Source organism: Acipenser ruthenus, chromosome 7, assembly GCF_902713425.1.
Source record: "Acipenser ruthenus chromosome 7, fAciRut3.2 maternal haplotype, whole genome shotgun sequence".
NCBI lineage: Eukaryota > Metazoa > Chordata > Actinopteri > Acipenseriformes > Acipenseridae > Acipenser > Acipenser ruthenus.
This window is the reverse complement of record NC_081195.1, coordinates 1,593,201-1,715,096: the sequence shown is the minus strand read 5'-3', so window position 1 is coordinate 1,715,096 and position 121,896 is coordinate 1,593,201. Positions and strand designations below refer to the sequence as shown.

The following is a 121,896-nucleotide window of genomic DNA, read 5'->3' as shown; positions in this document are numbered from 1 at the left end:
TAATAATAATAAAACACAGAGTATATTAAATCTATTTTATTTATGTTATTATTAGATGTGTTTATTTATTCCTGCGCTGGTTGTTAATACACACCTAAACATAAAATAAATTTCACAATGCATTAATTGTGTCACACTTTTATTGTGGTGTGTGAGTTTTAATTCAAGTTTAGGACTGTGTCCAGTTATGTAGCCTCCGTACCTGTAACTGGTATTTAATATATAGAATAACTTTTAAAAGCACGGATGGGAGTCAGTGCTTTTAAAAGTTATTCTATATATTTGTATAATTAAATATTTGTAACGTGGTACATTTGCATATTAAATACAGTAATGATTTTTTATTATTATTATTATTTTTTTTTTTAAGAATGCAATGCTTTTGTTTTTTAATGCATGCCGAAACCCCAAGTTATTGTGAGTCAAATAATTACAGAACTAAAACTATTCTACACTGTAGAAACATAAATAGTAATTTTAGGAACTCGGTTAGTGACAACTGTGGCTAACCATACTACCAAAATTACTGTTACCACTATTATCTTCCGCTTATTCTGCAGTCATTACTGCACGAGCTGGTTGGTGAGCGATCCTGTGCCTTTCCCAAACTGTCTTTTTCTGGCTTGCTTTGCAAAGCTAAAGACTAGTCCGCCGGCTTTCTCAACCCGTGTTTTTTTTTTTTTTTTTTCTTACTTTCCTGCCCTTCTCTATTTATGAAAACGTCACTTCAGGTCCCTCCCTGTTTGAATCTCATTAGTTTCTTGTGTGTTTCTCCCCTGTCAATAATCCTGAATCCAGACTCTCTCTATTTCCATCCCCTCTATCTGTCAATCAGCGCCGCCATTGAACTGAAAACCACTCCGACCAACTTCAACTCACTCAATCCGAGCGGTTCAGCTCTATCTCAGGCTTCTTTTTCTGCCAAGAATCACCCTTTTTATTAGTTTGTACAAACCACCAGCCATTGGAAAACGCTTATACAGAAGCTAAAGTTTAGCTCGGGTCCAGGAACAGAGATCAAGGGTTTAAAAACTTTCTGTTTTTTGCCCCAAAATTGCTCGGGAAAATGCCGCAGCTCAACGGCGGTGGAGGGGACGATCTGGGGGCGAACGATGAAATGATCTCCTTCAAAGACGAAGGGGAGCAGGAGGAAAAAATTTCGGAGAACTCTTCAGCAGAAAGGGATTTAGCAGACGTCAAATCTTCTCTAGTAAACGAATCAGAAACTAATCAAAACAGCTCGTCAGATTCAGAGGTAAGTGGCAATGGGACCGATCGCCCCGTGTCTGTTTTATTGTAGATGTGCATTCAGTGATGTTTTGTAATATTTAATTTTGCAAACACACAATGTCGCACCGATTGTAACTTTCTTTCCCTCTCTCTCTCTTATTTTAATGCAAATCCGTGTGTTTCGTTGCATTTCAAGGCGGAAAGACGGCCTCCGCCTAGATCAGAAACTTTCAGAGACAAATCAAGAGAAAGTTTAGAGGAGGGTGAGTTTAATCACACACTTGTTGTTTTGGTCTCTCGCACGGCTTGTTAAAACTAAAGCACAGTCTTGCGTGTGTATGTGTTTTGCATTGAGGACTGTTTCTGAGATGCCAAAAAAAAACAACAACAACAAGTTTTCAAGGCACTTACAAAAGTTTTCTTCTTTTACTCCCGCCATGTTAGCAGCAAAAAGGCAAGATGGAGGTTTGTTTAAGAGCCCACCATACCCGGGCTACCCGTTTATAATGATCCCCGATCTCACAAGCCCTTACCTCCAGAATGGATCACTCTCTCCAACTGCGCGAACAGTAAGTTAGTGTTTAATTCCCTTACTATAAAAAACACACGTGATGATGGCAGTCAGATTATTTATGCATGCATCTATACCTGTGTGATTAATTGTTTAAAAAAAAAAAAAAAAAGTTTCGCAACTTTTTAAAGTTCTGTGCAATGTCATTTGTTTAGCCGCATACGCATTCTGTCGTTACGATTAATGCATTTCATAATTCATTTGGCTGCTGGAGTTTATTTTAACTTTTTATTTATTTATTTATTTATTTATTTATTTATTTATTTTTATTTCACGTACCAATACATGTTTTGCTTACTGTAGCCAGAGAATAGCTGCAGTGTATTTTGCGTTTGTACAATAGCGTGTGATTTTTTTTTTTTTTTTGTATTCCATTGCCAGTAGTATGCTGTTTATAAAATAGTTTTACTTTAAGATACATGGTTGCACTTTCTCATTTGTTTTTACACGCGATAGTGTTATATTTATTGTACGTCAAAACTGATGTAATTTAATATTTTACTTTTTTTAAATGATCTGTAAGTCCACATTCTATAGCGCAATATACCATGGTATTGTTTTTATTATAATCGTTTATAATAAAAGCAATGTAAATTTAGCTTTCTACCTGCATTTCATCATAGGTATGGATATATGATAGGTGTCGCTTCCATGCAAAATGAATGCCGAATGTGAATTGTTATTCAGTAATATTTTGTTCACAGCACACTGTATGTTTGATTTTTATACAGATTCCTGAATGCCCATAGATTATCCTTAAATTATATATATATATAAAAGTGCATTGCTGACAGTTTAAAAATGTAACTTGTTTGCGCGAATATTAGGTCATTGATTTCACTTGTTTCCAGTCCACCTAGCCCACATCATAACTATGCCCCGTGATGAAAGATATCACGTTATTTTTTGTTTTTTGAATGATTGCTTTGTTTTATAATGAATAGTAAAAAAAATAAATAAACAGTAATCCAACATCTGAATTGATACATTGGCAAAATAAAAATACAACTGAAGTGATCATAAAACGACGTCGTTTATCTAAACATGTCTGAAATTTATTTTAACCGGAAAGAGATATTTATAATATTAGAATATTTCAACCCTCCATATTATTGCTTCTACGGTTGAGTGCTCCTCATTGTCGTTATAATAATGGCGCACCTTTGAATCTTAAGCTTTTTAAAATAAGGTTTAATTAAGGCATTTATACTGAATTTAGTTAATAGCAACTATCAACTTTGCTTATATATTTTGAGCAGTGAATAATTATACATATTTAAGAGTTATCCTACAGCACACGAGTCCCAGTGGGACAATATAAATGCAATTGGGGCAATTTTCTAAAGCAAGTGCTGTTTATATATCTTTCTAATTATAAGTCCCTGCTTTAGAACTGCCATGTCTTATTATAGTGCAGTTACAGAAAGGCGTATTGTACAATTATAGGCCTACGTTTTCTTATTTTATCTAGTGTTTTTATTTTATTTATTTTTTTTTTAAGTAAAATTCAGTTATTTAATTGCATGGTGAGTTTTTAATTTATTTTTTTAAACGTGTTTTTATTTGCATTTATGGTTACAGTATATAAAGATATGATGGCTTAAAATTGCCTTTTCCCCCCCAAAGTATTACTTTTCTACTTTATCAATTTAATCAAGTGTCCTATTTATCTTGAGTGTGCAATGTATTTGCAGTCAAATTAGTGTATTTTGCACGCTTATTTTATATAATATAAATGCTGTTTTTGAATTTTTGTTTCACCGAATGCTTTGTATTTTTTGTGATAATTATGGTTATAAAATCTTATTGCAGTACAAGTTAGTAAATGATAGAAATATTGCACACTGGAAATTTAAGATAAGAATAAAAAAGAAGTATAAAATACTTAAAAAAAAAAAAAAAAAAAAAAAAGTGGTATTGCTGCCCAGTATGGGGATTATGCAGACTATTAGGAATATAAAAATAGTAATTTTCTTCTAATTAAGCTAGTCAACAAAAATATATGATTTAGTATGGCATAAGCAATTATTCAATTTGGTGAAAAATACCACATTTAAAAATAACCCTGGCTGCAGATCATCCCAGTCATATGTGCGGGCCTACATATTGATTGCAAAAAAGCTTTATAAAAACTTGTAAACAAAGCTGTCTTAATCTGTGACAATCTTATTTAACATTAAAAAAACTAAACAAACACGCTTTCAGGTTTAAATAGCACTTGTGTTTATGCCTTATTACTGTTGTCATGGTGTAATGTTTAACCCTTTGCACCTTAAACAAAAAAAAACAGATGTTACTTCTGAGTTTAATGGAGAAAAGTGTTCAAATGACCCATCCACATGAGGTGTTGTGACAGCTCTGTGTGTCACTCATTCCAGGCATATTCATGTCATGTAGTTTTGCTTAGCATTACAAAGGTCATTACATTTTAAATGGCAGGGAAAAAACAAACACAAAAATAAAATAAATACTTGGCATCCTAAAAAACTAATAAAAATGTGTCTCTTGCATTTCCTTAATGATTGTACATGGTGAGTACCTGAATCTGAGTCCGCTACACTACTATACCTTTTTGTGTTTGGCTAAACTAAATGGGCTATGTCATGGCATGCCGGTTCACTGCCACACTCGGTGCCTTTTAAAGAGGCTTTGTTTGTTAAAACCAGGAAGACTGTGAGCAGCCAAGCTGTATTACATCATTTAAACATGTATAGCGTAAATACTGCATTGAGAGAGTGATCACATGTTCACATAATAACCCAACCCTGCACTATACCAATAGCCCTTGGTATTATTTTATATTACACCTTTAAATGTTTACATTTCAACTTTAAAATAAATAAACAAATTATTTCGATGCATTTGGTGTAAATAAATAAATAAATAAATAAAAATGTAAGTCTTGATTCTTGGACAGGTTTTCGTTGTACCATCACAATGGAGAAGGCATATTTTGTTTGTTATAGTTGTATTAGCAATTGCCAGAGTGACAGCTGTAATCATTTTTTGTTTAATGCTTTGGCTTGAATTTAATAGTTCTGCAGCTCTTTATTGATATGCTTGTCCAGTAAAGGACATAGATTAGTATGTGGAAAGATGTACCGGTACGTGGAAGCTCTAAACATCAGCACTGTGCCTCCTCACTAACCGCAGCAGTAATATAAACGACAGTGTATTTGGCAGTGATAGCTGCAGATTTTTGTGATAATGTGCATTTCTGTTCCGTTACTAAAACTCTGAGGAGATTTTTCCAGCTGTCTATGGGCTGTGTTTAAGCTGGATGTTTTTGGTCTGCCCTGTGTGAGGGAGCCTGGATTTAACATGTTTCCTGCAGCACAGTGATGAGATTCCTTGAGGGGGGGGTGGGGGGGGGTTCTAATTCCTTTTAAATTTAATTTCTGCCACAGCTTATAAAGTGTTGTTCCAGTTTTGAAATGCTAGAATGTATTTTCATTTAGCAGTTTGACCATCATGCCTTGCTACAGCAGTATATTTTCAGAATCGATAGTTTAGTGCTAACTGGAGCCCCTCATTAGCTCACGGTGCGCTGGACATTTTTGCTTTCACTGCTCTTAGCAAGTCCAACGCTTGGGTCTAAACCCGTGTTTAAAGTCAATGGGTTAGTTCTGCTGCTGCAGGCAGAAACACACCTCACCAGAAATGTGCCACACTCTGGCTGGCAGGCAGCACAGGCTTGTAAATCCACAGGCTTTATTTACAGCCTGTAAGACTTCTGAAAGTTAAGATATTTGACGCCATGCTGGCCTTAAAATATCTAAGGTCTGCAGACACTGGCAATGGGTCAGGGTTTCCCTATATAATTATAAGCAGTTTGAAAAATTAAACAAACAGCACAAACCACATTCTCAAACACACTCCCGTATTAAAAAAAGGAAAATAATCATATTTTTTTATATAGTAAGTTCTCCGTAGTCACTGGCTGTTCTGTTGTTAAACAGGGTTATTCTGCTTCATTTTTAGCAGGTATTTTGGAGGTTTTTTCTTTCTCCAAACTTTGGCATTCTGTTTTTTTTTATTTTTTATATGGTTTAGTAGGTAACTGCTTTCATAAAGTCCAGTATGATTAATGAATTAAGTGTCTTTCTTCCTTCTTTATGAAGGTAATTTATTTTTCCGGGGGAAAATAAATTCTATTTAGCTGAGTAGGTTATTACATTTGCTCCAGATTTGGATTGAAAGCAGCCCTGAATTTCTGAACAGCACTGTTGCTTGTTTGTAGATAGCAGCTTGTTTAATTTACTGGGATAAGCGTAACAATAGAATTGGAATTGTCATCTGGATTGTGTGTGTGTGTGTGTGTGTGTGTGTGTGTGTGTCTGTGAGGTTGCAGCTTTGAACAGCATTGCCCGAGAGGTGAATAAAATGGGGTAAGAGGGATTTGGAGAAGGCCTGCACCTTATCAGATTGGCTCTACATGCTAATGGATCCTAATTGCTATCCACAGGGGCTTAATGGTAGCACGTCACTTTGTTTTGTGTCGGTTGTTACAGTTTGTTTAGGATATAGGCATCCTTTTGTTTTGCAAATTACTTTTTTGTTTAAAAATAATAATAATAATGATTTCCAAACATCACTTTGTGTATTTTTTTTAATTAATGAATCTCACATTGCAAGTAGTAGTACATGAATGTATTTGATGCAAAGGGGTTAAGTTTCTAACTAAAGTTTGGCACCATTAAAATACATTTGAGGCCTGGTAGGCATTAGCGGGGCACAGCACATTTTCAGAGCTTAATTAGTCCGAACTGTAATTGTTCATGGTCTGCCAATAGGAGTAATGTTCAGGAAAAGTGGAGTTGCATTAAATCGGCCTCCAGTTTTTAAAACAATAAATCACTTGCATACTTGTGCAGTGATTCTAATGGAGCCGAGACCTCTCCCATCTCGACATGTGGTAAATTGTAAAGTCAATGAATTGCAGATGTAGAGTACAGTAGGGTTTTGTAAGCAGTGTTGAATGAATGGAAAAGATTCACGCTGTAAATATTTACTGAGCAGATTGCTGGGGTTTAGCTTGCTGGGCTTCATTATCATACTTCATATGATACTGTTCACAGACTGCGCTATTTAGAAGCATCAATTCTGAAATGCACTCCGAAACCACGCTGTTTGTTTTGTGCTTTTATATTTTCTCATTGTTAATGCATTGAACAACTTATTTAATGCTCTGTCGTATTCAGGTAGACCTGTTTAATTTATGGTGTTCAAAAACAAAGAATAGCAAACTTCTTCCCATTGGTTTATGTTGATTTAAAAAATAAAACAAAATGATGTACAGTGGAACGTCGCATATCCGACCGTCACATAACCGCCCTGATCAATTAACCGCCTCGCTAAATAAATAAATATTAAAAGCAGGCTACGAGAGTAATGGCATTGGCAGCAAATGCAGCTTCCACAATGGAAACAGAAAGAAAGCGTTATAGCAATCAGCCTTTTGGTGCATTCCCCTTTAAGAGAGGCGGGTTGTGTGCGTGTGTCAGTCATTGTGTGTAGCAGTGACGTTTCAATACACCAGTCGAGAAAGCTTTTTTTTTTGTGCAATGTGTTTATATGATGGAGTGCACGCTTGCAGATATTGGCAGTGTGGTGTTGTAGCTTTTAAATGCATCTGAATTAAACAAAGCAAGCTTCATAAATGCAATGCTTACCGGCCGTTTGTTTAAAATAGCCAAAGCAATATTCAAACCGAGCTGCTTATCGGCTGTTGGCAATATCAAGAAAGAGCGCAAAGTATAAGAAAGCAGAACCAGGGAGGCAGGGACTTCTAGAGTTAAGAAAGAAGCCATCAGTTGCAGGTTACTGTACATTTTTTGTTACTGTTTTGTATTTTTTTTTTTTTAAAGCTTTACGTGGAGATGGCTAACCGCATAGCAACACTGTGTATTTGTAGCCTAATTAATCTCGTTTACGTTTGCTTACTTCTAAAGCAAAAAATTCCCCCATGTTTGAAGCAGTTTGCGTGTTGTTTTTGTTCACTAACCTATTCGCAAATCCGACTTTTTCACCTATCCGCCTATACCCCAGTCCACAGGGGGTCGGATATGCGACGTTGTACTGTATATATAAAGTTGTCTGGATTGTTTAAAGAGAATACACAGGCAGTAACCCCATTGAGTTATTGCATGTAAAAAGGGATGGTACCTCTTTTAAAAAGGGTTGGTATCTCTTTTTGTCAGTCGGTAGTTTTTCAAACTGATTGACAGTCTGCTAATAGACTTTTGGTGGCCCACATTCCTATGAGTTAGTAGGCCAAGGTGCATTGTGTTATTATACCTTCCTGAATAGGAGAACATAATTAGTGTCTGTCAAAAATGGTTATTTACCTACACTAGATCTGAGCTGTTTTTTTTTTTTTTTTAAATAGCTATTGAAATGTACTTTTTATATTAAACAGTATGTACAGTTATTTAAGCCACACTTCAAGGACAATTCAGCATAACTGAATGTTTGTTTGGGTTAGTGCGCTTATCTGTTGGGAAGAAATGTTGTGATCTGCAGGTCATTTCTACCCAGTTTCATTTCTGCAAATTGACTTTGGCTTAGCAGCCAAACACTGGGCCCCTAAGTTATGCATTTCCATAACGCTTGAATACAAAGATTGCTCTGTACATCTGGAAGACAACGTTTGTCAGCTCTGTTAAATATAGTCTACAGGCACAGACTGTTACTCAAAACATGGAAAATAAATTATTCATTCTACGTGTGGGGAGCAAAGGGTATTAATGAGTATAATAGTACGCCCTGGGTAAGAGTGTCTGCTAAGAAATAAATAATAACAGTGAAAAAATATATGTTGTAAAAATAAAAAAGAAAAAAAAAAAAATTAGCTGTAAATGTGAGAAGTAAAATAATTAAAATGTGCAATACACGTTTGCATACACATGTCTTCAATAGCATGATTTTGTATAGCTTGTACTGTTTAAAACTTCTAGGCAAGCCTTTTCTAGAAGCACTGAATCTAAGTGTCTTGCAATTGTATATAAAAGTATCCTAGAGCCACAAGATGTGATGTACATATCCCAAATATGACAAACCTGCACCCTTCATTGTATTGTATTGCCTGGTAAGCTTGTGAAGGTCAGCTGTTACGTCTCCACTTTGGGGACTGACAGAGGGCTGTACTGTTACAAGGTGAAAGGGTAACTGATGCGTCTGCGTTCGTTCAGAAATGAAAAATGAAGAGTGATATTAAGGTAGATCCTAAAAAGGAATAAACTGGGACATGAGAATCTAAAACTATAAATGGAAAGTATGCACCATAAAAAATGAATGCCCACAGTTCAAACCTCATCAAATACATTGTTAGGTGGCACTGATACTGATACTGAACAAGAAAAGAGCACTAAATAAACCCGGCTTGTGAATTTACACACGGGCACACACACAGTATAGAAGTGCCTTGACAAAGACGACTGCTTTTCTCTCTCTCTCTCTCCTTTTTTAAAATGAAACCCTTGAATAAACAGTTGAGTGGACACCTGGATTGATGCTGCAGGCTGTGGGGGCTAGTGGTTGGCAGAGGTGCCGCAGGTTCAAATGTGCTGGTGTTTTAGTTGTTTTGTTTTTTTTTTTGTTGGAAGATGTGCAACCTTGTATAAAACTGTGTTTCCACCCACCTTACAGTAACAATGTGAGATCCGTTGAGGGATCCTCTTTTAGGCCTTCACTGTGTCGCTGTATGAATTCTGTATGTAGCTGACGCTGTAAGAACTCTGTGGCTGCAGTGCCAGTGAAAAGGCTTGACATGCTCCTTTTTTTCCGGCTTTGAAGCAGTTGGTAGCGAAGTGAATGAAAATTGCTCGGATGAAAGAAAAAGGAGGAACTTGTGAATGTTGCATTCGGTGTCGGGAGCTCGAAAGTGCTTTCAAGGGAGAGCAGTTCTCAGGCCAAACATTGCAGGCTCGCAGAGAACTTCGTCCAGGACACAAAAGGTGTTTGAATGGGGCGCATAATTGCTGTTAATGTCACGGTAATGAGAGCGCGCTCAGTTCCTGCTTAGATGTCCAAAGAATAGATCCTTTAGGGATCAGATTTATCTTTTTTCACAAGGAAAGGGGGGACGGGGGGACAAGGCTATTGCCAGGTTTGACAGACGAGCCATGTGAGTGGGTTAGTTTCATTTAACTGATTTAAGTCTCGCTCGTTCCATGCCCTTACTGACTACAGATGGATTCATAAAGTCCCACTTCCCTTCCCTAACTTCTGTTCTTAAGAAAAACAAAAAAGGATTCTATTGCAGTCCTGGAATTGCAGTGGACTTTTATTTGAAACTGAACAGTCGTGAGTAATTTTAGTGTTGTGCGCCTCTCTTTTAAAAAGAAGCGCCCTGGGAATTGTATTCAGCTTTATTCAGTTTTGCATTTTGCATGAAGCATGGTGAGGGGTTTTATAGACTAGGAACAGGAGTGTTATTGGTTTTGCCAAGGGTGCTGTTTGTTACCCTATTGGGATGTATTTGGCAGTAAGAAGTCCTGAATTTACAATGTAAAAAGCACACATGTGCCTAACAGCTTTAGAGACCTGAAGACTCCCAGATGGATCATTCAGGACCAGCATGTTGAATGTTACATGTTTTCATACGCGATCATTTCTGTAACTTATTTTGTGGCTATTTTAGGAATAATTAAACTTTCCTTCTTCTAATATTAGTCTAGCACCCTATTCGGGTGAAATAATTATATTTTTTCTTGTACAAAATTGTATTTCTGAAGAGAGATATGATTCAGTGTCTTATGTAATCCTGCTATAATTGGCCTTTTAGCAACAACAACACCAAAAAAAAAATAGTGCAGCGTTTCTTTCACAAAAAGGGCCTCCTCCTACAAGAGACTCTCTGGGCGCCCTCTAGACATTTCACATTTCAAAATAAAGATCATCGATAACCTGCAGTACAGTTACAGTAACAGGTCCTGTACCACCAGCTTAAGAATAATTGGGAAAAAGGCATTTCAGTTATCTCTTGTACCATTTGTGTGTCCAGTTTAGTTTTGGTTTTGTTTACTGGGAAAATACATGAAGATAACCTTGGTTTTTTCAGATCCAGAATGCTGAGGTGCCTTACAAGATGTACTGTAGCATTTGTTCTTCTCACAAATATGCGCTACGACTGTAGATTAAATTCAGAGTGAAATTCCATTTGACATTGAATTACGGTAAATTAGCTGGCAACAATATTAAATCAGCTGGGAATAAACAGGACTGAAAGATACATTGTAAAAACGAAGGCTACAAGATGCATTGGTGGCCGATGTTTTATATTTGTAATGCTCCTAATTAAAGTTGTAGTTGCTGTTTGATTAAATCCAAGGACAGATGGGGGATTATAAGATGATTGTCAGTATGTTTGCTTGTCAAAATGCTACATTCTTATTTACACAAAAGGTGAATGCGCTTGTTTTTCCAAATGCAGAAATACATTAATTTACTAAGCGTAGGATTAGGGTTGGATTTAGCATGAAATATTGCAAACGTTGACGTGCATTAAATTGACGAAGGCTAATGAAATCCAATCCAGTTTGATAGACTACACGTGAATGGAAGTACTCTGGGCTGGGTACTCTGGGCTGCGAAACAAAGAAAAGGACTGAATGGTTTAGGGTGAAGGAAAGCTTTCCCCTTTCTCTTCATTTTTTGTGTAAATTAAATGTAGTGCATTGAAGACCTGAATGAAGAAGTTGGTGCTGCACTCTGTACAGATGTGCTACCTTAACAGTTCATATTGTATAGTTCGTATAAGAATCTAGACTATAACGTGTGTAAAGATTTAAAATTTGCTGTTCTAGTTCTGAATTAAGATTTAATTAACACAGGCACTGATTAACAAGTACATTGATAACAAATAGACTGTTACCTGTAATGTTCCCTGTCTCACGGTCTTTAGAACATATTTAATTTTTTTAATTTTTTTTATACTGTTTTAATATGTGAAATTCTTTCCAGGTGACTGTCTGATACCTGAAATATATTCAGTGTTAGAAAGCATAAGGACATGTTCATTTATAAGCAGGAATGGTATCAACTTCAACTTCTTCGGACGAAGATTACAAATAATGTATACATTGTCTGAAAAGCTGTGAAGAAAGTAGAGAACAACCAGTGTTCTGGGAGCATACTAGTCCTGAAATATAATGGCCATTGTTGTACTTGCAGAGCCTTTTTACAAATATGTATTATAAGCAACCCAGGGAAGGCTGTGCTGTTTAAGTTGGGTACATTTCCTGAGCCACTAGAAAAAGGAGAGTTACTTTTATTTATATAGCTGAATTGTTTCTTGTGGCTTGTGTGACTAATGTATTACTGTTTAAATACACACACAAAACAAAACAAAAAAAACTATACCTTCACGATTCTGTACAGGACTTATACAGTTTAATAGCCTCAATCTTGTAATTAGTTTTCAGTACCAGAAGCTTGACTTAAGTTTAGGGGGCTTGTGTTTTCTGAAACAGTAAGAAGCATTGGCAGCAGCAATGCCTTCTCTGCAAGCATTTGCAGGTGCAAAGAGTTTGTGATCATAATGGGCCTGCCCGCTTTGGACTGTCGGCTGTTCCAGTCAGTATTGTTGATGATTGAAGCTAAAGAATTGTGAGCACAATTCATCTTCATGAGCAGGGAGCGCGGGGTCTGAACTGCGCTGACTGGGAGCAGACGTTGACATACGGGCCGTCGTCGTACTAATTGTTGTTTGAATTACCTGTTATGATCCGATGACAAATCTCCTACACTCCTGCCACTGGAGCAGAAAATGTAGCTGGAATTGGCATGATGTTAGCAAGTGTAAACTGGACTTCAACAAGATGGATAAATGCAATTATTGGGCAGACCTGGAGAGAGAAAATCCATTTAAATCTCGTAATGTTAAGCAGAGCCGTGGTTAATTCATTTGGCCAATTTGCGGGTGATGTACGAGTGTCAGAGAGCATTAGTCAGAGAGAGAACGGGCTGGAAGAGATGCACTGTGGCAGTTTTGGGCTTATTTCTTGCCGTTTCAGCGGGTAATGCAAATGGATCGGGCGGGCTGAAATGACAAAAAGATGCACTTGCTGCAGATGGGCTGTGCAAATGAGCCAATGAAAAGTCCATGAGGCAGAAAGAGTGGCTCTGTTGTCTTGAACTACTATTGATAGCTTGAATCAATAGAGAAGTGACTGGGCCTCCACTGTATTAGAATTTGCATTTGTGCAAAGCTTTTACTCGTGCTGGGGTTTCTCTGTGCAGGGAATGTCTGTTTGCCAAGTATAACTGACTCAGTTTGACATTCGTACTCGGAGTGAACTTTAGAACCAGGGTTCATTGCTGCTTGCAATTAGGTTACAATACAATGTCTTCTAGGCATGCCATTCTGCTCTTCAGCTTGAGAACATAGCTGCACTAATGCAATTTACTTGTTGATGAATTTCATTTTTCTATTTTTTTTTTTTTTTTTTTTTAACCATGGATACAGTCTGTGACTGAGCCTAAAGCTTGTTTTTTACGTGGTCAAAACCAGAATTAAGCCATCGACAGAGCAGTGACTTTGTTGGTTTGTTTGCCAAGTAGTAAGTTGGTTGGCTTTTGATCTGTTGGAGTGGCTGTATATTTTAGGGATCATGATTGATACAATTTAAATCAGAATGCGTTACACATTTTGTAAATGTCTTTATTGAACTTTGTGCTAGTCCCTGGGCTTACAGTATCAGATTGGCCTTTTTGTTTTCTAAAGGGTCGTTTTTAAAGTGTAGTTCCTGATTTCTGTGTTTGATGCAGCAGATGATAGAATGTAGCAGCAACATGCCTGTGCTTTGTGAAAGCATCCGATGCTGCCTCCTGTAACAGCTTGCAGTGTGATGTAAGCAGCTGTGTTTAAACTGTTGCAGTGCTATGAAAAAGCGGTATGCAAAACAGTGGTTACTGTAAAAGACGAAAAAGAAAGGCAGTCGGTTTACAGTTGGAAACCACAGATTCGAAGTGTGTTGGGTTTTGATTTCTAAAAGATCATGGGTTTGTTATCAACAGTTAGAGGGTTTTACTGTATGCATGCGCTATAGTTCATATTAACTGTACTCTGGTTAAAGACTTGGTTTGTGGTTTTGTCTACAAAGTGCACTGTATGTCACTTGACAGACAGTTGAGCGGTTACTAATGCAAGCTGCTGAAAAGCTTTACCGCCCTTTAAGCAGAGGCAATATGCCTAATACCATTAGACACTGTAATTTCTGTAATTGTCACAGCTTTAAGACTGAGCGCTTCATGTGGCGATATTGACGCTTTGTCACACGATAGTTAACCCTTTCCCTTGGCAGCTGGTAGCCACAAAAATGACCCGTCAACTTCTGAAATCAGACAGCAATAATGATTTCTGACAGCTCTCACGAAGCAGCCCACAGAAACGGCTGATGACAGGATTTGCCTGTGATGTAATTGCAAAGGGATGGATTTATCCATCTCTTTGTTTAGTTGCTGTGGAAGGGGGGCGGGGGAGGGGATCTCCTATAATCCCTGTGATTTCTTGAAGTGATTCTCACTATTTCTTCACTGCTCCTCCTCTTGAGCTGGTCAGACCAGTTTACTGTTTCAAGATTGAATGAATCAGCACAGTTTTAATTTGCCATTGGGAATGGGCAGTTGAATAGAGGTGGCATTTGAATTTGTGGCACTTGTCGTTTGGGTACTCTTTCACTTTCAAATGTAAAAAAACAGCTCATTAAAAGTGAGTTTCCAAAAAGAAAATAGCCTAGATTTCTATATTGTGCATTTTCCCAGTTATGGTCTGTAGAGTCTAAGAGTTTTTCAATATAAGTTTTAATGGACTTGTATGGCTGGCGTCGCCTATCTTGTCTCCGCCACGAGCTGTGGGACTATCTGTGTAACTGCAGTTATTTAGATTTCCCCAAACCAATACGTTACTCTTAGAACCACCACCCTGGAGTACAATCCCCCCTGTCAAGAATGAATCCAACCTTAACCTCTCTCAATCTAAAGGTGTGTACTGTATGCTAGATTGGAACTGGACCATTCAGCTGGTTCAGTGACTGGAAGACTGGCTTTAATAGTAGTGGGTGCTCTGGCTCATTTTGAGTGTGCATGCTCTTATTTTCTGTTCCGGTCCTCTGATCCAGTTAGTATGCCGTTCCTGTTCATTGTAGGGGATTCTTGCATTGTATCTCATTGCTGTACAGTGTTATGTATTGGCACTCCCTTGCTGTACCTAGATTGATTGTGATGTATGATTTGTTGCACTGGACCTGTGGCCTCAAATTCTGAAACCACCCCCCCCTACCCCACCCCCCCGAATTGTTTTCTACGACCATTGGCAGTGCAACCATATACTTGAGTAACTTGTTTGCTCAGTGTTTGAGCAAGATTAAACCCCAGAAACTCCCAAAAGACAATGCGGTATTGTTTAAGCCTAACATATACAGTTTCGTCTTTTGAAATGGTGCTGATGATTTTGCTAAAATTAGGCATTGATTTTCTTGTGGCTCTGTTCCGTGGAAGTGAGTGTTTCACTAAAAGTAGACCAGTTACCTTGTTTAACTATGTTTGCCAGAAGGACGTATGCTGTGTTAAGCTGCTTTCTTCTACTTTCTTTCAGTAGGTGGCACAAAATAAACCACAATGGAATACTAGGCCTACAAGCTAGACATTAGTAAACATGTTAATTGGGCATTATATCGTGAAGAGACTCGGTGTGTTTACCTCCTGACATTAAAGATATACGTAATTAAGTAATGGTCAGTCTGAGAAGTCCAGTCTGTCTTCTATGGTATAGTAGATAGCTAGCTAGATATTGGAATAATGAATGCAGTCTTTGAAATGCATGTAGAACCAGACTCGAGGCACAGTTTCTGTCCCTGGTAATCCTGTTTTAACTCATATTCCACATGCAGTTTTGTTTTGACTCTAAGGATCAGTTTCCCTTGGCTTTTATCCAGAAACAAGTCTGGCTTTTTTCAGCCTTCTGTAAAACCAATACGAAGGCTGTGTATTACCTGAAATTGGATTTAATTTGTGATCTCCTTGCATATAGTAAACAGACCACCAAACGCGGCGTCAGTGAGTTCAGCAAGATCATGCATTTTATTTTATTAAAGCTGTTTTATGTACTTGAAATTGGTACAGTATGAATCCAGCGCTCAAATGGAGAGGGAGGGTTAATGTTAAGACTGTGAAACATTCCTAGATTGATTTGAGTCACTATTTTTCATTTAAAATGAGGTCATCATAACCATAGCTGTTTGAGTCATGAACCATTTCTGAATCTACATGTCAATTTCACACCCTCAATGAAGGTCCAAAATGTGACTTTCTTTCCAAGGCTTTAAAAGTAGTAATAGAGTCCAATATGTACGTGATATTACGTACATATTGGACAGAGGCGGTGAACTCTGGCTGATTTATAAGAGCCCACAGCAGCTGTGACACTGCAATTCTTTAGCTCGTCACAAACTCACTTCACTCCTGTGTTAATCTTTACAGTATTATTGCTCAATAGCTGCTGTAAGATTCTTGAGACATAAAAAATGAGAAGTGAAATACTTCCTACAGTGGCACTTCTTTTTAAGAGAAGTACTTTTGATAACTTGCTATGATACGATACCAGAGCAGAAACATATGATTTAGCGGCTTTACATTTTCTCCCTCAACCCCCTCCATATGTGTCCCTGATCTTCCAGATTTTCACTCCCTACTTTCCAGAACCTAGAAATGACACCGGCCACAAGTCACTGAGAGCTCTGATTAGCTCCCGAAACTGGCAATAAGTCGATTGCTTTACAGAGATGATGTAAGCCTTTACCCTGAGGTACATCAGGTTGGATTTCTCATGCTTTATCTTGTAAAGCCTTAATTAACAGCTGGTTTGGTTTGAGTTCTCCCGGATCTGACTAAAGGATTATGCCCCATTCTCCTGTGAGTCAATCTAGTTTGATTTATTGCAGGTCTATCGAAAAAGATCAATGAAAGCTCTTTGAAAGTAAAGCCTTAATCGGTCTTTGCCCGTGTGTGTGTGTGTGTGTGTGTGTGTGTGTGTGTGTGTGTGTGTGTGTGTGTGTTTTGTTTTAACTTGTCAGTGACCAAGGATGTTCACATAAGAGCCTACAGTACAGTCCTTTTTCTCCTGTTGGCAAACTTCCAAAGCTAACCAAACTGAGACTTGCTGTGCGAACACTCACGTACACACCTACACTCCTACACTTTACATTTGACTTACAATATGCATTTTAGTGCATCAGCTTTTCTACTTGCCAAAAACACTTTCTAATACAGTATATAAATTCCAGTCAGCATTTACTACGGAGATTCTGTACATCAGTTGCATTCTCAGCTGTAATAAGCACAAATGCCAGGAACAATTCAGAAGTGTTCCAATACATAAAGTGCCGTGATTACTGTACATAACATACTTTTCATGGTGACAATTCAGAACACTGTTTTCGTATCAAGTGCATTGTCTTTCTGTAGATCAGCATCAATCGCAATTCAATATGCTGTTTCTGTACAGCACGTCATACTGTATGTGCGAGCTGAGACCATGCAAAGAGACTGTATGGTAATATAATACCAGTAATTGCACAACAGAGGGTTCGGCAGTACTTCTGCGGTCACCCTTGTGTGGGATTCTTCTTTATCTTGGTGTGAGCGTGCCGTACGGGGGCTGCATTTAACATCATGCTTTTTGGAGCCTCTTTGATGCAGGTGGACAATAACCGGTTGCCATGGAGAAGATGCAAGTCTCTTTGCTGTGGGTAACCTTTCACCTGCCCATGGCTGCTGTACTTTAGCAAGAAAGATCTGTTACAGTGCCCTTATCTAATATACCACATGTAGAAGAGGGAACATACAGTAAGCCTTGCATTGAATAATAGTGGACTAATTCTAATTCAATTAGATTCCTTCATATTAATAACATTAGAAAAGGGATTATAGGAAAGTATTCATTCATTGAATAAACAATTTATTTAATTTAAAAAACACCTCATTTACCCACTCCTCATTTAAAAGGCTAATGTGTTGTGATTAGATAACGTGCAGTATTATTATTATTATTTATTTCTTAGCAGTACAATATCGTATGATAAATTGGTTAAAAATTAGAAAAAATTTATATATATATATATATATATATATATATATATATATATATATATATATATTAATGTTTTAAAGTGGATCTCAGCTGTAATTTAATTTTTAAATACAGTAGGAAAGAGAATTTAACAAGATGCTGGCTGTTGCGTTGAAACGAGATACCAAGACAGGGTGTGTGTGTGTGTGTGTGTGTGTATATGTATATATAGAGATATATAGATATATATATATATAGATATATATATATATATATATAGATATATAGATATATAGATATAGATATATATATCTATATCTATGTAGATATATATCTCTATCTATCTATCTATCTATCTATCTATCTATCTGGGTGTGAGTTTTCCGTCTATAGGGACGTTTCTTGTATTACTTTACATATCCGTATAAACTATTTGTTTGTAGTTTTATAATTAGCCCCTAGGTGGCGAACGTCATTTCTGTTCATTCTCATTTATTGCACTCTTTTTTCTAACCACATTATCATTGACTGCGTGGCTGTATGATGGAGGTTAAGCTTGGCGGATTCCACTAGCACAAGCAACAAAGTCGTCATGCCAGTCTTCTTAAAACACGGAGCTGACACAGCTCTCATTCATAAATCTGTGAAAAACAAATGCCATTGGCAGTGGTGTGAAGAAAGAGATTCTTTAAATAGGCCGTATGGACAGTGGGTACGTAAAAATGACGTTCCTGGGCTGCGTTTTTGTATTGTTGGTAACCGCTGTCTGAATTATGGAAGCAGTGGCAAAAAGGCCCTTTTTCAAATTATTCTCAGCACAGCTAAGTAACCAAACCCTTACATGCACCGAGCCAACTACAGGGAGGATAGGCACAACAGATCGAGTAGATACTAACGTTACTAACGTGTGCGTATGTTAGTGAACACTGTTTGGCATTTTCTATTCCAGATCTAATTGATTTCTGCAAGCCAGTTGCAGAGGACAAAAAAGCACTTGGTAAACTACACGTGTCAAGGAAGTGTGGGCCATACGCAAACACACATGGGCTGGCAAAGGCGTTAAAAACACATGTTTATCATTAAATGTAGAAGAAGCCACTAACAAGATCATCAATACGTAAATAAATAAATAAAGATCATAGTATACGTGCAACTGTTATAATATAAGCTGCTAAAAAAATTCCATCTCTCCATGCTCGGCTGGTTACATGTTCAGTCTTGATTACTTTGCTTATATATAAGCAAAATGACATTTTCCCCTGTTCCTCCCTCCTAAACAGAGCTTTCATTGTCCCAGACTCTGATTTCTTCCTAAAGGCCTTGGCTTGCACACTGTTTGTGTAACATGACTACTGTTCTAAGGCACTACTGGGCAGGCCCAGTGTAGCTCCAGATTGTAACAGGAGTCGCTCGCTGATGGTTAACGTTATTATTTCCTCCTGGGGACTGTCAGTCAGTGCATATAATTTAATCAGCCTTTAGTAATTAAAGTATTGGTACATGAAAATGTAGTGCTTACAAGTCCATTGAGAGGCACAATAGCAGGAGAGGTATACAAGACTGCTAAGGTGTGGTGAGAAAGGCCCAGGACATTAACTCTTTAAGACATGCAGACACTTTTACAATGTAAAACCCCATTAGTAACGCAATCCTCGAAATTGGTGCTCGGGGTTGCAATTAAATGCCTGCCTGAACAATGCGCAGCTTGATAATATACTACTGTTTAAATCACACACTTGCTTGATTTGAGGAGTCTGATTTTAAAGCCTCTAGGATTTCAGTGGTTAGCCTTATTCATCCTTTGTCATGGAGCCACAGTGATGTTGGTGTTCAATTGATTCTAATGACACGTTTTCCAGAAGGATATTTCAGTGTCTATCTAATGGCTTATGTTGTAGTACAAGTTGTTATTCTTCTTATTACCTGCATGAAAACCTCAGGGTGAGAATTTCAATTTTCGTTCAGTAATCAGTGATATAGAAACAATAGGCACTCCTGTGTGAAAATGTTAGACCACTTTGTGCTTTAATTAGGCATCTTAAACAAGTTAAAAAAAAAAGTCTTAATTTTACCATTTGTGACTGTGTTCTTTTTCTTTTACTATTTTAACTTAATTGCATGTGTAGCCTATTAAAGTCATCAATTAAATTAGGCAATTTGTCTATTTTGACAAATTTCCAAGATTTTCATGTGCAGTGGTTTGATTTCATATGCACAACAAATCAAAACAGAAGCAATGGAGTGTTCTAATGAAGGTGTACACTGCTGTATATGGATTGTGTGTTCTACTGTAGTTAGCTCTTGATTTTAGTGAGGTTTATTTTATTTGTTTGCTTATTTATTTATTTATTACATTATTTTAGTGCACCCAATTATTTTACCCCTGATTTTTTTTTTTTTCTCCCCAATTTGGAATGTCCAATTATTTTTTCCCCTCACCGCAGCAATTCCCCACACAGTGGACGTCCTTCTATCGCACGACCAAGCGTGCTTCATCTTTTACATCCAGGAACTCGAGAGCAGATGTCGGCGAGCTACCTGCCTCTGGAGGACAAAGCAGGGTTCTCTGTAGCGCGATGAGAAACAGTCCCTGCTGGTTTTGCCTCCCTAACCCACGGGAGGCGATTTTGCACAGCCAGGACTCTCCCCTGCGCTGTATGACTCGCCCTGCACGCCACGTGGCCGTGGTTTTACCAGGTGAGCCACTCTGAGACCTGTCAGGTTTATTGTAAACCTAGCTTCTGAGTGGCGCCCTCGAATCCCTTTACTGTAGCCATCCCTACAGGGTAGCATCTGTTCATGAGCTGCAGTGTGCACCCTTCACAACTCCTGCCTGTCAGTACCTGCTTCTTTTTTGTCTACCCCAGTAGCCTGGGCATGCTTAACCAGTTCTTGGATATCACATAGTACCCCTACCCCCCTCACCCCCTCCTCCACAACCAATCTAGTGTGATTAAGATGTGCAAGTGAATGTTGTCATGACAAGAATAAACTCCCGTACTGTGACTCTAGCTCAAGGCACTGGAGTTCGCTGGGTAAACTTACTGTCAAGGTATTGCATCACCACTCTAGCAGCACAGACAGAGTTGTATCTTGTAGCTCGCATTGTAGCGCCCACCAGCTGAACCTCAGCAGTGACAGGAGTGGAGAGAAATCAAACCAGCCTTCGGGGTGCACAGCTGAGCCAGCCTCCCCTGTTTGAGCAGGGAAACCATTCAGAACTCTGAACACAAAATCAGACGACAGTCAGACCAGTAAAAAAAAAAAAAAAAAAACAAAAAAAAACCATTGCAGTTTAAGCAGTTGGGAGGTTAAAACCTGCAGATATTTGGAAATAAAGTTTATATATATATAAACTTTATATATAATATATATATATATATATATATATAACCTCCAACCTCCACACCTCACCCTCTCTTAACAGGAGTCCCCCAAGGGTCAGTCTTGGGTCCTCTCCTGTTCTCTCTCTACACCCGCTCCCTGGGTCCCCTCATCGCATCCTATGGTTTCTCATACAATTTCTATGCTGATGATGCTCAGATTTTCCTTTCCTTCCCCACCTCTGACTCCACCATCCCCTCCCGTATCTCTACCTGTCTGTCTGCTATTTCCTCCTGGATGCACTCGCATCACCTCAAACTCAACCTCTCTAAATCTGACCTCCTTTTCTTTCCCTCCTCCTCCTCCGCCTCCTCTGATCTCTCTATCTCTGTTCCTCTGGAATCTACCACACTCTCTCCATCTTCCTCTGCTAAGAACCTCGGAGTCACCCTGGACCCCTGCCTGTCTTATTCCCAGCACATTCTAGCACGCACTTGCCGATTCTTCCTGAGCAACATCCGAGAATCCGACCCTTCCTCACCAACTACGCCACCCAGCTCCTGGTCCAGGCCTTGGTACTCTGCCGCCTAGACTACTGCAACTCCCTCCTGGCTGGCCTCCCTGCGTCTGCCACCCGTCCGCTCCAGCTCATCCAGAACTCCGCTGCCCGCCTGGTGTTCTCTCTGCCTCGCTTCTCCCACGCAACTCCACTACTCCGCTCACTCCACTGGCTCCCGATCATTGCTAGCATCCAGTTCAAGACTCTTGTACTAGCCTACAGATGCCTTGACCAGACTGCACCCAGCTACCTCCAGACCCTCATCTCTCCTGACACCCCCACCCGACCTCTCCACTCCACCTGCAGTAGAAGACTGGCTGTACCTCATCTACGCTCCCCTGCCTCCAGAGCCCGCTCCTTCTCCACCCTTGCTCTGCAGTGGTGGAATGACCTTCCTACAGATTTCAGGACTGCCCAGTCCCTGACCACATTCCGGCGCCTCCTTAAGAGTCACCTCTTCAGACAGCACCTGTAGAACTCCTCTTTTTTTCCCCTGGGACACTTATCACCCTTCCTTAAATGCGCTTTACTTGCTCTTATCTGCCCCCTATTTTACTGCATTTAATCCTGTACTTCAGAGTACTGTAATCTGCCAAGTGTTTAATCTGTAGAATTTTGTATTTAATCATATCCTGATGTAACTATCACTGACACTGTTATCTGCTGTATTATTGAATTGTATTTTGTCACACTTGTACTTGCTTGAACCAAAGTCATTGTATTTATCTTGCTCTTAATTGTATTATTACTTGTACTGTGATACTTGAAATGTATTTGCTTACGATTGTAAGTCGCCCTGGATAAGTAATAATAAAATTATATATATATATATATATATATATATATATATATATAGAGAGAGAGTTAATGTGCAGGAAATGTACTGTATACTTAAGTAAGATTGTGTACAGTAAGTGTTCGCATTAGTTATAATCTCGTGGTGACAGGCTTGTGCAGTGGAGATACAGTAGTTATTCGTGATACAGTTATAAAGCATAGAGTTAACATTCATATTTGAGAATGTCCTCTTTGTACTAATGAATTTCTACATGTAATTGGTGTATTTCTGCTTTCCATTAGCCTGTAGTAAACTGCACTGTTCACACACATTCCTTGCAAGCATGCTGTCTCTCTCTCTCTCTTCTTGCTCTCGGTCTCTCTCTCTCTCCTCTTTTTTTTTTTTTTTTTTTTTGGCTTCCACTTTTGCATATATCACAGGCTGGCAGGCTAAGAGCCTGGGACTTCCCAACACCACACTCCAAGCCTTTGATCTTTTGCTTTGGAGGTAACATCAAAAGGAAGACTGAGAAAGGCAGCCACTACTGTGAAGTTCAATGTTCAAGTTGATGGCTTGGCTGAGGTTTTTTGCTATACTGCCTTCCCTCAGCTGACAAAAACAGAGAGTTTGGAGCCACATTTTATTCTGAAACATTAACCTTCCTGGTGCTCTAGATTTCATTCATATGTAAATAAGAATTATATATATATTTGTGTGTGTGTGTATTTATATGTATAACAGTTATTAAATAGTGTCTCCTAATAATAAACTGTCAAATTGTCATCTTGCTAAATACAAATCTGCATTGTGAGTTGTACAGTAATTCATGCACTTCAAATCTATTGCACTCAGATTTTCTATTGCACTCAGATGTTCAGTAATGCTCAACTGTAAGACTAGTTGTATACAGCTTCACTACACAACTTGTTGTAAAGTAAATATACTTCTAGTAGATGAGAAAGGTTGGCTTTCCTGTAAATCTACTTTAGAGCACAGTTAAAGAGGTATACAGTGTTTTAAGAGGTGAGCAGATTGAGGGAGCGTCAAAGAAGAGTGATGAATTTGTAAGCGGCTCCAAACACACATCCCTTGCTATCTTTATCTATTAATTTAATAAATTAATGAATTAAAAACTAACAATTCAAGTACTGGCTGATTATTATGTAGCACACACAGCAACTGGCATTCAAGAAGTTAATCCAGTCTGGTTTGGCTCAGTCCCCCATAACCCATTGCTTTGTGACGTCAATCATTAGAGAGTATAAAAAGACAGCTGTGCTTCTGTGTATATCTCGCTGCACTTGTGAAAGCAGAGTTTGGATTGTGACCTCTGTGCCCCTGCCTGCCTCCCACCCAGAGAGTATCACTTCCTCATGCCCACAAGCAGTGTGTGGTGCCTTCAGAAGCTAAAGTTCATGAAGGACTTTTCTTGATTAAATAAAAAAAAAAAAAAATGTATTTCATTCTTGCATGCTTGCAAACCAGATTCTTCATAGTAATTGGTAGTATTACATGTACAGTAGTTACTCCCTGCATATGCTGTCCATAAGGTCCACCTCTCCTACTGTCATTTAGTGAGGACGGCCTGGTAACTATGCTGGTCTTCTATCCCTCTGAAGCATTTGTATATACAGGAAAGCAGATGACTTTGATTTTGGTATAAATGCTGTTCAGGTGTATAGCACAGTTTAAATGAACTGTCACTTCTGAAAGCTATTGGTGTGTAAAGCCTGTTGTACTGGCATTAGGCTGCTTGCTCTCTGGCCTGTCTAACAATATATGCAAAGTCAAGTAATATTTGAACAAATACAATACATGGTTAACACCTACTACATGTTGTATTAACACAGATACAGATTGATATCCTTGATCTGAATGTGTATCACACAGTACTAATGCTGCTGTATCAAACCACTCTTCTTCATCTCACTGGTAACAGTCCTGCGTGGTTATATTTGAAAAGGTTTTCAGGTAACGAAGGCAGTAGCGTGTGATGCGGTTCTAATCTGTGAAGTTTGAACCTGTAGAGTTTTTCTCAGTAAGGCACAGTTAAGTCTTGGGGGGAGTGTTGTGGCCTGTGCCCCTTGCTATCGGTAGACAGAACCCCAAGCATTTCTGGCTGTTGAGTAAATACAGGCTCATTGGAGCCTCTTAGATATGCCCTGAGGCACAGAAACCTGAGGCCTTCCCACGTTCCACTTTTATTTTTCAGCTTGCAGACCGCCTCTGGCTATTTTGAGCTTTTGGTTATTTTATTTTATTTTATTTTATTTTATTTTATTTACTCATAACTTGTATTAAAAAGCTAAGCAGCTATGAAGAGCAATATGTAGCTTCATTTATAGTTTCATCCAGATTTTTATTTTCATTATATTTATTCAAAAAGAAAACAAGCTTTCTGACTGCTAAGTAGTGTGTTTGGGAGGGGGAGGGGGCGAATTGTGATGCCACTCGCAAAACACTGGAGTTACACAGTATTTCCCTTTTTAGAAATGAATCTCAAAGATGGCCTTTGATTGCTGTTTGTTCTTTTACAACCACAATCAATAGTTTGCTTATTAAGGGGAGGTCTGCTTCAGTTACAGGGTTTATTTGGAGGTGCGGTTGGTCGGTTAGTTCACGTTTATAAAGTAATTTAATATGTACTGTAATAATAATAATTGGGTTACAGTCATCATAAATGCAAGATAGACATTGCCTAGTGCCAAGTGCAGAACCAAGTGTATCAACTCATATTCATCAGTCCGTTTCATGGTTTCCGTCTTTAAAAGAATAATCAATTGGCTTTTTTTTAACTATCAATATCTGAAGGTTTGTCAAATGAAATGCTTTACATTAAAACGTGCACTGCTTCCTGGTAACTCATCACTTCCTGTGTTATAGGTCAATTTCACTACAGTTTTCAAACTTTAATAAACCTACATGATTTTGAAATTGTGCTCTTGAAATTTGAACTAGATTAACAACTCTATTGCATGTACGCGATGTTGAGTTTTGGCAAGACGGGGTCATGTTTTCTAATTGATTTTTGCTGTGTGAATTGCATTTTACAGAGATTATCAACTGTCAAGTGAGATTATAAAGTAAAGTACCCTGAGCATTTTAGCAAGTTACTGTAGTCTAGGCATGACATTGATGCCCCAACACACACACAACTCTTTTCACTTGTCAATTGATAAAGCCTTGTATCCCAGTAGGCAAATACATATATCCTGCCTATGACCACAAGTATTTTGAACCCAAATAAACCTTAATTTACAATCCGCAATCCTTGATCCAGTGGCTGACTTGGAGTCCCTAGAGACTGTTGCTATGGTGGAACACAGCCTGTATCCAGGCACTGTGTACGCGTCTGTACTGTAATTCATCTGAATATTGACTTGTTGCCACAGATGGGTTAGAAATCTGTCACTTCTTTCTCCAAAGCTCTGTTTCCATATGTTGGCTGTAAAAGCAGCTCTATTTGAGAATCGCACCCCCTGCACATGGTTTACATTGCTGGAGTGCTTTCTGATTGAGAGGCTAGCAACTCGGCATTGCATTAGACAGGTGGACATTAAGGTCCACTTCTTTATTTAACCTGCTATTTCAATTCCAAAGCAGGTTGTTGGATTTAGGCATTTAAAGAAAACTTTGATTCTGAGCCACCACTTTGGTTCTAGCCCAGGTTTTATGTTGCCTAATGATATCGTATTCAGAACTCAATTAGCAGTTTTTATTTTATGAGGTGACGTGTTTTAAAACTCAGTAAGAACCGGCAGAGATAGTTTGGACAGTGACCTCCTGTGGTTTCTTTCCTCGATTTTTATAGATTCAGGGATGCATCAAAAGAGAAGCACTTTCATCACAGGTCAGTCCCCTTTTATTTGGTAAGTCTGTCGTTTAGTGGCTATATTTCCATTAGTTTTGTTTCGAGAGCTCCTGTATCTCACAAACCTGTCCTGTGACACAGGAAAGGTCAAAGATCCAGGAAGGAGGGGGTTCAAGTTTAACTACTGATGAATTGTGCATCCGGGCTTTTGCAGGCAAAGCGAGCTGCATTCACTGTGTGTGTCCATAGAAACATTACAGATATATTTAACCAATTCACATGCTATTTTATTTCAACTGCAGGAGCAGGAAATACTTGTTTTGTTTTATAACATAGTGAGTATAAGTCTTCTACTGGGTTACATGTGTCTCATCTTGTGATAGTGTTAGGAAAACAATATTGTTGACACATTTTTTTATTTTATTTCTTTAATCTCTTTTTGGGCTTTTGAATCAAAATGAAAGTTAGTGAATGCGTTCTTGTGGTCTCAAGCTCGTTATTTGTTGGTTGTGTCTCAGGGGGGTCTAATGTTTTAGACAGGTATGTTTTAAGTCACCTCAAAAGCTCTTCATTGAAACAAACAAAAAATAAAGTTGCCATAGATACAAATGTTATTTTGGGCAACAAGGCACTGACTTTACAAGCCAGATTTTGATGATTTTTTTTTTTTTTCTTTTTATATTTAAGCATCAATTCAAGTTTGATGTTAATGATTCTTCACATCGTTTGATGCTAATCTGGGTTTTCAGAATACATAACACTTAGTTTTTTTTTGGCTTGTTTACATTTGGCGACAGCCAGTGTCCGGGTCAAATGCTGAAGCTGATTACATGTGGCCAAAAGATAACGTGGAGCAGAGCCTTGATAAAGGTAAAATCAGCTGAGTAAGGGTATTGAAAGGAACCACATTTTTTTCCCAGTGTGTGTGTTTTTTTTTTCCCCATGTATGTACTATATTTGTAAAAGAAATTTGATAAGTGTCAAACAACAATAAACGGACATTGTTGCTTCATCACTTTACCGCTTATTAAAAACTTCTGATGTTTCAACACTACAAGAAATAATAAAGGCTTTTGCATCAGTCTACTCGCTGTCCTTAGAAATCAGCCCACAAAAACACTGCAGTTTACAGTATGTCTTGTTGGGAGGAAAAGACTACTTGACTTACTGTTTTGGAAACAGAATAATGTTCAATAAATGGCACCATTAAACAATAGTTTTAAGGTTTTCCTTTAGCGCTTAGTATTGTGTGTCAAAATGTGGGAATAGTGTATCAATTTAAAAAAAATCTGAGTTCTAAAACATCATCAGTTGTATTTTTTACAAGAGGAATAAAGAACAGTTAGAAGTTTTGTTTTTTTTTTCCTGAAAGTGGCTACAATTTCTCTGTAACCCAGGTTGACCCCTATAAAAGTTTAAACTGTTCAAACCGACAGACACCTGGTGTAACCGCAATCTGTGGCATCGCTGGCCGCCCTTCCTCTTGTGCTCCGCACAATGCAGATTCATTGAAGGCGGTGTACTGTTATCTGAGGAAGGTACCCTCCTCGTCTCCCCCAGCGAGATCCACAAGTGGGTTAAGATCGTTCAACACTGTGTAAGGATTTAGAGGAGCCCCTTGTCTTTCACTTCATAATTTAAGACAGTCAGCTTGTGTTGGGGAGGGCTGGGGGATGGGCTGGCTGAGCAGGCCTGACAGACCTAGCCCTGTGTGGAAGCCAGGATAGAGAGTAGGATTATGGGAGGGAACAACTGGTCCTAAATTCTGGGAGGCAGTGTTTATTTCGCTGCTCTCTAGGAGGGATTTGGAAGGTACTTGGAGTAATTTGTTACAACAAAGTGATACTTGAGTGACAAGGAGGTTCTTTGCTTGAGGTAGCTGGCTGCATTCAAGGGAGGAGTCTGAGGCACAGAAGGTCAGGCTGACTTGAACCTCAATTTAACCCATCACTTGCCAAATGTAATTGCATCAGCACCCAGCCAGCCTTTCTGCTACTTGGCAAACTCGCAAGCAGCAAGGATTAGTGTTTTCGAACATTTGCTGTGCCAAGTTGAAGTAGATGAAGTACTTGTCACTGCATCTGCACTTTTCAGTGCCCCACTCTGTAGATCATTTCAATATTGATTGACAGACACTGGGTGGCATCTGGCCTTTATCTTTTAGCTGGGCTCACGTGACGACTTGTGGTGTTTGGAAATTGAATGCAAGGTTTCATAGATATTAGGAATATTATTACATGTACAAATACTAGAGGAATGCAAGCCAGTCACCACTGCTCCTCAGTATCTTGAGGATCGTAGGGAGAGATTGCATGGGGGGGAATATAATTGCCTTTTTTGGGGCAGCTGAAAAATAGCATTTACTATTTCAACCAGCAGATTCAAAAATATTTTTTTATTTTTTTTATTTTGCAGAGTATTTCGGAGATCTGTACATTGTGTGCCTGAAAGTGCTTGAATTTGTTTTGTCAGTCTTATAAAAGGAAACGTACTTCCCTTGTTGTCTTGTCAGTTCCGTAGATGAGGGTAAAACAGTTGCTTCCTCATTTATGCAGAACGTTTCTCAGTTATTGTGCAAAGGAAGGTTATATAAGCCAACTTTAGTAGTGCGATGCCCCCCTTTTCAGTTTCTGGGGGTGTCATTTTAAGATTTGCTTAATTTCATTTTCCAAGCACACATTTCATGCTTTATAAGCTTGTTGTCTTTTGTCAACTTCCAAGGACAGCATACCAGGGTTATGATAATAATCTAACATTAGTGGGAGTGGAGGAAAAATGTACAGAAGCTGCCTCCGCCACTGGTGTTTCAAGGCATCTATTGCCAGCGGGTCCCCGGCTGCCGTTATTGAGAACCAAAGGGAACAATGGGTCGATTCTTGGGAAGCAAACAGGTCGACCTGTGCTCTCCTGAACTGTTACCAAATGAGACTCACCACTTCTGGGTGAAGCCTCCATTCTGAGGCACTGGGGACTGTGGGACCGCTGACGGGGGACCTGAGGCCGCCTTGGTGGTTTAGGTATGCCACCACAGTAGTGTTGTCCGTCTGGACAAGCACATGTCTGCCCTGAACCTCCTGTAAAACATTTTTCAAGGCTGGAAACACTGCCTGCAGTTCCAGAATATTTATATGGAGACCCTACCATGGGGGTCTCCGTACTCCTTGCTCTCCCCTACCGTTCCACACGGCGCCCCAGCCAAGGCTGGATGCATCTGTGGTAACAACCTGTCTCCTGGTAACACTGTACTACTCCCTACGACTGTAATTGTGCAGAGGGAGCAGGTGTAGTGGTGCGGTCGTGCAACAGCTCCGCTAACATGTTTCCCTGCTGGGAGACCGCCTCCCAGAGCTTATCCAGCTGCTCTGAGCTCTCCGATGTATGAGACCGGTGGCTCTTTCTCCTCCTCTTCTAAGGAGGAGAAGAAACCAAAGAAGGGGAGGGGGAAGGAGAAGATGAGGAGGACCACATCCTATGTGATGTTCTCCTACTTTCACTAGACACAGAGCTCTCATAAGAGGATACAGCTCTCTCTTTCTGAGCGGAAGAAGGAGGGGAGCCTTGTCCAGGTGGAAAGGACGGAGAACACTCTACAGAGCTGCGTGATACATGGCACAAGTGCAGTGCACACGGTATGGTACGGTGCAGACCCCGGTCCACTACCATTACCTTGTTCACTAAGAACAGTGAACAAGGTAATGGTAACTACAGTTACTGAAGAAGCAATATCCTGGGATGCCCATCTGTATAACACAACACAGACCTAAGGCCGTGACAGCCTTCGCAATGGTACTGCAAGCAGAGACCAGAGACCCTGCAGGAAGGACTGCAAGCAGTCAGACCCGAAGCAGAGGTGAGCCCAACAACTGCTAGTGCATCGGAAGGGTAACCTCGTTCGTTGTACAAAGTACCAGCGAGAACGGGATTGGGTCTGGGACCTACAGTTACCACGGGAGCGAGATAGGGATGCCCACCTATAATGCTTTTTGACTAACCAACAAATTGAAACCCAAGGAAAGCCTACTGCTAGAGCCCTAACATTCTTCACACTAACTCTGCAAGCAGATCTCAATGTGGTACAGAGACTGTGGGAAAAACTGCAAGCAGACTGACCCAGCGCACATTTTTTTATTTTCCACATTAACCGAAGCTAGCAGCTTACGAGAGAGCACCAGTAGTTGGCTTAAGGCGTTGGATCCCGGGGAAGGAGCAGCGGAGCTGCTGGCTTCACACGGAGCACAAGGCCGCTGAGGGACTAACGAACAATCACAGCTGAGTGCACAGTACGTGAAGTAATTTTTACTAAAACACATAAAAACAATCACAATAAGTGATAAACACAAGCGAACAATCAGATATAACACTGTGTCCCTTATCTGCTCGTAGATCTCTCTCTCTCTCTCAGGCGGTTAAAGGATGACGTTTTGAGTGTCATCAGTCTCTTTTATGCCCTCGGGGGCGGGCGAGGCTGCATCACTGGCACTACGTGCAGCTTTGGAATATCTATTCAGGTTAGGCGGTATCAAAGGATTAAAACCCACGAGGTAATGGTTACATTTCGTACTTGAAAGGGAAACACGTATATATATATGGTCTGGAACTGCATTTAGGCAGAGAGCTCGTCATTCTAGCCATTGGAAACCAAAACAAATGCATTTTTATGTGGTGTTACTGTGTAATTTGACATCCATTTTTGATGCTGAAAGAAAGCAGGCACCAGTGGGAGATTTTTTTCTCAGGTCCCAAGGTTAAGAAACGAAACAAGCAGGTGTGAAACCCGATTTAAAGGGCTGGCTGTGTTTGTGGATCCCATCCCACACATTGCAAAAAGGAAATATTTACATTTTCAATTGTTATATGATTGAGAATGAATATATAAAGTAGGAGACTTTGACATAGTTTAGAAAGCTCTCTAAAACAGACAGAACTTACATTATCATATAATCTGAAAACGGTTTTCTAGTGACATTTCTACAGTTTTATCACGTGTGAGACTTATTACAGTGATGTCTGTTCTTGTTCGTGTAATGATTCCAATGGTTGTTGTCCTTCCTAGTCTAGTATATAACCGCTTCAACATTTGAATGTGTTTTTTTTTTTTAACTTGCAAATACTGCACCTAACAGTTGGCCCTAATGGTTTCGGAATGTAAATGTATCCGTTTCCTTTGTTGGATTTTGACTGTTTGTCTTTTTGGAATTGGTCTCTCGCTGGGTGGTCAGGCTGTATAGTCTTCCAGGTCCTTTCATAAAGGGTTTCTGTTTTTCTTTTTTCAATGAAACAATGTCTATGTGTTACAATATAAAAAAACACACATGTACAAGCCATGTTAGTAGTAGGAAAAAAACAAAAAAAACAGTACTTTTGGTGTATATGAGAAATTCCTAAATATTTTCCCTACAGTAATGGTGTCTATGTACAGTAGACAGATACAGTAATGTAGTAGATATCTTTGGCGCTATTTGTATTGTGAAAGCACGCAAGTGGCTTTCAAGGAGCAAAGGTTATACAGTAGCTGGGTTTAAGTGGGAGAAGGAATGGGAGCCATGGGTGAAAAGAGACCCGTTACTTGTACACATTTTACTCACAGTTGCAACATCCCCATGACTCAATTGATCGCCTTTCTTTATAAGCACACACAATTGCAGTAAACCTTGTATCCATGTTTTTGGAATTCTATTTTAAATTCCTGCAGCCCACTGTTTGCTTTGTTTCCTAAGAGGCTTTTAGGGCTTGATCTAGCTTGACCTTCAGGCTGATTGCACTCCATTGTGTTCAGACAGCCCAGTCTTCAGCTTTCAGAAAATCTAATAAACTTGTATAAAATCTAATAATGTTCTCCATAAACATACTGTGGTTCCTTTACTGACCATGCGAGTTCTTTCAGTTTAAGAACTCTTAAGACCTCATTAGTAGCAATTCAATTATGAAGAACACCATTTGGTTCATTTAATACCCAGGCTTTTATACAAAGAAGTCCTTTGAGCAGCAAGCATGCTCCAGTGAGACCCTGTCCCCATGTTATGGTTGGGAACTAGCACATGGTCTTCATTATCTACAGAAGACAGGGCCAGGGTTTTATATTGGAGGTGAAGTATGGTCCATTAGATGGATGCTGCCTAGTATATTTCCAGGTTAACCTCCGACAGCATGTCAAGCTTGTAACCTCTCAAGCCACTGGGCTTCTCAGCAACAAAACCACACTTATGTATTTGTTTGTTTTATGTGTTTTGTTTCTTCAAATCATTAAAAAAAAGATATAAAACAAACCCTTTCAGACAGAGCTTCAGTAGTGCTGCTTATATTATTATTTTTACTTCTGAATGTGTTTCTCTCTTGTGACTAGGGCCTCTCAACACTACTGCTCCCATTATCTAGTTCAATGACTTTGTCCTTCGTCACTGTTTACCCCTTATTTCAGGAACTCATTGTCGGAAAAGATGGGTTCACCAAGCTGTTGTATCGGCCTTAAACCCTTTTTGTATGACTCCCCACTGATAGTAAATTGATAACCTGAAATGTGCACCAAGAACCCCCCTCTGCAGTAATAGCCATGACCGTAATCTCCCCAGTGCGTGCTTTGTTGATTCGGACTTGCTGTAAGACTGCTGAATCACCCACACCCCTGGGGTGTGCTTGAGCTCATAGGAAGAGCTGTGCTCATTACACTCATTTTCTTAGACCGAAGGGGTTCCTGTGGACTGAATTATTAAAGTCCATGTAATTTGCAATTAAAAATAATTTAGCTATTAAAGTCTGAAGTGTCTTGTGTTTGCTCCACTATCAACATCTCCCCCTAGGAGACATTTTTCAGTGGTGAATCAGTGGGTCCCAATTCGAAGTTGCAATTTTAGTTCTTCTCTGAATTTCTTCATTGCAGTCCATGAGCGCTTTTTTTTCCCCATAATAAAAAATGAATGGGTGCCATTTCAATTTTACTGCCTTGTAAATGTCTGCAGTTTGCAACAGGTAAACTGACATACCATGTCCGACGTTACTGAGTCATCTGGGGTGATCTGTTTTGTATATTTTTCGCTTGCTTATTAATTTCTTGTGCTATAGGCTCAGAATTCTTCATGTAATGCATTTATTGTGTTTTATAGCATGGCCACAGAATTATTCTGGCAAAATAGCATGGCTTGCAAAAGGGTTTTATTTTTTTATTTTTTTTGTCAGTACTAAATGTTTTCACCGAAACCACATGGCCTTATTAGGCGATGATTAACTCTGTGCAGGTATTTTAATAGTTCCCTTATACATTATCACGAATTGTTTATTCGAGCTTGTAAATGCTCTTAGCCAAACATATTCCACAGAATTAAGTCATAAATCATGCAATTTCCCTAGCAAACACTCCCAGCCTTTTAAGATTTAAGGTGGTCTGTCTGTAGCTAAACATTAGATCAGCATTAGATTAGATCTTGGACAATAAACACATTTTTAAAAATAAAGTTTAGATAGATGTCTGTAGTACTGTAGTTTAGTTGTTGGACATCCAATTGTATTAATTCTAAAGCAGTTTTAATGAGCTCATACACTTTTTAAGTGTACTTGTTTTTATAACCTTTGACATATAAAATGCAGGCTTACAACATGGACCCTAACTTGATGTATGTGTTCCTATAAAAATAGAACCTTGTCCCTGGTAGGTCCCTCTATCTTCTCTTTCCCCAAAACGCTTTACAATAACTTTACAGGCTTCATTTTTCTGTATTACCCTGCGTCCACAGACATTCTTCCTATTTAATCCTGCTTTTATAGACTTTCCACCTTAACAGCAGCGCTGCTGTGCCTCTAAGCATGGCTCTATAGCAGTTATCTGGCGTCTCCATTGTGCGGGAGTTGTTTAGAGGTGGCTACCACGACGTAGCTCTTTATGCTTTCCCGAGGACATCTGGGTTGAGTTAGCTCTCTCAGCAGTAGGGCTGAGGCTCATTTCCTCCAACCAACAGCCTGCTACAAGAGCTGATTCTGTCCTGACCCAAGTGAATAGAAAAAGATACAGTAGGTGTTACAGAATTCTGTCTGTTGACTTGCAGACACCCAGAGATATGCAGGCCAGGTAGCCTGCAGAGAGGGCCAGTCGCACTTAAACTAAAGCTTGAAAGGTTGTAACTGAACTCAGTTATGAAGTATGACTCATGTGTCTATATTGCTGCACATGAATCCAGTCCTTTAGGGCTGAAGTCCTCCGGGTTTTATAGTTATCGTTAACTAATTCGCTGATAAGACTTGTAAGGAAGTTGAATTGGTTCAGTTGAGTAATTCGTGGTGCAGGTGTAACAGGATCCAGGAGGCACCAGCCTTGATGACTGGAACTGTGCAGCCCTGCTCCATATTGTTGCCTGTACCCATACTATCTAAAGATGAAATAGTTTTCTTTTGTGCAGCTGAATCGCCATCGCCTCTCTGTAGATATGAAGCACAAATAGAAAGCTGTTGAGACTCCTGGTAAAAATGATGCTAATGTCATCCGAGTTGCTTAACGGAATTCTGTGGGTTTTTGCCCTCAAGGATATTGTGCTGCTGATAAATTGTGGAGCCTGTATTATGACCATAGCATATTATAAGTACACTTTAACTATGTACAAGTACCATTATATTTAAATACAGGTGTGCAAGCACCAGATAACGTACAGTAGTCACTCATTCACTCAAGTGTTTGTAAAAACTGTATTTTTTTTTTTTTTAATCTAGCTTTTTGAGCTGTTGAATTTATTTATGCATGTTAGCCAGAGGGCCCACAGGAGTGTTGAACGTGGTGCCCAAAGTGTATTTATCTACAGTGTGGTTTGAAACAGAAGCCTCCTTGTCACTGGATTTGAGCAGCATTTTTTAACTTTTCAGACCATGTTTATGTTTTCTCAGTTCACCCCAAGACTTCATACATAGTATCATTGATTTCTATATTTGGTTAAAGTGCTACTTTTGTCATGTGATCATTTTTTTTTGTTTGTTTGTTTTCTGCATTGTTAACATTGCATAACATTGTTTTTTTTCCCATTTTTGTCCCTTTCACCATTCAGTACCTCCAGATGAAATGGCCCTTACTTGATGTTCAAGCAGGAAGCCTACAAAGTAGGCAAGCTCTTAAGGATGCCAGGTCCCCATCTCCAGCACACATCGTTGTAAGTGACTCATGCCAGCCCCTCACTTTCAGCTTTTCTTTCTGTTTGATAGTAATGCTAGGTGTTATTCAATACAGAACATTTTGAATCCTTTTCAGTCTTCTTCATTTATCCTGTGCATGGCACATACACTGTGGCTGCCCAAATAAGGCAAACTTTCTTCCAAGTGAGCCAGGTAATTAGATGTCAAACCTGGTAGCCCACACTCATTATGGTGATGAAATATGGGACTTTCTGGAATGTTTATTTCCTGTTTAACATAGTGGGTTCGGCTCAGCTTTAGCTGCCAGTGTTTAAAACGAATGCCTAGCAAGGTGCCTCGTGGCGCTGAAAGGAGACGCTCAGTGTAATCCTGTTCTGGCGAGATGTCAAGTCCTAATGCCAGTCTTACATGCTTTCTTAGCCTTTTCCCTCTCGTCGTTGGATGCCAAGTTCGTGTGAATCTGAAAAGTTGGGTGCAAGACATAGTTTGTGGTTCATGTTTCCCTGCATGTGGACAGACGCTGCCTGTAATCATATTGTTAACACCCTAATAAGCAGGGTCAGAAAGCAGGGGTGAATTTAGCACAGAGGTTGTATAGAGCAGCAGTGGAGCCCAATTAGAATGTTTTACTACCTGCACATAAATCAGATCCCTGAAATGTCACTGATTCGTACTACATGCTTAAAGCACAGATTATCTCAGTGACACCTGGGAGTAGCTGTCCTGCTTGTCTGTGATTATGCAGAAACATTTCTAAAATGTCTGTGCTTTGTACCAAAAATATAAAGGCAGTGTTTTATAGTTTTTAAAGCAGTTTTAGTTTTGTTGTCCCTGATTTTAAATTAGTCTTCGTGAATAGCACAGTAAATAGTTTCAATTCATCAAGCCCATTAACTCAAAGCATTATTGTTTAAAAAAAAAAAAAAAAAAAAAGAAAAAGCTACTTAATCTGTGGGAGTCTATTAAATGTGTAACAGTTACAAAGTAAAATAATGATCTGTTTCCTGCTTATTTTTCCTGCTGAACGCAATGTGGTTGAAAATAATCTCAATAGAAAATACAAATATGGTTCAAAAATTATAATACAGTATTATTTATATCCTGAATGTGGTAACAATAGTGAGGGTCATACAGTGTTTAGGTCTCTTTTTATATTATAAAAATTGCTCATTTCCTGTTTACAGTAGCAATTTGTTCTTTTAATGACAGGTTAATAGACTCTGTAACCCTCATTTATTTATTCTGAGTCTCAGCATAATAGAAGTACCACATTCTGCCGAATCAACGCCCCTGTTTGAACGACCCCCCCAAAACTTTAGCTCAAAGTTAAATTTTCACCATTATTTTCTGTTTTTTAATAGCCATGCGCAAATAATGCCTGAGGGGAAATATCGCGGGTCATGTGAAAAAACCTGCCTAGAAGTAGTTGCTCTGTGCATTAATGATTCAGATAATTGCATTCACACGCAGTGATGAAGGTTCAGATGATGAAGACGTGGAGTTTGGTGGTTTCGGATCAGATGATACAGACTCTGCAGTCTGATTGATTATTCTTTCCTGTTACACTACAATCCATATTTGTTTTTAGACACTGCAAGAGCATTTTTTTTAATTGAACATTTTAATGCTGTAGTGCTACTTCTTGATGCTCGAGTGCTACTTTGGATGCACGTTAATGTATTATTTCGTGTTGTGTTTTCACACTGGACACTGCAATTTCTTACTTGCAGAGATTATGTAAAGCCATTTATTTTAGTGGACTGAAAATTCCACTGTGGCTTTACATTTTAATGTTTGTTTTGTGAAAATACTTCACATGACAAAACAGTGGACATACTGCAGCAACTTTTGAATTGTATTTCACCACTCAATAAATATGTTACCTGCACTTCTTGATTTACTCTACCTTTTGGATTTTAAGCATGCCGAATTGTAAACGCAGTCTATCTACCTAATGTTAATAATGGCTGTAATTCCCCCCCCACACACTTTTGCCTTAATGATAACTGTACGACCCCTGTGTGGTGCCTTTACACAATCCGGTAGTTCTGGAGCTTCTGTAGGTTGTCTGTAGCATCTGTTCAGATATTGTGTTGTGTCAGGTATACCATTACTATGCCTCCTACTGTCTGTTTTGTGTTTATAGTACTGTTTCCATTTTCTGCTTTGCCTGCCTAGATTTTGTGATGCAGTATATTTTTGTTATGGAAATCAAATACTGTATGTTTCCTTGTCTTGTTATACAGTAAGTGTACACAATTTGAATTGTAATTGGTGTGGTAGTACAGCATTACTCTCGCTATAGGAAAGGTGGTATTTTTAAACATCTTTTTATTGCATACGAAGACTGTGTGTGTGTGTGTGTGTGTGTGTGTGTGTGTGTGTGTGTGTGTGTGTCCCATCCCCCTCCCTTTCATGGGATGAGACCCCCTTTAACCCCTAGAGTTAGGAAAGTGAATCTGAAGTGGAGTGATAAGGGACAGCTGCATTCCCAAGTTCAAGTGAGTTAAATGAATAAGAGACTTCTAACTGGGTTAGTGAGAGGCATGGACAGGGACGAAGGCAAGCCTTTTACTGACTGTTTTTAAGTTTACTGTTGTCGCAGCTAAATTACTTTCACGAAAGGTGGTTTTTGCAGTATTTACAAGTAGTAAAGGGCCCAACATATTGTGAAACTGCAATTATTGGAAACACATGTAAAGCCAGAACAAAAAAAAAAAGAATTGTGTTTTGCAAAGTCCATAATTTAAAAGCACACGATCTCGATTTCCCCACAATAAAAACTCAAGATAAACTATCGTTATTTTGCTCATAAGTCTGGTTATAGAAACTTTTGAATTGGTTTGTAGCAACCCCTATTGAATATTTACTATACATTTACCTAGTGAAGTGTGAATGCATTCTGTTAATCTCGAACCTTCTGTAACAGTGTGCCACACCAAGATCACATTGCAATGGTCGACTGGAACTGGTGACAGATACGCAGAAAGAGTTCTAGTTCTGATATGGAACATCCGTGGAACACTGTGCTGGAATTTAGATGCACTCTTTACTGGTGCCTCAGATAGCAGAAGACCTCCGTGAAGAGAATGATATGATCCAGCATGACAGCATGATTCCCGCTATTCAACAGTAAATCCTCTCTCAATATGGTGGGGTGCGTTCCAGAGCATTAAGATAGAGTGTGACCTATCCACAGCACTTACTGCTAATGGAGAATAGCACTTCCTGCAGGAGGTTAGCTGTTTATATTTTAGACCGTAGAGGTGTAAACAGGTTTGACATCTTCTAACAAATGGCAAGTTTTGGAAATGTGAATGCTTGTGCCTGTACGTGTTAAAAACATTACAGTCCCAAGTTTTTAAAATCCTAGTGTTTTGCCTCATTAGAACTAGCAATGTTATCACTTTTTAATTATTTTTTTTTTTTAATTGTTGAAGATATTTTGTGTTGTAAGTACACTGCAGGCTGGATTGAGTGTTGCTGCTGCCTCCTTCCTGCCTGATAACTTCATGTGTTGTCGATCAGTCTCGCTTCACTGCTCCAGTGTAGCTGCAGTCAGACCTGCAGCACAGATACCGGGGTTTTTAATATCCTCAATTAACGTTCAAATAAATACATTAATAAATAACCAACAAATAATGAATAACCAAGAACTGTTCACAATAATAAAGGGGGACTGTTGTTAATGTCAATAAAGCAAATAAGAGGTAAGATTATAATAGTTTTGGTTAAACACACTTTAAGAAGAAATAAAGTGGATGAAAATGAAATGAGAGAAGGGTGGGGATGTTACCGCACATCTGTAATACATTGTTGCAGGACTCTTTCCCTGCGCTGGCTGCTGCTGCTGCTGTGTTGGATTTTAAATCTGGAAACAGATACCAGGACCTTAAAATTGTATAGCTTTTCCAGAGCACCTCAGCCTGCGTTGGAGTGGCTCAGGTTTTAACGATAGTCGTTAACATTGACAGGCTGGGAACTGGGGCATAAACAAGAAGTGTCATTCCCTGGGAGTCGTGTTCGCTGGACAATGTCTCCATTGTTTTCAGGGGCAGCAGGGGAGATTGGAATGTTAACTGTTTCCTGCCCAGTTCAACCAAACCCCAACTGAGCTTCCAAATTGATAGTGAAATGCAGCGTTGTGCTTTGCAGGAAAATTATAATTCGGCCTGCATAAGTAACGGAATGTGACCAGCAGTATGCAGGGAGACCTTTGAGACCTTAAAGGTAATCAAGTGGTTTAAAGGTCATTGTTTTAATGTGGCTATTACCAAGCAAGCTTGTCTTGTGTCTTGTGGCAGAAAGAAAAAAAAAAAAAAACATTTATCTTGTGTGTGCTGCAAAGATGGAATCTTCGAGTGGCCAACATAGAGTGTAATAGTGTCAGAACAGAACAAACAGTCGCACACATGAACTAAGCTCTTCATGTGCACGTCAATCTGGTTTGCCATCACTTGACACTGTACTTTTATTAAGAAAGAAGTGTAGGGTATTAAGTGTAGGGTAAACTACCTTGTAATGTATTCCTTCTATTTAAAAGCATGTATGATGCTAAGAATAGAACACCAGCACATTTAGACAATAGCACTGAGGTAGTGAACTCTCTTGTGTGATTTTGAACATTAACGGGTGCCTCAGTCTAGGCTCCCCACGCAGCACTAAACCAACTGTTAGTAGTGCAGTACATGACCTCTTGAACTTAAAGAAAAACAAAAACTGTTGCACTTTACTGATAGCCAACCAGAAATTTAGTCCAGCATGCGCCTTCTACCACCTTCTGTGTGACTCGCTGCTGATATCCTGGTGTTCACTGTGTTTCAGTTACAGCGTTTACCAGTGTGATGATTTGCTGCAGTTTAATTAGACAGGCTGGACTTTGGTTCTTTTTTTTTTTTTTTTTTTTTTTTTGTCATGTTAATATTTTAAGAAAATGAAGGCATGTGTGGGATTGCTGTACTGTGTATTAAAATAAATATAATAATAAAACTGTATGTATGACAGACTTCGTTAGTTATGTTTTATGTTTATCTTAGTTTGTGTAAGTGGCAGTTGTGTGCATGCTGTATGTGTGCAAGGTCAGGACATACTGATAATTCTACCGATAACTGTTACCAGTAAATGCAATATGCATTGTTTACTGAACCTGCTTTCCTCATCACATTGGAATCTGCTCCCATGACAGTAGACTCATTTTCACTACTGTACTTCTACTTGCAGAGCTAAATTGACAGTTCTAAATGTGTTAACATTTATTTGTTTATGGAAAATGTAGCTACTGTGTATATATATATATATATATATATATATATAGATATATATATATATATATATATATATATATATATATATATATATATATATATATATAAAATGCATTTCAAAAGTAACATGACTCTGCCAGTTCATGGATATGCTGCAGGGAAAATACTGTATGCACTGGAAATATTAACAGTAGACCATGGGTAAGAATATGTTTTAGATAGTGCATCATAGGGGGCTCTGTCACAGCATGTCAATGTGTGTTCAGTGTTACCACAACAGCGCTCAACTGCGCCCTCTATGATTTGTCACCCTGTTCTTCCATTGCTACCTGCTTTATCCATGCACTGGTAAAGCCAAGTGAATTCTGAATCACCCTGTATACAAGATGTATGTGTTTATTTCATGGTACATATTCTCATAGGAGTCCTAGAATACCAAAAATAAAATAAGGCTGTTAAATTTTGCTGTACATATTTTGCTTACATATCCTTGGTGGATAATGTATGTTTACAATCAAGTGACTCGGGACATACTTTGCATTTCAGGGCCCCTTCTGCTTGGAATTCCCAGGACAGGGAGATCTGAGTCTTCACCAATTTCAGTTGGTGAGAATTTAATTCAAAGTATCTTGTAGCTGGTTTTAAAATGAAATGTGTGTGTTTTTTTGTTTTGTTTTGTTTTGTTTTTTTAAATCTGCATTGTAACTGCTGTATAAATGTATTATATTTATTAAGTACAGATTAAAAAAAATAATAATAATTTAAGTAGTTTAACCTCCCAGTTAATATTCCTAACATTTAAATATAAAATATGAACTGAACATTAAATATTTGATATTGAAACCTTAATGGACATGTTTCTAAGATGTGAATGTAGTTTTATTCTTAAGCTTTTGCCTCTTCCTTTTGAAGGACATGTACACATGTGTGTTTCACGCAAAGACAGCAAATGTGAGATGCCTTTTACATTAAAGTTACCTGCACTTGGCAAGCTTTTGCTGCTAAGACTTGTCTTTGCTAGGCTCAGATGGAAATTGTGGGTGTGGCAGTGTCTGTTTATATGGCTCTGCCATATAGTCATGGACTGTGAGCTTCCTCAAAGTCTGACTACTTTAGCTTTGGAAGAAATATACTGTCGTAGTGTAAACAGCTGTAAAAAAAGATCCTGAGGATACAAAGCCAATACCACCAGCTATAGGTAGAGTGCATTATTGTGAAGTTAGTTGCATATAATTAATGGACAGAGTCAGTTTAATAATGTAGTTTCTGAGTTTAGCCTCTTGGCAGCTTAACAATTAGATTTGGAAGTCAGTTGGTGGGGTTGATCTCATCGCTCATGTGGGGCGAAGTATTGTCTGAAACATATACATGAATATATGTACATTTTATTATCTGGCTGGATTGTATATATTTTGAATCTGTTAAAGTCAAGCTCAGTTTAGCCAATTGCAGTGGTTTGTCTTGTCAAGATACAGTGTCTATCTCCGAGATGAACTTGCTTTGACCTTAAACAATAACTCCGATGTTTCAGCCTTCGTGTTTGATATCTTGGCTCAAAGGTTGTATTTTACAGGGACACAGCCGAGGGCTGAATTCACCAAAGTTGGCACCGTTCTTGTATAAGGGCTGCAGCATTTTGTTCAGTCCATAACTTTAAACACACAATCAACATGGTTAGGGCTCTGGACTCTTGACTGGAGGGTCGTGGGTTCAATCCCAGGTGGGGGACACTGCTGCTGTACCCTTGAGCAAGGTACTTTACCTAGATTGCTCCAGTAAACACCCAACTGTATAAATGGGTAATTGTATGTAAAAATAATGTGATATGTGTATAATGTGATATCTTGTAACAATTGTAAGTCGCCCTGGATAAGGACGTCTGCTAAGAAATAAAATAATAATAATAATAATAGTTGTGACATTACACAAACGTTTTATATTTTGTGTTGTCTAAATAATTTTACGAAATGAGCACTACTCCGGGTGAAATATAAAGTGAGTGTATGTGATTTCCTGACTTGTGACTTCTCAATTGAATGGGTTCATATTCAGTTTTGCTTCTGGAACTATTCCAAGCCCTGCTTAGTGAGCATATCTCTACACTGTAAATAAATATAGTTTTGTTGGAAAATGTTTAAGGTTTACATACAGTAGTGGTGATGGTTGACCAATGAATCATGCAAGCAGAACAATAACATAATATACAGCCACTAACTCATTGTGTGACCCTGAGCAAGTCACTTAACCTCCTTGTGCTCCGTCTTTCGGGTGAGATGTTGTTCTAAGTGACTCTGCAGCTGATGCATAGTTCACACACCCTAGTCTCTGTAAGTCACCTTGGATAAAGGCGTCTGCTAAATAAACAAATAATAATAATAATAGGGCTTCTGATATAGGTTTTAAAGGGGAAGGTAAACTGTGGGTTTTTGTGCATTAAAATGATTTACAAAGTAATAAAAAATAACATTTGCCATACAAAACACGTCATATTTATCATATAATACGATAACTTTTAAATACGGAATGCGGTACTTTCTGTTAGCGTGTTCCGCCATATTGAGAGTGATGTCACTGGTTGGATAACTCGACCGGCTGGAGGATTTAACATATAATCACAAAGTGATTCCCTTCCCCTTTAACCGATAAAACGCCCCCAATTAAAAAATAAAATAAATAAATAAATAAAATAGGTGTATAGACAATAAACACCGAAAAACACTGGAAACGATTACTGAATTCACGATGACCTCCCCTTTCCCATTAGAAAAATAAATAATTCCCAGTGCAGCTGGCCAATGCCCCTCCTTCCTGTATCTATCATTGATTCATTTGGAATACTTAAAACCCGCCCCAGCTACTAAGTGGCAGCATTTCTCTTTGAGACTCCGCTTGTGAGATTTAAAACGAGATTACAATTAGGAATGGAGACTTTGTTTAAAGCTGTACTACAGTTAAGATACAGATCATTTAAAACAGAATTGCAAGTTGTTGTAGTAGCGTGCAGTCAAAATCCTAATTAAAGTTTTGTTTTAACAACAAAAAAACATGAAAATGAAAACCGTTGTTTTTTTGTTTTTTTCTTTCAGCGTGACATTGCCAACCACTGTGCACATTAAAAAATGCAATTCTTGTGTGCTTTTTTTGCGTACCTCCCTCAACAGGAATATACTGGAGGTGCCTGTACATTTTACATATACCTAGACAACCACTTAATCATCATTCTGAAACCTGGGAAGGTCACAGTTATTGAGTATCAGAATATATGGAGCTGCTGGTCCCAAATGTAATTTATACTGTACAGGACATGTGCTGTGGGCCATGGTCTTCACTAATAATATAGTAGCTTGTGTGTTTTACTCGTTTAAATCTACAGCAAAACTTTGAAACTTTATTGCCATGGTGAAGTATTTCCTATATCTGTTTATTGAGGTCCTGTTTTGTCACAAGAATGTGCTGCATTGCATGAGGTGTCTAATAGACTTGTTTCTGTTTTGCAGATTTAAATACTAACAAAAACAAAAAAGGTATCCACAATATATTTGACGAGTAACATTGCAGCACATTCATTTGTGAAGTGTAACGTCAGGGTTCTGAAGGTCAGAAGATAAAGAACATGTGACATTTAGTTCCTTCGGAAGTTTAAACAAAAAGTTGCTCAGGCCCACTCATTTTATGGCCGTGTCTTCGGGGGTGTGGGGGGGGGGTTTGCTGTTTCAGTAGTTCGAGTGATTGACACACGCTGTCAGACAAGCCAGGATTCCCTTTTAAAAATGTTCGCATTTCCAGTTTATTTGTGTGGCGGAACTGAGTGCAGTTGTACTGAATTATTATTAGAACTTGTTTTGACAGAGTTCCAGGTGTCTCTTTGTTGGGCAGGCTGTGGTTCAGCGGATTTACCAATTAGTGTCAGGTCCAAAGGGGGCATCGGTTGGAAGGTCATGTGGCGAAAGGAGCGCTCAGTAAGATGATATCCGGCATCCAGTTGGAACTGTGTAACGGAGTGGCTTGGGAAAGTTTAGTGGTGAGTGACAAGCAGCCTGTGAGCCTCACAGTGGCACAGATAGCAGGGTTTCGCCCAGATCCTTTTACCTGCATTGCTGGTTATAGAGCATTATCCCTGATAAGATAACGTCTTGGCATACCGGTGATATGAGGCATCGTTTCAAACTTTGCATAAATACCTGTGATATGATGCATCATTTTTTATGTGATACTGTCTTTTAATGGACCTGCAAGTTCAGCTTTACTTTTGTTATTGCATTTAAAGCATATTGGTGGCCTACTGTAGGTTTTCAGTTGTGGTAGAGGTGTTTAGTAAGTTGTAAAGCGGTTTTGTGGGCCACTCAAGCATTCTGCGGATCAACTTCAGCCCTAATCCATCGTTTTGGATTTGGGGAAATCCCTAAAATATGGAGGGCCATTATAGAGAGTTGATTCATGGTCAGTGTGACTCGTTTCTCCAGGAGGTGAGGTTGGTAAAGTTGATATTTGACAGAATTAATTGTTATGGCTGAATCCCGTATGACAGTAAGGTTTAACACCTTCTAGAGTATTGGCTGGGTATGCTGGCTGGGCCAGCTGCACTGAATTTTGCTTTTCCACTGTAACAGAAAGTGCTGGAGGATTATTCGGGAACACTTGGTGTCTGATTTCTGAATAGTTTCACTTTTTTTCTTGCATTGCTTTCAGATGTGAAAGTGTCAACTCAACCTAGAAGGTTAAACCTACCATTTTTGCTGTTATTTTATATTGGCAGACTGCAGCTGACATTCATATGCTGAATGTTGAGTGCATCGATTTAAATATGGCAGCTTCTTTAACAATTTAAAATAAAAACAATCTACTACATTATTGTTACAGAGCTCCCCAAGCTTTAGCACCTATTACAGACAGCAGTAATCTGACAGGGTGTGCGTTAAGACCGAAAAATAATTATAAAGAGAGACTAAGATACAGGTATCCAAAAAAAGAAAAGAAAAAGAGAGCCAAAAAAAAAGAAGGATGATGGAGAAATGTTTTCAATGTGGGTCATGCCTTTGGTTTAAAGGAAATGTGATCTTAATAAAAACAGGAAATAGATTGTGTGAGCAGCCTGTTGCTCACAGAGCCAGCGTGATCCCCGATCTCCTGTCTCTTCAGAGTGATATGCTTTTCACTCAAGCGTGTGGCCAGGCCTGTGCCTCACTCTTACCCTCTCTTAGGATAACAAAGTTGGCAGGGAGATAATGTTTGGGGCTTAACATGATACAGGGTTGGGGTCAAGGGTGAGTTAGGGGGCCTTCAGTCAGCAGACATTCATTTTTACGTGTCATCGGTACCAGCCCTTGTCAGATCAGGCTACATTTACAGCAAGCTGAAGTGACAGGTGAGGGGGCTGCTTGTTTATAGCACAGCGGAGGACAGAACCTGTCAGCTGGGAACTTGGAAGGGAAGCGTGAACCATGTACAAGGCAATGCCAAGAAGACCAGGTATAGTTTTGCTGGGTTTCAAAGAGGCACGATCTTTAGAATGCTAAACTTGTTTTCATTATACAGTATATCAGTGTGGTTGTTTTGTCACACACCCAGTTTACAAAAAAAACCATCTCGCTATGCGCTGTAGGGTTATTTCTGTCCTAAGATGAAACATTCGTCTGTTTAGTGTACATTTCAAATGGGAAATGCTGTGCAGTGTATTACATGCTCCATGCCCCATGGGTAGTGTGCTTTGGGATCCGTCTATATAGTACTATGTCCTGTATACTAAATTCATTGACATTACCTTGGAAGTAATTCAGACAGGTTGAGTTAAAGGTTTTCTTGTATGTACTTACAATTACAATGCAAAAATATATGTAACTATAAATCGATTTACTACAGTAAATGCAAATTCAATTCAAATGTAAAGCTATATAGTTACATACAAATAAATCTTGGCCTGTGCCCGCCACAGAGAGATGCTAACAATATGTATTTCTTTGTTTTTACATTTATTTTTCAATCTGGACATTTGTACTGGAACGTTGGACTGTATCTGTCTCCATCTTGTGTTCAAACCGCAGACAGTGGTTGCTGTAGCTGCAGGGTTATTGGCATGGAGCCATGCAGGAATCAACTGCTTAGTTTATTTAGATAGAGTTCCATTCAGCTTTGATTTGGAGTGTTGAACTTGTAAAGGCATTCCAGTATATTCTGGTTATTGTGTATGGGATGTTGGAATATTATGTATTATGTATTAGATTGTATTTTTCCCACCAAAAACAAGAACTACCCTATTGTCCAGTTGTTGGATACAACCTGTTCCCAATTAGACAGAAAAGTGTTTTGTTAGAATGTGTATAATTTGATGATCCTGTACTTAGAATGTTTTGTGTTTATTGCATTGTCAGTCTTTCCACAGTCATGACAAGGGCTCTGTGTACATTTCTTCTCCTCTTCAACAGACCTTGCAAGCATACTGAGTGATTGAAAGGAGGCAGGGGTATGGTGGGGAAGATAAATTCATTTAACAGGCCTTGTAATAGTTGTGCCCAGGGGTCAGAGAGGGTGGTCACACTTGAGTAACTCTTATCTCCTGTTTTAACTGTGCTTGGAGTTGTGCTAACCAATACAAAACAAGCAATCTTTAGTCTAATGTAGTTCCTCAGTATGTAATGACTTGGAAGGTTGCCATTGTAACCCTGTGGGGAGTATGGGGCATTGGAGCATTGAGTATAATGCCTCTTAAAGTTATGCAGCTGAGCAAGGTTCAATTATAGCACAGCTGCTTCGCATCAGGGCTCAGTTGCAAAGGAGAAAACCTTTGCAGCAGGTCTGAAATCTTCATTGAGGCTGCAAAAAAGCTTTGCTGCTCCATCATTTTGAACTGCACAGAGGTATTTCCCATCATGCATTTTGACGGCTGCATTACAATAAAATGTTGTACAGTAGCTTTGAAAATGCTGTGCTTCAAGCTGGGTAATTAGTTTGCTCGATTTTGTTTTTCTATTTAAAAACCCTTGACTCACTTCAGCGCAGGATGAGTATAATGACATGACAGGTTGACAGGTTTCGTTGGCTTTTTTTCTTTCTTTATTTTAAAGACAGTTACAAAAAAGGTTAGCCCCGGATCAGGGTAATATGGGAATTGGTGTATTGCGGCAGAAGCAACTTTTTTTTTTTTAACTTTTATGAGAAAATGCTGATCAAACAAAGTCCTTACAGCTTTGAACTATTTCTGTACTCTTCCTGGTGCACTACAGTGAAATCAATAAGTGCAACTCTTAAACGTTCCTTTCTGTTTGTTTGTTTGTTTTTTTCAACACTTATATATATATATATATATATATATATATATATATATATATATATATATATATAATGTCATCTGTATGTCAACGCCACTGAGACAAAAGTTCAAAGGAAGAATTCCCATGAAGTTACAGTTAGGCAGTTATCCATGTAAAGTGCCTATATCGTTGAGAAAATCAATTGAGAAACATCTCTGCAAAATGTACTGTTTTTTTTTTTTTTTGTTAGTTTTTTTTTTGTTTTTAATAATACAGTATGTTCCCAATCTAAATCTACTGTAGTACTTCTTCATGACGTCTCCCGTTTATCCAGGGTCTGTTCAATACAAAGAGGTGAGTCTGATGGGCTGGGAGGACCGCACGGTTGCAGCTATATCCAGGACTGCTGCTTTTTATTATTTGGTATTAGCTTGCATGGGCAGCAGCATGGCAGCAATTCAGTTTGTTTATTAGAATATTTACCCGAGCAGCACTCCTACAGCACTGTCCAAATCAGTATTGCACACTCGCATGGGTGAAAGTGCTCCGTCTGTAGAGGGAATTCCGTCAAAACGTCCTCTCCCAGGTCCATTCCTATGATTCGTGTAGAAATGCCAAAAAAACCTGGTGGTGGAAAACGAATTGTTTCGCACGTATTTCATGACTTGTGACCTTTTTAGTATTTTTTCTCCTGTTGAACTGTAACTTGATTGAGTCCATAGGCACCTAACCCCTAGAGCACAGGGGAGGCACACGATATATTTTGCCACTCGACTATTTTTGCTCCGTGTAAACACAGTATTAGTCTGTGTTTTACAGCAGAAGCCTCTGGGCAGTGTGGCTGCTACAAAACAACATGATTAATTAAATATCGGCTAGGTAATTGTTAGTTTAGTCTGTTTTATACTCCATTAATTAAATTATATTCAGGTTATTTATGTATTTTTTTTAAAAACAAGGACGTTCGTAGGTTCGTGTTGCTGCGGGGCCATGAACGGGTTTAAGTTCAACAGCAAATCTAAAAAAAAATGTTACTGCTGTAAGCACCGGTAATAATCTGCAAAATAACACAATCCCGTTTTTACTTTTAGAAATGTTTTGTTTTATTAAAAATTAATTTTCAGCTTTCATATTGAATCTTGTGGTGTACTACTCACTCATTCAAGCAAACTAAGTTGGAATTTACTTAAGACGTTTTTCAAGTAAAGTAAGCTCATTTGTGTATAAATAATGACAATAGTTTAATCTTATTTTAAAGGCACGCACCTGAATTGTAAGGTAATTAAACTGTTTGCTTATACTCTCCCCATCGTTCTGCGCTCTGTCAGCCCTGGTTAAAGATATAAATAATGTACTCGATCCGAAGGAAGTGCAAAACTTGCCTGAATATTAAAGTAAAAAATATATATGAAACGACTTGTTGCACGAGCAGCAGTTAAATTATTGTTTTACATTATTGTTTTACATTATTGTTTTGCCCTCTAACTCAACGGACCATATTTAGAAGCAGCACAAAGCCAAAGACACAATTTCTTAGAGCAATAAGACCATTTTAATGGTATAAAACAAGAAACAACTCTTGACTGGTCCTTCCTGCAACTAAGTTTTATACTGTTGAAATTGTTATATTCAGCAAAAAAAAAAAAAAAAAAATGTCTTTGCATCTGCTTCAGAGCGAAGTCTTTTTCCTGTTGATTAACAAAGAATCACAATTTAAATACACAAGCTGAATTTCTTTTGCAAATTCCTGTTTTAGACCTCTTTTTTTTCTTAGTGAAAAGGGTGCTGCAACATTGGGTTAGTCTTGGATTTCTTTATTTTTTGGTAAAGCTTCCTATTTTGAAACCTATTAAGGATGTGAATTTCCTCACTGAAAGAAGCCTTGTCTTTTGAAAGCTATCTAAGTACAACATGAACAAAGCTGAGAGATATGTATCTGTAAACTGCCTATACTGTAGCTGGAAACCTGCATACATTTTACAAGATTGCGATTTAACCTCTTGCTATCATAAAATGTGTTCTTGTTCATTAGGGGCTTGACAGTTTTCAAGTTTGCAGTGCTGCTGTGTGTAAACAGGCACCCAAGCAATGTGTGCTGAGGGTGATTTACGCGTTTTGATGTTTCAGTTTAACAGCATGGTGGTTAAGTACTTTGGTCTGTTTTTTCCTCTTTTTTTTTAATTGACAACAAGTTTCTGTTAATTGGGCAGACATGCCCAGCTGTTTGCATTGACAGTAACCAGTTCTCTGGGAGAGGAGGAGAAGGAGGGTGTAGTCTGGACAAGTATAGGAGCTGACTGATGGATTTCTGCCCCAGCCCCTCCCACAACGTGGCCAGCTAGTTGGGAGTAATTTGAACTTAATTGTACCCTTTGGGCATGATCGAGTGGAGTGCTGCTAAACAAAGTGCAGCAGGGCAGGTCGTGTGGTTTTCTTGCATGCTTGTGTAATGCTGTGGGTGAGTGAGACTGGCTGGGCTGAATGGTTGATTTAACTCCCAAACAGACAGAGCTAGTAATGATTTGTCTTTGTCAGTCTCTTTAGTACAGGCTGCTGTGAGTTGAGGGAACGTTATGGGTCTGAGCATGCCATACCCTCCCAGGATTTTGGAGATTAAACCTGCAAAGCCGACGCCTTTTACCTCTTGTGCAGTAGCAAGGCCTAACAAGTGTCAGCATGTTGCTTTTAAGTTATAATTCTCTGTTAGACATTTTGTATGATCGCTGGTTGTTTGTTTTTTTTGTTTTTTTTTATAGGTGCATAGTAACAGATATGTATGCTTTATTTTTGTATATATTTTCTTTGGTTTTACATCAACATATTGACTTAAATGTGCACAGAGTCTTTAGTAAATTAATTTTTTTACGTACATTGTAAGTGGTCCACAGAGGCCTTGAAATCTACTGCAGACACAAGACCTCAAAATGCATTTTTAGATCTGTTTAAAGGTTTTAAATATTTTATTTAAATGTATTACTGTATTTGGAAAATCAAGTGTCATTGACATTTTATTTTTTAACATCTGTAGCACATTGTGAATAGTTTGTGTAGATAAAGACATCTTCCTGAGTCAAGGCTGTCATCCAAGGTGAGACTTAATGGTGGTCGTCAGAGGAGGGCTTTTCACATACAGATCTGTATAGAAACCAGCCAGCCAGCCATCCCAAGATTACCTGATCCAATGACAATAAAAAATGAATGGTATTTCCGTCAAATCGCTCCTCTGTGACTGAATGCTTTCACCAAACAAAAGGGTTTTCAAGGCATCAAATAAGAAAACTTAAAGATACTTTTTTGTTGAAACGTCTGTCGGTTTCTTTAGTTCTGTAAGTCTCCTTGCACTCTCAGCTTTAGCAATCGTCAGATTTGGAGAACAGAATGCTTTTATTTTCTGTTCTGAATAGCAACATACACAATGTTATACTGCTAACACGCAGTAAAATTTTTGCGATGTTCTTGTGCTGTATATTTCTACTTCTGTACTCTTGACTCTTGACTCTGCAGATAAATAGAAGTTTTCTGTAATTCAATAGGTTTGCCATGTTTACTATCATTCCTGTGCCATTTCTATATTGAAGGAGGAGGGCAGGAATTCAAGCCTACATTTGTCGCTGTGGAGCAGAATTTGTGCATTCTCCTTCCAAGTCCTTTTCTACTCTGTGGGCATAACATGGTCCTTTTATTTGATGGCCCAGCAGAATGAGCTTGTACAATAGCTTATGGGAATTATGTCTTTTATCCCAGTCAAGAGGAAATATTTCAAACGGTTCTGAGATACAAGAAGATCTTCCTTATTCCTTAAATTCATTATGCATCTCTTGGGATTGCAGTGCTTAGTTTACAACGATATATGGGGGCCACAATGCAATTCTAATACTTTATTAAGTACTAGCAGGTAAAATGTCAATTTTAAATATTGCCGTGATGGGATCCCACTTTCGAAAAGGCTGTACAGTTTTTAGTGCATTACACCTATTCATTTGCTCTATTGAAACTGTGAGGCTCCGTAGCACGGCAGAGGCGAGGGAGTCACTGTGAGCTGAAGTGCTCACATAATGCTGCAGTCAGCTTATTTTGCTTACAGACAGCTCTGGCATTGACCTAGCTGATCTTTAACAATCAAACTTTTTAGTTATGTATGGCCTCCGCTTAGCAAAGGCAATGGTGTGCACATGCTGTAGAAAGCCGCGTTCAGCAGCTTAGCATTAGCAGTTTTCTAAACAGCCCTATTTATAATACTGCATTGTCCTGCACTCTTCTTCCGTGCAGTACTTTGTCACTCCTAATGGTAACTATCCATCAGTCTCCAGTGGCTGGGAATGAAGATAAATTGAATTAGTATAACACAGTGTTCAATGGCAAATGATATAATTAGACTGTCAGGATCCCTTAAGTGTAACTTAATGCATTTAGTAGTGTTAATTTTAAGGTCCCGCTGAGTGGCCAAATTCCCTTGATTAACTTCTTTATTATATGAGAGTGTTGAAACTGTTTGTTGTTGGACAACTTGTTCTTTTAAGTAGAACATATTTAAGGAGTGTTTTTTAAAGCCATTTGTCAGTTTAGATGAATGCAGATAGCCCTTCCCAACTCACAACAGCCTTTCTTTCCTAATTCAGAGCTGTGAGTGTGTGTTAGAGGCGTGCTACTGTATGTAACTGTATAGGCCTAGGGTACTAATACAAATCTAGACATTCTTCAAACCAACTTTTTTTTTCTTCTTCTTTTAAATTATATATAAAATCCCTTTGCATTTTTATAAATATGTTCTGTTCTGCATTAGAATATGTTAGGTACATAGTTACCTACTGACATGTATTTTTAAATGTTAAAGGCCTTTTGGAAGCCGCTAATTATTATTATTTATTATTTATTCCTTAGCAGACGCCCTTACCCAGGGCGACTTGCAGTTAAAAAATACGTATCAAGAATTACAGTACAATTTAAGAGCAAGATACAAAATACAGTGACTTCAGTCCTAATAAGAGCAAATACAAAACACAGTATGATTTGATATTGGGGCAGTTCAAGAGCAGATAACAGTTAATAGTTACATCAGGGTTAGATACGAATGCAGGTGAAATACAAAATACTACAGATTGGGTTAAGTGCAGGATTAAATACAGTAAAATAAGGAGCAGGTAAGTGCAGGTTAAAGTGCATTAAAGGCAGAGTGCTATATTGTCCAGAAGGGAAGAGTTGAGTTTTAAAGGCGTTGTCTTAAGAGGTGTGTCTTGAGGAGGCGCCGGAAGGTGGTCAGGGACTGGGCAGTCCTGACATCCGTAGGAAGGTCATTCCATCACTGCGGGACGAGGGTGGTGAAGGAGCAGGGCTCTGGAGGCAGGGGAGCATAGCGGAGGTACAGCCAGTTTTCTAGTGCAGGCGGAGTGGAGAGGTCGGGTGGGGGTGTAGGGAGAGATGAGGGTCTGGAGGTAGCTGGGTGCAGTCTGGTCAAGGCATCTGTAGGCAAGTACAAGAGTCTTGAACTGGATGCAAGCGGTGATCAGGAGCCAGTGGAGTAGCGTGGGAGAAGCGAGGCAGAGAGAACACCAAGCGAGCAACAGAGTTCTGGATGAGCTGGAGCGGGTAGGTGGTGGGCGCAGGGAGGACGGCCAAGAGGGAGTTGCAGTAGTCTAGGCAGGAGAGTACCAGGGCCTGGACAAGCAGTTGCATGGTGGAGTAGTTGGTGAGGTAGGGTCAGATTCTTTGCTCCGGAAAAATCGGCAGGTGCGTGCTTGAGTGGAGATGTGCTGGGATTAGGAGAGGCAGGTGTCCGGGGTTACTCTGAGGTTCTTAGCTGAGGAGGAGGGAGAGAGCGTGGTAGATTCCAGAGGAATGGAAATAGAGATCAGAGGAGGGGAAAGATTAGAAGGGGAAGAAAAGGAGGTCAGATTTAGAGAGGCTGAGTTTGAGGTGATGCAGGTGTATCCAGGAGGAGATAGACATACAGATAGGTATAGATACGGCAGGGGATGGTGGGGTCAGAGGGAGGCAAGGAGAGGAAGATTGAGCATCATCAGCATAGAAATGGTATGAGAAACCATAAGCTGTGATGAGGGGGCCCAAGGAGCAGGTGTAGAGAGAGAACAGGAGAGTACAGACTGATCATTGGGGGACTCCTGTTGAGCAAGGGCGAGATGTGGAGGTTGAGCTGCACCAGGTTACCTGGTAGGTGCGGTCGGAGAGGTAGGAGGAGAACCAGGCCAGAGCCGTGCCAGAGATTCCCAGGTCAGCGAGAGAGGATAGGAAAATAAAGTGATCGACAGTGTCAAAGGCAGCAGAGAGATCGAGGAGAATTAGGACAGAGCAGAGAGAGGCAGCACAGGCAGAGTTTAGCGAGTTAGTGACAGGCAGGAGAACAGTTTCAGTGGAGCGAGCAGAGCAGAAACCAGATTGGAGAAGGTTGATTAAAGAGTTTGTGGATATCAGAGATTGTGATAACTAATATCAAATGTGGTCTAAAAATAACCCTTAGTAAACACTGTGAGGCATGTAGCTTGATGATTGGTGTATATATCCCTGTGTGCCTGTCTATCTGTTTGTCTTCCTGTACAAAGTATGTTATAGTGCAGAGCACGGTTGGAAATAACATTGGCTGAAGTGTTCTAATTTAATAAGTCTCTGAAACTCCAGGAAATGGCTTAATTTCACATTAAAACACATGACTACATCGTGGCTAACCAATTAACCCCAGCACAGCTCATTAAAAACTCTTTCATGGTGCAGAGTGACTTATCTACTAACACAGGACATGAGACAGACTTTGTAAATCCCATACTCTGACTGTAATTGGAAAGGTAGATACGAACAGTTAGCAGTAAAGTGACACTGTGAACTTAACTTGTTCCAAAAACATGATTACATATTTGTTTGGGAACAGTGATTTTATAGGGTATCTTTAAATATATTTTGTATTATTTTTATTAAGCGGTGTGTGGTTAGTTAAAGCTGCAGTACAAAGTTTAGCACACACTCCAGTAATTAGAACCTTCACACATCTGAAGCAAGACTGTCACATTTTTGTACTGTATCTATGTGGGTGCAAAATGAATGAAATCATTAGTAAATACTAAAACTGACCAGCATTGTACACCTTTTGTATAAGCTAGCAATGTATTTCGTCAAGTAAAGAAAATGTATAATTTAAAACTGTACACTAAATCTGCTCAGTGCAAGTTATTAACTTCAAAGCATTTTGAAGTGTTTTTAAAGCGGAAACTAATTGAAATTGATGAAATAGATAAGCCTTGACCCTAATACTCGTTTAAACACGCACGCAACTTTCTCTGCTGAAAGTAAGTATTGGTGGCTTTTTAGTGGTTGTGTGTGTTTGTTTTTTTTTTTTTAATATATAAATTGTGAGTGTAATTGAAGGCAGGACTAGAGGAGGAGACACTTAAGTTTTCTTTGTAAATAATCGATCAGGCGCTTCTGAGCTGTGCCTAATGGACCTGTGTGCGGCATCGTTTTCAAGGACAGTGTGTGGCAGTGAAATCACGACCACAAGCTTGCCTCCTGTCAGCAGCCTGCGGTCACTGCTTGCTATCTTGTGAGCAAAAAAATCTGTGCTTTTATTGACCAATTGAAATCTATACACCTTAAATATGGGGCTTTTAGAGCTTTTTTTATTTTTATTTTTTTTTTTTTTTTAACTTTTTAACAAGAAAAAAGTTGTCTTGCCGTAACTGGTCTTAATGTAAGGACTTTCCGATAACAAATAGAAATAAATGTACGGTACATGGTTTTGCGTACAGACCCAAGCACATTTTTCTATGTTGTAGTATCCAGTTATATAAAGTGTATTTTATCAGTCTATATTAATTCAATCTTCTCAAACTATATACATCATAGCTATTTATTTCTTTAATTTTCATGCATGTTCAATCTGATCAAAATTGTTCTGAAAAGTAAAATAGCTTGTGAAGCAAAGTTAAAATGCATTTGAAAGTTTTATCGGTCTATATTTAATGATGTGGTACTGTATGTGTAACTTGTTTCATGTGAAAATGCACAAATGACATCTTTCTAATTTTGAGATGTGTATTTAAAAGAATGAAATGCTTTGTATGTTCTTTCATTTAAAAGCGTGGAGAAGCACAGGTTTGGCAATTAGCTATAATTATTATTTTACAAGGGAGAAGATTTCAGCCAAATATTGTCTGCTATCAAATGACAGTATAATGACACTGAAAAATAACATTGAGCTTGGGTGCCTGTCATTATGCATTTACACAGATATGCTTTTATAATGGGAATTTATTGCGGCACATTGTTTTGCTGTTGGCTTATTTGAGTACAAAATGATACCAAGTCTTAAGTCAGAGTGTTCAAATCTAGCATTGAGCTACGACAGAGGTGCTTTTAAATGTACTGTATGATTACATACCATTTAGAAGCAAAAGCAATTGATTATGGGTTACTGTGGCTTTAGGTTATTCAGGTTTTATTCAGCGTCTTGCATTATAATTTTTTGTTTGCTCTCTAGAAATAGCTTGTGGAAAATTGTTAAACAAGCATTGGAAGTAATCTAATATAGGCAGCTTGGCACTAACAGCAAAAACCTTGAGCCATTTATTTATTTATTCACTTATTCGTTTTACTGAAAGCAGCATTGCTTTTAAAACCACTTTTAATAATACAAAAAAAAATAATACTTGCAGCTAAATTATTTTAAAGCACTAATTCAATCAAATCTACAACTTGCAACATGTTTCTGAAACGTTATATTGGGATATATATATATAATATATTACAATCGTTAATTGTAATGCGGGGAAATTATTATTATTATTATTATTATTATTATTATTTATTTGCCTTTCTTGTTAGCCGAGACTAGAACAGGTTTGTTAATATTGCAAGATTAAATACAGGAAGCCACCAACAGATTAGTGAAAAGAGCATACGTTAAAACAGTGATGGTTCAAATACAATTAAAACAGCACTCAGATAAAATGCAGATTAACATAAATCATTCCTATTATAAATATCAATTTAGATCACAAGTGTAATTGTGCTATCTTGAAGTGACATTAAATTGCCACCAACAGTATCTGATGATTATGCTGCAGTTACTACATACGACAGTTTTCTTTAATAACAAAAAATATATAAATGGTTCAGAAATATAATTAGCCCATTAAAGACTGAGATATTTCCATTTTACCAATTCTCGGCATTCTTGCAAGTACTATATTGTTCAATGCCAGGAAAACAGTGCCTTGACAGCTAATAGATATCCCCACCATCAGTTGTTTAGACATTTCTGTCTTTTGTGACATTGAAAAAAAAGACAGGGAAGGAAATAGAAAGCAACTAAATAATATCAAAAGATCAAGAAATCAATGGTCCAAAGGAACGTGATCCTTGTATGGGAGTGTAAGCTTCTGTTTCTGCTCGTACTGGGTCCGAGAGACTGTGTTGAGCAGCCACTGAAGTTGCTTTTATTCACTCCCTAGATGTAACTCAAGCATGAGAAGCATCCTTACAGTGCAAGGATATCAGCATCAGCATTGCTTTTTACTTAAGGGTTATTAAGCCAGCTTTATTGGGTTACATATTTAGCTATGTGAAAACCGTCTCCGGTTTATAAGCATGTGTGCTCACCATGGCAGATCGTTTGTTCCAGATCCTGTTTCCCAGTAAAGAAGTAGATGCTGTCGAGCTGTAAATGAGGAATAAGTCAATACCGGTATTTAAAATCCTATGCTGGTAAGATGATTGCTTTCATTAAATATCAGAGTAGTGCTTTGCTACTACATGAGATCTTGGGGCTTGCATGATGCCAACACTGATGTACCATACGGAATGTGTTATTTTGTAACCAATTCCGTTTCTTTCTTTTTCATTTGGTATCTTCTATATATAGATAGATAGATAGATAGATATACAGATAGATAGATAGACAGATAGACACACACACACACACTTGTTTATACACAGTGAGTTTAAAAGAGAACTGTAGGCTACCTTGTTTAAAAAAATAAATTAAAAAAAATCTGATTAAAGGCTGTCAAAGTTACTGTAGCTGTATTGCAATGTTCTAATTCTTCACCGGTTTTAACATCCTAACGATATACTCTATTGTATGTATGTGTGTGTGTGTGTGTGTGTGTGTGTGTATCTATGTAAATTAGTTTTCGGAGAATAGTAAAATTAAATATAGAATGTAAATAGAAAATATTGTCTATTGTATGTTATAAGCTTGGTTGTGCTAGTGTGTAACTGACGTTCACAAAACAAGATTAATGGTAAATCACTCTTAAGAGGCTTTTATCATTTCTGTCGAGACGCAACGTACACACTTGGAAATGTATTGTTCTTCTCCATTTATGGAAGGCATTCCTACTTGAATGGAATCTGACTTGAACAGCAGCTCCTGGTTCTTTTTCCCCCAAACCCTAGTCAACACAATTATCTTTTAGGCAAATTTACTTCAGGCTTGTAGGTTTATATGTGATAGGGAAGATTGGGTTTGTCTCCCTGGTTTTAAATTCTGTGAAAGTTGTGCTCTGATTAATAATACAAAATAAAAAAAACAACCCGCTCTACAGTACTGTGTGTTACACTCTGAGACCAAGAGATAGACATAGGATTTAAATAAAAAAAAACAATTTCTGGACATTTCTAGATGATAAATTAAATGTCTTTGCTATTTGGAGGTCTTCTTTGAAAACACAATTGTAATGAACACATTCAGAAACCGGAGAATAGATTTACCCTCGGCTTCAAATAGCTGACGTTATCGGGCTCTGTCATTCGCTCCTTCCTATTTTCGAGCTGCTAATTGATGTTTTTGATGTCGGCAAGAAAATTGAAGAAAATGTCATGTGTGAACCAGCGCGGAAGTTAATAAGATTGACTTCGTTGACAGAATTTACAATGAGCGCAGAGACCGCATAATGGGACCGCTGTGAATTCATGGGCTCTCTTTGGAGGCTGAAATTGACACCTCGTGCTAGGCCGCCGGTCGATATAGAAAGATGGAACATTTGGGAAGGTTCCCTAATCTCGATCCTTTTGTTGTTGTTGTTGTTGTTGTTTCCCCCACTTTGGTCTGTGAGCTGGTGTGTCTGCATAAGCAGCTGTGTATCCAGAGGGCTTCTGCCCTGGACCAGGCCAGTCTCCCACGGCCACCCAACAATGCTCATTCTTTATGCTGTTTTGAGTTTGAAAGCCACAGAGCTTTAAAAAGGTTAGATTAAGATATGTCTAAAGATACACTAATATCAGGCAGGGTCATTGCATATGCTTCAGCAATGCAAAATAAAGCTCTGACTTAAATCCCTTAGAATAAAGAAAAAAGAAACCAGCATGGCAGCATCTTGAGCCATTTATTGAGCGCTGGCACAAAGCCGCAGATTTTCTGTTTCTATTCCAAATACTTTATATCCTGTTTTTTTGTTTTCTTTCTTTCTTTTTTAAATATTTATTTTTTGCATTTGTTCATAAAGTTCCAGCTTAGAGTTGACCATAAATTGGGGGGGGGTTTAAGCAATATGGTAGGGTGTAATGGATTTCTTGTGTTTTAATTAGGAAATGGATTAGTTGAGTTTGGTTCAGTGCTTCTGATTATTTTTCTGGCCTTTAGGGGAATACGCTAAAACCCTAACACGGTCAGTACCCCCAAGCGGTCTCTTTTTGAAGACGCCAAACAAAATGTGGCCTCTGCCCGCGCTCGGCCTCCAAGGATCTTGGGTAAAGGACATTATTCTCAGAATAGCCAATTAATTCTGCTGGCAATGATCAGTTAGCGCATCTTCTCCCCTCCACACATTTCTCGCCATTTGAAATGCTAACACAATGAGCATTTTTTCATTGGTCTGTGTCCCTCGGCTATGCCATTGCCGCGGGCTCAGAATTCCATCGACTGATGAGACCAGAGGCAGCGGCGATAAAAGGTTACGGTACGTGACATGCACACCAAACCCAAGCGCTATCTTAAAATCGAAGTTCTGTAACTTTTTATTTGACTTTTTTGTTTGCGAGGTAAGGCTTGTGTGCTGGGTGCACCGGCTAATAAAAACAAGGCTTGCATACGGTATTGAAGCCTTCCTGTATGCGTGTTTCCTTTAAGAGGCTAGGAGATAAACGGCATTCATTCTTGTTGCGTGTGTATGAATAGAATACATTCATATGATATCGTTTTATTTAAGTTCAGTAGGTGGTAATGTGGTTAATTGCATGCACATATAATATGGTGTTTGCTGTATAGATTGCTTTTCTCGATTTTTCTGCTTTTTGATATGTAGACTTTGCTTAGTAGGACAAGGCAAGTAAAGACAGTAAATGCAGTACATCTGTCATATTTCAGCCCTTCTCGAAAATGGTTGGTAAAAGACTAGAGAATAGGTATGGAGGGTTTCCTGTTTTTTTGTTTTTTTTCAGCTGTCTGTGAGGAGTTAGGCAGGTGGCTCCCTGTGGCTGACTTTTCATGACAACATGCCATTAGAAATAGCGGTCCTGTTGATCAATCCAGTCGACATGACAGCTTTGCCGCAAGGCCTGGTTCTTTGAGCACCAGTGCTGTGGCTTTCCCCTCCTTTTTCTCCTCACTAATTGGAGAAAGTTCTCTTCTGTGTTTGTGGCAGAGGGTTTTTTTTTTTTTTTTTTTTTTTTTGTCACGATGAAGTGTTGGATTCTTCTTTTAGAATTATAAGTAGGTTAAAACAAAAAACATGTTCTGTACCTGAATTACTAGTCTTAAATTTAAGGCTATGATGATTTACAGCTTTAGGCTTTCCATTTTGAAACTAGATTCTATTCATTCTAAAAAATATATATGAAGCCCCATTTTTTGCCATTGTTTTTAAATAATGTTCTTAATTATATATATATATATATATATATATATATATATATATATATATATATATATATATATATATATATATATATATATATATAAATATAAATTGGACTTTAAATAGGCATTTTTATCATTTTGGAAATTGACTACAGATTTAAATGTGCACATTTCTACGTTCTTGCATTTTGTAGCTGATCAAGGAAAAAACTAAATATAAAAAGCAATAATGTTCCATTTCCTCAATATTAAAAGAATGTTAGATTTTTGCATACATCTGATGTGCCTTATTAATGCTCTTTTTTTTTTTTTTACTTTCTGTGACAAAAAACCCTTTTAAAATATGAATCATGTGTCGTATCACTCTCTTCAGCATACATTTTTTCTCTTTTCTTCCATCAAAGTGTTGAACATTTCCTGGTATGATCTTCTCAACCTAAATAAATTAGTAACAAAACATTAAATATGTACCCCCATACATTTAAATATCTTATGTTTGTCATCTATTAGTTATCCTAATTTTACCAGCTTAGCATTGACATGCGTGGGAACATATTAGATACAGTATTAGATACAGTATGCAAACCTCCCAAGCAGTAATCATTTTATTGTTAATAGATTATTTTTTTCAGGCAGACAGCTTGTTAAGCAGGTACAGTATATACTGCAGCTTTGTTTTCTAAACGTCCGAATGTTCAGTGTAAAATCAAATGAAGTGTGGTACAAATGTATCTTTATCTATTCTTCCTCAATCTTGACTGTGTCCCTCATAAACCAACTGACAGCATGTACCCCCACCCAGCGGCTAACTGAAGAGTTGAGAGGCCATTCTGCTGGTTGAACTGATCATGTAGGCCAGTCCATCGTTCGTCAACTAGGCTGCACTAAATTCTGCTCCAAGACTTGTAGGATGAGCCACATTTTGTTTTTACAGTAATGAAATGTTATAGCATTACTAAAATACAATGTGTTCTTTCAAACTCTGTTTTGTAATAATGTTTTAGCTCTTGCACACTGGGTCTCTTCAAGGGATTCAGTTAATGCCCTGTTGAGTTGTAGTTGTTATTGAATACATAAAGAAAATTACATATTAAAAAAAATTCAAAATCATATACTGTAGAACTTGGTCATCATACTATGAAAGTACTTTGCTGCTAAGCATTCATCTGTCAGCAAAGATGCAAAATGGACTGATGTGTTGGGCAGTCTGCAATATTGTTTGCTCTGTTTGTTAAATCTGCACAATTAACATGATCAAGTTGTCGGGTGGTAAGAAATGAGACATGACTAGGTGGAGGGACGGCTTGGGGAGAATTGGGCTTTAAACCCTCTCTAGATGGGAGTTGGGATCAAAGGAGCTTGTTTTATGTGGCTGTGTGTGACTTTGAAGTCTTGAATGCACCTACAGCACTCATTTCATCAAGTTCACCAGTGTCTTAATAGCAGATCCATAAGTTTCAAAGTCGGAGAGTTGATTTGATACCAGTGCTGATGTGATCACGCTGGGCAGGTAGAGCAAGAGTTTTATAAATTAATAGATTTTTTTTATTTTTTACATGCTATTATTATTATTATTATTATTATTATTATTATTATTATTATTATATAGCATCTATTATTTCTTGCTATCCCCAATACCCTTGTCTTCATAGAAATGTGTATGTGAGTACGTGTTTGTTTTTGATGTTTTACTTGCATTATATGTTGGAAAAAATATATACATACTCTTATTTCAGAATGTAATATTGATCCAATTTCAGCTTCGCAGTCTGCTCTTTTGAATCTGTTCTTTTAAATATTATGAATCCGCACACTAGACATTTTGAGTGATATTTGTATTGTTGATTTAAATTAAACTCAAGTAAATCACAACTGATAATGATATAGTAAATATTTATAGACTTTAAATAAAAGTTAAATTGATTTAACCAGCCTATTATTTAGTACTTCTAATTAAAAAGACAATGTAAAAGCAGCCACTGGATCTGAAAGCTCAGTCCAGCTGGTACACCCTTATAGTCTAGAAAATGTGTTCATTGACACAGTTCATTTTTAGTAATTTGAAAAATAAAGGCTCTCTTGAGATTTTAATGATGCCAAAAAAAAAATTAGCCAATACAGTTGTCGCTTTTTGTTGATCGACATGTTTTTTTCCCACACACAATTTTTATTAGAAATCACAAAAAAAAAGATATATCATCTTTTTAAAAAGCCTAAACCGTCTGACAGAAAACAAAAATAAACCAGATTTTGTAAAAAGCAGTCAAAATAAAAATGCAATGAAATAAAACATAGCTCCAAATATTAAATATCAGAAAATGTAAAATACAAGCACCTGCCAATAAATAAACAATGTGTATTTATGATAATAATAATAATAATAATAATAATAATACGTTTTAAAAAAGCAGAATGTGCATAGAGAATCGCTAATCTTTTAATTACGGCGCACACACATTGTATCGCATGGTACGCTTCGTGAACAAGAAAAAAAGGTCGCCGACAACGGGATTGAAAAAATATGCAAAAATGTAGAGATTTAAAAAGAGCTTTTCATTTTCTTAAAGACTTTGCCATCTGTATTTGCAACCCCAGGCTTGTGGTATTGGGGGTCACATGGGCACCCCGAGAACAAAACCCCGATTTAGAATGTTCATCTAAGGGTTGCTAATGGTGTTAGGGAGCCGATAGCGTGGTCAGCAGGGGCTGTAGATTAGCTCCGTGGCCACATCAGCTTGACCTAGCCCCCCACGATTCACTGCTCTCGTAGCATTAGCGTTCGCATCTGTCATGTTTTCCTTTTACCTCCTCCCCGCACACATATTATTGCCATCTTTTTAAAGTATTACAAATAGATTTACAGTCGCACAAAATAAAAAAGAAAACAGAATCGACAGTGTTAAAGAAATGGTATTCGTGGGCTGAACTTCAGTTTGCGGGACTTGCTTTTACAGCAGGGTTTTGTTCCAGGTTGTCTTGCTTTTCTAAACAAAGGTATCCTTACAATTGTATTATTTTTATTGAATGTAAAAAATAATCTATAATGAATTAAAAACACGTTAGTGTGGCCTTTTTGGCATAATGCAGACTGTGGAAAGTGAATAGCACGCACTACTTGTAAGGTAAGGGAGATTATATGGGGGGAATGGGCTGTTGCGATGTTTTGATCTTTTAATGTTTCTTTTATTTTCTTAACAGAAGTTTTAATTTTCAGCGCAGGCTTGTGTTCATCTCTTTTTCCGAATGTGTAAATGCCTATAACTCTGGCTTTTGATTCCTTTCTCTTTCGTTTGCATCGTTCTAAAGTTGGTGTGCTTGCTGTTTTCTTCTCACTCAAATGAAGAAGCCATATCCATCTGGTATGCGGATGTTTATTCTTTTTACCGGGCAAAATAACTGAGGCAGTGTTTCTCTCAATTAATTTCCTAGAGGAAGATGTGGCGCTGAAAGAGAATTCAAAATGTTGCTATATATGTAAGCAGCTCATCTGGTCTAGAGTGAGCTAGACAGTGTGCAGGGGCTGGGGAATAGCTGCAGAAGCTGCATTTTGATAAAGGTGTTTCTTGTCAAATATCAAATTTGTGTTGGAATTATTTACAACGCTGTCTCTTTGACTCAATTCCGTTAAAGGGAAAGTATGGGGAAAATGATCCCAAGTGGGACAAAATATCTCATCCTCTGCTTCCTAAAATGCAGATTTCAGGAAAAATTAAAGTTCTGTCTTCTCTTAGAACGCTGTGAATAAAAATGTGGACATCTGTCGGAAAAGATATGCCGTTTTGTGGTTTAATTTCTATTTCTTTCAGCAAAATACTAAACGTGTGAGTTGGAATATTGGATCCCCCCCCCCTCCCCTCCCCATGCACAATGAATCCCTACTTCATTAAAAGTGTATTAATCTGGCCTTTTGTCTCCAGGGAGACACCTTAAGATGGTATTACTGTGTCTTTTTCTTTAAATTGTAAAAAAAAACTAAAAAAAAAAAAAAAAAACTAGTAGATTTGGTCCCTGTCAGTCAGAAATAATTGTGTTCTTAATCTTGTCCCTGATGGATGACTTGGAGTTCAGCAACGGGCCAGCTCCAATGACAAATACAATATTAATATTCATTAACTGCTTTGACAATGCTAATTTTGATGCAGTAGTAAAGGGCCTTCCAAAGTTAGCGGCCAAAGCATCAGAGCTGCGCAAGGTGGCAAGATAATTTTGTGCTGGTTTACTGAGCTGAAAGCTTTTAAAGTCTTTAGCAAAAAAAGCTAGGTACCACAAACAAAATAAAAGAGAAACTGAAAAAGTTCTGAAGCATTGGAAGGCAGGACTGTGGAAGTAATACGATCAGAGTCTGCCGCAAACATTTGACACCTTCGATGCAGCTTCTTTGAGCGAAATATTTTACAAAGTTGCAACAAAAAAAGCAGAACATGGTAAGTCAGCACATTCTCGATTTTTGTTTAATCTTTTTGATCTTTTCAATTATCGCTATTTGAAGATCAATAGTAATTTTTTTCTACTATGCTTAAAAGACGCACAGCGGTGGTATACTACGCGTTCGGATCATGACTTTAAGAGTCGGCATCCTCTCTTTCTGATGCCATTACTTGGCCACGCTAAATGTTTAGAATGCCGGTGCTTCAGGAATAATGTAGTTTGTTTCTGTTTTTTTTTGTTTTGTTTTTTTTTGTTATAAACCACGGAATGTGTAAAGCGAGGACACTGCAGTTTTAGTTTTGTAGTGGTGTTTTTATTTTATTTTTATTTTTTTTGATTTTTTGTTTTCTAAACCACATCAAAATATTCTTGGGTGGGCAAAAACTACAACCATAAGCATTATTACCAACCCTGGCGCAAAGAAAACTGAATGGATTTTTTGTATATATATTTTTTATTCACAACAGAATTGCATTCAAAGTTAATATCTAGCCAAGGCTGCACAATACTTAAGTTTTGACAAGTTAGGTTAACTTCTATAGAAGTGTCTCGAGTACCTTTATGTTTGCCAAGTCGGCAAAGAAAACACTGGCTTTTGTTCATTCAGCTTATCCCAGAAAGAAAGGTACACAAAAAAAGGCTTACTAGGGGATGTGCTGATGAGCACGGGGAGATTTACGTTATTCTGTGCTTCCCCTCCAAGCGAGATAATTCTGTGAATAGGACTGAGCTGGAGCATCTTTTCTGCTGAAGACCTGGTGTTGCTGGCGAGTGTGTCTTGTCTCTCAGCTTTTGTTATCGGCTGAGTCGTGGTGGTACAGGCTGCTGTAGGTAGGGTGCTGCCCTCCAGTGGATTAGGTGATGACAATGTAATGTGCATCTTTATAGGCTGTCTGCTACAGCAAGCAGCAGCATGCGTGTAACCAAGAACTGAGAAGCATCCCAAATAGAGCTGTTGTAAATGGTAAGCTAAGCTTGTTTTTTTGTTTTTTTGTTTTTTTTTTACCCCCCCCAAGCCTAAGAATAGGACAGCTTTTTATTCTACTGCGGTATTTCTTGCAATATTGTAATCCAAATGCATTTTAATTATCAACTGCAAAAAAATATTTTGATTGAACTTTACTTAAGTAAATTAAGAACTGGTTAAAAAAAATTTCTGTAGGTATTTTCTTAACTAAACTTGTTAAAAAGAAATGTATTGACGCTGGTCTTTTTTGTGTTCTGATAGATACATTTTAATAAAACTGCATTTGTTGTGGAAGAAAATAATTCATAGTAACAAAGTGCTATTAACGTTTGTTAATATGCTCATTGGAGTTGAACAACTTAGCTGCTGGAAAGCGGCTCCTGTAAAAACAAAGTAATTTGATTTCATCATGCGGGAGTTTTCATATTTGTGTAATCGGGGAATTCTACTTGCATTTGAAAATGATCAGAACACAGTTATCGCACGAGATTTTAATAGCACATATTCCTTTTTTAAATTTCAGCATTTTTTAAAAAGCGATTTATCACCAAAAGCTTTGTGTTTTTAAATGTTATTGTTCTTCCTGTACTAGCAGGATCATTTCAAATATGTTTTCTACTAATACTACTTAAATGAATGTTTCTGTTGTGTCGGTACTGTGTTTAAAAGAATGTGGAACAGGGTTGCTCTTGGGACAGAACAAACTCATTTGGCAGGTGTGTCCTTTTTTTCAGTTTTTGTTTTTTTGACTCTCTTCTCAGATTGGGTCAGTTGTGTAAATGTGTTGCATGAGAAAGGTCTCTGTGCTGAAGAGTTTTCCCTTCCTTGTTTGAAAGTGTAAGGCTCTTTCTGTTCACTTCCTCATCTTTAGCAAAGACCAGGAGAAGAATCCCATGCTGAATTTGTCCATCCTGTTTGCCGCACTATTGGCACTTATTGTTCCTAAATGATTGGGAACTGTCCATCATCGGCAAGCGAACTAGCAGTTTACTTAAGAAATTGCACGTGTGACAAAGGCAGCCGCTGGAGTGTGGTGGCCGCACTGAATAGAGGGAGGGAAGGCAATTAGCTGCTACGATGTTGGGGCTTTGTACTTGTCAAACTGGAGTCTCGTTGCTTTTGTTACTGACATGTAAAGGAAATTCTCGGGGTTTTGTTTTGGTATTAAGGGCCTAAAGATTGCTGGCTGACACTTTGCACGCGAAGGCCAGATAAGTGCAGAGAACAGAAAGGAAGAAAAATGTAGCTTTTGTTTTGTTTGCGCCCCCCCACACACACACACCCCCGCCACCTACACTTTGCCATTAAGTGTGTTTTTTAGGTGGCTGGACGGCTGCTTCTTTTTTTTTTTTTATATATAAATGTTGTATAATAATTTGAGGAAATGGAAGAAATGTAAATAATTGTAATAAACAGTTTATTTACAAGAGATAATAAAAAAGTGAATTTGATCCCAGAAAAGTTACTTACAATTCCTTGCTTTTAGATAATTAGTACTTTAAGTTTTTAGAATAGATTTATTTATTTTTTTCCAGCATATATATATATTTTTTTATTATTTTTTTATTATTATTATTATTGTTTGTTGACATATTAATTCCAAAACCATGATCGGCATAATGAGAATAAGTATGTGCATGCCAGGCTTTTTGGGAAATAGAATAGAATATGTCATTGCTGCACCCGGGTATTAGGCTGTGACTAACCCACAGCTGCTCTTAATTTGGCACTTAGAGTAATAAGGAAAGAAAGTTGGAGCATTTTCTGTATTTCATTAATAGATTACATTTGGTTTCAAAACCAGTAAATAAAATACTATCACTATGTAAAGGCATATAGCAAATAATGCATTATATCTAATACAGAAATATGTACACACAGGTGGGTGGGTTGATGTTGCTACTTTATTCTGTGTCGGTTGCAAAGAAGCCTTCAGTCAGCAGAACGGCGGTATTATTTCAACAATAATGTGCAAAAGAAAAGAAACGAAACAGCAACAGGGAAATAATATCCGTACATCAAACGCAGGAAAAACTGCTTTTGCCTGGTTAGTGCTTACCGGTCAGCTTGAGTCAAGTGCAGTTGTTTTTTTGTTTTTTTTTTGGAAGAAAAACATAAAAACCCAAGAGCTGCTGTAGTGGCAAGACCCCACGTAGGTGTCAAATCCATGGCAAAGTGACAAGAGACAAATACCTTTCTCCCGGCACTCCATCTCGGGGAAATTTGTTTTGCGGGAATTGACAGTGTCTCAGATAAGTGACTGCTCGCTACACTTTGCTGATTTTGCTCCCTTACGGATGTTGTCTTTTATTTTATTTTTTTCCCCCCTGCCTTTACTTTCCCCTCGTCTCACTTGGAAGTGTACCTTGTATTAGCCCAAGCTACCATGCTGTCATTGCATAGCAGGACAGCACGAAGACTTCAAGAAGCCCACACAGGGTGGTGCATCTGTGTTAGCAAAAGACTCCTACTTCTTTCTTTCTTTCTTTGGTGGTTTATTTCCTTTGTGTGGCACACGACTAGCAAATAGCCGTTTTATTTTAGTTTTTTTAGTTTTGAGGTTTTTGTTTGTTTTTTTTTCCTTTCCCGTGTAAACTTCAGTACCTCCTGTACTGCAGACATTAGACTGCACTAAAATGGAGATGCCTCTCTCACCCAGCATGTTTGAGGATTTTGCTGTTTCACGAAGGGCCAGGCCACAAAACAGGAGAACGCTTGATCTGGTGGGACAATTTTTTTTAGTACTTTGAATAACAGACAAACAAAAGAGAGAGGGGGGGGGGGAGACAAAAGCTGTGAGGAGAAGAAAAAAAAAAAAAAAACGCCCGGTCGGCATCTAGTCAGCTAGGAAAGTTGTTAAGGTTAAGAGACAAGAGGAGACAAAGCGGTTATGTACCTGAGGGATGCTGCTTTAGCGGGGATGGAAGAATTGAGTGGTAAAGGAGGAGCGCTTGCCTCTGGCTTCTCTTTACTTCAGCAGCTCAACTGCTGGCATCTCAATCTCAATTGCTGGGTGAGTAGCGAGTTTCTGTGCCTGTGTCTTCTCTGACCATTGAACTTCATATCAGACAGTTTATTCCAACGAATACCAATGATAAGAAGGGACAGCGCAGGAGGTCACCTGCCGTCACGGAAGCATTGGAGATTCTTTCTTTCTTTCTTTCTTTCTTTCTTTCTTTCTTTCTTTCTTTCTTTTTGGTTGATCTTCCTCCGTATGTGTCTGTATGTGTGGTATTCATAATACATTGAAGGATTTATTCTTTTTTTTTTTTGTCATGTAGAGTAACAGATAAAACGTAAGCCGTTCTAGATTCACTAAACCTTTTGAGTTAAATATTTATTATTGTGATGCAGTGAAATAATAATGTTAGTAGGCTATTTTAGTGTATTTTAAAATAGATACATGTAAAATAATGTGTTATTAAATGTAAAACCATAAACAGCAACATTTTAAAGATTTAATATTTTTATTTGTAAAACTGTCTCAACAAATTCACATTTAGTATTGTTTTAAATAAACAATTCCATCATAATAAATGTAATGCTCGTTTAACTTAACATGTTTTAATGTATCATGTCCTGATTTAAAAGGGAATATATATATATATATATATATAATTTTTTTTTAAATTATTTTGCAGGCTATTTTAGATGAGTTGTGAGTGTTGAACAAACATACTTCTGAAACATAATTAATAATAATAATAATAGTAATCATTGTTTTATTTTTATTTTTTTACTCAAGGGTAAACACACTTTATAAACCACTTTTATTTTTAAACACATTTATAAAATCCCAAATTCCTTTTTTGTCCCTCAAAGAAAGATCTTGTGGCAGGAAACTAGAGCGTAGCCCACCTTGCAGTACAGCTTCTCAAATGAGTGCACTGTTTCGATCAGACTGCCCCTCAAGTTATTGGAACCAAGCCTGGGCCGATTTCTCCAGTGAGCCTCGTCCTTCCAGGAGAAGCCTCAGTTCTGAGGGCAGTGCTGCTGTACCATAACCTTTCAGTCCCGGGTATTTCAAAGCCTTTTTTAAGGCAGTCCATTCCATGGTGCACCACGGGCTTGTATATTTGTCCTCTCCTGGATACAGTTACTGCCAGATGGCTTATAATATCATACGCAATGATAAATAGCACTTTTGTAATGCTATTATATCACCTTTTGACATATGATCTACAAAATGTTTTATTTCTGTGTTACCTGAGAATAATGCAAACTGGAATAGAATGAGTAATATTTTCTGTGTTTATTTCTTGCTAGTATTTTTGAGCAACTGCAGTATTGTATAAAAGGAAGGTCATCTCAACAAGCAATTCCTATATATATATATATGTGTGTGTGTGTGTATTTAAGTTTTTGTAAAGAAATACATGCAAATGAAATGAAGACTAGCACAGACATTTTTAAAACAGCCCTCTGATCACAAACACAAGCTTGTCATTACAATAAAGTGAATAGATTAACTTTTAAATGTGCTCTTCTCCCCAGTGCAGAGAACTCACTGATTTTACAGAGTTTTTAAATATAAATACTGATTAAAACTGCAAGGATTTGTTGCAAAAAGGAGCATAAGCACTCGTTCTTGTGCTCAGTCTTTCGGGTGAGACGTAATTGTAAGTGACTCTGCAGCTGATGCATAGTTCACACATCCTAGTCTCTGTAAGTTGCCTTGGATAAAGGCGTCTGCTAAATAAACATAATAATAATAATAATAATAATAATAATAATAATAATAATAATAATAATACATTATATATATATATATATATATATATAATATATATATATATATATATATATATATATATATATATATATATTGAATTCCAGGACGGGGGGTGCTTTTGAGTGGGTATTGAGGGCTTTATAAACTTCATTCTTAAAAATATTTAAACAGTTGCCATGAAGCAGAAAAGAACATGGCCATGAAATAGACAAAATCCTCCCCCTCCCCCCCCCCCCCCCACACACACACATATGTTTTCTGCATCTTGTCAGAATGAGTACTTGGATTTGAGCCCTTGGCTCTGCTCTTTATCGGTTCACATGTTTGGCAGCTCTCTGCTTGCACTGGAATTTGTCAACCTGAAAACCCCTATCCATCACTGGCCTGTGAGGTCACTTCCTCCCTGAACCATCTCCTGTACCCAATACAGCTCATTAGAGATGGGGAGCCGTAGTGACATGCCATCATATCCATGACATAAGGCAGAGTGATAGGCAGTGACACAGAGGGCACTGGAGGACACCACCTTATGTTGAATGTTTCAATTGCTCTACACGATGAGATGTGTTTTTGTTTATTTTAATATCGCATTTGTATTGGTATCATTTATAACAAAAGGACGGGCCCCGTGCTAGCTTAATACCTTTTAAAAGTTGATTATAAATCATGTCTTCTGAGGTGAGAAAATGTGATTGTTTTGGGGGATTTTAATTCCAAAATGAATTAATCTTTTCATTGTTTGAGCAAACGTACACTTACTTGGTGTATTAAGAAAGCCTTGGTTTATTGAGAAAGCAGTAGTGAGAGGCCAAGCCCTTCTGACGTAGCGTAGAAGCTGTCAATTAGGATTAATGGAATGGTATTCTGTTTAATGGCATTACTGAAATTACAGGGAGGCAAGGGCTTTTCACTGGATTGTGCAATGGTGTGTTACCAGTGTTTTAGGCATCACTGACACGCCTTGTTTATAGAGGTGAATTGCAGAGCACCTGCTATGCAAGCCATTAAGGCATTAAGTACAACGTCAACCCTTTTACTTTTTTTAGGAACAGTTTAACTGAAGAACTGAAAATAATAATAATGTCACTATTATACCTGCAATAAAGCTGACTCGTGCTAGTTATAGATTATTGCTATTGTGAATATCTTACTGGAGTCTTGTTCCTCAAGCCTATCGACAGGGTCACTGTAAAGCAGCATTTTGAATATTTTTACTGTACATTGACGAGCAAGTGAATCCAGCCCAAAAACAACTTCTAAACCTCCTAACTTTACGAAAAGGGAAGGCATTCTGTTGAGTTTTGTCTTTCAGCTTAAGTACGCAAGCTAAAATCCCTTTGCAGCAGTCATTATTTGGAATAGGCTTATACCGGGACTACGTTCCACAAAACAAAAAAATCCCTGTGTGTGGCAGCCTTCAGGAGAGCCACTGGGCCAATAGGTTGGTCTTTTCTTGTGGGGAGGGCTGGGGTGCTATTATAAATACAGTAGCCAGGAAGTAGGCTTTTCTTTCTTTCTTTCTTTCTTTCTTTCTTTCTTTCTTTCTTTCAACAAGAATGGAAATACGTGGGAGTTTCAGTGGAGTGGGTTTTGTCCCACAAAATACAGAGGTATTGTCAAGAAACAACATTGTGTTAATGGTCCTGTCATCATTTGTGTTAAATAAAAAGAATTATAATAAAGCTCCTTTTTCAAAGTGGGAAGAGTTCCAGCGATGAATTGGGGCCTTGTCCACAGCAACAATGGGTACTTAGCATAGCGCAGGACCTTCAACACAAGAGAGTCACATTATACTGAGAGAGGGCACAGGGCACTGTATTAAACACAATAAGAAAAGCAGATTTCAGGAGCGAATGCTTAGTCAAGTGTAAGACTTTCTGGGGAGTTCAGGGCGAATGAATGAAGGAATTCATTTTGAGATAGTCCTAACATTAAAGATTGCATTATTTGAGAAGGGTGCCCCTTGTGTGTGTGTGTGCGCAGACCCTGGTGGACCGTATTGGTGGTGCTGTTATTAAGAGAGACTCAGAGAGAATTGATTTCTCAAGCCTTCTAACTTGGCTGTTTTACAGATTTGTACCTGCTTTTTGCTTTCTTAGAAAAAAAAAGTATTATTCTTTTCATATATATATATATATATATATATATATATATATATATATATATATATATATATATATATATATATATATATAAATTAGTCATGTTTTGTTTCTTTCAGTGCTTATATGTTTTTCTTTTCAGTTTCTCTATTTAATCCACAGTAGAATGAAGTGCCCTTATTTTACTAAACGCAGACGTGCTACCAGAATTGTGCCTGTACAGTATCTGATTTAAAGACACATTAGGGCCCAGAACGGGCATGTTGTACTGTTTACTAAACATATGCCTCATTATTAAAGTTGGGTGTACAGTTCAAAACTAACCTTGGTTTGTTTCATGCATTCTTACAGTACCTCCTGGATTGTATAAGACTTCAAACTACAGCACAAACTGTTATTCCATTTAACCTTGGATTTCTACAATGTGTACAGTAGCCTACTGGTGAAAACTGCTGAATAGTTTTGTAGTTTCCAAACAAATCCAACATGGTAAGAAGAGCATCATTGCACCAGTTTCATAAAAGCAGTAATCAGGAAGCAAGCCAAGAAACCTGCACGGTTGTGACGTGCTTCTGTTGGTGGGTCCTGATGCTTGGATTAGAAACCTGCACGGTTGTGACGTGCTTCTGTTGGTGGGTCCTGATGCTTGGATTAGAAACCTGCACGGTTGTGATGTGCTTCTGTTGGTGGGTCCTGATGCTTGGATTAGAAACCTGCACGGTTGTGACGTGCTTCTGTTGGTGGGTCCTGATGCTTGGATTAGAAACCTGCACGGTTGTGATGTGCTTCTGTTGGTGGGTCCTGATGCTTGGATTAGAAACCTGCACGGTTGTGACGTGCTTCTGTTGGTGGGTCCTGATGCTTGGATTAGAAACCTGCACGGTTGTGACGTGCTTCTGTTGGTGGGTCCTGATGCTTGGATTAGAAACCTGCACGGTTGTGACGTGCTTCTGTTGGTGGGTCCTGATGCTTGGATTGTTCTGTAAATCAATGCATTAAAAGTAAATAGAAGAAAAGAAGTTTTTGCACTATTTTTATTGAACTGTACAATACATATCTGATATAACCTGGTTAAGTTAAGTGAAAGACATTACAGATGGCTGTAACCGGAGGACTGGCCATGCAATGCAGTATTTCAAGACCCACTGTAAGCTTGCTGAATGTTGACGGGGGTGGCTTGGTAAGAGTAAAGTAAAAGCAAGCGAGCCAACAAGCCTCATATGTGTTCAGCTTTTGTTTTGTTGTGCTTGTGCGCTCTCAATGCCCTTTTTCAGACTCTGTCTCCTACCTAGCTGTCCAGGATGTGTGTGGTGTCGAGGGGGGTGGTACTTCTTGAAGGGAGGCTGGGAGACCCTGTAGCCCTCGTTTGTTTTTCACTGTCTTGAGAATAGCCTCTGAGGTGAATAGCAGGCTTTCATTCCTCTTGGTTACCCTTCTTATAATAGAGAGGGAGAGGAAGACACGGGCGTTGCAGGGGTACAAGTGCTCAATCAGTCTTTGATGTGTCACAGTCCACATTGTGAATAGTGCAGAGTGCCTGTGATGGTGGTGGAATGTTTTGTACTGCTGGCTGGTAGAATTTGATTAAGTACACTTCAAGAGGTCAAAGTTTAGCAGCAGGGGCTCCCTGGGAATGTGGTGGGGCTGAAGTGTGCAGCCTTGGGGCATGTGTTTGCAAACCACCCCCGTCTTTTAAATACACAATACAGTCGGGTACAGTGGGCTTTCATGTATGCCAGGTTCCTTCCCACTGTGATGAAACTCAGTGCACCTTGCCAAAAACAATAATCTGCAATGTTGCATATCAAGTATGTATTCCCTGTAAATTGTAAAGTATAAACTGTTACTATTACTTTTTCCCTTTGGGGAGGGGGACGGGGGACGTGGGACGGGGAGACCAACAACAACAAAAACCGTGTCTGATATAACCTGGTTAAGTTACGTCCATATACAATAATAATAATAGTAATAGTAATAATAGTAATAATAATAATAAAATAAAAATAAATATAATAATAATAATAATAATAATAATAATCTTCATAAGCAGGCGTAATACCATCCTTTCTGCCTGGAGATGGCAATCTAAAACACTGTAACTAACAAAAGCTACACTGTACAATGACAGCCTTTACTGTGTTCTATGGTAAGATACATATTTTGTTTATTTTTTATTAAACATATTCCATTTGTTTAGTATTTAAAAAAATAATAATACATGCACATACAGTATAGCGTATAGATTGGCCATTTGGAGGATTTCTGAATAGAAGGCCTCCTGACAAAAGAACTGTTTTAAATGGGTTACGTTTTAACAGGCTTGACAGAATTCCTTCACAGTTAGCCATGGGGAGCAGCCGTGGCAGAGCAGCGAGGTTCTGCTAGGCAATGGCCTGCACCTGGCATGTTCGATAGCTGTCAACGGTTCCTTCATTCTTGACTGGATTTCAAGGTAATATAGGGACAACATGCTGAGATTTTCAAACTTTTACAATTTATAAATTGAAATGACAGGATGATTTATCCAAAAAACTTCCAGTTTTCTCCCAGGGTGGATTACAGAAGACATTTATCTTTGGATACTTTTTTAATAGTAGTTTAGCAGGTGTTGTGTTGACATTATATCTGAATCACTGACACACCCTCACACTGACACACCCTCACACACACACACACAGAGCTACTGCATCACTATAATTCTGTGTACACTCTCACTGTAATTCTGATTACAGGGTGCCAGTCTTACTACAGCGATGAAAGGAAATAAAGACACTTACTGAAATTAAATCCGACTCTGATCCATCCATCACCTACTGCTTGCCTTTTTAATCTACGCCATGGCCCAATCTGGTTACATGCCCTTGTTGTGGGGTTTTAGTGAAAGTCGCCTGTTGGGAATAGGGGTTTTATTGCAATTGGATAATGCCATAGTTATGGTTCAAAACTAAATAGGAAAAACGACACCTTGTCTTCAGTACTATTAACATCTCAATTTTACTGGTGTCATATTTACAGTTCTCAGTTCCACTTTGTAGCACAGGGCCTCTGCAGCACTGCCCACACTCCAGCTATATAGGAGGATCCATGGACAGGGTTACCATATGACTCCATGTGCACTAGGACAGTTAGGGATAGTTCACACTCCAGTGCATTCTGGTAAGTGTAGTCCTGCTGTGAAAGGAACCAGAATGTATTGTGATGTCTACAGTCTGGCCTAGTGTACATGGAGTCATATGGTAACCCTGTCTATGGGGCTTAGAAGCTTCATCCTGGCCCCAGGTTGGGATGTTAGTCTCTTGGCCTTTACCAAGCCTTTGGAAAGGTGGTCGACAAGAGCTCATACAGCATAAGACCTATTCATCCTCACCGAACCCTGTCTGGGTGCTCAGACCCACAGGTGCAGCTGTGTGCTGGCGTCTCTTCCCAATTTGTTTTGACCTTTTAACTGAAGTGGTTGCTGGTGGCTTTTGACTAAGTGCTGCTTTTCTTCTCTTTTCAATGTTTTTCAGTCGAACAAAGTGCCCGTTGTGCAGCACCCTCATCATGTGCACCCGCTCACGCCTCTGATAACGTACAGCAATGAGCACTTCACACCAGGAAACCCCCCTCCGCACTTACAGGCCGATGTGGACCCGAAAACAGGTGAGCAGCTTGGACAACACATGGAGACTTTGACTGGATGCAGCTGGACGCTTCGAGACCTGAACTTCTTAAAGAGTTGCACTGGCGAGTAGGCCCACATATATTTTCAATTTCCACAAAGCTTGTAAATGATGCATATTAAACTTGAAGGTGCTCTTCAGTTTCAGTGTCGGGGGACGGCCAGGAGAGGATGTACTCCAACATTACTCCAGATTGCTTACACTTGGTTCTGTGGTCTATATCACACAATTTAACCATATAGTAGTCCTACGGTATTATGCCTTTTAATCCATTACATGCCCTTGGCTCGGAGTGGCCAGACATCTTTCTCTAAGGAATATTTTCTAATTCTAATACCAGTTCTCAGTGGAGTGTCACTTTTAAGAGCAGTCAGCACTGATCTTCTCCTGCATGCAGGTCCAGTTGAGTGCTGGTTTATTCCACTGGTCTGGATTATACTCCTCAGATGCCCATTGAATCATATGGCAGTTCTTCCAGTGTGTAACTATAGTACCACAGCCCAATATTTTGTACAGTAGCCATGGTATCGTTCCTAAAGGTGAACTGACCACTTGTCCTTAGTAAGCAATCGGGTAATGATTCTCATTGGGTGTTCTCCATATGAATCTGAATAAAGTTTGTATGAGTGTTTGTTATACAAAGTAATTCAACATGCTGTCAATGCAAGTCAGGGCACTGACATTACAGATGGCTTGTAATCCACGTGTCTGATTTCGATAACGCACATTTTTTTTATGAGGGGCTTCACTAGCTGCTATGGGTGTAGTACGTTGTGCTATATTTTAAGAACCACCTGTCTGATTCTGATAACCCTTGGGTATTGGGAAGTGTTTCATACTTGCTTCAACCAATGTTGAACCAAGTTTTGCTAGATTTTATTTTGGGTATAAATGTAAAATACAGTTCAAATTAGCATAAAGGCCCCGCTAAATTATGATCAGTGCTTAGAATTACATTTTATTCTCAACAGCAATACATAATGGAGTATGGACTTTGAAAGAACCATTTCCTGTTAAATATACTGTTTATTGTCCATGGCATTTAAGGGCTATTACGCTTTTACAAAAATAAATGCACACACTGCACTAGCTGCTGTGTCTGCTGTGCCATGTAACAGCAATGCAAGGAAAGGCTGTTACAGGTGTATAATTCATTTAAAATCACTCATTTTCATAGTGTAATGTAGTCATTGACACATGTATGTCTTAAAAAACTTTGTGTCTAGATGTATTTTTCTTGTGAATCATTACTGAAGTTGTTTTGTATCTCAATGGAGCAATAATCATTTCTATATAATGGAGAGGTCTATGGTGTTGCTTAATAGAGTGTAACATATAAATAATTATTTTTAAACATCTGCAGTGTACAATAAGATGGGTCTGTTTTAAATGTTGTATATGTTTTTATATGTAATTGTTACCACAGGTGGGAAAGTAATATTCAGAAAAAAACACATTTACGTCCTTCTGTCTGTTTACTTCCAGGCGCTGTTTAATTTGAATTGTCATGCCAGTCCTCTGGCTATTGTGGCGTTAACTCAGAGTGGCTCTATAGAAGAGACATGCTGCTGTCAAACATGCTGCTTCAGACTCCACCATTGATGCAATGCCTTCTAATGCAAGTCATAGTGAAGTGGCATTATGGGGCACATGAGAGTCCTGACCACACAGTGACGCAGTAAAGAGGGCTGCTCCACCACAGGAGAGTACTGGATTGGGCACTGGTGTTAATTCTAAATGCTACTTCTGTTTCTGTTGCAGGTATTCCCAGGCCCCCGCATCCAGATATCTCTCCATATTATCCTTTGTCGCCGGGTACAGTAGGCCAGATTCCCCATCCGCTGGGATGGTTAGTACCACAGTAAGCAATCCCAGTTTCCTATCTTATTTTTTATTGTATCTTTTTTTATTATTACACCCAGCCCTCGTTATATCACCCCTCGCTATACAGCAGATTAGGATATATCGCGGTCCTGGAGTTGGCTCCCAATTTTTACGGTCTAACTGCGTATGCCTTAGCTGCAATATACATAGGCACTTTACTGTTAGTTTTATTTCATACTGCACATCACAAACAATATACAAAACAATTAAAAACAAAGCATTAATATCGGCTGTTATCATATACACACGTATTGCACAATAACACAAAGCAAATTAAATATCTACTTGCTGAAGCAGTTTTTATTTTAGCCAACGAGGTGTTCACGTGTGGCAGCAATGCACTAGCAAAAGTCACAAGGCAGTGACGTCAGCTCCCTAGCAACAAGCCTCCTATGTTGGGAATGGATTCTTTCAATGCAGCGGGTTTGTGCATTTGAGAAAGGAGAGGAAGACTCATGAAATTGATTGGAGACTGAAGTTGATGAGAAGCAATTGCCCTCTGCTGTACAAATATACGAAAAATGAGAAAAAGCAGGTTGCGTAGAGGATTTATACTGGACCCTGACACCCCTGATAAAACGAGGGAGTGGTTGTACAGTATTTATTTGTTAGCCTATTTGTTTTTCTATGGGTCTCTCGCTATATCGCAGCCCTCGATATATAGCAGATTTATATTGGACCCAGACACCCTGGAATTATTTTTTTATTTATTGCTAGCATTAATAGTTTTTGATTTTAAAGTCACAAAATGAAGCTGATTGCAAACATACTATTTGTTTAGAAAGCACTAGAGTTTAGCTGGCCAGCACTGTTTAAGTTTCAGAATAATGTTCTTTTAAAGTTGCAACCGTGTTCGTAACACATAAGGGTCACTCCACTGCTCCCATGGGCACCTCTGCTTTGTTTCACACATTGCACCTGGATATTTGACAACACCACTCCAGGCAAAGTAAAATAAGTCAGTCTGGTTTCTACATGCAGTTAATGTACTGATTTTCAAGGCAGCACAGTGCACTCGTTTTTATTAAACCCAAGTTGCTTCTTTGTGGTGAGAGTGCCATTTTGCATGTTGCTGTATTGTCCAATTAAAGTAATGCACCATGATTGCCAGTCTGTTACCCACAATTCCACACGGGGACTCTCCCCTGGTAACTCTTGTCAACACTTGTTAGTGTGACAAAAGGCTACAAATTAAGCTCTGTTAATTTAATGTTTTCTCACCGCAATCTAAATACCGAAAGAGGCCCTGAGCACAGACGCAGCCCTTTGATTCACTGTACTTTATTTTGGTATAAATTTACATTCATTATTGTTTTCCTTTGGATGTGTAGCCCCCAATTAGCATGACGGCTCCATTAAAGCAGTCGAAGCGTCGCCTTTAATTATCGCAACAAAACACCTTGTGTCAGCTGGGGGAGAGGGGCTCTGTTGACACAAGCAGAGGTTATGAAATGTAATTAGCCATTCCTATCACATTTATGGTATTCAAATTGTTCTGAGTTTGCTCCCTTTGATCTTCTCTCTGCAATCCCCTAGATTTTTGTTCTGATCAAATGAGAATAAAGCACAGGGAGAGGCTTTTACCTTTTTTTTATTTTCTTTTTCTTCTTTTTAGGCAAGGTCAGCCAGTTTATCCAATCACAACAGGAGGGTTCAGGCATCCATACCCGACTGCTCTCACAGTCAATGCATCTATGTCTAGGTGAGTTGCATACTATGAAGCGCATGCTTATGAATGCACAGGTGATATTTTCACATTCATTATCAATGGTTTAATATAACCCCCCCATCCCCTATTGCTTAATGAGTCAGAATCCTTATTTATCGCTGAAAGACTAGAATAGAAATGTTTCTATCTGGTCATCTTCACAGTATATCAATCAATCAATCTTTATTTTATATAGTGCCTTTCATAGTGGACCACCATTACAAAGCACTTTACAAGATACAGTAGAAAACAATGCATAATACATTACAGTGAAAAACAATGCAGAATACATTAAATACAGTACATCCACATGCTTGACCAGGGAGAGAACCCTCAATGATATGCAAAAGATTTTTAAAAATGACAGCATCTGGTTTATTTAACACTAGTCAGTAGAGCTGTGTTTAAATAGTCACTAATTGTCCCTAATGAAGGGTTTCTTTTTTGTCCGATTTCCAGTGCAGTTAATTTAATTGGTGGAGTCTTAGAGTTTCATGATGGTCTGAAACAGCTAATGCATTTTGATAATATGGAATTAAATTAGCCTGCATTTAATAGGCCAGGCTTCTCATCTCGGGGTACTGCAGGTTAGCATTTGTATCCTAAAATAGAGTAACGTGGACAGTCTTTTTATTCCAACATTTTACAGTACTATACCAAATTTAAAAGGCAAAGATAATTCCTAGAAAACAGTTCAAAAGACAGGCTAAAACGAGTGTCGACTTGCTTACCAGACTGGGGTATACAGTTTATTGAAGCGTCAAATAGAATATGGGAAAGATAATCTTTAATGGAATTTTTATTAAGATTCTAATAAACAAGGAAATCTTAGACTTACAAGCAGGGTTTGAGAAAGTCTAAGGTACACATTCTCTTTAAACAGTCTTTTAAAATCTTTATAAGGAAAGCCAACTCATGTTGTATCTTGTATTCCCTTGATATACCATCTAACCAGATACTAGGGTAAAAAAAAGAAAAAAATCTACACAGAAAATTAAAGACATTCTTTTGATAATGGGGTGAGAGAAGTACACGTCTCTTATCTGTGTGACAGTTCTAGGAAATGTAGGCTCCTTGTCCTGTCCATGATAACCCTTTGATATGCATTCCATCCAGCAGCCTGACTGCTATTTTCTCAGAATTAAGTGACGGGTCATTATACTTTAAACACCGTGGAGAAGCCTGGAACGGCAATTAAATGGCATGCGCTGGCACTCATTCGTGCCACCCGATGACCCCCTTTAGATTGAGATGTTAGAGCTTCGGGGCCCTCAGCCTGCTAAATTGGTAGAAGCTGCTTCTCCTGACGAGGGCCGACTCTGAAATCAGCTTGCTTCAAAGAGACAGAATCATGTATAAACCATAATGTGGGTGCGCAGTGGCATTGGAGCCGGGAATAGAAGAAATGTAACAAGTGCATCAGGAGAATGAGGGAATAATGACAGACCTGCTGCAACGCAAAAGGGTTGTAGTGCAGGAGAAGCCCCCCCCCCCCCCCCCCAATGCTCGTGCATAAAATAGACAGGCAGCGACACACACTTAACAGAAACATGTCAGTGGTGAAGCAGGGTAGGAGAAACAAACCCCAGAGAAAGCGCCGGGAACTAAAAAATAGTTGTTTTTCCTAGCAAGTTTCGGAGCATCATTATATTCTGGCTCCAAGTCATATAGCCAGAGAGTGATGTATAATGAGCTGTTTAGAATTTCACATTTCTCTGAATTTGTGTATGGCCACCGACAGAGCTTTCACTGAAAAGGTGTTTTATAGCCAGTGATCGCTATATACACGTATTAAAAATAGAGCTGTCACTCGATTTAAAATATTTGATCGGTTAATTTCTGGGCATCGGTAGATTTAATCGGTGCACATTTTAAAATAAAGGTAACGGGTAGTGGGTCCTGCACAGTAAGACTTTAAAAAATAAATAAAAATACTAGACATTAATAGAATATAAGTAGAACACAGACATTGTATTGTGCACTTACATTGATGTGTTGGAGCGTTTCGCTGTTTAGATCCGAAGAAACTGTCGGCATCCAATGCAAACTTTGTTTATATACAGTATATAAATGTATACAGTATGGTACTCGCTGTATACTATATCTCTGATGCAGACTTTTTTTTGTTTTATCTGTCACAGCGGCACATTGCAATTCCGAAATCTTGTGCTATTTTATTGCTAGTAACTCCCGTTTCAGCATTGAAAAGATCTCTGTTTAAATATAAACTCATTGTTCAGAATGATACTCGGTGGGCCTATTAGAGCACTACAGAATTGCATTAAAATTGTAAACACACTTTTGCATTGGCGCTGTCCACATTGATGAAACTTCGATCAGGGCGGATATGTGGCATTTTATAACGTGAAAACATTTTTTAAAAATCGGCTCGATTTTTAAATTGTGAAAAAATGAATCTCGGTTCAGTTCATTAGTTTATTAATCTGTTAATCAGAGCAGCCCTAATTAAAAACACTACTCGCCTGTTTCAAGTACAGAAATGGTTATTATAGCTTATTATATTGGTTATCTGGTTGCATTCAAGTGTGTGTGTGTGTATATAGGTCTACATTTATATTTAATGATAACACTGTCATCACGCTTGATCCTAATTCAAAGTGTTTAACATGTTAAGCAGTGTCATTCATTGTTCTGTTGGTAAACACTTGAGATTAAGGGTTCTACATAAATGGTTCCAATACCATTTGGTTGCATTAACAGTAAGCAATTAATTAATTGACAGATTGCATCAGAAATGGGGGGGGCACAGTTCTTTACTTTGTAATAAGAAATTACAGGATTATTAAAAATTAAAATAATCAATTGGTAACTCGAAATTGAATATTTAATGGTAATGCATAATGAATTCTGACTACTGTAATATTTACAGTAGATTTTAGTGCGTAATATATATATATATACAGCACACATTGTTTGTATAGCTTGCATGGCTGAGCTGACTTTCCTTGTATGATGCGCACCACTTGTATAATACATAATATATAACGCACATCCCGTGGGTAACGCACATAAATCCCCAGATTTGCAAAAGCATGTGCGTTACAGTGGTAGAATTACATTAATAAGCATTTATTTGAAACTAAATCTTAAGATTTTTTTTTCCCCTTTTCCAATTGAAATGTATTATTGTGGTAGATGTTATTGCAAATGCATGTGTATTCTTAATATGTTTAGTGTGTACAGGTATGTAATATTGTCATACACTGTCCTGCTGCATAGGGTGCTTCCCTCTTGCTGGCTCCGAGATGGTAGACCTGTCAGATTACAGGGATGCTGTTTGATAGGGAACACTGTAATGTCATTCCCGCCTCTACTTAACAATTCCCCCAGTAGACCGGCTCACTTGAGAGCTTGTTAACCTTTTATATAAGGACTGACCCCCTTTTTAACCCCCACCCCCTCCTGCTAGTCCAAGCCCCATATAAGCTTTTTATCAGTGACTTGAGCTCAGAGCATGTCACCAAAGCAGGATTTGTATTTTCATATGGCTCATATTTCATATTTCATTCCAATTCTTCTCATAAGAATTGTGATAAGAGTCCCCCACAGCATAAGCACATAGATGCGGTGGACCCTTTTTTAAGCAGTACATTGCTTGAATTCCATGCGATACCCCTCTGCTTATGTGTCACGAAAGCACTATGTTGTCTTTAGAAACCACATACCACCCTAAGGCTGTTGTCTGGAGTAAACTTCAAAATGGCAGGACGGTGTATCTTTCAGCTTATACAACTATTATCAAGGGCTGTTGCAAGAGAAAAGCCACAAGGCTTTGTCTGGCTTGGGTTATTGTATCATATAATAATGCTATAATATATGATAAAACAGAATACAATTGTGTTGTCCCGTTATGCAAGCAGAATTTGTCATTTTGATAATGCTGGGATGTCACTGCTATACAGTGTCACTAGTAATTAAAGGAGACATTGAGAATGTAGTGACAACATTACCCGATTCATTAAGTTAATTAATCCCGTTAATTAGCTGTGACAGCTTGCATATGCCCGCACTGCATTCAGTAATGTGTAACTCTATGCTCATCTCTTCTGCCTCATTCATTTTTATTCTGACGATTTACACAGTTTTCTCAACTCTAGGTTTCCACCACACATGGTCCCGCCACACCATAGTTTACACACAACAGGGATTCCTCATCCAGCTATAGTCACGCACTCTGTCAAACAAGAGTCTTCCCAGAGCGACATTGGTTCTCTCAACAGCTCGTAAGTCCTTACTTTTCTTAAATGTCTTGTATTAATAATATTAAACATTATTTATTTTATGGTGTTATGTTGTATTTAACACTGAGCAGGTGTATACAACACTTTGACCTATTTTAGACAGTTCAAAACTTGACAGCTTTTTAACCTCATTTTAAGATGTTGTCGTAGGAATATATCATTAGTGTACAAGAAAGATTATTTTTAATGTAATATACTGTAAATACTAATTATTATTATTATTATTATTATTATTATTATTATTATTGTTATTATTAATACATTTTTTACCTGCACTCGCTTTGTTTAACCTTTATCGTTAAATAACATGTTTATATTCATAAAACATATTAATCTATTCTAATATAAAATGATGTGTCCTGAAGTTCTTCTGATACTGTGATGATGTTCTCCTCTTCAAATAACACACTTGCACCTAGCCTGTACATTCTCCTCCTTTCACCAGAAAACATCAGGACCAAAAAAAGGAGGACGAGAAGAAGAAACAGCCTCACATCAAGAAACCTTTGAATGCATTTATGTTGTATATGAAGGAAATGAGAGCGAAAGTAGTGGCGGAATGCACACTGAAAGAAAGCGCGGCTATCAATCAAATTCTTGGACGGAGGGTGAGGAGCCATTTCTTGTTGTTAACATTGGTGGCCCATATAATAGGAAGCCTTGACCAGATATACGTCATACTGGATCAGCATCTAATAGTATCTATGGATGGTGTAAAACCATCAAGTGTTTCAGAACATGACTTTAGCCCATGTCCCTAATGTTGATTAGTTAATGTGCTTTAAAGTAAACCCCACTGCCTCCTCTAGTAATGTTAGATACACTTTTTGAAGACCCAACAAGCTCTGTATTCACATAGTACATAAAGTTGTATTCTGTAGTAAATTATTCATGACCTTTTGCTCGCTACATTGTTTTATGATTTGCTACATTCTCCCTGGAATATATTGAACTGCCTGATCCAGATCTTTATTTATTATTATTATTATTATTATTATTATTATTATTATTATTATTTCCCAGTGGCATGCGCTGACCAGAGAAGAACAGGCTAAATACTATGAGTTGGCAAGAAAGGAACGACAGCTCCACATGCAGCTGTACCCCGGCTGGTCAGCAAGAGACAACTATGTAAGTTTAAAACAAGTAATGCAAACGTTTCTTTTACAGACTCGTTGCTCTCTGTTCATGATTATACTTGTCTGACGGACTGCTGGTGCTGATGTAAAGCACTGGAAGGGAATTCTGGCTGTCCCGTGCACGCAATTCATCGGGGTTACTTGCGTTATTTATAAGCATGCTAATTTTCTGACAAACTTCATTACATTATGAAACGTGTCCGTTTTGATGTGTTTGTTGTTTCCAGCTCCAAATAGGAAAGTTGTCCCAAAGTCAAAGTCATTAAACTGCTTTATTTAGCTCTTCTTCTGCCTTGAGTGAAATGGAAATAAAATCTGGGTTTGTGGCGAATAACAAGTACAGTGCAGAATGACCCGTATTCAGTTACTGTACATGCTGTGAACAGGCAACAGGGGGATCATTACTCACTTGTTAATCGGGTGTAGAGGGCTTGTGCAGTGTGCCAATCTAAGCAAAACTGTGAAACTTAAATCATATGCCTTAATACATATAGGTGTTTGAATCTGGGCAACACCTTGAGGCAAAGCACTGTAAACTAGCCAGAATAATCCCAGACTTGGTGTAATAATCTATGATTATGTGTGCATTACATTCAAACAAAAGGGCAAGGACAAGGCACTTAGAATAGCATTTCTAAAAAAAAAAACTGTTGTACTTCAGAAACACTCCCTTTCATATTATTAAAAGGGGGCCCTCAGCAGGCTTGGAAACCTTTGGTGGCACTGCATTTGGGCACTTCCTGCTGGAGGACAAGGCACTCTTAAGCACTTCCCTGGTTATAGCTTCTTAACGCAAGGCATCCTGTTTTGTTTAGGTTGCAGCTTCTCTAAGAACTGGTCCATGTGGGTTTGATGTATTTGACCCTGCTGTTATCAAACAGGTCAAGTAACCAAAAAAAACCAAAGAAACTCGAAATAAAGAAAGTTGTTTGGTGGGGTCTGGTGTGGCTGTTCAAGGCTCTAGTCTCTTACAAAGTGTGCTTTCTGTAGCTTGTATTTTTTCATGTGTCCATTTTGTGCAAAATAATAACTAAGGTTGCTGTCTATTTCTGTGTTTTTTGGGGGGAAACCAGGGGAAAAAAAAGAAGAGAAAAAGGGATAAGCAGCAAGGAGAGGCCAATGGTAAGTGAGCAGCCGTTATCTCTTCTAATAGAAGATACCAGTTATGTGTCAGACTTGTGACAGCTCAGAGATAAAAGGCTAGGCTTCTGCCTGGCACATTGTGTATCTGGTTGCAAGCTAGCGCATCAGTTAAATGTGATCATGCCTGTTACTACCCTTTTGTTAAAAGCTAATACACATTGCCAATGCATGAACAAGACAATGTGATGTACGTTTTATACACTTATTTTATTATTATTGCAACAGCTATAGTGAAAATCTATATATTTTTCTTATTTTATATTAAACTTATTTTTTGTATTAATGCCTGTGTGCTTGTTTATGGTTTGGTTTGTTTTGCTTCTCTGTGTTTTCTGTTAACTCGGGCTGTGCCTGTATGTTCTGATGCATGCTTTACAATGACAGTCCCCCCCCATCTTAAATTAAGGAGGTTTGCTCATTTTGGTTTTTTTTTTTTTTTATCTTTTTTGTGCGTTACATAAATACTGCATCGTTAACCCATCATTGCAGCCGATACAAGTCGAGATGCGTTTTTGAAGGCCTTGTATTTTGCTCTTTTTTTCAGAACACAGAGAATATTTTCCAAATCCTTGCCTTTCACTTCCTCCGATTACAGGTGCTAATGTCATTTTGAGTCCTTCAATTACTAACTGTATTTTCTTTTTTGTTTCATTCCTTTTTATAATTTTTTTTATTGAAAGAGATTTTCACATATGTAACAAAGTAAAGTCATTTTGAAAAAATGCTAAATGATTGATCTGTTTTTTTTGTTTAGTTTTTTCAAATATTTGAACTTATATTTTTGCATAGTAGTACAAATGGAATATATAGGAGTACAATAATGTATTTTTTTCTGTACAGTATATTTAAAAAAAAAAAAAAAAAAAAAATCTCCACTTGGCAAATTGAATATGCAGTATTACTTTTAAAGTGACTGATTTTAAAATACATATTTATTTAAATTAATGAAAAAAGGTATTTTTGCAGATAATATCCAGTTGTAAACCTCCTTAATCTAACTGCTTAGTAGAACTATCTCTTTTAAAAGCATGTATATGCAGTTAATTTGCCTTGCTCTTTCTGTGCAGCATTTGCATTTTAAAAAGAAAAGCTACTAATTTTGGTCTGCTCCTTGCTAACTTTATGCCGCCTAATGCTTTCTCAGCTGGCACTAGTGTGCCGTATTTTGCATTCTGCTCACTTCTACTTGCACATTTCCTTCTCAAATGTAAAACCCAAACCATATATTGCAGAACGGTAATCAAAGCTGCAATGTCCCATATTATTATTTTAACAAACTTTAAAGTTTAATGATTTAAAAACAATCTCTAATGAAAAAGATAAATAAAATGCATCTACCCCTTTTTTTTCTTCTTTTTTTTACTACTTGATTTGCTAAGGAACTAACCAGTCTTGCAGCAGTAATGGGCAGTCCTGTAGAAAAAGGGATACTGCAACTTTAATTGCCACATTTAAAAAAAATATATATATAATAATAAAAAAGGGTACTTTTTAAAATATAATTGGTAAACAAATTCATAAATTCCCTTTATTTTTTCTTTATTTCTCTCTTTCTCTTTCTTTTCTGCTCGCTTCTCTCTCCAAATCGTTCAGACCTGAGCGCTCCTAAGAAATGCCGAGCGCGCTTTGGCCTTGATCAACAGAATAACTGGTGCGGCCCGTGCAGGTGTGTATAGTACTCCCAGATTTGCTATGGCTGGTTGCAGCTGGTTCAAAATTGGTACTTTCTCCTTTCTGGGCCTTTTTTTTTTTATTTACCTCCTCCCCTGCGACCTGTTGGTGAGCTATTCTAAACTACATTTCCAAAGCTTTCAAAATGTGCACAGCATTCTTGAATTGCAGGTTTTCGGTGTGTTTTGATGTATAAAAAAAACAAACAACAAAATTCACCATAAAAAAAACGTTGAAGGCCCCCGCCAGAGCCTGGAGTACCTGTATTGGCGTTGGTTTGGAGAGTTTGACCTTTGCTTGACAATGGTTTTGTTTGGAGGGCGTGGGGGCGGGGGGTGGATTCGTCTGGTCAGGGGAGATTACCAATGAATGCCGCTGAAACACTAGCTGTAGCTAGATGTCACAGCCAATGACCAGTGTCCACTGTTTTTTGTTTTTTTTTGTATTTTTGTTTTTACCTTTGGCTAACAGATGCAAATACCCCAAAGAAGTGTCGTGCATTGTTCGGGCTTGACCAACAGAGTTTATGGTGCAAACCATGCAGGTATATTCCAAATAGGCCTTTTTTGGGGGACTGAGATTAAACAAGAAGAAATATCTTTCTGTATGTGTGCCTTTTTCCATGCAAATTAACTGCTAACACACTGTGACCCCTTTGCTCTGTACAGCCTATCGCTATAACATAGCAATTCCCTATTGTCTCTTTAAGTAATAATTCTGAAGTAGAAACTGGCTGAGTGAATACGTGCATAAAATCTGAATAGATTTATTATTATTATTATTATTATTATTATTATTATTATTATTATTATTATTATTATTATCTTTTATGCTTAAGGTGTAATTATCATGGCTATAACATCTTACCTCTAGCGTTTGCCTTATCAACATTATCACAGCCTCCCCCACCCCAATGATGTAATTGTCCAGATTCTAACACCTTGACTTATGTACTTGTTTATTGCTTACCAATCAGGATATGATTATATTTAAATTACAATGCACATCAAATACATGACTGCTGCATTCTGGAACCTGTGCTGTTATTGGGCACATTTCTTTTTAACTGCTACACAGGAAGCAATTAGGATCCCAAACAAGCAAAGAACCAAAAGATACATTTTAGAATTGTATATTTGTAGTAATACAGCCGTTGTATCCTGCAAGTTATATTACCATCTTCCGGTTTTGTAAGAATTGACAAAGAGTTTTGGAGCACTGCTATTTAATTGTCAGTTTAAGTGGCTAAGAATTACACATTTAATTATGCTTGTACACATATATTCCAAGTTAATTTATTGTATTTATTAAAACAAGTTTGTCCCTTGAGGAATTACGTCTCATTTCCAGGTCTCGTACACAGACAGGAAAAACAACATGCAAACATTCCGCAGTTCCTCAGTATGTACAAGGCTTAATTATACAATTATAAAGTTCAATGATTATGCAATTCTAAAGTATATTTAGAAGACCCCATATCAATATTAAGAGGATTGGGAGTACTGGTTGGGGGGAAAAAAGGGTTTCAGATAATATAGCACTTTGCTCAGTAAAAGTGGTGGTTTCATTGAAAACCTTAAGTAAAAGAAAAACCAACAAAACAAAAATAAATCTAATTTCAGTAGGTCCAGGCATCAACCAACCACTCAGCCACTTCCTACTTCAGTTAAAATATGCTATGTTTCCCACTTGCACCTCTGTTAATCCTAGTTAACCTGTTTTTCATTTTGTCAATGTTGTTTTTTATTTTTGGTGGAGGGGACAACGTGATTTGCCCTTCTCAGTGCACACACCCTCCTCCCCTTCTAATCTGACGTAGTTAAAATCTCTTATTTCTTTGTTCTGATACAAGCAGTCTTTGAATTTGGAATATTTTCATGGTAGGTATTTGTTTCTGCTAAGTAATACCCTTCTCTGTGTGTGATGCTTGCTGTCTTTCACTCGTTGTCGTGTTCTGTGTTGTGCGGTCTCTGCCACTGTGTTCCCTGTATAAAAAGGAAGGCACGCATCATTATTGTCAGTCCATTGTCTTCGTCAGCCTACCCTCCTAAAAGCACAGCACAGACCACACCCGTTTCTAACCAGAATGTGAGCAGCACGTTCTAGGCTTGAAAAGGTTAACCTGTTCTGTGTAATAAAAGCCTGAGAGACTTGGTCCCAGGCCCCATTGCATTTTCAGGCCGAGCACTCAATTATTCACACTGTACACGTTCTGTGGTTTCACTGAAACATACTTTCGGGTACAACTTGCAGCTGCAAGGTTTGTAACCTTTCCTGTTGAAATATATATAATTTTCTTTTTTTTTTTTATTACTGAGATGCATTTACTTCTCAAATTAGTATTTGCAAAACTTTAATGAAAGTCTGTCAGAAAAGTTACCATGCTTGGTGCCAGACATTTTGCCTTTTTTTATTTTATTTTTAATATGTACTGAAGTAAAAACACTGATATAGGGAAGAATAATTATGTTTGGACTGATCTTGTCCTAGTCATTTTCTTTTATTTATTTATTTTATTTTTTTTAGCATTAAACTTGGCACAAAAAATAAATTGAATTAAGATCTATAGTTGAGTGATATGTCTGTGTCTCTGTGGGTTAGTGCATTTAGCCTTTGCTTCTGGGCCCTGCCCAGCACAAGGTGTACTTCCTGTGAATGATTCCGTGCTCTTCATGCTCATTCAAAGTTTCCGATATGATCTCACAATCATTAAATATTAAGGTAGCATGGGACTGCATTTCACATGCGCTGACGTTCTCATTTCATTTCCTGAACCTTTCTTGTAGAGTAGATGGGCCTCTGTGCTAATCGCCCCCATCACTTTTGTCCTTTTGCATGCTTATTACTTTAGCAATCCTAACTGTGCTTTTAATTGTTAATTAGCTCATCCGGAGGCATACAATAGCTGTACTTTCATTTGCTATCAAATAGTTGTTTCCTTCATTCATGTATAATGTAATTTCTATTCAGTGTATAAACAAAAAGAACCTTTTACACTTTTTTTTCATTATCTAGCCATTAGCTGTAGCCATGCATTTAATAATTATAATAATTGTGTTTTTGACTTTATTTCATCGAATACAAACCTGATGGGTTTTGCGGGGAATTATGCTCTATTAGATCCTTTTGCCGATTTATCCATCACCAGGAAGTGACCCACTTTTTTTTGGAAGCTGTTCTCTAAAAATACACTTAATGCAGCTGTCTGGATGTATCCTCCTGATTTAGAAAAGTAACCATCAGGCCTCCATAGTTTATAGCCTGCAGCAGTTTTTTTTTTTTTCTTCTAGATAATAAAGATTGAAGTTTCTGTGAACTTTCTGTTGAGCTGTATGTCTGAGAGCTGCAGATGGATGGATAATTCACCATTAGGATTAGAATTCCTTCAGCTTGCAAAATCTGGTCCAAACACCTTGAGAACAACTTGTATGTTATTGCCCTTCTTTTATGAAAATGTCAGGGTGAGGCAAAATTTGCTCTGCTGAGCTGCATTCTGAATCATAAATACCGGGCAGTATTCCCACCCAGAGATCACTTGGCTGAGAGCAGTCCCGTGGCAAATGCCATGACAAACCGATAGCTTTACAAAAGGAGAATTCCACCTTTACAAATATTTGACAGGCAATAATTTTTGCGTTATTGCTCATTCATAGGGTGACTTTACCATCAACTTGATCTTTTCACCATTATTCTTTTTTTTTTGTTTTACTCTAATACAGCACGTCATACATACTATCCCCCCTTTTTAACTTTCTTTTACAACTGTTGCTCACCTTGCTTATAAAACCGCATGAACACTTCTAGTGTAGCATGAACTGACCCTGCAGGCTTATGTGGCTCTAACAAAACTGTGTTCCAACACGTCCCTCTCTAGTCCGAGACCTGAATGCTTGTCAGTAGAACATCCATGAGTATGGGCTGGGTATGACTTGAGAAAATGATTTTCTTACCCGAATCCCTCATTTTAAAATAATAATAGTAGTAGTAATAATAATAATACATTTTATGTTTGCTTGTTTTGTTTTTTAAATGGAATTTAGAGTTTAGCACCAGCTCAAGACACCCCTGCATTATGTGCCTTGTGTATTGTTGGGTGCAAGAGATGAGATTGTGAATAGGGGTAAACGTGTCTTTTTACTCTGCCCCTTAGTCCAGTGAAAATGTAAGTTAACAAGGAAGGATGGGAGTGTGATGATGAACGTCAGGGTGTCATTGTGTTGGAGCTCCGTCTGTGGCATCATCCTCATTATAGGAAATTCTTCTGGCTTCTGCAATCTTAAAAGTAATGCAGTCTTGTCTAGGCATTAATGCTAGTAGCATTTTGATGTTAAATTCAGATGTGACTAACTTGTCAGCTGTTCGGCTGCTTGGCCCCAATAGATCTTCTCAGTTTAAACGTATGTGTTGTAGGGAATTCTCCAGCCATTGCACCCACCCTAACATAGTATACATTGTGTATCTATAACCCTTCCGGAAATTGAGATTAGACATTGCAAAATAAAAGAAGTGTTGTGTTGTGGCAGACTGGTTTGAGGATCGGTGGTGATGAGCTCAGGTGGCTTGAGGCATGCTAAACATGGGATCTTGGCCTAGCAAAGCAATGAGACAAATAGACATGGCAGTGTGTCATTGCTTTACTCAAACAGACATATCTTTAGGGGAAGGCTGTCCATATTGTATCTTGGTTTTTCTAACCTCCTCACATCTCTCAGTAACAACAGGCTGCACCCTTACTGTGTAACACACTGACTATCAGACTGTCAGGTTTGACTGCACCTTCGCTGGCACAGTGTTTAACTGCTTTAGAAAAGAACAGGGTGCAACTGTGCTTGTTAGCGTGGCTAACTGAGACCTGAGTGAGCTTGCACAAACATGTCATCAGAATGAAGCCCTTTGGAACGGAGTCCTTAGTGATGGTTTTGTTACAGAGCCGCAGCCTGCAGGCTGTAGAACCAGTTATTCTTGTTGTTTTGCAACCTTTCCTTTTTTCTACCTATTTTCATTTCTGCTTCCACCCCCTGTCCTATTCACTCTTCTTATTCTCAATTGGATGTGGTTGCTGACAGAAAAAGGGATTACTTCCTGGTGATTTACTTTTTAGTCTCCCCCCCCCCCCCCCCCCCCAGAATAAACTTTGACTTAAACAAATGTAACATAATACCATATATATATATATGTAATGTAATTTTATTTAGTGGGTTCTACATCATAATTATGATCATTTATATAGAATGACATTTACTACTATCATGACATTATAACATTTATATAGAAAGAGAGATTATTATTATAATTATTATTTAATTTTTTTTTTTTCTTTGGTAGCTTCTCTGCTGTCCCCACGACATCCTGTGTTTACAGATAATTGTTTCCCTGTTTCTAGGAGAAAAAAAAAGTGCATTCGCTACATACAAGGTGAAGGCAGCTGTGCCAGCCCGCCCTCTTCAGATGGAAGCTTATTAGATTCTCCTCCCTCTTCACCTTCCCTGCTAGCCTCCCCCTCACAAGACTCTAAACCACAGACTGAACAAATGCACCCTCTCTCACTGACTATGAAACCTGATTCCTTGGCACACCTTTCAATGCCACCATCTTTAGCTCGGTTGGAAAACTCTGCCAGCAAGACCGGCACCCAGAACGGGGCATTGGAGCACCAAGCCGTCAATTCACAACATCCTGCATCCTCGCCACTGGCAAGGCCATCCACATCCTTGTTGCGTTCCCATAACCTGCTCACTGGCTCACAAGCCCAGCCTCTGTCGCTCGTAACCAAGTCTATAGATTAGCATTTTAGCTTTAGTCCTTGGTGTCCTCTTTTTTTAAATTTAAATTTTTAACCTTTTTCTGTTTGTGCCATACGGCTATAAATTTGAATGTTTTATCAAGTTCATTGGTCAATATTTGACCCATCATTATTTCAAGTTTTTAAAATAAATAAATAAATAAAACTGTAGAATATAAGCTTTGTAATTTCTGCCAACATTTTTATGTGTTTAAAAAAATAAATAAATAAATTCCATAACTGTTATGTAGTTCCAATAGGTAAAATACATTTGAAAGACTGAAATAAACATTTTAAAGAAATTAAATAGATATAAAAAAAAATAAAGTAGCTCTTTCTGAAGGAGTTGGTTCTTCTTTATTATTTGTATTAAATATGAGCTTGCGAACCAATCATTTTACATCTGTTCGAAGGCATGACGAATGCAGTGCCATTTCTTTCATTGTGCAGAACAACTTTTATTGTGATGTTACTTGTTATTGTTTAAATGTACAGAAATATTTGGGAGTGTTAATATGCATTGTTCCATGGCGTTGTTGTTTGGGGGTATGGGTTGGGAGGGGGGTGGGTGGGATTAGGCAGTCACAGCGCTATAGGACCAGTAGTATTTATTGCTTTAGAGATTGCTTGTTGTATCATGTATGTTGTCCCTTTTTAAGTATTGTTTTCTTATCTTAATACATTGTACAAATATTTCTTTCTTAGCATAAGCAGCTTATATATATATATATATATATATATATATATATATATTAAATGAGTAATTTGTAAAGGATTTTTAAAATGTTTTATTTTATTTGTTTTCCTGAATGAAACATGGTTGCCACCAAATGGGCAGTATAGATACTTTTAAGGAAGAGATGTGCACAACATTACTTTTAAAAGCTAAAATATAATAAGCCATTATACAAAATAAACTTGAATGCATTGGGGAAGGTGTCTTCAAGAGTGAAATATGTCTAAAACCCTTCTTTCTTTTTTAAAACTACTGTCTTCTCTTTACAAGGCTGTAGACTTGTGTACAGATTTCCGTGCCAAACTTGTGATAATGTTCTTCTCCCCACTTTAATGTTGTCGTTTTCTTTTTACCATATTTTTTTGCTGTGACGTTACATAGATTGCTATGTATGTAGTATAAATGTTGCTATAACAGATGTGTTTGGTAGCAGATTGTCAAATAATAAATAAAACTAAACAAAAGAAAGAGGTGTAAACCCAAAAAGGGCCAAATTATGTATATTAGGAGATTCATATAAAAGAAAAAACACAAACTGCCACTTTTAAGTACACTACTGCATATAGGTAGATAGGCATGTTGATGTTGCAAACTGCTGTAAAAAGCTACAAGAAAATCGTCCATTCGGTGCCATTGTAGTTGACATGAAACAGCTGTAACCTGTCTCGGTTTTCTCTGGTTTACTAAGATGCTAATGAGATTTTTGTGAATAGTTTGAATGTTTCCTAACGGCTGTGATGTTCCTGTTCTATTTTATGCTCTTATTATTTTTTTTTTGTTTTCTTTTTTTAATGGTTTGAAAACCATTTTTTGTAATGAATAAATGTTCATGCTGTACAGTATCTGTAGCATGCAGTTCTGGATTAATAAAAGCAGCTTAGTAAGTGCAGATAAAGCACTGTCGTTGTCTTTTTGTGGATTAAACTTATTCTTTCATTGCACATCCATGAAGAACAAAATATAGAATGAAAATGCATGTATCTCCAACATGACAACGATCCAAAGCACACATCAAAATCTGCTTCAGAATGGTTAAAGAAGAATCAAATCAAGGTTCTGGAATGACCCAGTCAAAGTCTCGATCTAAATCTGAATGAGAATCTTTAGTACGAGTCCTGGGAATTTGAATGAACTGGAACAATTTTTTGTTGAAGAATGGTCAAAAATCACAAAAGAATCATGCCAAAAGCTCATTGAAGATATACTAATAAAGAGGTTATTATTGCTAAAACTGCCTCAACTAGCTATTAATTTCATTTTCCTTGTCAGGGTATGAATACTTTCGAATTAGCATTTTTGGAGTTTTGCAAAATAAATTGCTGAAATAAATAATTGTAGACCTCTGTTTCTTGTAACTTTTTTTCCTCATCCACAAAAGCAGAACTTTTTCTACAGAAGATTTTTTCCTAAAATTATTTTCGAGAAATTTCTAGAAATTATAAATTTCCACTGGGGTATGTAAACTTTTACTACAACTGTGTGTGTGTGTGTATGTATACAGTACACATATATACAGTGCTGAGAGCTTGATGTGTTGCAGAATACTGAAATCAAACGGACAGCGTTTGTATTCTTTTCCTAATTATGGTGCACAGTAAATTCACCTCAGTAAAAAATGCTGAGTGTTGAACATGTTTTTATAATATAGCCTTATGTCGGGCATTGTTGCACAAGCCTTTTTTATACTCATGAGTTTGCTGCTTAGCATAGCCCACTCGATTGTAGTTCTCCTGAATGTTATGAAATAAGCAGTATCTTGCTGTGTTCATGCAGATGTTTTGCTTGTATGACACAGCATACTCTTCAGCACGCGAGTTGTATAACTTCTCAGAACAGTAGGTTTGCATTTTGTAATTTTCCCCTCCAAATCAAATGCCCTCGAAGGACTGCTGGTTAAAACCTAAAGAAGTAACTTCAGAAAGGTTAATGCATGTGGAGCGCCCACAATCCGAAACTTTCATGGGGTTCTGTCCTTCCCAGTTATCATTCCCTTTGCTTTGGCACTGGACCAAATAAAGTATAAAACAAGCCAACAACTGTGAGTAGGCCTGTTCGTCTCCAGTGCCAGCTCTTTAGTTCCATCTGGTTTTGCTTTGCTGGGAAGGGGAGAGTATATACTACCTTGAGGTCAGCACAAACATTGCCGGTTTCATTTCCACAAGTTTTTACTAATCTCATTTTTCACTTAGTCAATGGAATTTCTGAATCCGTCTGATCGTTTATTCAGCAGTTCTGAAACCATTTGAGATGCTGGTTGTACTCTTTATTTTGACCTGTGTTCAAATATGGCTGCCTATTGTTGTCATGTGACTTTTTTTTGTTTTTGTTTAGATTCCAGATGATAAAAAAAAAAAATACAGTAAGATACTGGCTTCACATTAAGGATGCTTCTGTATTCAGTGATTTTCTGGGTTAAGTTTCTTGGGGGTATTCAATTAAAATGAACCCTTTTGCCAATGCCTTATATCTCAGCCATCATTTGAGGTGCTAACTTAATATTTGCAGGTAAAAACTGCAGACGTTGTGTTGGTGACCATGACATTGGCCCTGACCCAATATGGCTGCATGATTGAGTCATCCCTTTTGAGATATTGTCTTCATAGTTGGTATACAGCTGTATGTTTTAAGTGCTGGCCATATCAATAAAAGAGACTACACCTTCCGAGATACATACGTCATATATGTTCAATTAAATCAATACAGGCAAAATTTGGCAAAGGCCTTAACTTGACCTCCAACCCAATACAGCTACAGTATTGGCTTCATGTGACTTTCCTATTTCGAGATGGTCCAGTAAAAAAAAAAAAATTCTTGCATCAAATGTGTGATTTTTAGTGGTTTTATTTCTTAATTATTCAATTTCCTTTGTTCTTATAGGCCAATCCCTACCTTCCAATGGTGTAGCTATTTTATTGCATTCTTCAATAACGGCACATCTATGCAATGTTGTCTAAGCAGGTGGTATTTTAAAGACCACGAGTGAGCATTTCTAGACTAAATTTGGAACTTAACAGATGGACTTTTAAGCTCCAGCTTTTCTATATGAATAGTAACCCTTGTTCTCCTTGGTTTTAGACACTGGTTTCAAGACCACCTCCAGCAACCAATCAGCACTCGCTGTAATTGAATTATAACAACATTCTTTGCTCTGTCTCCTGCTGCACAGGCTGGGGGGGGGGGGGGGGGGGCGGGGGGGTCACTGGATCAACTTCTGGAGCCAGACAGGCTTGCCAACAATCATTCCCCTGTTCCCAGAGGGCCTTCAAGGCCTGCAGCGGCCTCCAAGTACCTCCTACCCTGGCTGTCGAGTTTGGGTTCACTGACAGAGAGCCTCAAAAGGGTTATAGAAACACAGATAAATGTACTTCTTGTTGCAGGCTTCTCTGGTGAGCCAGGCCCCGAGAAGAGTGATCTAATTTCTGCTGCATTATTAATTGTGCCAAGGTAATTGAGCAGAAAAGAAAGTAAAGCAGGTTTGTTCCATCAAATGTTGCTCCATGCCTTTACATTAAAGAACCCTACTGAACTGTTTGCGGTTAGCACACAAAGCCATGCCTTTACATTAAAGAACCCTACTGAACTGTTTGCGGTTAGCACACAAAGCCATGCCTTTACATTAAAGAACTGTTTGCATACAAAGCTTTGCAGGGGGGTGGTTATCAGCCCCTGTTCGGGATGGATAACCGCGGCAACAGAGATATAGTGGAGGTGCATGTTCCCATATGTCAGTCTGAAGAGTTTCACACATAGAAAACTTCCAATTGTACTTGGTGGAACGTACATTCTTCATCACGTGTTGTTTGTCATATTCTATGTCAATAAGGGGTGATTCAGCTTTGAATACTCAACTGTAAATAGTAGCAATAATACATGTAGACAAAATGTTAAACATAAAAAAATGTGCCAATGGCATTCTAGCAAAGTGGTACTGACTTGTGGCTCGTTCAATCCATTCATTAATCTAGGTGTTCAATTAAGCAATTAAAGACAAAGGTTGTCACGTTGGTGTTTGAAAATGCAAATAGCCAGTCCCACGCCCACTCCCACATCCTCTAGCACTTCAAGGACCTTGCAAATTAATAATAATAATAATAATAATAATAATAATAATAATAATAATAATAATAATAATAATAATAATTATTATTATTATCTAGTTGGCTTGTATTTACCTTATACAGATAGCTAATGAACTGTAGTTTCTCTTAACCTAACACTCGAGACAAAGAGAAGAACGGACAAGTCATCACTTTTAAAAGCTGTGAAGAACAGCCTGTCTGTGGGTGTGTATAAGGTGGATAGAAAGGTTAGCTAGAGGTTTAAAAAACCTGTTACGTAAGGAATAGAACGTTAACACATCTACTTCAGATGGTAGAAATAGCCGACGGCAGGTTGTGTGTTCTGTTTTTACACTGATCTAAGAGTCCAAGAAAGTGTCACTATTCAGAACAGACACTATTCAGAATAAATTGAAACATGATTTTTATTTTTCCTTTTGTCTGGAACACACTTGCAATAAGGGAACGATCGCACATGAAAACAATGAAAGGGAGCCAACACTTCTGAAAAGGGGCAGTGGGCCAAACGGTTCTTCACAAATATTTTTCTGTCATTTTTTTTTCTCGATGTATGTTTTTGTATTCTTTTGTCCCATCCTCTTCAGTTTCAAAGCGTATAAATCTAGTCTGTGAGGCAGAAGTGACTAATATTTTACAAGGTGAACACATCTTAAGACTGCCCTGTTTCCTATGTGTGCAGCTTTACATGTGCTGCTTTAACTTCCATGATTTATTCATGTTAGGAAAATGCTTATTTATGTTGGGTAATATTTCAGCCACAGAATGAAGCAGTGGCATTTCATAATAGAAACAGATAATAATGTTTCCGCATCTGCATTGTGTTTTTCATAGTTTGTGACAGACAAAGACATTCACATTGTGAAGAATGAGGTTCTACAAATGTTACTGTACAACCTATGTATCAGTGTTTTTGTGGCAATTCCTTTCATATGAGTAGCACTGTGGTTATACAGGGCTCAGATCAGGGTTACAGCACCTCATTAACAATTCCTGACCCCATTCTATGACAACCAAATGTGATGCTGGGAAAGACCTGAAGATAAAACATTAAGCATAAGTTTACACTTAGAATGCCAAAATAATTTTAGGCGAATACAAAACATTTAAATATTTTTTTTTTAATATAGGATTTTCTGTCTCTCATACCCCCTTTCCACTAGCCATACTTATGTGAACCTCAGCTAGACCGTAGCTAAAAATGGCTGCCTGTGTATCCACTGCATTTTCTCAGGTACAGCTTTGAAGTATTTACGCTACATCAGCGGCCAAACGGCATTCTGTTGCTTTTTTCATTTTTGTTATCCACACTATTGACAGCCTTATAAATTTTACAGCAACTGGCAGCGAAAACAAAGACAAAGAAGAAGATGACCTGTACTGTGTGGAGGCTGTGTCGTCCAGTGGTTAAAGAAAAGGGCTTGTAACCAGGAGGTCCCCAGTTCAAATCCCACCTCAGCCTCTGACTCATTGTGTGACCATGAGCAAGTCACTTAACCTCCTTGTGCTCCGTCTTTCGTGTGAGACGTAGTTGTGAGTGACTCTGCAGCTGATGCATAGTTCACACACCCTAGTCTGTAAGTCGCCTTGGATAAAGGCGTCTGCTAAATAAACAAATAAACTTATATCGTCGTACAGCTTGCATGTTCTGTATTTGTTTGTAAATCTCGCATGGTTAAGTATTTGTTTGTAATGCTCGCATGGTAAGTATTTGTTTGTAATGCTCGCATGGTAAGTATTTGTTTGTAAATCTTGCATGGTAAGTATTTGTTTGTAAAGCTCGCATAGTAAGTATTTGTTTGTAAAGCTCGCATGGTAAGTATTTGTTTGTAATGCTCGCATGGCAAGTATTTGTAATGCTCGCATGGCAAGTATTTGTTTGTAAAGCTCGCATGGCAAGTATTTGTTTGTAAAGCTCGCATGGTAAGTATTTGTTTGTAATGCTCGCATGGTAAGTATTTGTTTGTAATGCTCGCATGGCAAGTATTTGTTTGTAATGCTCACATGGTAAGTATTTGTTTGTAATGCTCGCATGGTAAGTATTTGTTTGTAAAGCTCGCATGGTAAGTATTTGTTTGTAAAGCTCGCATGGTATTTGTTTGTAAAGCTCGCATGGTAAGTATTTGTTTGTAATGCTCGCATGGTAAGTATTTGTTTGTAAAGCTCGCATGGTAAGTATTTGTTTGTAAAGCTCGCACGGTAAGTATTTGTTTGTAAAGCTCGCACGGTAAGTATTTGTTTGTAAAGCTTGCACGGTAAGTATTTGTTTGTAAAGCTTGCATGGTAAGTATTTGTTTGTAAAGCTTGCATGGTAAGTATTTGTTTGTAATGCTCGCATGGTAAGTATTTGTTTGTAAAGCTCGCATAGTAAGTATTTGTTTGTGTCGGTGGTTGTTAAAAAACAAAGTTGTGGTTTAGATAATATTGGTTGTTTGTATTACTTTCCATGTAATACTATTACTACCATCTTCGAAACATCTCCAGAGTCCGTCCCTACCTTTCCCTCCCAGATGCGGAGATACTCCGTCATGCATTTGTCTCCTCTCGACTCGACTACTGCAACTCTCTCTATGGTGGGCTCCCGGCACGCACCATAAACCGACTGCAGCTAGATCAGAATGCCGCTGCCAGGATCCTTACCAGATGTAAAAAAAAAAAAATCATAACATCACCCCCTGTCTTGCCCAGCTGCACTGGCTACCTGTAAAGTGTCCTTCATCACATAGGTCCCCGAGTACCTCCTCAACCTGCTGACCCGCTATGTCCCTACCCGCAAGCTGAGGTCCTCCGACTCTGGCCTGCTTGTTATCCCCAAGCAAAAGTGCACCACACTTGGAGAACGCTTGTTTAGCTTCATGACTCCGAATCTCTGGAACTCTCTCCCAGCTTTGGTGCGTGATGCTCCCACCGTCGCTCGCTTTAAATCAACTCTCAAGACCCACCTGTTCTCTCTTGCTTTCCATGCTCTTTAAGCCTGAAATCTGCTATTAGCTGCTGTGTTGCTGCTATTATTTCATGTATTATGTTACTATCATGTATTATGCACTTTCTACTGCATTTAATGTACTGTTTTATGTATTATGCACTTTCCACTGTAGTTAATGTATTATGCAGTTTTCACTGTATTGTTTTATGCATTGTTTTTTACTGTACATCATGTATTATGCATTTCTCTGTATTTAAAGTATGGATTTTCTTTTTGTTAAAGCACTTTGTGATGGTGGTCCACTGTGAAAGGTGCTATATAAAATAAAGATTGATTGACTGATTGAGTAACAATGAGTACTGGAGATTAATATTTACTGGATAAAAATATGTACTGTATATACATATATTAACATATTAAACATTTTAAGGAAACAACCACATTTAAGAACAAGCAACACAACACAGGAAAGTGCAAAATGAGAATATGAACATGAGATGAGAGGAAGCACTTTAGAATGAACATGAGATGAGAGGAAGTTACAGCACTTTAGAATGAATGGTCAGAAAGAATGGCAAGCTGTTTTAACATGTAATCTTGAATTTGTGATATCAGAAATTGAATAGTTGTAATTACTGGTATCACAAATTATATCCTTGATATCAACAATTCTAATTCTGATATCAACAATTATATTTTTCATGGCAAAAATGTGAGAAAAATACTGATATCAAACATGGAATTTCTGTTGTCCTAAAAATAATTTTTGATATCAGGAAGTACATTTTTGTTGGGATTACCTCTGGGACATGCAGCAGGTCCTGGGGAAGCCATGCAGGTTGAAGATCCTGGTGACCTGACATTGGAATCACTGGTGGTTTCTGAATGGATATATATTTCACATATGTTAGAAATGCCCACAAACGGCATGCAATAATGTACATTTAATACAAGAATTGCTGTTTAACTGAAAAAAAAATACCTCTTTCAACATTTTTTCAAAAACTGTAGATTTCGCACTGTACCCAATAACTGCTCCTGAATTTGACTTTCTGACCAAATATTCAAAAGTGGTTTAATTTCCTCCCCATCCCAAGGTAAGAAAATATTTTCTTTTCTTCGCTCCCTAGCGACCGCCATTTCTTCATTGAAATCCAAAAACACACTGACGTTGCAAATCATGATACATAATGACACTTCCGCCTTGACCAGTTGGGACTCACTGGGTATGAGATACGAAACTGTACCATCTCAAAATGGTTTGGGACACACTGAGGTCCACAGCGTGGCTAGTGGAAATGAGGCATTAGTGCAGTTTACCAAGTCAATCAAATAATAATCTTTCTTAGAACACGTCAGTGCATATACTGAGTGTTCAAGTTTGCAGTATAATGGTGTTAGATGGATGGACAAGTAATGGGGTCACACAGGCATGAATTTATTAACTCTGACTTGGAAAAGGTTGTATTAAGAATTGTTCCCAGAAAATTACAATACCATGGAATCAAGTGCCAGAAATAGACACTGAATACTTAAAATACTTATTCTGTACAAATGTGTTTTATTATGGTTTTAAAATGGACTAGCATTCACTTGCAACGCTTTTGGTAAAATTCTTATTTTAGTAATTTCTGGTACTTGTTTTTGTGTCTTGGAAAACATTCTGAGATATTTAGAGCCCTCACGGGTATTAGTATCACTCACATGCTTGTTTTAGCTGTGTGTGGCAATGACCGTCATGACCCACTTACTTTGTATCATTCCTAAGAATCTTTAAAAGAGACTCCTGCATGCACAAATGGCGGAGAGTAGGGTTTGCCACCTTCCTCTTCTCTCAGGCATCAACACAGCCATCTTTCACTCTCCTCCCTAGCAGGGACAGTACACCATACTAATGCATTAGCCCACTGTGTTATCTCACTTTCGTGGAAGAGCTTGCTTTTCCATTTACTTTTCCATTTACTTTAAGGTAAATTGAACAATATTTTTGAGAATAAGGGATTAACACTTGTACCTCACTGGCTATGAACCGACTACCATGCAAGTCCAAAGTTCTACCAACTATGCCAGCCAGAGAGCTACAGTTCACTTTTGTAAAATGCCAACCAATCATTTGTACAATATGTAGGGGCAGATTGAGATTGGATAATATTGTTTACACACAAGACAAGGCCTCAACCACAACTCTGGTGTTTTATCAATTCCTTTCTTTTGTATCTCTTAAGCTGCGTGGTGTGCAGGGGGTCTAGTTATTCTAAATAACCAAGCAATAATCGCAGGTGTAAATACAGAAGCATATTAGATAACTTTTATTTTTTTCAAACTTTAAATTAGAACTTTAAGCCACCTGTCCTTATCATAACGGCTGCCCTTCTTCTGAAGGGGTAGCTTTCCATGATAGACTTCCATTTCCCTTCCCTGAATCTTGAGACCCCCTTTCTCAATCCACTTTGTCTCCTTCCAGGTCCACTTCTGGAGAAAGAACAGGAAAGTGTTAATAGAGCTCACTTAAAAGCCAATAAATAAAGGTATTGTCCTGCTTTCGTCACCAACACCAGAGTGGTTGCTAGTAATGCTGCTTTGCCTATTTAGGAAGGATTTCCCCTCATTTTATTATTATTATTATTATTATTATTATTATTTATTTCTTAGCAGACGCCCTTATCCAGGGCGACTTACAATTGTTACAAGATATCACATTATTTTTACATACAATTACCCATTTATACAGTTGGGTTTTTACTGGAGCAAGCTAGATAAAGTACCTTGCTCAAGGGTACAACAGCAGTGTCCCCCACTGGGGATTGAACCCACAACCCTCCGGTCAAGAGTCCAGAGCCCTAACCACTACTCCACACTGCTGCCCCATTTTGTTTCATGAGTAATAATTAATTAAAAGTGCAGGTAGTAGGGCGTATGAAAGTTTACTTCATAATGGAATGGCAAGAAAAACATCCAACTTTTACTGTTTTAACCCTGCTAGAGTGGAATTATTTCTTCTGTACAGACCAGGGACACAACATAAAAAACAAATTTTCCTATGAAAGCCAACACGGTTATTATATATATGTATTAACACTCATGCAATAAGATCCACCATGCTCCTTACTCTAGTTATATTGTGTGGATTGTCTATTTTCATATCTGAACAATAGATTGTGTTTGAAATAAAGCTAAGCTAGCCAAATACCTGCCCTAATTACACAAGGAATGCAGAGGGTCTCATGTACTCTGATGAATATTGAAACAGGAATGTGGTGCATTCAACAAGCATGGTATTTATTATTTGGGTTGAAATCCGAAATGTATATACTGTGTCATACAATAACACACAGATTAGGATTAATGGTTATCTTTCTCAAAATACCAGTTTGCTCTCAGCATTTCTTCTTGCAAAACACAGATCTGTATAATTAAGGGTTGCCTTCTCTAAACAAAAGAACAGAAATACTTTTCAGTCAGTGCAATGGCTTTTCTTGTTTTTCTTTTCAATAAAGTATGTATTACAGGATTGCCAAATTTGACATTTCAGTTGGTGCTTTGTGGTGAAGGCTATCTAAACCCAGTCCCACTTTCTATAACCATGAACCACAATACTGGACTAGATTGTGACTGTTACAGCATATTCAGACTGTTTTGGATTTATATTTTATTTGCCTTGTGGTCCAGGAATGGATCCTGGCTTTTCCATCAATCTCCTTTAGGAAAACTATTTTACAGTATGTTTAATTTCAGTGTAAATGCAGAATACTGCAATCCAAACTCCATTGTGGAGAGAGAGACAGGAGTATGATTGAATAGTGCCATAAAGTAGCTCACTTTTATACAGTTCTGCTTTGTGGGACCTGTGAATGAAAGAGGTAAATAGCCCTTTGAAGCATTCTGGAGAGTCTTATATGATGGCTCATTAATGACAGTAGAAAAAAAAAAATAGAAATGCATTTCGTGGAGATCCATAGATGAATGATCTCAGGATCTTGAGATTTCAAACCATTACATCATGATCATGACATAAACTATCCTGTGATCTTGAGCTAACACATTTTACCTGTGGACCAACTAATACATGCCTCTATATAGATAGGGGATACTGTCCCCTATGAATTAGAGTAGAAATGCTAAAGCCCAGGACAGACAGGAATGGCGCGGCACCGCTGGGCATTTCCACAGTGCGGTACCGCTAGTCTGCACCCGGACACACAGGATCGGTATGCACTACGCGGTACAGTAGCTGTCAGCACCACACAGTAGGCTATATACTCAAATATAATTTACATTATGGCCAAAAGTTTTGCATCACCTAGTAGAGTATTAGGATGCAGACATAATTACAAAAAAACCCATATGGACATAATTTCAATGTTTTATTTAACATCATGCAATCTAAGAAACTACAAAATGGTGTCTTGAAAAGTCTACAATAGTAGTACGATATTCCATGTTAGATTTCGAAATTTCACATTTTTCAGTTTTTGGAAAACTACAAAGCGATATGTAATTTCAGTATGTCACACACTAATCCTTTCTATTGTACATTTATAGTGTGCATTCATATTGTCACTGTTTTTTAGTTATTATTCGTAAGACCTTACAAGAAAACAGTGGTGTTTAAAAGTAAATGCTCTGAAGACCCCAGTTAGTGAGAGGTCTAAAGTAAATATATTAAGATGATGAGATGAGACTTGTAGCAGTAACAGTTAATAAATCATGACTTGTTGAGGGGGAAAAGTCTAACTTACATCAATCCAGGGAAGAAAAAGAGAATGGCTCCTAATGAGTGTCAGTGCAGAGTTCTTCTGTCACATCCTGCAGTAATGGCCCCAAGCTGTCACCGCTTCCTGGGAGTTTTTTGAACAAAAACTTTTTTGGAAGAGAGACAGACAAGGTAGAAATCCCATGGCGACTCGATGTAGTTTCTAATGATTTGAAAGATATATTTGCTGCTAGCCCAGAAGTCGGGGATGACAGATGAGCTGACTTTGATTGGAATAAATGCTATTGTTGAGAACAAAAAATTGACAGGAGGAAAGCAAAAGCAAAAACAAAGGTCTACAGTGGCTGGAGGTCCTGGAAACGATGAAACTAAATTATATTGAATAAGAATGAACCTTACAGTAGCTTTAAAAAATAAATAAAACAGCAGGGTCAGTCTTGTTTGATTTAGACAACAGCATATCAATAATAAAATGCAATCTCATTTTGTGCTTTACATTTATAACCTTGAGATTGTTGTTTTTTTTTTGCAGGAGTGAATCATTTTGAAATGTTCTTCTTTCTCTTTGTCAGAGAGAAAAATTAATGCTCAGTTTTTTGGGGAATAGGTGTCTGTGAACTCCATAATACTCTGGGTATCTAATCAGCATTTGAGCAAGCAGTACAGGCCCAGAAGGTATAGCAGCAAGTTCATTTTTTCCATTCTTTCAAAATAAAGCCCCTTTGTGCATCCTCACATTTAACAGCTGGATTCTAGTGCTGAGCACTCTGTATTATATTGTCTAAGATCCCAGTATGGGCACCACCACGGGTCTGTGTTTTCTGTTCTGCTTTAGTGCTGACAAAGAAGATATCTTACATTCAAACAAAACGATAGTCCTACTGCTGTAAGCAAAGTGATTAACACCAGTCACCTTGAAGTTAATAATAATGCATGTTAAGTTAGCTCTACAGTAACACTTTACATTGTCTCTAATTACTGTGTATTTGCATAGTAGTTACTTAGTAAATACAGGTGTACTTGCACATAAGTACAATGTTATTATGCATTGTTACAATCTACTTAATGTATAAATCTTTTTGCATGACCTAAGCCTAAGCCTAACCCTAACCCTTTTCTGATACAATTGTGTCCTTACATATATCGTGCAAAAAGATTTACACAGGAATTAGAGGCACTTAATATAAAGTATTACCTATTTTACAACACAAGAAATTGCATGTATTTCAAAAGTCTATTCAATCTATTAGGAAATGCCCTGTTCTGCTACATGATGGTTGTTATAATAAAGTGGTTTCATTATTTCTATATAGAGCATACCTGAAGTCCAGAATGTGATCTCATATTTTAAATGGCTAATTTATTTAGCCAGTATCTGAAAGCTAGTTAGTTCAAATATCCACGGGAATGTAAACCCACTTTAATCGAATTTCAGTTCATCCAATACATTTATTATACAAAACGTTAAGTGAATAGTTTTTATCTTCTCTGTCTCCGATGTTAATTTGTCAGATTAGGGAAAGGTTCCTCGCTTTCTGGAGCTGTCTGGAAAACCTAAAGTTTCTAACCTCTGGTATCACTGAAATACTGCACTAAGACCAGATGCAGTACTCTATGACATTCTTGTTGGTGAATAAACTGCTTCTCAAACACTGAAGATATTCCCTGTCTCAATTTTAAAATAATGGTCAAGGTGAGAATTTTTATGAGCTGGCTGTCTAAGAATAGAAAGAGGCATGCAGAGACTTCCATTTGAAGAGCATCCATGGCACGCCTATTGTTTCAGGAGTCAGGATATTGAGCTGCATTGTATTTTCTACCCCCAGGCTAACTGAAACTTGTCAGGGGCACTGTTATTTTGCATGCAATTCTGCGTTATGAAACCATTGATACATATATTTGTATATGTGCCGTGTTTAGAGGCATGTATACATTTTGGAGCACTAAAGCTATTTGTTATCATTAAACAAAAATTAATATACAGAGTGCATTTGATAAAGGCTATTAGTCACAGAACACTGAGATTTGGTGGTTGGAGTTCCCTCTTGATGTGCTCCACACTTCCATTGTGGCCCATAAAGCACAGGGCTGTCTGACAATTTTTCTTCATCACTGAAGTGGCCGTAGAATAATCAGGAAAAACGTTTTGTTTAAAATTATATTTAAGTAGAGCCAAGCTGTTTACCGCGGTTGAGAAGACCTTATTTTTAACCAGACCAGACTTTGGCCCCAGCTCAGAATTCAAACCATCCTGTGGCTTTGGCCTTTAATTCATTCTTTAATATAGTTTCTTGGTTTGGAGATATTTAGTAGATTTTCATCACTTTTGTGGGATTGAAATGACTGTAAAAACAAACAGAGAAACTACAAGGAATGTGATTTATATGGTAACGCAAGATTAGAGTGAGGCTCTGTTCTATTATAACATGTTTCTGTAAAAAGGAAAGTTGTAAACCGTACGTTGGTTTATTAGAACAGATAATAAACATGTGTGCTTAGCTGGATTTTATTTTTCAGAGTACTCTGTGGAGAGAAAACTGCATTCTTTCTTAATTTTAACAGAACTGGCTTACACACTAATAAAATACTTTGCAAACCTTTCGACGTTTAAAAAAAATGATATCAAGTTCATTTTACTTTCCATTTACACGTAACGGGGCGGACGTTGCCCTTTCAGTCCAGGTAGTTAAATAAGTTAAATAATAAAAAGATCAATTAAAGAGTCCCACAATCAGGAGGCGGAGGCCGAGGCTCGTTATAGAAAACAAACTCCCACCGCAGAGTGCAAGCACCGGAGGCTTTTATTCACACAGCACAGAAAAGAGTACAGGCTAAACCCAAGACTGCTACTCTATCTATTGAGCTGCAGCCACCACTTACATTCTAACCCCTTTTCTCATGTGTGCTGACAGGCAAATGTACAGAACAGTTACTGATTTAGCAAGGGTCCCCTCAGAAGCAAGGGATTCCGGAACCTACAGTCCCCGAACTGCAGACTTCTGCCTGGCCCAGCTTCAGTCAGCCACATCGTACTGATGAGGATACTAACACTCAACAACCGCTATAATATTACAAAAATATACTTTGCCAATAACGTAACATAATTTCTGCACTTCCACTCTACCAATACATTATCTCACCATATCTAATGTAGATAACAATATAACTCAATTGGTTATGCTGCCTTTTGTCCATGTAAAACATTAGTTTTGTGGAATAGATAAATGGTCATCAAACTAAACTTAAATATTTAGTTTGATCGTCCGCTTAGATTGAATTGATTTTCTTCAGCTGCAGTCCACCTGTAGAGAGCAGCAAGGGGGAAAACAAATCTCTTTGATTCCATCTGCAAAATTAAAGTAGACCGAGGAAACCAAGGGTGCTTTCTTTGAAGTGCATCCCATCAACGTTAATGTCAACAGGGCTTGAGTGAAAGAATCGGAATAGCTTGGAGAGCGGCAATCAGAAACTTCAAAAACATGCAGCTCGGGGCAAGCCCACAAGGCATGGGTGAGGTGCTTTTGTCCTCCATGCAAGAGAATCAATTGTTAAGGAGTTGAGACTTTTTGCAACACATGCAATAAAAAAGCATGTTACATTGGAAAGGGTTTGCACTTTGTTAGCTGCAGAGGCACAGCAAGTATGACATGTGTTAATGCAAATAAACTTAATTTTTTATAGTACTTTTTAGTTACTTGTTGTACATATACAGTAGCATTCTCGTGTCCAAGATGACTGATTTGGCAATTCAGACGTGAATAGTGCCTAGATCATAAACACCAATAATGTCAATTAATTGTCAGTGAGCTATATTTCATTACAATTAGCTTGGACTCTGCATGCATTGGGGTTTTTTTTAAGCGGGTAAGGAATGATTAAAAAAACAAAACATAAATCAACGGTAATGTTAATGTCAATAAAACTGCTAAATGGCTGCTGAGTTTTCTGTTTTCTGTTTTCTGATTGATGATGTCTTTTTTGTACTTCTTGTGTTTGATGTTGTTCTCTGTGGTGCTGTGAGTTTCTTGCCAGCTTGTCATTGGATACGAGAATTTGTTCTCAATTGACTCATCTGGATAAATAAAGGTTTTGATTGATTGATTGATTGATTGATTGATTGATTGAGATTGTCATCACCTCAATTCCCTAATGAATCAATAAAATATATTGCCTTTGTACAAATACAACATGCAGCCTTTTACAAATGATGTGATCATTTTTCTGTTTTAATATCATTATATGCAAGGAATGCAGGATACTTTTGCTCTTAAGTAATCAGACTGCTAAACTGTAAATAGCCGTCAAATGACTTCAATGGAATTTACTGCAGGTAACTTCACACTTAACCTGCCATTCACAGTATATACATTTGGAACGCCTGTAAGTGTGGTGGGACCATTTTAGTGAACAGGATCTATCAACTGCTCCTTTGATTCTTGTAAGTTAGTAAACTTCAATGTTCATCCCTGCCTGTGCTCCCTTTTTTCTTTGACTTCAAATCCACTCTGAAATGTAATACTACAGATTGTTACTTGAAATTTCCATTTCAAGTCCTCTGGAAATTAAGGTCAAAATAACTGAAGATGCAGTCTTTGCACCTGCACATCCCAGACTAAATGCCGTCAAATTCATTAGGCACTCCTTAAGATGAATTACTGAGCAGGTCAAGTGGTGGTGTTCAAACACCTGCACATGTATGAAGCTTGGGAATTGGATGGAGCCAGGCTGTTCTAATTAGAATCCGAGCAGCGATGGAGGTTTTCTGCTCCGGGATGACAGCAAGGCATATTTAACATTCTTGTCATTTAGCTTTGGGAGTACAATCATTTTAATGGGGTTAGTTTTTTCCAGATAGTAATAATGATAGGAAAGTAAGCAGTCATAGTCATGTTTAATGGACTCCAGATGGAGAAATATAATTGTTCTCATTATCAAGGCAAAAAGTCCTAGGAAATTCAATCCCAAGATAACTAATCTTGATGGGCTCTGTACTGGGAAACAAATGGGGCACTCAGGAGGTTTTCTCGCTACACACTTTTAAATGAATTTGTTTTTCAGGGCAAAAGGTATTCCTGAACTAAACCATGGTCATTGTTTAATGAAGTACCAAAGGCATCCCAAATGGTTGTATTTTTATCTACTGTAGCTGGTTTTGTTGACAACAGGTGCTGTAGCAGAAGGACCAGACTTCAAATCCCTCCTTGGAATAGACTATCCTAGCATACAATGTTCCTGCAGTATCAGGGACCATTGACCATTGAAGGTTATTTCACAGAGCTTCAACTGGATTGAGTTAAGTTGCACCTGAATATCACTGTGGATGCCTTTATTTCTTTATAGGTAGATAATTATGCCCTTGTCTATTGCTTCAGGCTCGTTTGAATAGCAAGGTGATGACTTCATATAGCGCACATGTAGGTTTTCTTGTGGTGAAAATAATATTCCACATTTATAATATACTCTGTCTTAATAATTGAGTATCCGCTACTCAGGAATGTAATACTGAAATTCATACACTTATAAGCACCATTATATGTAAAAGTCTGATGTACATATGAGAGTATTAATGTCTGTTCTATAAACACAGCAGAGTGCATTAAAAGTTAACTAATAGTACATACAGTCATACAGTGACCAACAATACAACAACACAGAGCAATGCTGAAATTAAAATTAGATTACATTTTTAACTCCAAATCAAAACTATTGAATCTGTTTTATTTTACATATATAACACACTCAAAGCTGTTGACAGGAATTGTTTTTATTTGGGGCCATGGTATGACAAGAGTCACTAGTGTAAGACCAAGCTTTTAAAAGCAGTGGGAGAGGCTGATGGGAACTTCCATCAGTGAAATTGCTACCAATTAAACAAACAATAACCATAAGAAACCTCGATCCTAATCTTTTTGGTAATGATATAAATGCTGTAGTTGCATGCCAACAAGCTAAGATAATGCTAGTACAATAATGTTATTTTAATTACTGTATTGACTTAATTTCTCAGGAAATTCAGATACGTACTGAGTCTGCTGTTATTTTGTAAATGTTCAACATATCATAAAATAGTTGGTAGAAAATGGTACAGTTCCATGAAAGTCTGTTATTAATGAAGTTTTTGGTTATAATTTACCTATAGAACGACTAACCCTTGGCATGGGGGCATTCATGACCTAAGATATCTAGGATTTAATTAATGTTGTATGGTGACATTTAATCAAACTTTCTAGAGCCCCGGTATATATGCTTTTTATTTTAGGTTTGATTAAATAGCAGCATAGAACATGAACTTTTCTCCTGAGTTTCCACCATTTACAATACTTCTATAAAATAAATGAAATCCTTACGGAAGAAATTTGAGTTGCTGGTTTAGTTTTCACACATTTATTTATTTATTCAGTGTGACTCATACGTGATTAAATGTAACTCAATACAAAAGCCCTTTTCATTTGTATTCCAGTAAACAGTTGCCTGAATTCCTTCCACCAAAAATAACAAAACAAACTAAATTTCAGCATATGTTATAGATGTCAAATGCCAATTGTCAGACAGCTATTTAAGAATTTCACTTTTTTTTTTGTATTGTAGACGAGTATACTTTGTTTTCTCAACAAAATGTTTTTCAGCCACTAAACCCAAACAATGAACGTCCCAAGCTAAGGAGTCTGTGAAATCTCCGACTGAACTCAACAGTACCCGAGTCGTGTGTGTCCCCAGCCAACACCTGTGGAACAAGTGGAATTCAAACAGAAAGTGACTTTATATCCACCCTGAAAATAATATCACGGTCGAAATAGAAGATATGATTAGCAGCAGGTGCTAAAAATGGTTTTCAGCAAAAATGAAAAGTGATATGCTTTCATCAACAAAGCTCAGTATTGGTTTCCAGTTAGTGAGCATGCCTTTAGCTGTAGCTGTCCTAATAACCCATTTAAACAGCCCCTGGTGCCAAATGGTGGAAGTTAATTCTGTATAGTACTGGTATATTGTGCATAATTATTATTATTATTATGTATTTCTTAGCAGACGCCCTTATCCAGGGCGACTTACAATTGTTACAACATACCACATTATTTCACATATTACATTATTTTTACATACAATTACCTATCTATACAGTTGGGTTATTACTGGAGCAATCTAGGTAAAGTACCTTGCTCAAGGGTACAACAGCAGTGTCCCCCACTGGGGATTGAACCCACAACCCTCCGGTCAAGAGTCCAGAGCCCTAACCACTACTCCACACTGCTGCCATAATGCATGTAACATCACACTGAGGAAAATAAATGATGATTCTATTTGACAAAGAGGGACTTGTGTGACCTGCTTAGCCACTCCTTCCTTAATAAAATGTTAATTGCCACGTTCCTTGAATTCTCCGTGCTCTAATAGCAGAACAGGTTTTCCTTATGGCTATTACTGGCATACTGTTTGCTTTGCTCAGAGTACCAAGTGTACCTACTGAAACTCATTATACCTTGAAATTTTGAGCATGAACCGTGGCTAACCTAAGAAATATTTGATTTAATTGGCAAAGAACCGAAATTCTTATGAGGTATGTGATGCAGAGCTGTGTTAGTGGGCTATATTCTGAATAACGCTCTCAACAGTGGCAAAAATAAATACCATTTCAATCCTTGCAATAAGGCCCTGTTTTTATTATTATTTAATTTTTTTTTTTATGAAACCAACATTGCTGATAGTGTGATTATCTTAGATGTCGGTTTTGTTTAATTAAAATGCATAATGACTTAGGAACCATTTATTGCAGTGCTCAGCAGTGGATTAAAGTTAATTTAAGCAAAAGAATGGAGAAACCGGTAGTTTTGTGATACTGGTGTGTTTTCTCTATTCAACAGAGCCACAGTAAAACAAAGATGGGTTATACATTTATTTCAGTACTTCACAAATTTTAAACATATTCAGATACAGTACATTCACAGGTTATCAAAAATGACAGGAGCAACATTATTTATTTGCTAGAGAATGTACCAGGCTGCAGTTGTCAAACTTTTTGACTGAGCCAAAGAACATAGAAGAACTCAAAACAAGTGTCACTGTTCGAGATGTGTTTGGTTTGGTTAGGACTTTTTCTGTGTTTGTCTTTAATCAGGGTCCGTCGTGGGTCATTAAAATGGTATTTTGGGTTTATGGCGGTTACCAAATGGGTAGTTACAGTATACAAGCCTTTCCAGTCATTATAAAAGCCAAGTCAGGTTCTGTCTGGCCGCAAAGCTCTATAGATGACATGGGCAAACCTGTTAACAAATTCAGCTGGTTTCCCTTTGGGCTGCTGGCAGAACTGTCAAAACAAAAACAAACTCGGCAGACTTTTTTCTCTATTTCTTACACCTTTTTCAAAATGAAATCTGCAGCAACAAAGTATTCTTTCTCTAAGTGTTTCTTTCCCTAAAGGACATTGTAGTTTAGGTTCTTAATATTGAATATGATTATTTGCTTTAACATATATAAAGACAGTGCTGCAAGCATTGACACCCTTTTATTAAGGATACAATTGATCTCTCTCATCTCTGCTTGTATATAATCTCTGAAGCACCAGCACAGTAGGAACTGATGTTTTTTGTTTGTTTGTTTTGCCCCAGTGTACACCTTTTTAATTGGTGGTTGCTGCAGGCAGTTTCTTTTAAATAGACCTAGTTCTTAATTATATGTGTGGTTTGTTCTGAAATTGTTTTGTCTGGCTGTCAGTCTTTGGTATCGCACCCTGAAGCTGTGTGTACTCAGAGACGCCAAGTATCCATGTGTGACCAGGTTACCTAAGGCCAGGGACATTAGGTTATAGTATCCTGTGCAATAGGCAGTTTCCATGCATACTCTCCATACATACAAAATGCTAAATACTACCCAGTAACATGGAGGAACGAAGAACGGCAGTCTAAAAGTATATTATTTTTATTTTATTATTTTTCCAATAGGTTGACCACATTACAAAATCGACTGATCAAATCTACTGTATTGCTAATGCAAAAAACAAAATCTTTTTTTGAGGTTAGGAAAAGTTACAACATGAAATTGCCATATAGAGCCGAACATCTTGCTGTTAGTTGTGATCAGTATGGCAGTTGATCTGTTTCAAAGAAGCAATGTAAAACAAAGATTATTTTAAATGGAAACTAAATGATTTTAGTGTTGTTTTGTTTTGTTTTTTAATTATTATTATTTTTAACTTGGCTTACTTAGTAGCCTAGACACATAACACACAATAGATCATGGCGCCGCATTGACAAGTTATGATACTTACAGGAGGACAGTCAATTCTCGTAAATACGAATTTCAAGGGACCAGCAACAAATCTTGCATTATACCACTAATTCGTATCATCATGAGTAGCCTATAAGCCAAATGTATACTGTCAGTTTTTGTTTAAGTTAGTCAGTGGTGCAGTGCTAAATTGTGCACAATTACAAACCACCTGCACTTTAATAGAATAGGTGTGTTTTCTATTCCTATGAAGATGTTCAAAATGAGCTGAGGGGTTAGTGGCACATGTGTGCAGTCTTTCACTCCCAACACACTGGGGAAACCAGAAATGTCATAGAAATGTGTTTTCAAGGCTTGTAAGTACACCCTGCTTTTAGTGAAAAATAGGTATTTGTGTGTTAGCCTCAAAAATGCATTGAGCACAACTGGCAATGCATGAGAAAATGCAGACTGGGAAAAGCCAGCAACAGTTGCCACAGTCGCCTGAAAGGACCCAGAGGCAAGATAATGCAGGGATAGCATGGCTTCTCTGGGTGAGGCTCCAGGTCATCGTTTCATTCAGACAGTGTGATCACTGCAGGGATAGCATGGCTTCTCTGGGTGACAGGCTCCAGGTCATCGTTTCATTCAGACAGTGTGATCACTGCAGGGATAGCATGGCTTCTCTGGGTGAGGCTCCAGGTCATCGTTTCATTCAGACAGTGTGATCACTGTAGGGATAGCATGGCTTCTCTGGGTGACAGGCTCCAGGTCATCGTTTCATTCAGACAGTGTGATCACTGCAGGGATAGCATGGCTTCTCTGGGTGACAGGCTCCAGGTCATCGTTTCATTCAGACAGTGTGATCACTGCAGGGATAGCATGGCTTCTCTGGGTGACAGGCTCCAGGTCATCGTTTCATTCAGACAGCGTGATCACTGCAGGGATAGCATGGCTTCTCTGGGTGAGGCTCCAGGTCATCGTTTCATTCAGACAGCGTGATCACTGCAGGGATAGCATGGCTTCTCTGGGTGAGGCTCCAGGTCATCGTTTCATTCAGACAGCGTGATCACTGCAGGGATAGCATGGCTTCTCTGGGTGAGGCTCCAGGTCATCGTTTCATTCAGACAGTGTGATCACTGCAGGGATAGCATGGCTTCTCTGGGTGAGGCTCCAGGTCATCGTTTCATTCAGACAGTGTGATCACTGCAGGGATAGCATGGCTTCTCTGGGTGAGGCTCCAGGTCATCGTTTCATTCAGACAGTGTGATCACTGCAGGGATAGCATGGCTTCTCTGGGTGACAGGCTCCAGGTCATCGTTTCATTCAGACAGTGTGATCACTGCATGGATAGCATGGCTTCTCTGGGTGAGGCTCCAGGTCATCGTTTCATTCAGACAGCGTGATCACTGCAGGGATAGCATGGCTTCTCTGGGTGACAGGCTCCAGGTCATCGTTTCATTCAGACAGTGTGATCACTGCATGGATAGCATGGCTTCTCTGGGTGAGGCTCCAGGTCATCATTTCATTCAGACAGTGTGATCACTGCAGGGATAGCATGGCTTCTCTGGGTGACAGGCTCCAGGTCATCGTTTCATTCAGACAGCGTGATCACTGCATGGATAGCATGGCTTCTCTGGGTGACAGGCTCCAGTTCATCGTTTCATTCAGACAGTGTGATCACTGCAGGGATAGCATGGCTTCTCTGGGTGACAGGCTCCAGGTCATCGTTTCATTCAGACAGTGTGATCACTGCAGGGATAGCATGGCTTCTCTGGGTGACAGGCTCCAGGTCATCGTTTCATTCAGACAGCGTGATCACTGCATGGATAGCATGGCTTCTCTGGGTGAGGCTCCAGGTCATCGTTTCATTCAGACAGTGTGATCACTGCAGGGATAGCATGGCTTCTCTGGGTGAGGCTCCAGGTCATCGTTTCATTCACACAGTGTGATCACTGCAGGGATGGCATGGCTTCTCTGGGTGACAGGCTCCAGGTCATCGTTTCATTCAGACAGCGTGATCACTGCAGGGATAGCATGGCTTCTCTGGGTGAGGCTCCAGGTCATCGTTTCATTCAGACAGTGTGATCACTGCAGGGATAGCATGACTTCTCTGGGTGACAGGCTCCAGGTCATCGTTTCATTCAGACAGCGTGATCACTGCAGAGATAGCATGGCTTCTCTGGGTGAGGCTCCAGGTCATCGTTTCATTCAGACAGTGTGATCACTGCAGGGATAGCATGACTTCTCTGGGTGACAGGCTCCAGGTCATCGTTTCATTCAGACAGCGTGATCACTGCAGGGATAGCATGGCTTCTCTGGGTGACAGGCTCCAGTTCATCGTTTCATTCAGACAGTGTGATCACTGCAGGGATAGCATGGCTTCTCTGGGTGAGGCTCCAGGTCATCGTTTCATTCAGACAGCGTGATCACTGCAGGGATAGCATGGCTTCTCTGGGTGAGGCTCCAGGTCATCGTTTCATTCAGACAGTGTGATCACTGCAGGGATAGCATGGCTTCTCTGGGTGAGGCTCCAGGTCATCGTTTCATTCAGACAGTGTGATCACTGCAGGGATAGCATGGCTTCTCTGGGTGACAGGCTCCAGGTCATCGTTTCATTCAGACAGTGTGATCACTGCAGGGATAGCATGGCTTCTCTGGGTGACAGGCTCCAGGTCATCGTTTCATTCAGGCAGTGTGATCACTGCATGGATAGCATGGCTTCTCTGGGTGAGGCTCCAGATCATCGTTTCATTCAGACAGCGTGATCACTGCAGGGATAGCATGGCTTCTCTGGGTGAGGCTCCAGGTCATCGTTTCATTCAGACAGTGTGATCACTGTAGGGATAGCATGGCTTCTCTGGGTGAGGCTCCAGGTCATCGTTTCATTCAGACAGCGTGATCATTGCAGGGATAGCATGGCTTCTCTGGGTGACAGGCTCCAGGTCATCGTTTCATTCAGACAGGGATAGCATGGCAATTAAGCATACCTTTGCTTAAATTGGTCTTCATTTAAATCAAAGAGGGTAATGCAGGTATGAAACACCCTTTCTCTTCTCATCCTACAAATCACTTGTTCTTGCTGAAGACAATGTCTCCTTCTTGCTGTAATCACAGCAGCCATGGTTAGGGGATAGTGATTTTAGTGTTTTTCAATTGCCTTTTAAAGCTTTGCTAATTGCGACTGTTTAAAACTTTCAAAAGTTCTTAACAAATTGACGCAATTGTAAGTGTTGCAATTGCCGGCAGCTTTAGTACATCTCATTATAATATTTGTGAACCCTCATTTGCACTATCTCCGCCCCCTTTTTGCTAATTTATGCAGGAACGCCCATAATTACATATTCATCTAAGGCTGAACCGCAAAGAAAAACTGCTGCCTCAAAAACAGTCCTTAAAAAGTTTCTAATAGCATTGCACGTGTTTAGTACATTTCACCCTAGACTTCAAACTCGTTTGCAACTGGTTTACGACTGTTGCAACAGGCGCAGCACTTTAGTGCATCTACCCCTCAGTGTCTACTAATATGATCAGATTGACTCGATCATCCCACACTGAGAATGGGGTACCTGTTTAAAATTAAATTAAACGAACCACATCTGTCCTCATTCTGTACTGAGGCCCTAGAAACGAACTTCTCTGAAAGAACTTGCCCTTTGAGCCTGCAAGCCCAGGGAGAAATAACAACTCTGGAGATAAACTCTGCAATTGCGCTTTTATTGTTTGTTTCTGTTTCTCTGGGAACGTTAATGAAGTAAAGACCTGTCTTTATGTAAAGCTTGTAGCACCTGGTCCTGCAATTATAATCTTCAGCTCCATGCAATAAATTACTGGTTAGTTCAGAGTCCTGAGTGGAAAGTTAAACTCACCAGTCTCTGGCTAATAACTTATTTTTATGTATCAGACAGCAACACATATTTCACTGGACAGACACAGAGTTACAAAAGCACAGCGATCAAAACAAAAAAGGGCTTTCTTGTCAACTAATTGTATGTATTTATTTATTTATTTATTTTTGTAATATCCAACCGTTTTATGAAGAAACTTGTTTACCTCAAGACCAACATTATATTTATTATTCTCTTTTCTAAATAAAAACAGTATAAAACAATCAATACACCTTACCTCACTCTCAACACTGCAGATTAATTCTGATTGTTATGCATATTATTTTCACAAAACTCTTATTTATTTAGAAAGATTTTCAAGGGAATCCGACAGCGGACAGGATAGACTCCGTAATGGCAGTGCATCACTCAACACTGCCCTGTACACATCTGACCATGCACAACCGTTAATACCATGCATATAATTATAACTGACTTAAACTTAAGGTTAATTTAGTAGTGTCTGTTAATGTATTTACTGTATTTATGTATATACTGATGGCTCTTTATTATCATGTAACCCTAGAATGGTTTGTAAAATCATTTCCTAATACCATTAGTTGATCTCCACTCCTATTTTCAGTTTGTATCTAAGCCCTCTGACAATTCCCATTAACCAGTTGATAAAACAAATCAACTGAATATATATAACAAATGATAATGTCTGATTTTTCTATTGCAACAATGAATCTTTTAAACCTTTTAAAACTGCCTGGCTCATCTGCTTATAGGCGGTTAAATAAGACACTAGTATTTTAATTGAAAGTGAGAACTTCAGAATCCGGTCTCATAACAGCCATTAATGAACAGTGTGTATAATTTATTACAAGTAAATACTTTATAACATGGTTTGAAATGCGCTGTGCTGGATCCATACCAATGAAATCTCTTTCTTTTGATTGTAGCCTTTAGCTGTTTTGAAATGCTTTTTATCTTCACCACAGGGCCCCATTGTAATTAGCTGTAAGCTAATTCAGGTCTAAAGTCTTTGTTAATTGCGCACAATGATCTGAGTGAGCATCCACACATAAATAAATGCATTGCGTCCCAACTACCGGCTTCCAGAATGGAGTTTGCTGCCAAATATTTGTATTCATAATTTTTTTTGATGAATTTGGTGTTTGTTAAAGGTGACAGGCTGGCAGCACTGGAGGCTGTGGATGAATTTGGCGTTTGTTAAAGGTGACGGGCTGGCAGCACTGGAGGCTGTGGATGAATTTGGCGTTTGTTAAAGGTGACGGGCTGGCAGCACTGGAGGCTGTGGATGAATTTGGTGTTTGTTAAAGGCGATGGGCTGGCAGCACTGGAGGCTGTGGATGAATTTGGCGTTTGTTAAAGGTGACGGACTGACAGCACTGGAGGCTGTGGTCTCTTATGTATCACTAGAGCAGACACTGTGCTGCCAGTTACAAAGTGAGGAAATCCTTGTTGCTTGACTAATGTGCCTCATCCTTAACTTTCAGGGATAACACAATGGGGTGTGAAGTATTTCAGCTGCCATGGTCAGCTTCTCCAAGGTGTACTGAACTGTACTTCACTCAGGAAACTCATGCGATAGATTATTTATTAAAATATAGACCAAACAACACCACTACATTTTACAGATTTTACACTACATTCTTTGGCCTTTGGCCTCACCTTTTGAGGTTCCCCTGCCCATAAATTAGCTTCCAGATAAGTGGAAAGGCTGGCTAGGGAAAACATGGACAGTGGGGCATGATAGCTGCCCTCACCCGTTAGATGAAGTCAGAAAAATACAGGCGATCATTGGACGTATTTTTTATCGAGGGACGAATAAGAAACCAGCTATTCGAATGACGATTTAGTCTGGTATTGGAAGCACCTGAAATATGATTGATATTTAACCTAATTTGATCTGAGGTTAAAGTGAGTTCCCTGCCAGAACCATGGTTTTGTATGGGTTGGGTTCCCCTCCAACACCATTGATATTGTTTTGTTTTCCCAGCATTGTGCAGTCACACGTGAATGCTAATTTATGCTAGGTATCAATTTTCAGGATGATTCGCTAGGTTCTAGAATTCTGGCTTTGTGTTCTTGCATTCCTGAGTTGGATTCTGATATAGATACCTGAGAACTGATGTAAAACTTT

At 38.3% G+C, this 121,896-nt stretch overlaps 1 protein-coding gene across 50 annotated transcripts; it reads left to right on the top strand.

Annotated features, from left to right (window-relative positions):
* Positions 1-731: 731 nt before the first annotated feature.
* On the top strand, positions 732-95,880 carry LOC117415317 (transcription factor 7-like 2). 50 transcript variants are annotated; one of them, XR_009329017.1, is made up of 17 exons: positions 732-1,255; positions 1,427-1,493; positions 1,675-1,799; positions 35,366-35,467; positions 41,261-41,320; positions 76,505-76,721; positions 78,419-78,518; positions 80,157-80,243; positions 84,353-84,493; positions 84,957-85,119; positions 85,535-85,643; positions 86,713-86,772; positions 87,338-87,388; positions 88,387-88,459; positions 88,936-89,008; positions 90,320-90,344; positions 93,848-93,984. XR_009329017.1 is itself a non-coding variant. In XM_059026095.1 (16 exons), the coding sequence occupies exons 1-15, from the start codon at positions 1,067-1,069 to the stop codon at positions 90,324-90,326; spliced, it is 1,551 nt and encodes a 516-aa protein (XP_058882078.1). In that variant the 5' UTR covers positions 732-1,066; the 3' UTR covers positions 90,327-90,344; positions 93,848-93,984. The 50 variants fall into 50 exon arrangements, 49 of the variants coding, with proteins under 49 accessions (XP_058882078.1, XP_058882073.1, XP_058882071.1 ...); XM_059026095.1 differs by lacking the exon at positions 88,387-88,459; XM_059026090.1 differs by lacking the exon at positions 88,936-89,008 and having other exon boundaries at positions 90,317-90,344.
* The last annotated feature ends 26,016 nt before the right edge of the window (positions 95,881-121,896 follow it).

Coding starts and splice junctions, on each gene's coding strand:
- LOC117415317 (XM_059026075.1), top strand. CDS start 1,067: ATGCCGCAGCTCAACGGCGGTGGAGGGGACGATCTGGGGGCGAACGAT. Junction 1,494..1,674: donor AAGAGAAAGTTTAGAGGAGG/GTGAGTTTAATC, acceptor CCGCCATGTTAG/CAGCAAAAAGGCAAGATGGA. Junction 85,644..86,712: donor GTCAGCAAGAGACAACTATG/TAAGTTTAAAAC, acceptor TGTGTTTTTTGG/GGGGAAACCAGGGGAAAAAA.